The following is a 144179-nucleotide window of genomic DNA, read 5'->3' as shown; positions in this document are numbered from 1 at the left end:
AGGACCACAAGGAAGGACGGTGGCTCTGAGAGAATCCTGAGCTCCGGAGGACCTTCAACCTCCGAACAGCCCAGCAGAGACACGTCCTTCTCAGACAGAACCAGCAGAGGTAAGCTGACAGTGAGAAAGAAAATGACTGTGCTGCTTTTTGAATGGAAGCTAGAAGATCGGTAGCAGACCCTCCTACTAGAAATGACTGTATGGTTAGACTTTGAATTCAGGATGAAGGTTCAAATTAGGATTAGAGTCAATATTCCTGTTTATTGACTTTCAGTGGATTCTTAAACACTGGTTTGACCAAATTAAAGGGATAATTCAAGAGTTTGGGAAATTTGATTCTTCACTTTCTGACCCATAACGCCCAGCCTTAGTTTAAACATACAGGGCTTATGAGCAGAGGCAGTGATGGGATCAACAGACATTTTCCAAACTATAGTAAAACATGTATCTATATTTGTGTTTGTCTGTGCAGCCAGCTTCGAGGCCAAGTATCTGCAGCTTTTCAAGCTTGGAGAAGGAGGCTTCGGAGCAGTTTATGCTGGTCAAAGAATATCTGATCAGCTGCCAGTAAGTATATATGAATACCAGTAGTATTCATATATACCAGTATGTATGAATTCTCACATCACATCACACACAGTCACCATTCCCTGCTGCGAGCAGAGTACTGACAGTTCTGTCCTGCAGGTGGCGATCAAACACATCGAAAGAGCAGATGTGAAGCGTGAAGCAGTGGTGAGTGATTTGATCTGACGTCTCAGAACTGTTGAAATCATTGTTACAACTTTTGTGTTTTTCTTGTTGCTTTGCTGTTGATGAGACAAACACACATGCACACCCAGGTTAACTAAAACAGTCTGTCTGTAATGTGAATTTTATTTCCTGTAGGCATCAGACGGGAGGATAGAGATGATCCCCAAGGAGGTGTTCCTCATGCAGAAAGTGGCAGGTGGACCAGAGTCCGTGGGCAAATCGGCGACCGTGTCATTGTTGGACTGGTATGATCTGGAGAATGAGGTTCTCCTGGTCATGGAGAGACCAGTCCCGTCGGTGGACCTGTTCACCTACCTGGAGGACAACAATGGTCCCGTGCATGAGGACACAGCTAAGGTACTGAATCTAGTGGAGCAAGTTTCTGTGCAGTTTCTCAGAAGAGTCGTTTATTCAAGCTGCCCCAGAATGCTTTGCAAAATGTCATCACTCTGAATTCAGTGAGTTTCAGTGGAGAGTTTTAGGCTGCTGTCACACACACATTTCATTTGGTTCCAACCAAAGCTGAAAATGTGAATTTGTTGCTTATTTGGGTACCACTTTCTATTCATTCTCTCTTCATAAAGGCTTCTTCAGTTGTAACTAACTGCTTTATTATTAGTTGAGGACAAAAATCATGACCATGTCAGAGAGCTTTGTTCACCACTCTAACTCATCTGTGTCTCTCTGTTTCTGTTTCAGAACATCATGAAGCAGCTGGTGGAGGCAGCCATAGAAATGCACGTAGAAGGAGTCTTCCATCGAGACCTCAAGCCTGAAAACATTCTGATTCAAAGTACCTCCAGTGGCCCTCGCGTCCGGATCATTGACTTTGGCTGTGGCTGCACTGTGAGGAACGGACCTTACCACTCCTTTGCTGGTACGATGCCTGGCTTCTGCTCCTGCTTTTCATTGGTCTGCTGATCTCTGGAGTGACCATTTTCATTTAAATGTAAACCTGCAACTCATCCTTTCTCTCTCCATCCATCTATCTTGCTTATTGTAGGAACTATATCGTACGCTCCTCCAGAGTGCTTTGAAAATGGGACGTACGAGGCTTGCCCCACCACAGTCTGGCAGTTGGGTGCACTGCTCTTTGAACTGCTGGATGGATACACACAGTTCGACACCATCAAGTTCATGTGCAAGAAGATTAACATCAACAACGCGCTGTCCAAAGGTAAAACAATGCTGGTGTAAATACAGTACCTGTGCAGTAATAGTGTTCCCTGCATGTTACAATAGATTCATGCTTCTTTGTTCTCTGTGCTCTCTCTTCTCAGATTGCAAGAATTTGCTGGACATTTGTTTGGACGAAAACCCTGTTAAGCGCGTCAGTCTGGAGCAGATACCGTTGCACCCCTGGTTCCAATAAACAACTTTGACTGGACTTGAACTGAGCCCCTGTCATGATTATCTTTGAAAAAAGAAATAATTCCAACAATTTGTAGCAACAAATACATCATGGTGGCGCGAGCGATGCTTGCAGCGGCCTCTCTTAGCAACAGAATGGTGCAATCAAATGTTAGTGGTATCAATTGTATGAATGCATACTGTGAAAGGGAAGTGTGTTTATGAGCGACCGTTTCTTTTGGAAATTCCTAACAAATCCTCTGGCTACAAAATAACATCTGCTGAGTGTGCTGGGCGAGCTTTGACTCCCACGCCGAGTAACACGCCGAGTAACACCTGAGAGGAAACACCGAAAGCGGTGTGACAGGACACAAGGCAAGCATGGAGGAGCTAATGCGAGACTAACTACTAATCCACACAAGCCAGCAGTGCCCACACTCTTGCTGGTAAACGTCTGGTCCCTCGACAACAAGATGGACTACATGAGACTGTGGAGAGCTTCTCAACGCAGTGTGAGAAAGTGCTGATTCTCAATTTTCACCGAGCCTTGGCTGAATGAGACCATCGCGAACGCTACAATCCATCTCGAGGGGCTAAAGGGCGGCGGTCAGGTCGTGTACATCAACAACTCATGGTGCCAGGATGCCGTGGTGGTTTCTACCCACTGCTGAGTTCCTGACTGGAAAATGCCAGCCACTCTACATACAATCATTATAATGGCTGTTTATGTACCACTGGGCGCTAACGTGGCCATTGCCACCAGGGAAGAGAACACACTAGACCTAGTGTATATGTGGTGGGGAATACTCCCCTGGTCTAGGTAGAGCTGCTGAATGCAGCCTTGAGCCCGCCCCTCCTAACTCCTCTTAATCAGGGTCAGGCTATGTAAGACACCTGTGTGCTTTTGTCTGTCTCTCTGCCTCCTGCTCTGTCCCTGGTGTGGCTGTCCATGTGCTGTATCTCATGTGAAGGGTTTTGGTGCTAGTTTCTGACATCCTGTGGTGAGTTGGTCTACGACTGTTCTTTTGTTGAAATACATTTTAAATATGCAGTGTGAATATTGTAAATGGTGTTTCCTCTCTCCTCTTTAGCTTTACCTGCACTAATGCTTTGTCCCTCTTTTTAAGCACAGGTTACTTTTAGCTTGCACCTGTTTTAGCTTACTTTAACCTTTGTTCATTTGTTTAGCTTTATTATATACATTTAGTTTTGGTTCATAGATTTAGTTTGACCTTTTTGTTCTTGATTTTGCCTTTAGTTTAGATTTCTCTCTAGGTTTTGTTTTTTTTAGTCATCTCATTTCTTTAATCTTTTGTTTGAATTAGTCTCCAAGCAACTGGGATATGTTGTATTTTTGCTTTGTTGATAATTATTTTCTATTTGCTTATTGGGTTACATTATGTTCTTTTGTTTATTTTGTGTTGACTTAATTTAGTTCTGTTTGTTTGTTTGTTTCTTAGGCGGAGTGCTAACGTGGGGAGGCCAGGCACCTGTGGTGAGGGCCCTTCACTGAACTGCATACGAGTTAACACACAGGGACACTATAGACTGCACCGTTTGCTGTGAGTTTGATTTTGCTGCACTGAAGGTGAGTAGTGGGAGCACACCTGGCACTCCTTTGTGTAGTCTCTGCATGTGGCGTCTGCCTAGTGTTTGAACTTGAATTTGAAAGCTTAAATACATTGTCTCTTTAAATGAATGTTGAAGCCTTTCCTTTCTATTAGATAAATTGTAATAAAGTACATTTTAAATATTTCATGATGTTGCAGTATTTTTTTTCATCTGTTTGTAATTTTTTTCTTTTCCAGCAGTTCCAGTTCCTGCTTTTCTTGATTATTAAATAAACATTTTTCAACTCATGTCTGTGCCTCTGTAATGTACCTGTGTGCCTTTTATACAAACAAGGACTCTTACACCTTAAATGATTTAATTAACTTTATGAACAAAGAACTGCAACCTAAATAATGTTGAAACAAAACAAAATGAGTAACAATTTAAAATCGAGTGAGAGTCTCTGCAGAGTAGACAACCTTAGGACTCTCGAATAAAAAGAGCAGCAGCAGAACAGCACAGTACAAAAGAACAGCAGTGCATCCAGGGAGTGGTAGCCAGTGGAAGGTCAAGCAACCAGCCCAGGGCCTCTACAAAAAAGGGCATGTAAACAGATTTAATAACGAAATTATTCCTTTAAAGATTAAGTGAAACCTGTACGTTCCACTCTTGCCAAACCATACGGTGCAGCTACACTGAGGATTAAAGGGTGTGAGCCTCAAAGGCTGCTTCAGCAGACCTGTTAAAATGTGTGCTTTCCTTGTGTGAGTCTTTTGTACTTATCAGTTTTAATGACACTGGAAACACTAGTTCACCAGTTAATAGAATATGCACTCAGTGCCATTACGTTACAGGAAGTTTATTTGAAATTCAATATAACAGAAAACAGTGAGCACAAAGTACATTAAACACATTTTCAATTCCAACAACTGTAGTGTGGAATAAAACTAATGTACATGAGCTGTACTACACTGACAGTCTGAAGTCTCCATCAAATGAAAAACATACAAGGACATGCAAAATCAACTATTTAACTGCTGTGAACTCTGTCAGATCTTCAGTACACAGTCTGTCTTCCTAAAACATACTTCTACAGTGGTTACAGCAGCACATATCTATTACAGGAGTCACATTTGGTTCCTGTAATACACATCTGCTTGGCCAGATATTAAATTGGTAAATACTTTCACTTGTGAAGATGGTGACTGTGCTAGAGTTGATTCAACACTTAATTCCAGTTTAATACTATCCTGTTTACTACCATTGCCTCCAACAACAGCACAGATGAAATCCAAGGCGTAAGACTGAACGTGTGATTACAGGACAGAGAACAATAAACTTCTAAAAAGTTGTCCCGTCCTTTCATCAGAGGAAGCTGAACTGGATCTGGGTTTTCTGGCATCCATCCATGCAGTCTCCCTTCTCCACAGTTGGATGAATGGCAGCAAATACTCTGCTCCATACATGAGGTCTTCATTCTGTTAGCACAGGTTGTTTAGTTTTCAGTGTGGAAACCTTTTGAATTAAAGTAAAAGAAAAACATTTTGGCTAAGACATGGTGGATCACAATGAATCATATATACCAGCTGGTCAGGCTTACGGTATGAAATGAACAAACTCATACGTGACAGATGTTGTTCAATACATTGTGTATTGTACACACTTCTAACTCTTGTGATATGACCATTGTGTGAATGAACTCCAATGTCTGAGTAACTTAAAAAGGACATATTCAAAACCAGCTATAGCCTCCTGTGTACAAGTGTGTACAAGACTTGCGTACACCTTTCCTCACCTGTTTACCCTTTGAGATATAGCAGAGATTCATAGCTATGTAATGACAGAGTACGAAGTAAGCATTACAGTTTTAATCACATTTAATTTACATGTGATGTTAACCTGAACTATTATGACGTCCTGATGGACAATGTCATCGACGTGCATTAATGCAGCACATTCGACGGTAACACAACACACTGAAACTTGGTCACAGGTCAGAAACACAAAACTGTTACATTCACATGTGGTGGGGAATCCTCCCCTACTCTAGGTGGAGCTGCTGAGTGCAGCCTTGAGCCAGTCCCTCATAACTCCTCCTAATCAGGAACAAGTTACATAAGACACCTGTGATCTTTTGTCTCTCTCTTTGCCTCCTGCTCTGTTCCTGCTGTGGCTGTCCAGGTGCATTGCTTGTGAGTGGTTTGATACTAGTTTTTAACATCCTGTTAAAAACTAGTATCAACTGTGATCAGTTGGCCAGTGACTGTTTTTTTAATACTTTTTAAATAAGCAGTGTGAACTCAGTTAATGGTGTTTCTTCCCCTTCTTTTTTGGTTCACCTGTACTATTGCTGTTTTGCCCCTTAGTTGCCCCTTAGTTTTGTCTTGTTTTCCCCTTAGTTTGGTCTTGTTTTGTCCTTAGGTTTGCCCCTTAGTTTGCCCCTTAGTTTGCCCCTTAGTTTGCCCTCAGTTTGCCTTTGTTGGACCTTAGTTTAACCTTTGTCTACTTGTTTAGATTTATCTTTTACATTTAGCTGGTAGATTTAGTTTGACTTTTTGTTTTTGACTTTTGCCTTGAGTTTAGGTTTCTGTTCCTTTAGTTATTTTTTCATTGATTTGTGTGCAATTTCCCCATTGTGGGACTATTAAAGGTTTTATCTATCTATCTATCTATTTCTTTTGTTTGAATTTGCTCCTGGTCAACTGGGTTACTTTGTATTTTTGCTTTGTTGATTACTGTTAATTGAGTTACATTATATTTTTTGCTTTACCATCATTGTTCATTTGCTTGTGATTTAATTTTGTTTTGAGATCCTTTTCTTTCTAGGCGGAGTGCTACTGTGGAGAGGCTAGGCACCTGTGACGAGGGCCCTTCACTGAATTGCATGTGAGTTAATACACAGGGACACTGTAGACTGCACCATTTGCTGTGAGGTTGCCGTGAGTTTGATTTGCTGCACCCAGGGTGAGTAGTGGTAGCACTCCTGGCACTCATTTTGTGTAGTCTGCCTCTCTGCATGCGGCCTCTGCCTCGTGTTTTAACCTGAATTTTAAAATCTTAAATATGTTGTTCTTTTAACTTGAATGTCGAGGCCTTCCTCCTTTTTAGTATATAGATTATAATAAAGTACATTTTAACTATTTCCTTCAGTTGCCGGTATTCTTTTCACCTTTTTTCTTTCTTTTGCACAGAATGTGGACAGGGCAGGGCTTACCACGATGAACCAAGAAGGGGAAAGGGTCCATAAACTAACCACCTGTGACACTACACACCAAAAGAAAGAGGGACTGAAGAAACAAAAGTAAAATATAAGTCAACTGTCTTATTTTTCAGTTGACTTTTGTACGTGGAGACTCATTTTTCCTTTTCAGCCTTTGAACTTGTTTCTTGTATTTGTCCTTTCTTTGTGTTACATCTTTCAGATGGCTGTGTAACTCACCAATTTGTTTAAACGACTTATATTTTGTTCTCTTGTGTCTTCACTGTCCTTGATCACGTTGCCTAAAACACAAGTACATCACAATAAATACACATTGCATTGTATTACACTGTTAAGTAACACTGTTTGCGTGCCTATTTTTTTGCCTGTCTAGCCTATTTAGAAATGTATTTATTGATTATTTATTTACATCACACACATACACATCAGATGATTTGGTTCCACCATAATCTTTTTGGGAAAGTGACTGTATTCAGGATTCTTTAAGATTAATTGTGTTGTTTAATACCAATATTTATTGTGAAAACAAATAATTGTGACATCCCTTCAACACATACAAAAACTAAACCTAAATCTAGGCACTTAGCATCTGTGCTAGTAGCTTGAGCACATGGAGCACATTCATAAGATTTAACTGAATTTTTTACTTTTGATATCAACAAATATTGTCTTAGAGATAATTTAGGTAACAGGACTGAGTTTTTAGATTGACCGTCTCTGACACAGCTAATATATCATTCAATTTAAGGAAAATTAAATGAGTAAATGAATCCTTAAAACAATAATTCAAGTATCATTATTAAATCTGTTCATGTGCCCTTTCTAGAGGCCCTGGTTTATGGTTTGGCCTGCCACTGAACACCACTGCCTGGATGGGCTGCTGTTCTGGTCCTGGCTCTGGTAGACACTGTTCTGTTCTGCAGCAGAACAGAGAACCAGATGCAAGTTTGATCCCTGGTGGTGGTGGTGTTTCTTCAGTCCCTCTTTCTGTTGGTGTGTGGTGTCACAGGCGGTTAGTTTATGGACCCTTTCCCCTTCTTGGTTCATCGTGGTAAGCCCCGCCCTGTCCACATTCTGCAGCCTAAGTGCCAACTTTTATGTCACTATATTAGTTTAATTCAAACTCTTCACCATCTATATCAATGACATATGTAAAATATCACAAACTCTGAAATGTATCTTATTTGCTGACGCTGCAAACATTTTGGGTTCTGGTGAGAATTTACAGCAACTTTTGGACACTTTCACTGCAGAATTTGGTAAAATAAAAATATGGTTAGACATGAATAAGTTATCAGTAAATCTGAACAAAAGAAAATTTATGATGTTTGGCAGCAGTAGAATAGATATGTGGGCACAGGTGCAGATAGAGGGGGTAAATATAGAAAGAGTCCATGAGACTAAATTCCTTGGAGTGACACACTTTTCTAAATTATCTACAAGCATCTCAGTTCTGGCCAAAGCAAAGCATTTCCTTGATAACAAGTCACTGCATCTTAATTATTCACACTGTATGACATCATCCAGTTTCAAACAGTACTGTTCATGTACAAAGCCAGAAACAACTTATTACCAAGGAGTTTACAGATAATGTTTTATGATAGAGAAGGTCGGTATAATTTGAGAGATAAACTAAATTTCACAATTTGCAGTATTCGAACAACGATGAAAAGATTTAGCATATCAAGCAGTGGAGTAAAACTGTGGAACAAACTGGATGTGGAACTTAAACAATGTTCAAACCTCAGTTTAAAAACAAATATAAACAGATGATCTTTAATAGGTACAGGGATGAGGGGGTGCATCTTTCATAGGTGCATGTGTGGAGTTTTTATAGTACAAGACTACGTTTGTTGAAGTATAAGGTTTTGTTCTTGTTTTTTTTTTTGTTGTTTTTTTTTTGTTGTTTTTTTTTAGGGTTGTGTACAGGCGGGCATGTATGTATAGGTGTGTATATGCACTGTAGGTAGGTGTAGGTGTACGTAGGTAAGGGTGTGGATGTAGATGTGCTGTACATACATACACAAACTGACGAACTGCATATTGCATTCATGTAGCGGTATGTGTGGTATGTATGTGCATAGGGGCATATAACATGGGATATCTTACTGTATAATTGTTACTATTGAGTTCACAGTGTTGTAGACTAGCTCTGCTCTACAGAGGTAATGGTACAAAGGGGCAGTTTGAATAAGCATTGTGCTTCCCACTGCTCCTTCTCAATCACACTTTCCTTGTTTTTTTTCGTTTTTCTTTTTCTTCTGTTGTTTTTGTTTATGTCATTTTTCTTTCCTTTTGTTCTTCCTGTTGGTGAGGAAGGTTTATTACTTATTGGTCATGAATCACTTTATTTTGCATATTTATTTTGGAATATATTTTATTTTATTTTATTTTTTGTATTATTATTTTGGCTTATTACAACTGCTGATTGATAAAAATGAACTGAACTAACTAAACTAATTCATTTTGTTGCATTAACTGTTTTTCTTAAAAAGTACTTTGTTCTTTTTACAAACCTTAAACCATCTCTGGCCCCGTGGTTTTTACGAACCTGTGCCATCTTACTAAATTTACATTTAGCTTTAGCAACTTCATGGGGTGAAATTCTCCAGGTAGCCTTATCACAACACTTTTCTCGAGCCTCCACTCTACTACACTAGTGTAAATACAGTACCTGAGTTTTGGTACTAATCGTGTGCAGTATTGTGTTCCTTGTATGTTATGCTCTCTCTTCTCAGACTGCAAGGATTGTTTTAAGGATTGTTTGGCTGTAAACCCTGAGGAGCGTGTCACTCTGGAGGAGATGCTGCTGCAGCCCTGCTTCACATAATCCTGTAGCAAAATCTACGTTATACGAGGTGTGATAAAGTTTTTATAACGGGGCCTTTAACAAAATAAGAAATAAAATCTCTACCTGATTTAAATTTGTCATTGTTCCCCTTTGAATTAGTCACCTTGTGCAGCAATGCACTGCTCCCAGTGCTCCTGCCACACTTGGAACATGTGGCGTATAAGTAGCGCTGGGAGCAGGGTAAATACAAAAAAGTAATCTCACAGAGCTGAAATACTCTGTTAGAAATAAAAGGTCGCCATTCAAAACTTTATTTCAGTAAAAGATCAAAAGTATTTCAGAAAAATATTTTTTCTGTTATTTGATTATGATTACTGATGCATTCATGTGCACACCACTTTAAAGCTGCAGCTGCTGAAGTTGGGACCAGTTTTATGTCTTTACATTGTGCAGCAAAGTCTGTGAATTGTCCCACAGAACCAATAAGGAATTATCTTAATCTATAATAATACATCATTATTTATTTGTTGATTTGATCTGAGGCCAAAATTAAACTGTCTTAAATGAGTTTGAGTAAAGTTTTTTATTTGGCAAAACACAAACACTGTGTTTCAGCATAAGAAGCTCATCTCAGCTGTGAAACACGATGGTGGCAGCATCATGGTTTGAGGCTGCTTTGATGCCTCTGGACCAGGACAGCTCAGCATCATTGATGGAGCTATGAATTTGCCATTGTACCAGCAAATACTACAGGAAAATGTCAGTTTTGATGCTGTCTTTCTAGTACAATGATAATATTTCTGGATGATTCCACTTCTAGTAGTTCATAGTACTGCAAAGAATTCAACATGGTTGGGAAAGTGCTTTCAAAAGACCAGGATTAAGTTGTGAAAAGGCACAAAGTAGGAGAAAGCTACAGGAACCTTTTGAAGGCTTTAGCTGTCCCTCTGAGCACCGATCAGAGCATCATGAAGGAGTGGAAAGTGTACAGCACCAGCAACACCTCACCTAGGTCAGGCCGTCCGTCCAGACTGGACATCTGAACCAGGACCCTGATGAAAGAAGCTATCAAGAGGCCAGCAGCAACTCTGAAGCAGTGGGACTGATGGATCTGTGCATGTGACAACAATCTCACTCCTGTGTGGCAGGATGGCAAGAAAGAAGACTTTTCTGAAAAAGTGCCACACAGTCTCGTTTGTGCTGTGCAGAAACACACCTGAAAGATTGTGATGTTATGTGACAAATGCTGCGGTCAGATGAGACCAACACTGACTTTTGTGGACTGAAGTCCAAGAGCTTGGTTTGGACACAACCAAATACAGCTCAGCAGCCAAAACACACCTACATCAGTTCCTCTAAGGTCACTGTGTAACGAAGGATTTACACTGTTTGACTGAAAAGGAAATGTCATGTCTTTGGTGGAACTCAACACATTGTGTAATTCATCTTTTCACTTTGTGTCTTTGGCAAATTTGTGTTGTTATTTTCTTTATATTAAATTAGAGTTTTCCTCATTATGACTCCCTCTGGTCTTTAAAGCCTGTGTTCTATTTGTGAGGTCATAGAACGGAACCTGATCAAGAACCTTAGGACACACAGACATAAAGCCACTTACACTCAAGACATCGGTAGAGTTACACACGTGTTCTGGACATAGACAGCAACATAATTTCTCTGACATTTTGGTATTGAGAGCGAGTACAACCCAACATGGTTTCTAAGACGTCAAACGATCTTCGTCTTCTGGCCTCTGAGAACGATTCAGGTGAGTGTGAAGTCCTGGTAAACAGCTGCAGCTGCGTTTCATGCTCTGCAAAAAGCTTCTCATCAAGTCTTTTTGTCTGTAGTTCAGTGTATGTTTCTTTAAACTAGTTCAAAGTTTCAGCTAAATCAGGGTATTTCAAGCATTTTGGAAAGTGAATTTAGTTTTTCTTGCCTTTTTCTTTCTTGTGTCAAGATACAGACACTTGGAAAAATCTTGAAACACTGATTTTTATTGGAAACTGGTTAAAATATTCTCACCTCACTGTCAGAATTTTCACTTGTTTTAATCAAAATTTAAGATTAGGAAGTTTAAGAGTTTCAATTATAAACAAAATGACTTTATCAGCTGGAGTTTATTTGCAGTGTCAGGTCTGTGTAGCTCAGTAGCCGGTTGCTTGTGAATAAGTGTACTTTCCCTAACCTTCACCAAACTCAACATTATCTGTAAATGTGCAGAAAATGGAAGAAAAAAATCATTTCATGTAAAAATGTTGGTGCTGAACTTTACAAAACACTTTTGAATATAACAGAATTTAGCAGAAGTCTCCAATATAAACATCCTATCTGGCCACAGGATTGAAGATTGACTACATGCAGTCAGGTAACAAAGTGATGTTCACTGAGTTTGTGTGTTCTTTGTAGAAAATGGCAGCACCACCAAACCCAACAACAGCTTGGTGGAGAATCGTGGGGTGACGACCAAGGCCAGCGGAAAACAGGAGTCATCTAGTCACCCAGAGGCTGTGACATCCAAGGGGACCAAAAGAAAGAGCCACACAGGAAGAGAGAGTCCCCAGAAGAAGAGGAGGTGTCACAGTAACAACGCTAAACCCACTGAGGTGCCGGTGGAGGATGTTACAGCAAAGGGCACCAAGAGAAAGGCCACCCCTGAAACAGAGACACCCAGTAAGAAGCAGAGGGGTGGAAACAACCACACTGACACCAACACCACCAAGGTGTCAGTGGACAACGTCAGGGAGACTGGGAGTAAGAAGGAGGCCTGTACTGAGAACCTGCAAACATCACACACTCCCAGGACCACAAGGAAGGACGGTGGCTCTGAGAGAATCCTGAGCTCCGGAGGACCTTCAACCTCCGAACAGCCCAGCAGAGACACGTCCTTCTCAGACAGAACCAGCAGAGGTAAGCTGACAGTGAGAAAGAAAATGACTGTGCTGCTGTTTGAAAGGAAGCTAGAAGATCGGTAGCAGACCCTCCTACTAGAAATGACTGTATGGTTAGAATTTGAATTCAGGATGAAGGTTCAAATTAGGATTAGTGTCAATATTCCTGTTTATTGACTTTCAGTGGATTCTTAAACACTGGCTTGACCAAATTAAAGGGATAATTCAAGAGTTTGGGAAATTTGATTCTTCACTTTCTGACCCATAACGCCCAGCCTTAGTTTAAACATACAGGGCTTATGAGCAGAGGCAGTGATGGGATCAACAGACATTTTCCAAACTATAGTGAAACATGTATCTATGTTTGTGTTTGTCTGTGCAGCCAGCTTCGAGGCCAAGTATCTGCAGCTTTTCAAGCTTGGAGAAGGAGGCTTCGGAGCAGTTTATGCTGGTCAAAGAATATCTGATCAGCTGCCAGTAAGTATATATGAATACCAGTAGTATTCATATATACCAGTATGTATGAATTCTCACATCACATCACACACAGTCACCATTCCCTGCTCCGAGCAGAGCACTGACAGTTCTGTCCTGCAGGTGGCGATCAAACACATCGAAAGAGCAGATGTGAAGCGTGAAGCAGTGGTGAGTGATTTGATCTGACGTCTCAGAACTGTTGAAATCATTGTTACAACTTTTGTGTTTGTCTTGTTGCTTTGCTGTTGATGAGACAAACACACATGCACACCCAGGTTAACTAAAACAGTCTGTCTGTAATGTGAATTTTATTTCCTGTAGGCATCAGACGGGAGGATAGAGATGATCCCCAAGGAGGTGTTCCTCATGCAGAAAGTGGCAGGTGGACCAGAGTCCGTGGGCAAATCGGCGACCGTGTCATTGTTGGACTGGTATGATCTGGAGAATGAGGTTCTCCTGGTCATGGAGAGACCAGTCCCGTCGGTGGACCTGTTCACCTACCTGGAGGACAACAATGGTCCCGTGCATGAGGACACAGCTAAGGTACTGAATCTAGTGGAGCAAGTTTCTGTGCAGTTTCTCAGAAGAGTCGTTTATTCAAGCTGCCCCAGAATGCTTTGCAAAATGTCATCACTCTGAATTCAGTGAGTTTCAGTGGAGAGTTTTAGGCTGCTGTCACACACACATTTCCTTTGGTTCCAACCAAAGCTGAAAATCTGGATTTGTTGCTTATTTGGGTACCACTTTCTATTCATTCTCTCTTCATAAAGGCTTCTTCAGTTGTAACTAACTGCTTTATTATTAGTTGAGGACAAAAATCATGACCATGTCAGAGAGCTTTGTTCACCACTCTAACTCATCTGTGTCTCTCTGTTTCTGTTTCAGAACATCATGAAGCAGCTGGTGGAGGCAGCCATAGAAATGCACGTAGAAGGAGTCTTCCATCGAGACCTCAAGCCTGAAAACGTTCTGATTCAAAGTACCTCCAGTGGCCCTCGCGTCCGGATCATTGACTTTGGCTGTGGCTGCACTGTGAGGAACGGACCTTACCACTCCTTTGCTGGTACGATGCCTGGCTTCTGCTCCTGCTTTTCATTGGTCTGCTGATCTCTGGAGTGACCATTTTCATTTAAATGTAAACCTGCAACTCATCCTTTCTCTCTCCATCCATCTATCTTGCTTATTGTAGGAACTATATCGTACGCTCCTCCAGAGTGCTTTGAAAATGGGACGTACGAGGCTTGCCCCACCACAGTCTGGCAGTTGGGTGCACTGCTCTTTGAACTGCTGGATGGATACACACAGTTCGACACCATCAAGTTCATGTGCAAGAAGATTAACATCAACAACGCGCTGTCCAAAGGTAAAACAATGCTGGTGTAAATACAGTACCTGTGCAGTAATAGTGTTCCCTGCATGTTACAATAGATTCATGCTTCTTTGTTCTCTGTGCTCTCTCTTCTCAGATTGCAAGAATTTGTTGGACATTTGTTTGGACGAAAACCCTGTTAAGCGCGTCAGTCTGGAGCAGATACTGTTGCACCCCTGGTTCCAATAAACAACTTTGACTGGACTTGAACTGAGCCCCTGTCATGATTATGTTTGAAAAAAGAAATAATTCCAACAATTTGTAGCAACAAATACATCATGGTGGCGCGAGCGATGCTTGCGGCGGCCTCTCTTAGCAACAGAATGGTGCAATCAAATGTTAGTGGTATCAATTGTATGAATGCATACTGTGAAAGGGAAGTGTGTTTATGAGCGACCGTTTCCTTTGGAAATTCCTAACAAATCCTCTGGCTACAAAATAACATCTGCTGAGTGTGCTGGGCGAGCTTTGACTCCCACGCCGAGTAACACGCCGAGTAACACCTGAGAGGAAACACCGAAAGCGGTGTGACAGGACACAAGGCAAGCATGGAGGAGCTAATGCGAGACTAACTACTAATCCACACAAGCCAGCAGTGCCCACACTCTTGCTGGTAAACGTCTGCTCCCTCGACAACAAGATGGACTACATGAGACTGTGGAGAGCTTCTCAACGCAGTGTGAGAAAGTGCTGATTCTCAATTTTCACCGAGCCTTGGCTGAATGAGACCATCGCGAACGCTACAATCCATCTCGAGGGGCTAAAGGGCGGCGGTCAGGTCGTGTACATCAACAACTCATGGTGCCAGGATGCCGTGGTGGTTTCTACCCACTGCTGAGTTCCTGACTGGAAAATGCCAGCCACTCTACATACAATCATTATAATGGCTGTTTATGTACCACTGGGCGCTAACGTGGTCATTGCCACCAGGGAAGAGAACACACTAGACCTAGTGTATATGTGGTGGGGAATACTCCCCTGGTCTAGGTAGAGCTGCTGAATGCAGCCTTGAGCCCGCCCCTCCTAACTCCTCTTAATCAGGGTCAGGCTATGTAAGACACCTGTGTGCTTTTGTCTGTCTCTCTGCCTCCTGCTCTGTCCCTGCTGTGGCTGTCCATGTGCTGTATCTCATGTGAAGGGTTTTGGTGCTAGTTTCTGACATCCTGTGGTGAGTTGGTCTACGACTTTTCTTTTGTTGAAATACATTTTAAATATGCCGTGTGAATATTGTAAATGGTGTTTCCTCTCTCCTCTTTAGCTTTACCTGCACTAATGCTTTGTCCCTCTTTTTAAGCACAGTTTACATTTAGTTTGCACCTGTTTTAGCTTACTTTAACCTTTGTTCATTTGTTTAGTTTTATTCTTTACATTTAGTTTTGGTTCATAGATTTAGTTTGACCTTTTTGTTCTTGATTTTGCATTTAGTTTAGATTTCTCTCTAGGTTTTGTTTTTTTTAGTCATCTCATTTCTTTAATCTTTTGTTTGAATTAGTCTCCAAGCAACTGGGATATGTTGTATTTTTGCTTTGTTGATAATTATTTTCTATTTGCTTATTGGGTTACATTATATTCTTTTGCTTTGTTTATTTGGTTTTTATTATTTCTTGTTTCTCAGGCGGAGTGCTAATGTGGGGAGGCCAGGCACCTGTGGTGAGGGCCCTTCACTGAACTGCATACGAGTTAACACACAGGGACACTATAGACTGCACCGTTTGCTGTGAGTTTGATTTTGCTGCACTGAAGGTGAGTAGTGGGAGCACACCTGGCACTCCTTTGTGTAGTCTCTGCATGTGGCGTCTGCCTAGTGTTTGAACTTGAATTTGAAAGCTTAAATACATTGTCTCTTTAAATGAATGTTGAAGCCTTTCCTTTCTATTAGATAAATTGTAATAAAGTACATTTTAAATATTTCATGACGTTGCAGGAATTTTTTTCATCTGTTTGTAATTCTTTTTCTTTTCCAGCAGTTCCAGTTCCTGCTTTTCTTGATTATTAAATAAACATATTTTTCAACTCATGTCTGTGCCTCTGTAATGTACCTGTGTGCCTTTTATACAAACAAGGACTCTTACACCTTAAATGATTTAATTAACTTTATGAACAAAGAACTGCAACCTAAATAATGTTGAAACAAAACAAAATGAGTAACAATTTAAAATCGAGTGAGAGTCTCTGCAGAGTAGACAACCTTAGGACTCTCGAATAAAAAGAGCAGCATCCACCCAAACCAGAGCAGCAGCAGAACAGCACAGTACAAAAGAACAGCAGTGCATCCAGGGAGTGGTAGCCAGTGGAAGGTCAAGCAACCAGCCCAGGGTCTCTACAAAAAAGGGCATGTAAACAGATTTAATAACGAAATTATTCCTTTAAAGATTAAGTGAAACCTGTACGTTCCACTCTTGCCAAACCATACGGTGCAGCTACACTGAGGATTAAAGGGTGTGAGCCTCAAAGGCTGCTTCAGCAGACCTGTTAAAATGTGTGCTTTCCTTGTGTGAGTCTTTTGTACTTATCAGTTTTAATGACACTGGAAACACTAGTTCACCAGTTAATAGAATATGCACTCAGTGCCATTACGTTACAGGAAGTTTATTTGAAATTCAATATAACAGAAAACAGTGAGCACAAAGTACATTAAACACATTTTCAATTCCAACAACTGTAGTGTGGAATAAAACTAATGTACATGAGCTGTACTACACTGACAGTCTGAAGTCTCCATCAAATGAAAAACATACAAGGACATGCAAAATCAACTATTTAACTGCTGTGAACTCTGTCAGATCTTCAGTACACAGAGTCTGTCTTCCTAAAACATACTTCTACAGTGGTTACAGCAGCACATATCTATTACAGGAGTCACATTTGGTTCCTGTAATACACATCTGCTTGGCCAGATATTAAATTGGTAAATACTTTCACTTGTGAAGATGGTGACTGTGCTAGAGTTGATTCAACACTTAATTCCAGTTTAATACTATCCTGTTTACTACCATTGCCTCCAACAACAGCACAGATGAAATCCAAGGCGTAAGACTGAACGTGTGATTACAGGACAGAGAACAATAAACTTCTAAAAAGTTGTCCCGTCCTTTCATCAGAGGAAGCTGAACTGGATCTGGGTTTTCTGGCATCCATCCATGCAGTCTCCCTTCTCCACAGTTGGATGAATGGCAGCAAATACTCTGCTCCATACATGAGGTCTTCATTCTGTTAGCACAGGTTGTTTAGTTTTCAGTGTGGAAACCTTTTGAATTAAAGTAAAAGAAAAACATTTTGGCTAAGACATGGTGGATCACAATGAATCATATATACCAGCTGGTCAGGCTTACGGTATGAAATGAACAAACTCATACGTGACAGATGTTGTTCAATACATTGTGTATTGTACACACTTCTAACTCTTGTGATATGACCATTGTGTGAATGAACTCCAATGTCTGAGTAACTTAAAAAGGACATATTCAAAACCAGCTATAGCCTCCTGTGTACAAGTGTGTACAAGACTTGCGTACACCTTTCCTCACCTGTTTACCCTTTGAGATATAGCAGAGATTCATAGCTATGTAATGACAGAGTACGAAGTAAGCATTACAGTTTTAATCCCATTTAATTTACATGTGATGTTAACCTGAACTATTATGACGTCCTGATGGACAATGTCATCGACGTGCATTAATGCAGCACATTCGACGGTAACACAACACACTGAAACTTGGTCACAGGTCAGAAACACAAAACTGTTACATTCACATGTGGTGGGGAATCCTCCCCTACTCTAGGTGGAGCTGCTGAGTGCAGCCTTGAGCCAGTCCCTCATAACTCCTCCTAATCAGGAACAAGTTACATAAGACACCTGTGATCTTTTGTCTCTCTCTTTGCCTCCTGCTCTGTTCCTGCTGTGGCTGTCCAGGTGCATTGCTTGTGAGTGGTTTGATACTAGTTTTTAACATCCTGTTAAAAACTAGTATCAACTGTGATCAGTTGGCCAGTGACTGTTTTTTTAATACTTTTTAAATAAGCAGTGTGAACTCAGTTAATGGTGTTTCTTCCCCTTCTTTTTTGGTTCACCTGTACTATTGCTGTTTTGCCCCTTAGTTGCCCCTTAGTTTTGTCTTGTTTTCCCCTTAGTTTGGTCTTGTTTTGTCCTTAGGTTTGCCCCTTAGTTTGCCCCTTAGTTTGCCCTCAGTTTGCCTTTGTTGGACCTTAGTTTAACCTTTGTCTACTTGTTTAGATTTATCTTTTACATTTAGCTGGTAGATTTAGTTTGACTTTTTGTTTTTGACTTTTGCCTTGAGTTTAGGTTTCTGTTCCTTTAGTTATTTTTTCATTGATTTCTTTTGTTTGAATTTGCTCCTGGTCAACTGGGTTACTTTGTATTTTTGCTTTGTTGATTACTGTTAATTGAGTTACATTATATTTTTTGCTTTACCATCATTGTTCATTTGCTTGTGATTTAATTTTGTTTTGAGATCCTTTTCTTTCTAGGCGGAGTGCTACTGTGGAGAGGCTAGGCACCTGTGACGAGGGCCCTTCACTGAATTGCATGTGAGTTAATACACAGGGACACTGTAGACTGCACCATTTGCTGTGAGGTTGCCGTGAGTTTGATTTGCTGCACCCAGGGTGAGTAGTGGTAGCACTCCTGGCACTCATTTTGTGTAGTCTGCCTCTCTGCATGCGGCCTCTGCCTCGTGTTTTAACCTGAATTTTAAAATCTTAAATATGTTGTTCTTTTAACTTGAATGTCGAGGCCTTCCTCCTTTTTAGTATATAGATTATAATAAAGTACATTTTAACTATTTCCTTCAGTTGCCGGTATTCTTTTCACCTTTTTTCTTTCTTTTGCACAGAATGTGGACAGGGCAGGGCTTACCACGATGAACCAAGAAGGGGAAAGGGTCCATAAACTAACCACCTGTGACACTACACACCAAAAGAAAGAGGGACTGAAGAAACAAAAGTAAAATATAAGTCAACTGTCTTATTTTTCAGTTGACTTTTGTACGTGGAGACTCATTTTTCCTTTTCAGCCTTTGAACTTGTTTCTTGTATTTGTCCTTTCTTTGTGTTACATCTTTCAGATGGCTGTGTAACTCACCAATTTGTTTAAACGACTTATATTTTGTTCTCTTGTGTCTTCACTGTCCTTGATCACGTTGCCTAAAACACAAGTACATCACAATAAATACACATTGCATTGTATTACACTGTTAAGTAACACTGTTTGCGTGCCTATTTTTTTGCCTGTCTAGCCTATTTAGAAATGTATTTATTGATTATTTATTTACATCACACACATACACATCAGATGATTTGGTTCCACCATAATCTTTTTGGGAAAGTGACTGTATTCAGGATTCTTTAAGATTAATTGTGTTGTTTAATACCAATATTTATTGTGAAAACAAATAATTGTGACATCCCTTCAACACATACAAAAACTAAACCTAAATCTAGGCACTTAGCATCTGTGCTAGTAGCTTGAGCACATGGAGCACATTCATAAGATTTAACTGAATTTTTTACTTTTGATATCAACAAATATTGTCTTAGAGATAATTTAGGTAACAGGACTGAGTTTTTAGATTGACCGTCTCTGACACAGCTAATATATCATTCAATTTAAGGAAAATTAAATGAGTAAATGAATCCTTAAAACAATAATTCAAGTATCATTATTAAATCTGTTCATGTGCCCTTTCTAGAGGCCCTGGTTTATGGTTTGGCCTGCCACTGAACACCACTGCCTGGATGGGCTGCTGTTCTGGTCCTGGCTCTGGTAGACACTGTTCTGTTCTGCAGCAGAACAGAGAACCAGATGCAAGTTTGATCCCTGGTGGTGGTGGTGTTTCTTCAGTCCCTCTTTCTGTTGGTGTGTGGTGTCACAGGCGGTTAATTTATGGACCCTTTACCCTTCTTGGTTCATCGTGGTAAGCCCCGCCCTGTCCACATTCTGCAGCCTAAGTGCCAACTTTTATGTCACTATATTAGTTTAATTCAAACTCTTCACCATCTATATCAATGACATATGTAAAATATCACAAACTCTGAAATGTATCTTATTTGCTGACGCTACAAACATTTTGGGTTCTGGTGAGAATTTACAGCAACTTTTGGACACTTTCACTGCAGAATTTGGTAAAATAAAAATATGGTTAGACATGAATAAGTTATCAGTAAATCTGAACAAAAGAAAATTTATGATGTTTGGCAGCAGTAGAATAGATATGTGGGCACAGGTGCAGATAGAGGGGGTAAATATAGAAAGAGTCCATGAGACTAAATTCCTTGGAGTGACACACTTTTCTAAATTATCTACAAGCATCTCAGTTCTGGCCAAAGCAAAGCATTTCCTTGATAACAAGTCACTGCATCTTAATTATTCACACTGTATGACATCATCCAGTTTCAAACAGTACTGTTCATGTACAAAGCCAGAAACAACTTATTACCAAGGAATTTACAGTTAATGTTTTATGATAGAGAAGGTCGGTATAATTTGAGAGATAAACTAAATTTCAAAATTTGCAGTATTCGAACAACGATGAAAAGATTTAGCATATCAAGCAGTGGAGTAAAACTGTGGAACAAACTGGATGTGGAACTTAAACAATGTTCAAACCTCAGTTTAAAAACAAATATAAACAGATGATCTTTAATACAGGGATGAGGGGGTGCAGCTTTCATAGGTGCATGTGTGGAGTTTTTATAGTACAAGACTACGTTTGTTGAAGTATAAGGTTTTGTTCTTTTTTTTTTTTTTTGTTTTTTTTTTGTTGTTTTTTTTTAGGGTTGTGTACAGGCGGGCATGTATGTATAGGTGTGTATATGCACTGTAGGTAGGTGTAGGTGTACGTAGGTAAGGGTGTGGATGTAGATGTGCTGTACATACATACACAAACTGACGAACTGCATATTGCATTCATGTAGCGGTATGTGTGGTATGTATGTGCACAGGGGCATATAGCATGGGATATCTTACTGTATAATTGTTACTATTGAGTTCACAGTGTTGTAGACTAGCTCTGCTCTACAGAGGTAATGGTACAAAGGAGCAGTTTGAATAAGCATTGTGCTTCCCACTGCTCCTTCTCAATCACACTTTCCTTGTTTTTTTTTTTTTTTTTTTGTTTTTCTTCTGTTGTTTTTGTTTATGTCATTTTTCTTTCCTTTTGTTCTTCCTGTTGGTGAGGAAGGTTTATTACTTATTGTACACGAATCACTATATTTTGCATATTTATTTTGGAATATATTTTATTTTATTTCATTTTTTGTATTATTATTTTGGCTTATTACAACTGCTGATTGATAAAAATGAACTGAACTAACTAAACTAATTCATTTTGTTGCATCTTTTAAAAAGTACTTTGTTCTTTTTACAAACCTTAAACCATCTCTGGCCCCGTGGTTTTTACGAACCTGTGCCATCTTACTAAATTTACATTTAGCTTTAGTAACTTCATGGGGTGAAATTCTCCAGGTAGCCTTATCACAACACTTTTCTCGAGCCTCCACTCTACTACACTAGTGTAAATACACTACCTGAGTACCTGAGTTTTGGTACTAATCGTGTGCAGTATAGTGTTCCTTGTATGTTACCATAGATTCATTCCAATCTCTTCTTTGTTCTCTGTGCTCTCTCTTCTCAGACTGCAAGGATTGTTTTAAGGATTGTTTGGCTGTAAACCCTGGGGAGCGTGTCACTCTGGAGGAGATGCTGCTGCAGCCCTGCTTCACATAATCCTGTAGCAAAATCTATGTTATACGAGGTGTGATAAAGTTTTTATAACGGGGCCTTTAACAAAATAAGAAATAAAATCTCTACCTGATTTAAATTTGTCATTGTTCCCCTTTGAATTAGTCACCTTGTGCAGCAATGCACTGCTCCCAGTGCTCCTGCCACACTTGGAACATGTGACGTACAAGTAGCGCTGGGAGCAGGGTAAATACAAAAAAGTAATCTCACAGAGCTGAAATACTCTGTTAGAAATAAAAGGTCGCCATTCAAAACTTCAGTAAAAGATCAAAAGTATTTCAGAAAAATATCTTTTCTGTTATTTGATTATGATTACTGATGCATTCATGTGCACATCACTTTAAAGCTGCAGCTGCTTAAGTTGGGACCAGTTTTATGTCTTTACATTGTGCAGCAAAGTCTGTGAATTGTCCCACAGAACCAATAAGGAATTATCTTAATCTATAATAATACATCATTATTTATTTGTTGATTTGATCTGAGGCCAAAATTAAACTGTTTGTCTTAAATGAGTTTGAGTAAAGTTTTTTATTTGGCAAAACACAAACACTGTGTTTCAGCATAAGAAGCTCATCTCAGCTGTGAAACACGATGGTGGCAGCATCATGGTTTGAGGCTGCTTTGATGCCTCTGGACCAGGACAGCTCAGCATCATTGATGGAGCTATGAATTTGCCATTGTACCAGCAAATACTACAGGAAAATGTCAGTTTTGATGCCGTCTTTCTATTACAGTGATCATGTTTCTGGATGATTCCACTTCTAGTAGTTCATGGTACTGCAAAGAATTCAACATGGTTGGGAAAGTGCTTTCAAAAGACCAGGATTAAGTTGTGAAAAGGCACAAAGTAGGAGAAAGCTACAGGAACCTTTTGAAGGCTTTAGCTGTTCCTCTGAGCACCGATCAGAGCCTCATGAAGGAGTGGAAAGTGTACAGCACCAGCAACACCTCACCTAGGTCAGGCCGTCCGTCCAGACTGGACATCTGAACCAGGACCCTGATGAAAGAAGCTATCAAGAGGCCAGCAGCAACTCTGAAGCAGTGGGACTGGTGGATCTGTGCATGTGACAACAATCTCACTCCTGTGTGGCAGGATGGCAAGAAAGAAGACTTTTCTGATAAAGTGCCACACAGTCTCGTTTGTGCTGTGCAGAAACACACCTGAAAGATTCTGATGTTATGTGACAAATGCTGCGGTCAGATGAGACCAACACTGACTTTTGTGGACTGAAGTCCAAGAGCTTGGTTTGGACACAACCAAATACAGCTCAGCAGCCAAAACACACCTACATCAGTTCCTCTAAGGTCACTGTGTAACGAAGGATTTACACTGTTTGACTGAAAAGGAAATGTCATGTCTTTGGTGGAACCCAACACATTGTGTAATTCATCTTTTCACTTTGTGTCTTTGGCAAATTTGTGTTGTTATTTTCTTTATATTAAATTAGAGTTTTCCTCATTATGACTCCCTCTGGTCTTTAAAGCCTGTGTTCTATTTGTGAGGTCATAGAACGGAACCTGATCAAGAACCTTAGGACACACAGACATAAAGCCACTTACACTCAAGACATCGACAGAGTTACACACGTGTTCTGGACATAGACAGCAACATATTTTCTCTGACATTTTGGTATTGAGAGCGAGTACAACCCAACATGGTTTCTGAGACGTCAAACGATCTTCGTCTTCTGGCCTCTGAGAACGATTCAGGTGAGTGTGAAGTCCTGGTAAACAGCTGCAGCTGCGTTTCATGCTCTGCAAAAAGCTTCTCATCAAGTCTTTTTGTCTGTACTTCAGTGTATGTTTCTTTAAACTAGTTCAAAGTCTGATTTCAGCCAAATCAGTGTATTTCAAGCATTTTGGAAAGTGAATTTAGTTTTTCTTGCCTTTTTCTTTCTTGTGTCAAGATACAGACACTTGGAAAAATCTTGAAACACTGATTTTTATTGGAAACTTTAAAATATTCTCACCTCACTGTCAGAACTTTCACTTGTTTTAATCAAAATTTAAGATTAGGAAGTTTAAGAGTTTCAATCATAAACAAAATGACTTTATCAGCTGGAGTTTATTTGCAGTGTCAGGTCTGTGTAGCTCAGTAGCTGGTTTCTTGTGAATAAGTGTACTTTCCCTAACCTTCACCAAAGTCAACATTATCTGTAAATGTGCAGAAAATGGAAGAAAAAAATCATTTCATGTAAAAATGTTGGTGCTGAAGTTTACAAAACACTTTGGAATATAACAGAATTTAGCAGAAGTCTCCAATATAAACATCCTATCTGGCCACAGGATTGAAGATTGACTACATGCAGTCAGGTAACAAAGTGATGTTCACTGAGTTTGTGTGTTCTTTGTAGAAAATGGCAGCACCACCAAACCCAACAACAGCTTGGTGGAGAATCGTGGGGTGACGACCAAGGCCAGCGGAAAACAGGAGTCATCTAGTCACCCAGAGGCTGTGACATCCAAGGGGACCAAAAGAAAGAGCCACACAGGAAGAGAGAGTCCCCAGAAGAAGAGGAGGTGTCACAGCAACAACGCCAAACCCACTGAGGTGCCGGTGGAGGATGTTACAGCAAAGGGCACCAAGAGAAAGGCCACCCCTGAAACAGAGACACCCAGTAAGAAGCAGAGGGGTGGAAACAGCCACACTGACACCAACACCACCAAGGTGTCAGTGGACAACGTCAGGGAGACTGGGAGTAAGAAGGAGGCCTGTACTGAGCACCTGCAAACATCACACACTCCCAGGACCACAAGGAAGGACGGTGGCTCTGAGAGAATCCTGAGCTCCGGAGGACCTTCAACCTCCGAACAGCCCAGCAGAGACACGTCCTTCTCAGACAGAACCAGCAGAGGTAAGCTGACAGTGAGAAAGAAAATGACTGTGCTGCTGTTTGAAAGGAAGCTAGAAGATCGGTAGCAGACCCTCCTACTAGAAATGACTGTATGGTTAGAATTTGAATTCAGGATGAAGGTTCAAATTAGGATTAGTGTCAATATTCCTGTTTATTGACTTTCAGTGGATTCTTAAACACTGGCTTGACCAAATTAAAGGGATAATTCAAGAGTTTGGGAAATTTGATTCTTCACTTTCTGACCCATAACGCCCAGCCTTAGTTTAAACATACAGGGCTTATGAGCAGAGGCAGTGATGGGATCAACAGACATTTTCCAAACTATAGTGAAACATGTATCTATGTTTGTGTTTGTCTGTGCAGCCAGCTTCGAGGCCAAGTATCTGCAGCTTTTCAAGCTTGGAGAAGGAGGCTTCGGAGCAGTTTATGCTGGTCAAAGAATATCTGATCAGCTGCCAGTAAGTATATATGAATACCAGTAGTATTCATACATACCAGTATGTATGAATTCTCACATCACACATACACACACAGTCACCATTCCCTGCTCCGAGCAGAGTACTGACAGTTCTGTCCTGCAGGTGGCGATCAAACACATCAAAAGAGCAGATGTGAAGCGTGAAGCAGTGGTGAGTGATTTGATCTGACGTCTCAGAACTGTTGAAATCATTGTTACAACTTTTGTGTTTTTCTTGTTGCTTTGCTGTTGATGAGACAAACACACATGCACACCCAGGTTAACTAAAACAGTCTGTCTGTAATGTGAATTTTATTTCCTGTAGGCATCAGACGGGAGGATAGAGATGATCCCCAAGGAGGTGTTCCTCATGCAGAAAGTGGCAGGTGGACCAGAGTCCGTGGGCAAATCGGCGACTGTGTCATTGTTGGACTGGTATGATCTGGAGAATGAGGTTCTCCTGGTCATGGAGAGACCAGTCCCGTCTGTGGACCTGTTCACCTACCTCTATGACAACCATGGTCCCGTGCATGAGGACACAGCTAAGGTACTGAATCTAGTGGAGCATGTTTCTGTGCAGTTTCTCAGAAGAGTCGTTTATTCAAGCTGCCCCAGAATGCTTTGCAAAATGTCATCACTCTGAATTCAGTGAGTTTCAGTGGAGAGTTTTAGGCTGCTGTCACACACACATTTCCTTTGGTTCCAACCAAAGCTGAAAATGTGAATTTGTTGCTTATTTGGGTACCACTTTCTATTCATTCTCTCTTCATAAAGGCTTCTTCAGTTGTAACTAACTGCTTTATTATTAGTTGAGGATAAAAATCATGACCATGTCAGAGAGCTTTGTTCACCACTCTAACTCATCTGTGTCTCTCTGTTTCTGTTTCAGAACATCATGAAGCAGCTGGTGGAGGCAGCCATAGAAATGCACCAGGAAGGAGTCTTCCATCGAGACCTCAAGCCAGAAAACATTCTGATTCAAAGTACCTCCAGTGGCCCTCGCGTCCGGATCGTTGACTTTGGCTGTGGCTGCACTGTGAGGAACGGACCTTACCACTCCTTTGCTGGTACGATGCCTGGCTTCTGCTCCTGCTTTTCATTGGTCTGCTGATCTCTGGAGTGACCATTTTCATTTAAATCTAAACCTGCAACTCATCCTTTCTCTCTCCATCCATCTATCTTGCTTATTGTAGGAACTTTCGCGTACGCTCCTCCAGAGTACTTTGAATGTAGGACGTACGAGGCTTGCCCCACCACAGTCTGGCAGTTGGGTGCACTGCTCTTTGAACTGCTGCATGGATACAAACAGTTTGACACTGTCAAGTTCATTTGCAACAAAATCAACATCAACAGGGGACTGTCCAAAGGTAAAACAATGCTGGTGTAAATACAGTACCTGAGTTTTGGTCCTAATCATGTGCAGTAATAGTGTTCCCTGCATGTTACAATAGATTCATGCCTAATCTCTTCTTTGTTCTCTGTACTCTCTCTTCTCAGCTTCCAAAACTTTGTTACACATATGTTTGGATGAAGACCCTGATGAGCGCATCACTCTGCAGCAGATACCGTTGCACCCCTGGTTCAAATAATCTTGGACCAACCATTCCCAAGCACCCCCCACCACTTCTTATTCTGCTGTGTCAGGAACCAAATCCTTCAATAAACAACTTTGACCTGACTTGAACTGAGCCCCTGTCATGATTATGTTTGAAAAAAGAAATAACAACTATTCTTGACTTCAGCTCTGCATCTGAAATTATAAAGCTTAAGTAGTTCATTGATGATTTGATAAATGGTTGAACATCCATCTAAATACACCAAAGGTACCAAAGATAAAGCAGTGTTAGTTAGTGGTTAGTATCAGTATAATGCAGATGCTAACTTTTATGACTGTGATCATAGTTTTGGTTTTCTTCCCTCGGCTTTAAAGTCTGAAGGATGTGTGTCAGGTGAGAACATGCACTCATATGCAAATTGGAGTGCATCAGGACGAGGAGGTGATTGGCTGACTGCACCAGATGCAGCAGCTGATTGGCTCCTGCCAAATGACATGTGAACTATAAGAAGCAAAGCTGGCTCAGCTGTGTTGTTTATTTGTCGTCCTGACCTGCTGATGTCTTCTCTGGTCTTTGGAGTTGGTAGGAGTGGGATGCCAGTATCTTTTCACCCCCTTTTCTCCTGTTTTTGTTAGAGAGGCCTGTTATTGTCATTAAGTTTTGTTAATTTCTTGGTTAGGTTGTCTTCATTTGCTTCCTTAACTAGATCAGTGGTGGTTTTTGGCACGGGCAGCCACGTGAAAAAAAAAAAATCATCTGTGCTGCTAAGCGGTTTTCTATTATCTATCATTTTACTGTGTGGGGAGATCCACTGTATAGGGAAGCTTTTCAAAGCTAAAGTTGGTCAAAGCGTACCTGAGGTCAAACATGCCTCAGGAACGGCTCACTGGCCTTGCTGTCATCAGTATCAATCACCCAGCGGGGGAGCAGATTTCGTACGATGACATTATAGATGATTTTTCATCAAGGAGAGAAAGGTCAGGTTTTAGTTTTAGTTTTTGTTTGCTGCTCTTAGTGCAATAGTGTTATAATTAGATTTCCTTTTATGTGTTTTCATTTGTGTGATGAAGGATTTGTGCTATTCAGAATATTTATTCTATATTTTATTTGTAGATATTCTTTTTTTTCATTATTCTAAAATAATAAAACTATAGTTTTTATTTTATATTATTGTTATTCTCTGCTGTTGTTCTGTGTGATTTTGTATATTTTTGCACTTTTATGGATAGAGTAATTTTATTTAATTTCTGATAACTTTAATTTCTAAATTATTTTGGCAATGGTGGAGTTTGAGATTGTTATAATATAAATATTGTTATAATAAAACATGGCTGTTCGTGGGATAGGGGTTAGGGTTAGGGTTAGGGCGCTCAGATGGGGTCTCGCCCAGTGAGTAATTCAATGTAAAACCGCCACTGAACTGGATTTTTTGTTATTTTGGCCTTGGTCCATCCTGAAGCTGAATTCCTCTTTGCTGTTTTCTGGAAATCACATTATAAATAAAGACAATAGTTATTAATGACCAATAAGCAGTTCCTGAGGATACCTGGGACTGAGACGGCTTGCTCTCATGTTGTGTCTTGGCCACCCCCGGGCAGGACACAACACTAGCCACTTGAAAAATCCAATCATTGACCTCATGCATTTCAGCCGTGATGCAGAGGTCCAGCTCCAGGCTTTCACACTGGAGGTGAACAGTTTAAAGATTTTAACTGACAGATATCACCATGAACATTCCCCAGCTGTTTACTTACATTAAGATAATTACTCACAACTTTTCCAAAATCTTCTGTTTAAATATCATATGAGGCATTATTTAATTAAATATGATTTGCAAACATTTCCAGAGCAGAAATCTGAACAATGGATAAAGCCAGGTTCTAAATTCTTGCTGCATTTTGTTGAAGATATCGTATTTATCACTCCATAATTCAGAAAATACTGTGAACAGCCATAAAATATCCATTTTCACCTCTGTAAAACTTTCAGAATATAGGCAGGAGTAAAACTGGAAAGTCAAATGCTACTGAAGAGATTTCTGGCTTGTGTTTAGTTAAATAAACACCTAAACATGTATTTTTGACATTTTCTTTCCACTAGTCTGAAAGAAGAAATGTTATGGAAGAAGAAGCAAAATGGTTCAAAATGTCCTAACTGACCAGTGCATTGTGTGTATTTTATTGGTACTTGATTCATACTGTCAAGTGCCTCCAAAAGGAAAAAAAAGCCACCTCCAGACATCACATGTATCACACTGAAATCAAACTGACACTTGAAGTCTGTATTTGTTCCTGTATTATCATTAATTTATCTGTAGTATTATTAAAAATCACACATTTATCTGAGTAGTGAAGGAAACTTGTAAAAAAAAGTGCAAATGCAAAAGACTTATGTATGAAGTGAATACACAAGAATGATACAGGAGAGAGAATGAACACATTCCTGTCGGTGTGAACGTCCACAGCCAGTCCCTCATGTTGTCTGACTGTCCGTAACAAGGAACCTCCACAGAAACAGAATCAGCACAGGCCACAGGAAGGTTGGAGCTAGATGCACAAGTAAGCCTGTGGTGTTAGGACAAGCCTTGATATTTTCTGAGGACAGAGACAGAGACAGATCAGGCTCAGTATCATTCATTTTGCTGCATTCTTTTGCTTTCAACATGGAGCCAAACAGTTGTGCCTCTGATGCAGATCATTGTGCTCCCAGTCCCAGATGTCTGCACTGCAAAACACTTAACAGGGGTTTTACAGGGAATCAACTAATCTTTTGTCATTAACTTAACATGAATGTAAATATATAACCTATCTTTGATTAATTTCAAGTTAATTCAACATTTTAAAAAAATCTAGTTTTTATTTTCAGACCACTTCGCAACTTGTGAACAATTTATTTTGAAATGATGGATGGATGAGCTGATCAGAGGAAGAAACATGGTTCCAACAGCTATAGCTACAAGTTCCTCATGTCAAATGAGATTTTCCAACTCAAAAAAAAGGTTTTACTCTTTCACAGCTCATGGGCTTTCGGATTTTCGTTCAATTATTTCACATTTCTAAGGAAAGTTACTGAACATTGATATTAGATTAGATTAGATGGATTCTTAGGAGAGTGATCACACCATCACTTTTCTTATGGACAACACTGCACAGAGCTTTGAGTTTGTGCAGTAATTTAAATGGTAAGACTATTGCTTTTTTTAACAGCAGTTACAGAGGTGGCATTATTGTGAACATTACAAGATACAGTTAGTATCATTAAATACTATAACACTTACTGTGGTTATAGTCTAATTGCAAAGATATTGTCTCCTAAAATAACAACGTGTACGTCATAGGTTTAGGACAGGAACTGCAACGTATCCTGAATATTAAGGTTTCTTATTTTTTTAACTGTATATTTGTGCTTTGAGACTCTCCCTCTTTTAAAGTAGTTTCTGCTCTTTGCTGGGATCAGTCCTCTCATCAGGCCTTGGCCTAGTGCAGCTGTTTAATGTTCACCTCAGCTTGAGTCACATTACTCTCACCTGGTAGAAATATTTAAACCAAGAGAAGTTCTACTGACTCCGGCTGACATGTTTGGTTATTTCAGTTTCAATTTCATATTTACAAATAATACTAACTTTTTCTTTTACTAAGATCTATGGCGATGTTCTTCTCTTCAGTCCTCTTCTTACGCGTCAGGATGCAGGTGTAGTTTGCGGCTTCACTGCTGTTCACCTGAGTCTGGTCCGGGATAATATTCTTGCACATCTCGTCGGACACCTGAGCCAACACGATCTGTTTTGATGTCTTAATTGTGCATTGGAAGGATGGAGAGTGTGGGCAGTGTGCATAATAGCACTCAAACCTTAAATGGATAAAAAAAATTATGGTTAATGTTTTGAAGACACGCTTCATTTAATACCAGAACCTACAGCAAATGCATTCCAGATGAGTGCAATGAATGTGACAAGTGTGAGAAGTCTATGGTCCTGTCCAGACCTGGCATTAAGATGCGTCTCGGGTGATCCGATCACAAGTGGACAGCTCTGAGTACGTCAGTTCACACCTGGCATTACAAAGCGTCTTCACATGCGTCTCCAGTGACCACTTGCGATCGGATCTCACTTCCCCATTTGCTCAATTCCATTTGCAAAGACCAACTGCTTTGGTCTTTCTAACATTGCTGCGGGAGGTAGCAACACACTTCCTGTGTCTAGTCTGCTGGAAAGTAAAACAAAAAAGAAGAAGAAGAAGAATGTGAGGGTTGAGTTAGGCCTAGAGCCCTGGTTCAGGGTTGTAACTCCACCCAGGAATGGGCGGGGATAGATATGCCTACCTTTAAAAAGCCAGGTGAGGGTGCAGCACTTCCTTTGTCTGAGGCCTCCTGCTAGCTGTGCTTTGGTGTGTGTGCAGATCTTTGTAGTCCTGTGAGCTTGTAGGCTGTGGATGCTCAAGAGGTAGGCTGTGGCTAAATTACACTTAGCTCTTTCCCTGTGCTCCACAGTAATATGTGTTTGCATCTGACAGGAAGACTGAGGAGTGCACCTGGTTGAGCTTTGACCACAGAACCAGACAGAGCCAGGGGATTCCATAGTAGCCCCCCCCACATCCTTAAGTATGTAACTTATTTAAAGGTAGTGTAGTGGGGCAATGTTCTATATATGTATGAACACACATTTTTTTTTAATAGTGCTTGTCACTTTTACAGGCCCAGATCCAGACTGCTGCTTTGCCTGAGCGGTTCTTTTATTGATCGAATGTCTTTGCTTCACCTGTTGCCCTGTCTTATTCATTTTATTTGTTTGTTTGTTTTAGCAGAACCAACTGATTTTACATTGTTTTTATTTTTAGGTAGAGGGTCAGCCTGTGGGGGGTAGTTTCGCTGGGTACACATTTCTGCATGCTGTGTGGTGATATGAATGGTGGCGGTCACAGTCATGTTTGAACTTTCTTGTGTAGTGCAGTGCTTAAAACCTTGCAGTGATTGAATTATCTCCTAGTGGGAACCTGGTGAGCACATGGTGTATGTATTAGCTGAACGCGATAGGATCTCCCCACAGCGAGGACTCTACCTTTGTTTTAAGTTTTTATTATAGTGGTTGGTTGGTGCTATTTAGGCTAGTTTTTTTTTTTTATCTTGTAGAATAAAAGCTATCAATTGCACTACCTGAGTGCTTTTGTTCTTTTAGGCCTCTTAGCCCTCACTCCTCCTGTTTTAATCATCTTGATTTAAATAAACGAATTATTTGTTTTAATGCATGTCTGCCGCTCTTCCTTTGAACTGTTGTATTATTTGTGTCACCAGTCAGTAGTAGTCAGTTATGTTACCTTGAGGTTCATGATTTTAACTCCTCAGGCCTCTCTACATTCTGAGGTGGGTCACAAGAAGAAACTAAAACAGAACAGAAAACAATACATTGGATCTCAGTGCATCTCGGTGGCACTCACACCTGTACTTAGAGCTGTCCACTTGTGATGGGATCACCACAGAGGCGTGTTAATGCCAGGTCTGAGCACAGCCTTTGTGTCATGAATGAGTTGAACCTGAGGCTTGAATTCTTGGTGAGGCAAGCTGTAAAAATGCCGAAATCCCCCTGCTTTTTGGCAGCGGAACCTGCAATCAGAAGACATGTTTGTATAAACCATGTTTTGATTCTAAACTCACTGATGTTCAGTTCAATCTCTGGATTCTGATTCTTGTAGGATTAAAACAGTAGTTCAGAATTTTAGGATATGATTTGCTTTCTTTCCAAGAGTTAGATGAGATGGTTGATTCCACTCTCATACATGCACACTAAGTATGGAGCAAGAACCAAGAGGCAATTAGTCTCGCGTAGCATGAAGACTGAAAGCAGGGTGAGCAGTTTGCCTGGCTGTCTCTCAACTAAAAAAAACAAAACAAAACACCTACAGGAGCCTTTAAAGCTCAAAGCAGAAGGAGACAGTTTGTGGTTTTATCATATACGTAACCATTTCTCACAGAACAACACCCAGAGGCAGTGACTTCCTGTAGAGACTTGACATCACAGTGAGGCAGTCTGTGGAGAGGCTGCACAGACATATGGAACAGAGCCACGCCAGCTGTTTCCCCTGTATCCTGTGTTTATGATAGAAGAGCGCTACTATGATTTAGCATCATACTCCTGTAACACAGTGGGACTCCTCCAGTTACCACTAACCAAGCATGTTTGATCAAGCTCACCTATATTCTTCAGCAACTGAACTAGATCTGGATACAACCGCCCCTGTCATGGTGATTTATCTGTTGTCCACAAGTTTCCGTCTTTTTCCAGGTGTGTTTTGTGGTTCGAAAGTGTTTGTCAGTCGATGACTTTCGTTTGTGTTCCACCACGGTGTTGCATGCCGTACAAAACAACTGATGAACGTCAGGGAATTGCCTCCCACCGTCTTTTGTTCGTAAATTCACAATCAGAAACAAGGAGTTTGGTGACACAGACATATATCGCATAACGTTTTGCATAGAGGGCCTGTTCACACTGAGGGGAAAAGATGATGATTGGTCATCATCTGACTGGACAGAATTGCTAGCTCATGCAGAATTCAAATTTGGGTTAATAGTTGCAATCACAACACACTGGAGGGACTGAGATTTGTTTCTTTTTTAGTCTTGTAGTCTGAAAACTGTCTTCTGATGTGCAGCGGCACTTTACAAGACCTGTAAACATTACATGTGTAACATCTGTGGAATTCTTCTTTAAGCTGGGCTAACTGGCTCCTGGCTTTTCTCAGTTAATAATGTACAGACACAAGAGTAGGGTTATTTATCATTATTTATATGGTATCATTAACCATCTTATTTAACTCTTTAAACAAAGCAAATGAATGTAATTCCCCAAATGTTGACTACTGCCTCTGAACATAATCCACCAAGCTGTTACTTTTCCTACAAAACATTTTTTCTTTTGCAGGTTAGATGCATAGAAACATCATTTCTAGGAGACACAGTTGGAAAGTGATGGTTGCTGCCTGCAGGGCTCCTGTGTGGGATCGCTTCCAGTGCAAGAGTGCTCCGCTCTCAAGTCAGCTCCACGGTCAGGACACGAAAATGCACGAAATAAATTCACGTAGACACGTCCGGTTTAATATATTTAATTAATTAGTCAATGCTGTAGCGTGAAAACTGTTAATTCCGCAAATGTAGCTTATATGTTTTTATATTTGTTATTCCCTTTGAAGAATAATATACTACAGCATTTTACTGCAATCAGCTGGATTTCATAAGAAAAAGTGGCAGCTGTTAATTGATTTGAATTGAGTTGATACTGGCCAAAACATATTTTAACTGTGAAAGCCATGTCAGCACAAAGGGAGGGCAGGGATAGTTAGTTAAAACCATAATTACTTTCTTAAAATAATTAGTCTCATATTTCTGTTGTAATAAAACATATGTATTATGTACAAAGTTCAGCATAAATTAGTACACCCCAACAGATTTGTCTGAAAACCTTTGGTTTCCTTTCAGAATAATTTTCTATGGGAGACTATTCTACGAGACGCCACAAATATGGATCATTGATTGAACAAGATTTGTTCATTTCCACACACAAAAGTAATTTTCCTAACAAATTCATTCAAGACCATGTTGCAAAAATGAGTCTTAGGAGCAAAGCTAAATTTTAGACTACAAAAGTCTAATTAACATGAATTCAACCACAGGTGAGTCTAATTATTCATTAAACAGGCGTCCAGCAAAGAAAACCTCTTCCCATTTCATGCTGTCAGCAGTGGCACCACATGGAAGAGACATGTCACAAGACCTGAGAAAGAAAATTACTTCTTTACACAAGAAAGGTGAAGGCTGCAAGAAGATCAGCAAAGCCTTGCTTATCCGTCAGAACACTGTAGCAAAAGTGATACAAAAAAGATGGAACTGCCACCGTCTCACAGAGACGTTCAGGCCGTCCACGGAAGTTAAAGCTAAAGATGTAGAAAGCCAAACTGGGCTGACTATAAAGCCCATGTACGGAAAAGCCGGCCTTTGCCAGGGCCCATGCTGACAAAGATGAAGACTAATGGGACTCTATACTCTGGAGTGATGAGACCGAGATAAATGTTTTTGGAACTGATGGTTTCAAAACTGTTTGGCATCGCAAAGTTTGCAACATGTTTCCACTGGAAGGTCACGATGCATCTACAAAAGACAGAAAACCCTTCACGAATTTTTGGGTCAAACTACTGCTAAGCAGTCACCTACCGTCGTTGTGAGGGACAGTGTAGCAAAAACAGCTGAGTTGCGGGTTCAGTTCAATTGGGGGACATTAAATAAAATTCTGTTTGTTATTCTTGTCCTGACAGGGGAGCTGACATGAGAGCGGAGCCTGCACAGGAAGCGAGTCCACAGAGGAGCCTTGATCTCTTAGGAAAATCAAATTAGAATTTTGACAAACTTTTCTTCAATCAATCACAAAGCAACAAAAACATCTTCTAAAAAAACAAAAACAAAAACAAGAAAACAGCTCAATAGTGTAAAGACTGAGAGTGAAAGAAGGCCATGGGCTAGCAGAGATATAATCCAATCTCTCAAATCTGATTAAGGCAGGTTCTGCTGATTGATGAGCTTGTTACACAAGCAGCAGCAACCACTAAAACGTTGTTAGTGTCTTCCTGAATCTGAAAGCTAGAAACTCGACGCCCACCTCTGTTCATATCCACTGTTACCATCGTACACATATGATGACATGCACACTGATCATGATAATTCTTGTCCTATTGATTAAAAATAAAATCCCCTTTGGTTATTTGAAGTGAGCTTACCCATGAAGAAGAAGAGGAGAGACAGCCAGATGTACATTTTGCTGATCCGACTGAGACATTTGACAGAAAACAGAACACGGTACATTCACTTAGGGAGAAAAATTAAGATACACATCTGTTTGTAGACTGCACATTACAAATTACAGCTGATCCAAGTGTTTCAAGTCTGTTCTCATGACAAAAGTAAAACATTTATGTGCCGTCTTAATGAACTCTGCATGTTGAACTGTGCTTGTAGATAAAGAATAAAGTGCACGAGTTTAGGTGAATCTATATGTAAACACCATGTTTAACATAACTGATCCTGCTCTGTCTAGTAGCTGTGTTTAGGGTTGTAAAAACAATTAAACCTTTAAATGAGAACAAACACGAGACTCGTATTTCACTTTTATGGGAACTCATTTCTAACCCTAATGCCACGCTGCGTGTAACGTGCAGACTACTTTCAGCCAAACTTAATGATAGCACCACATTCCAACAGGTCTCCTGTACTGTTTCTAGTAAATTTACAGTATGTTACAATGAGTGAAATAGAAATGTATTTCAGTGTCTTACCTTTGATCTGCTTTTTGTTCTTTTCTCTTCTGTGACTTCCAACAGAGAGATTCAGTGGGCTGGGCAGGGCATTATGAGGGAGGCGGCTGGAGTGGAGTTGAGTGGGAGGGTTGGGTGGAAGAAGAAGAAGAAGCCTTAAAGGGCTGCTGTATTGTACACATTGTCCCAGTTCATTTGGATGATTGCTCATGTAAACAGTGCACAAGTTTCTTATTTTTGCACCGTTACTTTGCACACTTTAACACATAAACACACAAAGCACTGACAGGTTCATCATTCATCTTTATTCGGTACACCTTTCTTGTACTGGGTTGGACCCCCTTTTGCCTTAAGAACTGCCTGAATTCTTCGTGGCGTAGATTCAACAAGGTGCTGGAAACATTCCTCAGACATTTTGGTCCATATTCACATGATAACATCACACAGTTGCTGCAGATTCATCCGCTGCACATCCATGATGTGAATCTCCTGTTCCACCACATCCCAAAGGTGATCTACTGGATTGAGATCTGGTGACTGTGGAGGCCATTTGACTACAGTGTGCCAAGAAAATCTCCCACACCATTACACCACCAGAAGCAGCCTGAACCGTTGATACGAGGCAGGATTGATCCATGTTTTCACGTTGTTTATGGGTTAGAATTCATGTTGTTTTTACGCCAAATTCTGACATTCCCATCCCAGTGTCACAGCAGAAATAGAGACTCATCAGACCAGGCAGCGTTTCTCCGATCTTCAATGGTCAAATTTTGGTGACCCCTTGAGAATTGTAGCCTCCTGTTCTTAGCTGACAGGAGTGGCACCAGGTGTGGTCTTCTCCTACTGTAGCCCATCTGCTTCAAGGTTCCGACGTGTTGTGCGTTCAGAGATGCTCTTCTACATAGCTTGGCCGTAATGAGTTGTTATTTGAGTTACCGTTGCCTTCCCATCAGCTCGAGGCACTCTGGACATCTTTCTGACCTCTGGCATCAACAAGGCATTTTCACTCAGAGAACTGCTGCTCAATGGATGTTTTCTCTTTTTCTGACTATTCTCTGCAAACCCTAGAGATGGTCGTGTGGGAAAATTCCAATAGTTCAGCAGTTTCTGAAACACTCAGACCAGCACCAACAACCATGCCACGTTCAAAGTCATTAAATTACCTGTCTTCCCCATTCTGATGCTTGGTTTGAACTTCAGCAGGTCGTCTTGACTGTGTCTAGACAACCTCATGTCTCATACAGTCTGTCAATGGTTTAAGGCAGGGTTACTCCTGAAACAAACTTGGAAATGAACAACATGCCATGTAAAGTTGTCTTAAGGCAAAAGTGTGCTTATAGCTGTTTGGAACAGACACAGCCTGCTGTCATGGAAAGACAGCACAGGCACAAACCTCGAGGAAGAAATTTTTGGAATTTCCTTGCGGCGGCGACTCCCAAGTGCACAAACTTTCTTTCTACAGTCCTGCCTTTGGTGTTTTGTTTAAAATTAGAAGACACTTCTTTAGCTTCATATATTTAAATCCAAAAGTTATCACACAAAAGCAGGAAGCTTCTGCAGCTGTCAGTGTGCAGTGTAAGTGAGGCAGGCAGATTCTTTATGATTATTATGCTGATATGACTGTGACGTGCATTTCATAAACACCGACTCTTCAGAATGTTTGAAATTTGATTCCCTCTGCTGATTCTGTTTCACTCTGGTGCTTCCAACAATCGACTCATTCACATCAGAACTGAGCCTTTTAATAGTATGTCCGATTTCATAACAACTACATATCATCTTAATCACCCTCTCCTTTGCTAGTGCAACTGCATGTTTTTCCCAACCTTGGAAATGGAAATTAAGCTTGTTCTAGTCATTAGTGCATTAGGACTAATGGATGTTGGTTAGATTATGTTTTCATTTCCTGGATCTCCCCCAGAGAGAATTTAGAAAACAGCCACGCCCTGAAAAGTGGAAAGTGATGCTGGGCTGTGAGAAGAAGCTTCTCTCAAAATAACGACAAGAGATCATTTGATTAAGTGGTCAGATTCTGTATCTGCAAAACAGACAAACAAAAGCAGAAATATAAACCCCAGAGTGGTGTCCAAAAACACAGACATCTGGAGATATGTATGACACTCGTGGATCACACCTATGGAGAAGTGTTACTGTACAAACACTTTTGTTTTGTGTTTTTGTCAGTCAACTGGAGCAGCAGTCACACAGATAATGAAGTTATTCCTACAGTATTTTTTAACGTGGTTGTCTCAATATGCTGAAGCTTTGGCTGAGGAGTTTCTTTGTCAGACTGACTATACTACAAGCTTTAAATGGTCTTGAATCTTGCTCACAGTACACTGGTTCAAGATCAAGCCAACCTCCAAGCCAAAATCAGTTTAAACAACTGTTGCATGCTGAACTGGTTAAACTGGTTTTTGATTATATGTCTCAAAAGAAAAGGAAAATCTCATTGATGCCAAATCTGATCCTATTGGACAGACCATTGACTTCCAGTGATCTGTGAGTCGTCCAGTAGACTATTATTGGTGTCCTTTATGGCCGCAGTTCACCATCTTCTAATGGACACTTCCAGCAGGATAATGCTCCATGTCACAAAGCTAAAGTCGCCTCTAACTGGTTTCATGAACATGACAGTGAGTTCAGTGAACTTCAGTGACCTCCCCAGTCTCCAGACCTGGATCCAGTAGACCACCTTTGGGATGTGGTAGAACAGGAGACTGGCAGCTTGAATGTGCAGCTGATAAATCTGCAGAAATGATGTGATGAATCAGGTCAACATGGAGCAGAATTAAATCAATGCCATAAAGAATGCTAACATGAAACCGTCAGAACTTGCAGTACGGTATATGCAGTGTACAGATACAGCTGAAGAGGAAATTTACTGTGTGTTTCAGTTTTTGAGGCTGTGCAGGTGTTACATTAAAGCTTTGTGTTAAATACATGTATTCAGAGCCATGTATGTTCTCCAGGAGCTGAATGACCCTGTCACCACAACTTATCTGCAGATGAGAAAACAGGAATATAGAGGGATGAAGGAGAAGCAGAGATCAGATCATTAAAACACTCAGCAGCAGAAGTCCGAGGTTGGATTTGTGAAAGCGTCAGTAAAGACTGTTCAAGCCCTGGATAAAGGTTTAAAAAGCTCCAGTTGTCTGAAAAGTTAACGTAGCAGGTAGTGTTGGGGTGATGGCAATTATGAGGAAAGACATTACTATTCCAGTTTTAGAAACCATTCAACAGTTAGCAGTCCAGCAGCTGTTCATCAGTATTTTACCATGTTTATTGGCATAATATCAAAGAAAAGACTGCTCTCATCTTTTCCTACCTTCAGGTCATGACAGAAGCAGGAGAAGAAACAGAAGCACAGAAACAAGCCAAGTGAGCACAGAAACAAGCCAAGTGAGCACCAAAACTCATTATGTTCAATGAAAATCACACACAATTAAAATCCTCAAAATATATTGTCTCCACATTTATGGTACATTTAGTCATGTACAGCATGTATAACTGCTTCACTCCCATTTACACCTGGTGTTAACTTCTGATTTTATCTGGATGAGAGAAACATGTTAATGCAGGTGTAAATGCAAACAGAACACACTGCGACCAGAGACACATCAAACCATCAGTGACTCCTCGTGCACTAAGGATGGGAGCATTATCATCTTGTTTCTCCACTCATTTCTCAGGTTCGTCCTTTAATTTGTCTCTGGTCTGTACCTTTGACACTAAGACAGTACTATGCTACAAAACAACATTTCATCTTATGTTTTATCTTGCAGTTGTGTGAATTGTCACATTTGATGCATCAGAGAATTGTTTTGAAGCCTTTAAATTACTCTTCATCAGACCCACGTCTAGTGTACAGTCTTCTCCTGTATAGTTAAAAAGGTAAAAAGTTGAACTTATTTCTTATATTAATTTCGGCATCTCATAAGGTGCAGTACAATTTTAAAGCAATTTTACCCGACATGATTTTTTTTTCTTGGAATCTTTTTCCATCACAGCAAATCAAACAACGCTTCCTGTCTACAGGGTTGTGCGTCTGATGAAGTGACTCTCAGTGTTTATATCACTGCTGCCTTCTTGGAGGTGAATGTGTCTGTATGTGTGAGTAAACCCTTTTCTAACAACATTTACTGATTGTGTTTTCACCTCTAGCTGCTCGACTAAAAGGAAATTTCTTGTGTAGATATACACAAGCCTACATCTATAGTACTCTAATAAGAAGTGTTTTATATTATATGTACTTAAGTATTAAGTATAAAATACTTAATATATAAAGTCCTACCTACTCAGTAGGACTTTATTTCTACTTTTCCCCTGATTTTATCAGTGTAATAAGATAAAGTTGGTGTGTTTTGATCTACAGAATAATCTGTCCTGGAGTTTTTTTTGAGTTATGTGCTGATTAAAAAAACAAAGTGTTTTATTTTGCATGCTGTGGCAGAGCCTCTCTTGCCTTAAAGCGTCCATCAGTGACCTCAGCAATACCTACACTACAGCTCTGCTTGCGTCTTCACACTCTCAGGAGACTCAGAGACCCGTGCAGCACCTAGACACAGTTGCATTAAAACAAGGTTGTCATGTCTAGCCCCTAAGGGGGCTGTTTTCTGAGCCCTTGTTTTGTTTTTGAACCCTTTTGTGGACTCTTGGACTCTTGTTTAGGTTGTTAAGTTTTGTTAGTAGTTCCTGTTTTATTTTTGAAACCATAGCCCTTGTGTATCTTGTCTTGTTCTACTTCCTGTCTTTGTCTCGTTTCCCGCCGTTGTGATCATCTGCCCTGCACTAATTGGTGTCACCTTTTTCCCCATTACCTTGTGTCTATTTATTGTCTGCGTCTCCCTTTGTTCTTTGTCAGTTCATCTTGTCTCTTGCCTTGTCTCATGTCTTTCGCCTTGTCTCTCGTCATCGTATCTCAGGTCAGGTTATGTATTATTTGTTACAAAGTCTTAGTTTAACAAATACTTTAGACTTCTACAGGCCCCTTAGGTTTAGTTTCAGTTTTAGCCAGACTTTAATAAATCAGCTTAGTGGAGACAGCCGACTGTAACCTGGTTACTTTAAGAAGTGTATGCAAAATGCAGTCTATCACTTTGTCACAGAGTTACCTTGTGTCCTGAGTCTTTCTCTGCATCTGAGTCTCTGTTCTGTCCAGAAACGTGGTATGGATAAAAAGTTAAGGGAACAGGAGTGCCTTTACAAAATTTTATAGCAATATATCTAACGGCCTCACAGTGGTGCAAGAGGAAAAGTCAAGCGATAAGTGAAATCAATAGGATTCATCCTCTAGGGACCAGGAATGCCTATACAAAACCTCATGGCTGGTGACATTGCCATCAATAGAGCCATTTTGCAAGCTTAAATAAAGCCAAAAATTTAAAAAAAAGGAGATCTGATTGTCAGAGATGAAAGATATTAATAATATGTCATGTCAGCATACTGTGTGGTTACCTCAGCTTACCTGCAGTAGATACCTACAGGATATTTATGCAGACAACAGACAGAAAACACCCTGGCATGGTGCCATACCAGTGGCTTTTACGACTCTATGTGTGTGTGTGTGTGTGTGCGTGTGTGTGTGTGTGTCTCGTAGGACACAGTGGTGGCTCTTCAGGCTCTGGCTCTTTACTCCACTCTGGTGTTCAGTCCAGACGGTTCAAGCACAGTGATGGTCCAGTCCCCCAGTGGCCAGCTGACATTTGATGTGAACCAGGACAACAAACTGCTCTACCAGGAGAAGACGCTGCAGGACACGTCAGGAAAGTACAGCCTGGAGGTGAAGGGCACTGCATGTACGTCAGTGCAGGTCAGTAAGACCCTGCGGCTCTCCTGCAGGGAGTGTAAAAAATCATAAAGATCGTAAATCATACTTTCAGTTTTTCTTTACACCAGTAATAGGATATCTGGAAAAAAAACAACAACAACATATGGGATCTGTGACTAAACACTGACTGGGGACAGTGTCCTGTCTGGCTGAAAATGCACCTGTATGCTGTCACTAAATCAGTGGTTCTCAAACATTTTCTGTCGGCCCCCCCCTTTGGAGGAAATTTTCACCCCCCCCCCCCCCCCCAACCCCAACAATGGGTCAAATATAACTTTTATTGAAAGAATTAAACGTCAATATTATAACCATTCTTTTTGCTTTTCTTTGAATAATTTGTTGTGCAAATTTAAAAACAACTTCAATTTTTGCTTGAATAATACAAATAAACTCAAGATTGCTCCCTGAGGCAATACGTTTCCAAATAAAAATATAGAACATGTAATTATCTTATTTTAACTATAACAATAAATTAAATTCTTTTAGAACAACAAACAGTTTTTTGGTAACAACGATGAATAATTTAACAGTACCAGTGGCTGCAACAAGCCCGTTTTACATTTACTATTTGAGAAACGCTGCTCTAAATGAAATGAAGTAACATTTTTCAGCTTGGCATATGAGTAAACCTAGGATCTGATTATTTGCACAAACAAATTTATGCAAGCAGCAGACAAAAACAAAAAAAAAAAATCTTCAACTCTTAGTGACCCTTCCGCTCTCCCGCTCAGAAACAGGCATTACCCATGTGTTTTGTGTTGCTTTTTTCAATTTTTAATCATTAACAATGTGTTTAAACAGAAGAAGATGCGTAAGTGTAGGTGAGACAGAAGAGCACAGGTCAACAAACTATTCACTTGATCAAACCCGAGCCCATAATTGCAACACAGTATGCACAAAAAGTTACTGGAAGGTTTGCTGGGAACATCTGGCAGGACTCACTGCCAGCAGTACCTTCACTGTGGTGCACAAGAAGGCTTTTAATGTGGAAGTAGCTCTAGACACTTGCGATGAGAAGGCGTCTGGTTCTTGTTGCGGACCACAAAGTCTTGAAAAGCATGTGGAGTTTTAAGTTAAATCATTTGCATGAATGTAACATAAAAAGTGGTTGCGTATGTCTATTTTAGAAAGTCTTGTGCAAATACAACTAGTTGGGAAGTTGAGCCATTTCAAACAGTAAGCACATTTTTTACTGTGTTGTAACCCATCAGCAAAGTTTGAGGACTTTATCAGTCTGCAAAGGTTTACTTATTGGAAAAGTTGTCTACTTTGGCCCTGCTAATCAGGGTTAAGAGCTGTTTGCATGACAAAATTAAACATCCCACGCTGGGTAAAGTGCAATGTTGCAGAACTCAAGTTACTGTAACAATGAAAGGACTACAAGGCTTTCATCATGGCATTGTCACCGTGGAAGGACTGTGAAGAACAAACTGTGCTTAAAAGCTGTGAAATATCCAAGGAGACACAACAGCATCTCTGACAATGAGATGTGATTGTATAAAGTACAATATGAAAAGCTTTTTAATATAATTAGATAGCTTTAGAACACATACGCTCTTACTGTTCTATTATTTATTCATTAAGTTATAACACTATGGTTAAGACAGTGCCAGAGAGATGTTACAGCTCCTGTTATTGTGTGTCCAGAGCATTGCACTGCATGGTAAATGTATACTGTACAAACTGAATTAAGCAGTGGGAGGGAAAAATGCAGAGTTCCTATCACAAATGATTTGATGCAATTACTTGAAATGACCAACTTTTTGAACATTGAACCTCACCTCGTTAAAAAATGGACTTTTATTTGCAGTCAGCTTCATACTCTATATTAAACAACTTGAAGTCTATGAATGATTGACTTACGAGATACCGGGAAATCAAACAGAGGGGTTGCATGTGTTGTTGTGTGGGTGTGTGGGTGTGTGCACGGGGGGTTCTGTATCTGGGGCTATTTAATGGGTGCTGACACTGAGGATTATCCCAGTCAGTCATGGGTCGTCCTGGGATTCAGACGTGGACATGGACACTCTGTGTCTTTTTGAGCTGGATGTGTGTGGGTCAAGTGTTGACAAAACCGTAAGTTTACCTGTACTGTTTTTCTTTTTTTTTGTGTGTGTGTGTGTGTGTGTATGACTGGTTTGCAATAATATTAGATTCTGTTGTTATTTGGGGTTGGAGATTCTTCCATGTGAGATCCAGAGCTGTGTCCACGACATGTGTGTATGTTTGTGTGTCTACAGGCAGTATATGGTCGCCATTCCTGCGGTTCTCGAAGCTGGAGCTGAAACCAAATTCTGTGCGAGTCTAATGCAGCCCAACGAGAATCTGCTCATGACCGTCACTCTGATCTCCCAAGAGGGGAACACAACCCTCTTCCAGAAGGCATCCAGTGAAGCGTTTCATACCTGCACTCCTTTCAAGGTCAGCTTCTGAGAAAGGCTTTGATTTAATTTTCCTATTAACACTTTAACATTTTTTTTCCACATGTAATCATGAGTTTTTTGGGGTTTTTTTTTTTTTTCTTTAGTGGAGTTAGTTTTCCTGGTACCTATAAAATGTCTTTCTCTCACAGGTTCCTTTAGTGCAGAATGAAGAGGTGCAAAAGTTTCAGGTGGAGGTAAAAGGCGACAGATTTTACTCAAATGACATCAGGAAAGTCATGACCAAAGTCTATAAACCAATGACATTCATCCAAACAGATAAACCAATCTACCTCCCTGGACAAACAGGTAACTCTGAGCTGATGATTTGTGCTGTTGTATACAACATGGTATTTATAGAAGGGTTTCCCTGTTACAAACACAATGCCATAATCTTTTATATCTGGACATTTTCTTTATTTCAAATAAAGCAATGTGATGGAACCAGGAAAATTACAAACTGTTACAATGTAAACTGTAACCGACACAATTACTGAGCGACCGTCTTACCTTAAAACAGGTGTTTAGTCATCAACAGTTTCTGTGCACAACTCCTACTGCACATCAGCCACTTCACTGAAAATCAGGGCTGTGACCAGACTGCTAGATGCTAATAGCTAATTTTAATTCTGCGAGCGTGCGCTTTTCACAGTGGTGTCGCTCAGAAACATGTCTATATAGAGTCGAAGTGAAAGCAGAGTTTGTGGGTTGCGTTCCAGAAGTAAGAAATCCTCTTTCAAAATCCCTTTCACATTTCTAATGTCACTAATAGATAAAAAACCAGCCTCAAAACAGAGGCTTTGTGGTGTGATTCTTTTGGTGTGTTTAGATAAGTACAACAGGTTTTTGAAAAAGGATCTAATGTCGTTGTGTAGTCGATGTTGTAGCTGCCTTTAAAGAGACATTCTTGAGCTAAACATTGTGACTCAACAGCAGAGTCGAGTCCATGAGGGAGTTGAGGAGTTGCAGTAAGTTCAGACCATGGACGTAATCAGAATCAGGACAGAGAGGACTGAACTGAGCTGATTCATGCATGATTCGTGTTTTCACAAAGACTGATGAAAACACTGAGTTACTGAAACTAACCCTGATGTGACTCCAAGGTTTCAGCCCACTGTACATTGGAATGGTTGTATTGCTGGAGAAGTGGGTCACAATAGGCTCATTCGAGATGAGCCAGGCCTTGGCAGAATCCATCACCAGCGAATGATTAGTTTTCTGTCCAAACTGATCCTGACTGTGATGTCATGACAAATGTCATGCAAACCTCACACGACCAAGGCGGCGCCAAATGCAAAGCCTCTGGGAAACGCTTGGCTCTCACCTGATCTGAGAGCTGATTGGTTTAGATGTTGGATCAATAACACAACGTTTTATAGAATTTTTTTGTTGAATTGAAATTTGCGTGATGAAGGTTTATTCTGTTAACAGAGTAACTGTGTAGTTGAAGGTGACTTGACAGTCTAAATATCTGCCAGATCAATCAAATTTGGTCAGTTAATGTATGAACAGCAGCAAACTGATATGATGGCTGCTTCACAAGAGATTTCCAGAAAGCAAATGAAGACAGATAACAGAGTAAATCGTGTTAAATCCAATAGTAAATCACTGATTAGTCTGCCCTTATCTAACTTGTAAGTTTGATAGTAATGATGTCATCTCTGAGTAAACAGAAGATGTTTGGATGTTTAACTCGGCTGCAGATGAGCTGTAAAAGCTTCATGCTTCTCTCTGAATTTCTCTCAGTGCATTTCAGAGTCATTACGCTGGACTCCAGGCTGAGACCTGCCAGTGAACTGGTGAGTGTTTGAACTGTCTCTCCTTCCTTTTAGATGTCATTTATAAACCACAGTACAGTGGGACTGAACAGAAGTTGTGTAATGAAGAGACTGACATGAGTGATTGACATGGTTGTGCTCTTTAACCAGAACTTTGTCTCTAATCAATCAGTTCCTGATCAAGGGTCAATAGCACAGCCCAGGGCTCTTTTTGCTCAAGCTGTAATAATTCTACAGACTTGTAACAACAGTTTTCTCATTTTGCAACATTTTGTTGAAGGAAATAAAATTTGAAGCAATAATTATGAAAGTGTATAAAACATGAAGTAGAAATAGACAGAAACTCTTTTCATGTTGTCTTTTCAAGCCTGCAGTGGCCTGTGTTGGCAGTAGATAAACATACACTGCTCATAACTACAGTGTTTGTCTGACCCAGACCGACTAGGACACCTGTAATAAAGCTCTGTTTCTTTATCTTTCTTTCTTTCTTTCTTTTGCAGTACAATATAATCGAAATTGAGGTAAGACTAACAGTATCCACACTTTAACATGTTCACACTTTAACACAATAAGTCAAACATCTCTGAAAATACATCTGTTGTGTATAATGACAGTGGCTGCCAGAGAAACTACAGTAAACATAAGCATAAAAATCCATTAAAAAATCATGTATTGAAGGCTTTTTAAATAAAAAAAAGTTTCTTTCTTAAATCGAGTTACTGTTGTTTGATGAAACAAATCTTAACTCAACATTCACTTACTAGTTGTTTTTTTATTCTGGAGCTGTCAACAACCTCTAGAGTCTTCATCATCATTTCTTCTCCATAATTCTTTTGTTTTACACTGCACAAATTCCTCCCAAAGACAGTGACATGCTGTTGAAAGCATACATTAAACATCAAATGTAATCTGATGTAATGTTTATCATTGTATTTCTGTGTCACATGAGTTTCCTCCTTAATATAAATACCATAAATACATGTTTCAGGATCCTTCTGATAACCGGATTGGACAGTGGCTGAATGAAACGTCCAATGGTAAAATATTGCAGCACTCTTTCTCCTTGAACTCTGAGGCCCGTGAAGGAATGTACCAAGTTGTTGTGTCCATTGGTGAGAGGAAGATATATCACAACTTCAAGGTGGAGAAGTATGGTAAGTTATGGCTTTTTTAAATTTTATTTTCTTATGTTGTATTTCCGTCCACTTGTGAAGAAACAAGACTGATAACAACCGTATTTTCTCCACAGTTTTGCCTAAGTTTGATGTGGAAGTAAATGTACCTTCTGCTGTGAGTATTGAGCAGGAAGAAATCAAAGCTGAAGTATGTGCAACGTAAGTAAAAGCCTTTTCTTGACAAATAACAAATCGCACGTTCAAAATTACTTGAACTAGATCCAGTTTGGTGAGTGAATGGTTTTCAACAAGACGCTGATGTTTTGTTTTTGTTTTTGTTGTTTTCTTGTTTTTTTCTCCTCAGATATACATATGGCCAGTCTGTGCCAGGCAGTGTTCAAGCCAAGGTGTGCCGACCTTTGAATCGCTATCTTTATAGTGACTTTATAGCGAGCCCTGAAGATGAAGATAGAGACCCTGACATAAAGGCCCCATGCCACGAGCAGACAAAGCAGGTACAGTCGCTGTATTGACAGAATCAGACCATATGCCCACACAGAATGTATGTATACTCTGCTTATACTGTGCACATTTAACACCATGTTAAAAAGATACCAAACATTGTCATTTATCTTGTCAGTTACCATGGAGATAGCAGTTTGACAGACTAGGTTACTGGCTTTTCTCAAAGCTTTCAACCACATCCCAGTGTCTTCACCAGCGGAGGGAGTGTGTTCAGTTAAAGCACTTTACTTCAAGAGGGGAACTTTGTTTTGTGTAGTCACATAACATCGAGTCAGAGTGATCCCTCTCACTGTTCAAAGACAGTCTCTGGTGGTCGGCGGTGGACTGCTTCCTGTTTCATGACGTCTTGCATTTCACAAATAATAATGGAATAATGGAGCAAAGGCAACTTCTGACTTGTTATCTGTCTAATCGTACTGTTCAGGGAGAGGGGGGAGGTGATCAGGCCTTCAACATTTTTCAAGACCACGGTCTTGATTGTCGACCATCTTCACAAGGCACCTGTGTGATTCAGCTGGTCTTGCCTTGTTTTCAGCAATGATCAGAAAACCTGTGCATTTTGTCACACACAACATTATTTAAAGACTCATGAAAAACAGTGCAAAGAGTCATCCCAAACGGGGAACAGTGTTAATACTGAGAAAGAGAAAAAGGTGAGCCATGAGAAGCAGAAAAGTGAGAAGATCAGAAGCTGCTCTGGACTGCAGCGTGTTTCAAGCTTCAAGCTATTTATTGAAATTATAACAACACATACTAATAATAATAATAAATTTAACGTGCCCACAGTAGTGTTGTATGTGGACTAGACCAACATTTGGTTTAGTGGATGTGATGGTTGGTTTCGTGTTCCTGACAAGGCCAGTGTGTGACATGTTGCACGTCCTTCTAAGGAACACAGTTCACGTGAATATTAACATGTGAGATGGTGCTTGACACCTGAACTGTGAATACTGAAAAACTGTGGGATGTATGAGTATGTATTGCAAACAGTTAAGTGCATCTGTTACATATATTTTTTGTGTTATTTCATTTCTTTTTAGTGAATCATAATATATTGCGCTTTTTTAGACCGACAACAAAGGCTGCGCCACCTTTACCTTCAATATGTCAGACTTCACCAAACTTGACCAAAAGATACTGCAAGATCAGCTGGACCTCACTGTCATACTGGAAGAGGAAGGAACAGGTGAGTCTTATTTTATTTTAAAATGAGAGTTTTTGTATCATAAAAATACCTCATCATGTGTTTTAAAAATATTGCATGCGTGCTGTAACACGGAGGCTTCTTGTATAGGTGTTTTACATCAACAAGAGAGGAGAATGACAATTTCATATGCCATTGGAAAGCTGTCCTTTACTGACACACCTAAGGTTTACCACCAAGGATCAAATGTGGAGGGAAAAGTAAGTGCAAAATGTGGTCTTTGCTTCTTCGCTGTCATTCTGTCGATGGTGCATCCGAAGCCAACGGTCGCTGTCAGTGATACAACTTTGTGCTTCCAACAGGTGAAAGCAGTTCGCTATGATGATACACCCATTCCTAACATGCCGGTCTACCTGTTGAAGGGTGAAAGGTGGTCGCCCCATCTGCTCCTGAATCTCACCACTGACAGCGACGGCATTGCCACGTTCACACTTAGCACAGCTGACTTTGATGGGGACATCCAACTTCACGTGAGTAAGAAGTATCACTAAAACTACCTGTACGAAAGCAAAAGCTGAAACTTGAACCCTAAAATGGCTTCAGAGTGACTTCACCTGACCAAGGTTCCACCACAGTAGCTAGTGGCCATACTATGCCTCAGCATTTACCTTGCTTATAAAAACTGAACTCACTTTCCAAACTTTTCTTCTACCTTCTATGTTTCTTTTCTACAATCTAGGTTAGCGATAAAGCGTCACTGGAGTACAGTGGTTATAGAGCTCCGTTCTATGAGACTGCATTTCACATACTGTCTGCGGCCCAGCGTTTCACTCCTCTTAGTAAATCAGTCAGCTCTCTGGAGGTGAAGAGGAAAGATAAGCCACTTCACTGCCGCACAGAAGAGGACATCTCCATCGAATACACTATAGTTGGGGAGAAACAGGACTCTGTGGATGTGATATATCTGGTAAGCAAACTATTTCTCAGCTTGTCAGATATTTTGAAATGACATTCATCTCAGTTATTAGCATCTGTCTTAAAGGAACGCTCCACCTCTGATCAACTTACCTGTTAGAGACATGGTTACATATGAGACCATGATGACCAAGCACCTGTTTGTCCTGAAAATGTGAAGCACACTTCTCTCATTGTCATTGTTTATGAAGCTAACACAATATGAACAGCTGGTTAGAAGTACAAAGCTTTTGTTTCAAGCTGGGATTTGTTGGTTAACAGAAACAGATCTAATCTGGTCTCTGGACAGTTCAGCTGCCATTATAACTCACACTGTGAGGAGCCAGTTTCTGTTCGGGATTTGCTCAAAACATTTGAAAGGACCACGTCCTCATCAGTCGGCTGTGAGTCGGCCTTCCTACAAGATGCTGCATTTACATTAAAGCAACGACTACAGAGAGACATGCTAACACACCTGTACAAAAAAGCAGTGTGCTGCTCCTGCTACGAGGCTCAGCATCTATGGAAGTCGGGTCTAATATCAAAAATGTGCAACTGACTATTGTGATTAAAGTACACTGTGCCCTAATGACAGGCAGTGACCATACTTTGACTTTGCACTCTGCACTTTAAGTGTTATTTTTTAACACATTGTCTCAATCTGCACTTCTGTTCTCCTTCATAAACACACAACATCATGACTGTGTGAGTTTGGTGAACCCAGAGCTGATAGAGTATTTTGGTATTATGAGACCATTAATGTTAGGTTTAGTAAACCCATATATCTCAAAGGAACCAAGTTAAACGTGACCCACATCAGAACACTAGACATTGTTGTAATCTGGTGTTAGAAGGGATGAGGTTTTACTTTTACATTATTTAGTCTTTGTATCATTTTGTCTCACATTCTCCAGGTCTTATCCAGAGGAGCCATTGTCATGCAAGGACTTAAACAGGTTGAAGTGCAAGATACATCAGGTGAGCAAAGTCTGGCTTTAATCATGAGTCTGGAGAATGGTGTCCCAATTATCCCTTAAATTAGCATGATCAAATAATATTTGAACTGCTCTTTTATTGATAAATGGAGGCATGTGAACGATAACTGTTGTTTATAACATTTGGCTTGTTTCAGTGACTGAGGGCGAGTTGTCTTTTAAGCTGAACGTGGAACCGGAAATGTCACCGGAGATCCAGGTCTTAGCTTACGCCGTCCTCCCCAGTGAGACTGTGGTCGCACACAGTGCTGAGTTCTCCACAGAGGAATGCTTCAGCCACAAGGTCAGTGTAAGAAGAAGATATGAGACATCAGCTGTGCTTGTCAAGTGTAGGTGCAGAATCCAAGTGGTGATACAGAGCGTCGAGATGTTGTAGTCTATATAATATTGAATTATTTTTACCTGAGCTTAATGTTCCACAGGTATGGTGGTGTAACCTGTCAATCTAATTCTAATTCACATCATTTACAAAGCATGTCCCTTGTCTGAGGTTCAGTTGACCAAGTGAAGGGACCCTGTTTGTCCCCACAAGGAAACATCACTATCACCACAACAGGCAGCGAGGAGTGAAAATAATAACTTACCACCAAGACTGCACTGAGGCCAGTTTGTGGTTTTGCCGCTTGGGATTTTCAAATTTTGTCATCTGAAAACAGAGGGACACTTTGCATGTCTTTTCCATGAGACAGGTTCACAGGAAAGGGATAATCGATCCATAATAGCAAACAATATCCTGCACACCGTCTAAATTGTAGTGAGAAATTTACTTAATGTTTCGGTGGAAGACCTTCATCAGGCAAGTTTCTGGATGCACTGGATGCATGTTTCACGCACTGTGTGTATGTACTGAAGTCTCCATCCTTGGTCCATCTCTTTCTGGAGATGTTTTTGTGATTTATTAAAAATATAAAGAAGTTAGAGTAAAATACACATTACTGTCACACTGACATTGTCCACATGGTGCGATGTGTGTTTTCTGTGTGTGTCAGGTGTCGCTGGAGTTTTCTCCGTCCTCAGCTGTCCCAGGAGAAGAGACCACCATGCAGGTAACGGCCCATCCTGACTCTCTGTGTGGAGTGAGCGCTGTCGACCAGAGCGTCCTGATCAAAGAGCCAGGGAAGACTCTGGATGCAGAAAAGGTAACCACTGTTATCAGCTGTGGTTTTAGTGTCCTCTGGATAAGCTATTGCACTCTTAACATTATCAGACAGCTGATGCTGATTTCACCCAGTTGTAAAGTATGCTGCTGAACAACTGCTAAATGAAAAAGTCTGTACTCCTCCGTACAAGTTCACCATATGAATCAAGGCACTGTTTTGTACTTGATATACTCAAACATCAGATCTCCAAAGGATGAGAAATCATTGGCAGTTTAAATCTTTGAATGTTGTTTTTCTTCACAGATATTTCACTTGTTGCCTGTCAGGAAATCACTTTATATCCCTTATGAGGTTGAAGATTCTGTAGAATGCATGCATGTGAGACCAAGAAGATACGTTTTGCCATATCCTAGACCAGTCGAGGAGGAGGATGCTCAAACCGTTTTCCGGGTACTTCTTACACAATGACTAATGTACAATACAAAGAATATTATTTGTTGTACATGTAATATTGTTGTTGAACATGTAATGAACTTTACAATTTCTATGGTTTTACCTTGTTGGATTATCTAGAATGTAGGACTGAAGATGGCAACAAACTTGGTTATCCGAGTGCCTCCATGCCTCAAATACAAAGGAAGAGAATACCACTATGGCCACCACTATGGTATCTATGGAAACTCACCTTTTTGCTCTAAGTTTGCTTTATGCTAAATATTTACCAGCAATAAAACAGTTCAATGTGTCTTTGCTGTCCTCTGCTTCTGGTAGAATATTTTCTGGTTTCTTTTCAGGTGTTAGATATAGCGTTCCTGGGGCTGCTAGAGTAGTGGAAGGTGCACCTGGTCCTGTTCGGGCAGTCGCTTATGATGCAGCGCCACCTCCTCCAATAGAGACAGTCCGCACTTTCTTTCCTGAGACTTGGATATGGGACCTGGTGGAAGTTGGGTGAGCTTCTGTTGCTGAGGGTTTTGATGGCCATGAAATGAGATAAAATGACTGAGTGCATTTCTGGAGCACCAGAGTTCCTCCCTCTGACTTCCTGCTCACTCCCTGCCCACATGAATGGCATGAAAATGATTTACTACAACTTTTCTTTGAGACTTTTGTACTATCTTATGTTATATTTTTATTTAGCCTGATGGCTCAAATTGCGATAACAAAAATGAGTCATTTTAGGACATTTGTAACATGTTATTAATCATTTTACAGCTGTTTCCTAAATAATGACTGTGTATGTAAAAAAAAAAAAAAAATCTTTTCGGGCCAGTGCACATCAGGATCATGCTCTTTAATTAGAATGACAAACACTGTCTGAATTTCTTCAGCAACATGGAACTCTGTATTACTGCATTTTATCTCAATAACAGTGTATGAAACAGTTTCTGCTCACATTTGACTGAAGAGAAATAAGAGTAAAAGTAAGTTTTTCCAGCTCACACTATGTGTCTGTGTGTCTCTGTGTATCTGTTGATCCAGGGAGTCTGGAACAAAAGATGTGTCCCTCACTGTCCCAGACACCATCACCACCTGGGAGACGGAGGCTTTCTGTTTGTCCCCTCAGGGTTTCGGCTTGGCTCCTCGTCAAAATATCACTGTCTTCCAGCCCTTCTTCCTGGAGCTCACCCTGCCCTACTCCATCATCCGGGGCGAGCACTTTGAACTGAAGGCAACCGTCTTCAACTACCTGACCAAATGCATCATGGTAATGAATGCTTTTACATGACCTAACGTCAGCCCACAGTACTGGGCAGGGGATCATAAAGTTGCTACAATTCATCCTGTTGTAGAGATGAATTTATTTGGCTAATTTCATGGTGAAATTCAATATTAATGCCGTGTGTTTTCATAATAACTGTAATGATAATTTGTGAGTAAACAATACTTCACTGGCCTGTGGCAAACCCTTGTGTAGAATGTGACTGGAATCAGGTTTGTTTGTCTCACAACAGGCTGCAGTTTGAATGGTGGTTTGAGTTTGTCGTGCATGTCCAATTGTAAAATATATAGTTGTGTCCCTTGAACAGGTCAGTGTGACTCCAGCACCCTCCTTAGATTACACCCTCACCCCCCTGTCTGGTGACCAGTACACATCCTGTTTGTGTGGCAACGAGCGCAAGACCCTCAGCTGGACAATGGCCCCCTCAGTCTTAGGTGAGGATCAAGCTTTTATCCACACTGGTGTAAAACATTAAAGGGTTGTACCAAGGTGGAGAAACTGCTGTCCCTCTTCCCAAGCAAAAGTCTTTTTCTTCTCCTTGAAATCAGTGAGATCCATGTCAGTGACAAAATACTTTGGACACTTTGAAATGGACAAAATTTACAAATGGTATGATGTATTTCAGGGGCTGTGAATGTGTCTGTGACTGCTGAGGCGATATCATCCCAGATTTCATGTGAAAATGAAATTGTGAACGTGCCAGACAGAGGCCGTATCGACGTGGTCACAAAATCTGTCATTGTAAAGGTTGGTGCCCTTAAAACGAGATAACAAAGAAGTTTATACTTAAACCATTATTTTTTTTTTGTATTTAATGTGAGATGAAAACTCACATTGTTCCCTACCTCCTTCTCTGTCAGGCTGAGGGAACTGAGATGGCAAAGACCTATAACTGGCTGCTCTGCCCAAAAGGTAAGTATGGTTGATGCCATCGTATTTCTATAGTCTGACTAGTTCCCATCAACCATCCATTAAATCTATTTGACATCTCTGTCTTAGCACTGACTGCTACTCGACTTTCCCTCTAAAAGCTTCTGTTCTGTTCTCTGTCTGTACACAGGAGAGGCTCTGACTGAGGAAATAGACATACAGCTTCCTGAGAATGTGATTGATGGATCTGCCCGTGCTTCGCTATCAGTCCTGGGTAAACTGATAAATTTATTTTACGAGAGTGAAGCAAGTTAACAGTCCCTCTTAAAGCCTCATAAATCAGGGACTTTTGGACTGGATAGTCCTTTTTGAGATGCCACATTTTGCTTTCATATTAAAGTAAAAGAAAGACGGTGTGTGTGCAGGAATGCAGTACAGTTGAAGGAAAATACAAAAATGTCTTTCTTTTTCAAGCTTTTTAACATGTTTTTATACCAACTGAGCCATGACAGTTTAGTGCAGAATGAACAGAAATGTATGTTAGTGACTTTCTTTGGGCACATTTATCAAAATGAAAAGCCAGGTCAGTCACCTGTTTGCTCTTACTCAGTCTGTATTTTTGTGCAGGTGACATCCTGGGACGAGCCCTGAAAAACCTGAATGGGCTGCTACGGATGCCATATGGATGTGGGGAGCAGAACATGGCGCTCCTGGCCCCCAACATCTACATCCTCCAGTACCTGAAAAACACACAGCAGCTGACCCCAGCCATCTTGGAAAAGGCTACCAACTTCCTGACCAGTGGTGAGTCTCTCTTAGCTTTAGCTGAACAATCTGGTTGCACAGAATGTAAGCAGAAGGTCTGTCATGTGTGATCACTAGAAAATACTCATCATTCCAACTGCAGTGTTCCTGCAGACCTTCATTTCTGTTAGACTCTGTCCAAAACAAATTTACCTCATGTCCTATACTTTTCAAAGATTCTGTAAAATCTGACAGTGTATGTATCATCATGCCCAAATAACCATGTGTTTCTATTGTTCTTCAGGCTACCAGAGACAGCTGAACTACAAACACCGGGATGGTGCTTACAGCACATTTGGATCAGGGGAGGGGAACACTTGGTGAGAACATTACTGATCAATCTCCACACACAATAATAAGTAGATGATTCACAATAATTGTGCATGCAATAATAATACAGCAGTGAGTCGATGACCTAACAGCACTTTGGAGAACACTGCTGGAATTAGCCTAGCTAGTGACTTCAGCATAAATGTTTCATGTTGACTGTCCTGAGGCAGCGTTCAGATCAAGAGGCTCCTCTTCCTGGACTGGCACTAGGCTGCACTTTATTACTGTAGTTTGTGTTTATATTTTCATAAGTGTTCTATTTTTGTGTTATTTATTTATATGTAAAAGTGCCTTAAAGCCGTGAGTCTCTGCAAAATTGTTATGTTATGTTCACATAATGACAATAAAGACTCTTGATTGATTGATTGATTGATTTCATTTTTTCAGTGACTGTCTAACCTTGTCTCGATCTCCTCAGGCTGACGGCTTTTGTAGTGAGATCTTTTGCCAAAGCACAGTCGTTCATCTACATCGACCCGAAAAATATTGAAGAGTCCAAGACTTGGCTCCAGAGTAAACAACAAGAAAATGGCTGCTTCCAACAGTCAGGAAAACTTTTTAACAACAGAATGAAGGTAAGCTTACAGTACCTGTGGAGAGTGATGAAAGTGACCAGTAATGATGAGAGTAATAATAAAAGTGAGGAAGGTTAGACAGCTTAATTTTCATTCATTGACATCTTGCTGACAGTTATTTGTTAACAGATCGCTGCCACTATTTTAAGTCTACATGTAATCAGTGCACAAAATCACTTTTTGTTATCTGGGCCCCTGGCTGTTGGAGGTGTAGTGATGACAGTATCTGAATGATGCTTCCTGTCTACAGGGTGGTGTGTCTGATGAAGTGACTCTCACTGCTTATATCACTGCTGCCTTCTTGGAGATGAATAACTCTGTTGATGTGAGTAGACTCTTATATCTCGTGCTGTTTTATTTCATTTGAGTGAATCTGTTGACTATTTGATTTGGATCATTGCACCTAGTAAATCACACCTGTGCTTTAATACCTTAATGTGGTCCTGCTTACCATGTCCACATGAAGAGTCTGTTTGAAAAGTGCACTGATGTGGTATCTTTAACTTTTTCAGTGGAAAATAGGGGGATCAGGGTATCTGATAATAAATGAATCTCTCATTTATAATGAAATAATCATTTTAATGGTTATTTGATGATCAAAACATGTTTTTAATCTCTTACAGGATCCTGCAGTGAAGAAGAGCCTCTCTTGCCTTAAAGAGTCCATCAGTGACCTCAGCAACACCTACACTACAGCTCTGCTGGCGTACGTCTTCACCCTGGCAGGAGACTCAGAGACCCGTGCTCACCTTCTGCAGCACCTGGACACAGTCGCATTAAAACAAGGTGAGTCATCCTCCTAAAGGAAATCATTCTGGCTTCACTTAGTGTGAATGTAGCTCACCTCGTGCCTGTGTGTGTGTGTGGATGGCTGTTTTTAGGGGGTTTCCTCCAGTGGTCTCAGACAGCAACAGAAACTTCAGCCTCTCTGTCTGTGGAGATCAGCTCCTATGTGCTGCTGGCCAGACTCAGTGCGTCTCCCACGACCGAAGACCTGGGCTACACCACTCGCATCGTCAGATGGCTGACGAGCCAGCAGAACTATTATGGAGGCTTCTCCTCCACACAGGTACCATCAGCATGAAGCTGGACTTAAAGTTAAACACACCATGTTCTCTTCTGGGAGAAATACGATGAAAACCAAACTGTAAAGCTCCTTAACCATTTGGTCACTGTCCAGCTTTTTCATCTATTTTCATCTTCGTGGCATTTTCAGCATCTATCAGAATATTAAATCCTTCAGTGTATCTGAAAAATTCTAAATCACATCATTTAGACATACAGGTTTTCATAGGACAGCAACTGTCAACAATGTAATGTCAGTGATTACACCACACCAAGGACAGCAGCAGTGTTATAGCCCATTAACTACAAATGAAACATTCTGAGCAAACTATCCTGTTTTAAATTAATATTTTTTTACATTTCTGAATGAAAATCAACACTTTAGAGATACCTGATACATTTACCTGTGTGTGTGTGTGTGTGTGTGTGTGTGTGTGTGTGTCTGTCTGTCTTTCTGTCTGTCTGTCGGTGTGGGTGTGGGTGTGTGTGTTATAGGACACAGTGGTGGCTCTTCAGGCTCTGGCTCTTTACTCCACTCTGGTGTTCAGTCCAGACGGTTCAAGCACAGTGACGGTCCAGTCCCCCAGTGGCCAGCTGACATTTGATGTGAACCAGGACAACAAACTGCTCTACCAGGAGAAGACGCTGCAGGACACGTCAGGAAAGTACAGCCTGGAGGTGAAGGGCACTGCATGTGCTTCAATGCAGGTCAGTCAACACTAGAGCTCTAATTGTTTCTCTGTGATATATGTCCACAAACACTGTCAGTATAACAATGTCCTCAGGCTGGCAGCCAAGTAGCAATACAGAAAGTGTCATGTCTGTGTTCTGCTTTCTTTTAATCCAGCTTTATTAAGTTCAATTATTGGACTTACCTCCTGTCAAATCTCCATTTGGAATGAATCCACTTTTTTGAAGCTATTTCAGCAAACACTTTAAGCAAGTCCAGGAGTTTTTGTTAGGCTAAGTAACAACATGTAATCAGTGTGAAGTGAAAGCTTATACTTGTCCCCTCTCTTACTCTCCAAAGTCTAAAGTTCATAACTTTAACGTGAGCTAATAACTTCTGGTATTTATGTTTCGGATAATTGAAAATGCACTGTCTGAGAAAATGGACAACATCGGCCTTTGCGCAGTCGTCCACCACCTCGGTCTCAAGGCCTTATTAGCCAAGGAGGGACGAAGAAGTGGTGGCAGTGCCAGGTGAGGGTGCCCCCTCTTACAGCCTAGTGAAGAAGTGGGCTGCTGAGTTCAATGACTGGAACATGGCCCCCGTCCTGGATGGATGGTCACCTTCTGAAACATCCAATCAGATATAAAAGAACATTCGAAAAAGCCCCAGAGAGTCCCAAGAAGGCCAAATCGGTGAGGTCCGTAGGCAAAGTGATGGCCTCTGTTTTCTGGGGCAATGGCTGCCATCCATTTGAATTGGTCCAACACCTGCCAAAGAAGGAGCTCAGTGCTCGCCATTTTGACAGTGATGATGGCGTTGTAGGAAAGCCCTCTGTTATGTTATTGTATTGTGTTATTCTCCACTGCTTTGTTAGTTAAGGGGGACGCTGGCCCTTTAAGAAACACAGGCTCGGTAATTAGGAGCTGCGCGTCTCTTTGCAGTGGATTATCCAGATAGACGGTGAACTGTTCTGTTCTTCAGGGGAGGTTGTGTGCGTCACTGATGATGTAAGTGTGTAGTTTATTTCATTTATGCTTTCTTGCTGTATTCATTTTAACCATTGTATATTTGGGTTTGTTAATTGTTTCATAAGATCATTTTCTTCATATAAATACATGCTAGCTTATTTAGCCTGCAGATTTATTGCATGTATATATTTGGTTATGAGATTTGTAATAGTTATCCTTTATTTCTTTGGCAGAAACCACACACACACACACACACACACACGCATACCCCCCTGCGTACCTGTACCATTGAACCCTGTTCTTCTATCAACTACAAGTAAAGTTCCTGAAATGGAGACATTGCCTCTGTGATTCTTTAGCTGGAGTCACAACATCATAGTGTTTGGCCGGCTCTATTCCAGCACTTCAGAGGAGGCCCTTACCCTCCTCTACAAAATTGGTCCTTCGAGCCGGATAGAGCTACTACACAACACTATGAGTCAGGCAGACCGTCCAAGTAAAGGGGAATCCAGTCGGCCTCACAGAGAGCGAAAGCTGCCACCACACCTAAGCGGCTATGCAGTGGGCTATCAACCTCATCCACAAGATGCACCTCCAACAGCTGATGCCCAGGTACCAAAGCCAACGGCTAGCGAAACGGGGTCTACATCTATGAGGGGTGAGCACCAACAGTCGCTGAAATCTGGACGCAGTTCTGATAGAAGCATGACCATATCTGAGAGCAGCAGAACCTCACACCGGTCTAATTCCAAGTCTGCATCCAGGTCCAGTTTCAGCTCCATTCGTTCATCCGTAGGTATATTTCCCCAGAATGTTCTGTCACCTATCCAAGAGGCAATGCTCCAGGAGAGCATTCATCGCCTGGAGTTAGAGGAATTGCAACACCAAGTCTTAGAGGACAGCAACGCAGATTTGGAGTGTCAGCGCCTACAACGCTTGCAGCAAGAGGCTCAGAATGCTCGGGAAACCATTGTCAAACAACGTGACAGGCAGAGACGGCTTAAGAAGAAAGAGAAAGAACTACAGGTAGCTAAGATGGTTACTTACCTTCTGCAGAGGCCGGAGGGAGAGACCCCACACGGTGAGGTGGTGAGTAGTTCTCAGCCAGAAATGGGTGTTCAGCTCACTAGTTCCCCCACTGCCTTACCAGCTCACCCAAGCTTAAGTTCTCTTCCTGCCCCATCACATGATGTACCATCTGAGCAGGACTATGCACCAACCAGGTACCAGGCTCAAGCAGTAGCACCTGTTATATCTACACCTCTTACTGCTGGACCAAGCCGACCTGTTCTGTCAGATATCCCAGCTGTTGTCAGAACAATAGGGCAAACAACAGGGCCATTAGCATCTGCTCATGTTGCAAACCCTGCAGCTCCGCTCCCTGCATCAATCATGCCACCTCCTAGCGCCACACCTATGACGCTCCAGCAAGGCTTTGTACCTACATCAGGTGCCTTGACACAGCACCACCACATTATAGAACCTAATACTGTGTCACCTGAGATCAGCGGAGTAGTTGATCCTATTACAAGTCACCCTTTCCAGCAGCAGCATTTATCAGCACCACAGATAGCTTCTGTTTCCCCACCAACTCTGTCAGGGTATCCGCCACCTCTGGGCTCAGGGATGCCATTAGCTGCATCTTACAGTATTCCCCACCAAGCTCTACCATATTTTGAGCGTGATCGTGAAAGTGACTTTGCTCTGTTAAAAATGGCTTTGGACAATATGGTGGGCAGTCACAGTGACCTGACCGAGCAATACAAGTATCAGGTGCTTCTTAGTCACCTGAAGCTACCCAGTGCTCTTCATCTGGCCAAGGCATACATGTATGATTCCCGACCATACAGCACTGCACTGCAAGCTCTACAAGATAAGTATGGTCAACCCCGGCAACTGGTCCAGTCTGAGCTAGGTGCTATTCTCAACTCACCTGCTATCAAGTTCGGTGATTCTGAAGCCTTTGACTCATTTGCCTTGTCTGTCCAGTCTCTGGTGGGAATGTTAGCAACACTGGAGGGACCAAATGGATATGAGTTGAGATGTGGATCTCATGTTGACCGCCTTCTGAGCAAAATGCCTCCATCATACAGGGATGGATTTATTGAGTACTGTCTGAGCCACGGCATACTCAAGACAGGGTCAGACCTGACTTATACATTGTCTGATCTGTCAGCTTGGCTGCAGATGAAGTCTCAAGCCAAACGTCTCTCCAGTCGAGCAGCAGCGCTCTATCAGTGTGATACACTGAAGCAAGCCAGAAAGGAGCAACGGGTCATTCATACTAAGGACAAGACTACAACTATCCTCCTTAATGCTGGAGAAGTTGCTAATACTCTACCCACTCGCTCCAAGTCTTTCAAATCTAAACCATATTGTCCATACTGTGACAACAAAGAGCACTTCTTGAATGCCTGCAATGACTTCAAGACACTGTCCACTAGTCAAATGGTGAGCTGGATCCGAGATGGAAAACGGTGCTGGAAGTGTGGACGTAACCATGATGCTGAGGTATGTACACTGAAGCGTCCCTGTAAGACATGCAAAGAACAGCACCTCACAATCCTGCATGATTCGGCTCAGCAGATTAAAACTAATGTCCACATGGTGACTATGCCATCAAAGAAGGTCTATCTTGACCGACCTAATCGACCACAACAAGTAATGTTGAAGGTTGTCAAGGTCATTCTGAGTAATGGTGACCGAACCTTAGAGACTTATGCTGTTCTAGACGATGGCTCTGAACGTAGTATCATTCTCCCTCAAGCTGTCTGTCACCTGAATCTGAACAAAGAGCCAGAGACGCTCAACCTGCGAACAGTACAGCAGAGTGTAGAACAACTCCAGGGCAGCTCAGTCTCTTTCGATGTCTCCCCAGTGCATATGCCCTCACAGAAGTACCAGATATGCCAGGCTTTCACGGCTGAAGGTCTCAGCCTCGCTGAACACTCCTACCCAGTGGTCACCCTACAGAAACGTTATAAACATCTGCGTGGTCTGCCATTACCTCTTATCAACCATGCGCAACCACTGGTATTGATTGGCTCTGACATGCCTCACCTTTTGATCCCAGTCCAGCCAGTACGTGCCGGCCCACCAGGCGGTCCCATCGGTGTATGTACGCGTCTAGGTTGGGCACTTCAAGGACCTGCTGAAATGTCCCAAGCCACCTCTTCAAAGCAGTGTCTCCATCTTACTATGGTCTCCTCTGATACTGAACTTTTCAGTAATGTTGAGCGCCTTTGGCAGGTAGACACCCTTCCTTATGTGAGTAGGAAGACGGCTACTCGTTCCAAACATGATCAGCAGGCTATGGCCATGCTTCAGGTCTCTACCACCAGAGTTGAAGTTGATGGAGTCCTCCGGTATGCAACCCCCCTGCTTCGGAGAGCAAATGCTCCGCAACTTAATGCCCCTAAGGAAGCTGTGCTGTCATGCTTACGGAGCATAGAAAGGAGACTTGAGAAGGACCCTAGGCGTGCAAAGAGCTACTGTGATGAGATCCGGAAACTGGAGGAGGCTGGCTATGTGGCGGAATTACAACCCGATGAGGCCGACCAGTCAACAGAGTCCTGGTATATTCCACATCACATGGTGACCCATAACGGTAAAGACCGCGTCGTCTTTAACTGTTCTTTTAAATACCAGGGAGTATCACTGAATGACTTCTTGCTTCCTGGACCTACACTCGGACCTACCCTGCTTGGAGTTCTGATTAGGTTTCGCCAGCATCCTGTGGCAGTTAGTGGAGACATAAAGGCTATGTTTCACCAGATCCGTTTGCTGCCCAAGGATAAGCCGGTGCTCCGTTTTCTCTGGAGGAACATGGAGAGACAGCGGGAGCCAAGCATATATGAGTGGCAGGTACTTCCCTTTGGGACAACGTGCAGTCCCTGCTGCGCAATCTACGCTCTCCAAACCCATATCCAAGACAGTGCAGAAAGTGAGTCCGCTCTTCCAGAGTCAGTGGCCCAGTCATTTTATGTTGACAACATCCTCACCAGCACTCATTCACCTGAAGAAGCTAAGGAGCTAATTGACCACCTCTGCCAACACCTCCAAACTGGAGGTTTTGAAGTCCGCCAGTGGGCAAGTAACACGCCTACAGTTATTGAGCACCTCCCGCCTGAAGCCCGCTCAGCAAGCAGCGAGCTGTGGCTCTCCAAGAACAGTCATGATCTTCAGGAGCCAACTTTAGGCTTACGCTGGAACTGCCTCTGTGACTCCTTGGGGTATAAACATCGCCCAGTGGAGACCTTGGAGCCCACTATGAGGAATCTCTACCGAGTACTTGCTTCTCAGTACGACCCTCTTGGGTACATCATACCGTTCACAACAAGAGCAAAGATACTCATACAAGACCTGTGGAAGGAGGAGGTCGGCTGGGATGAACAAATCCAACCCCAAATGCTTCTGGAAAGATGGCATGCTTGGGAACAAGAGCTTCCGCATCTCAGTCATATAAACTTCTCCAGAGCTTATGCTCCCCCTCAGGTGACCACGACACCGGCAACAAGAGAGCTGCACATCTTTTGTGATGCTTCAGAGCGAGCTTATGGCTCAGTGGCATACATGCGGACTGTGGATGAACAACACCAGGTCTACATCTCCTTTGCGCTGGCCAGATCTCGGGTGGCTCCAAGAAAGCAGCTGTCGATACCACGCCTAGAGCTGAGCGCTGCCTTGACAGGTGCTCAACTTGCTAGTGTCCTACAAACTGAGCTCACAGTGCCCGTCCAGAGGGTCATTCTGTGGTCTGACTCCATCACCGTCCTTCAGTGGATCAAGTCAGAGTCTTGCAGATACAAGGTGTTTGTGGGCACAAGAGTGGCCGAGATTCAGGAGTTGACTGATTCAGCATGCTGGAGATATGTGAACTCTGCTATGAACCCAGCAGATGACATTACTCGAGGACTGACCCTGGAGGACTTGGCTCAACCTCATCGGTGGCACCAAGGTCCTGAGTTCTTGTACTTACCTGAGGATCAATGGCCTATTCCGCCTTCTGGAGATCCTGAACCCGATGACAGAGAGCTGAGGAAAAATGTCATCATCAGACACATGACGACTTCTGGTTCTATGCTTCCTGCTGTTGAAGACTATACTTCATGGAGAGACCTTGTTAATGCTACAGCGCGGAGTCTTCACGGGGCGGCTGACCCTCAAGGAAACAATCAGCCATGTGAAGCCGCTGACTATCTCAACGCAGAGAGAGCCCTTCTTGAACGAGCCCAGATGGACTCATTTCCAGACGAGATTAAAGCTCTCAAGTTGAACCGTCCTCTTCCCTCAGATAGTCGCCTGGGATCGTTAGCGCCAGAGTATGACAAATCTACCAGTTTACTCCGAGTTGGTGGTAGACTGCGTCGAGCTGGAAACATGGAGTTAGACTCCATTCACCCAGTTGTCCTGGACCCAAGTCATCCCCTGACGAAGCTGATTATCCAGGAGTATGACCAGACTCTACTCCACCCTGGGCCAGAGAGGGTCCTAGCCGAACTCCGGCGTAGATTCTGGGTGTTGCGTGGGAGAGAGGTCATCCGGAAACATCAGCGCTCTTGTCGGGAATGCCAGCTATGGCGAGCTAAGCCTGACGTACCAAAGATGGCCGACCTTCCGCCATCTCGCCTGCGGGTGTACAAGCCTCCATTTTATTCGACTGGGGTGGACTGTTTTGGGCCATTCCACGTGAAGATAGGACGCCGGACTGAGAAAAGATGGGGGATCTTGTATAAATGTATGACAACTCGATGTGTCCACCTTGACCTCCTCGAAAGTCTGGACTCTGATGCATTTCTGATGTCACTAAGACGTTTCATCGCTCGTCGTGGGACTCCCTTTGAGCTTCTCTGTGACAACGGCACCAACTTCGTTGGTGGAGACAAGGAGCTACAGGAATCACTGGCTAAGATGGAACCTAATGTGAGGGAGAAGTTGGCTGAACAGAAGATCATGTTCCGCTTCAACCCACCAGGTGCACCTCACTTCGGTGGTACTTGGGAAAGGGAGATACGATCAGTGAAGACAGCTCTCAAGGTCATCCTAAAGGATCATACAGTGTCAGAGACTGTCCTCCATACAGTTCTCATTGAAGTGGAAGGGATCATGAATGCAAAGCCACTTGGTTATCTCTCATCAGATGTGGCTGATCCAGACCCCATAACTCCGAACATCCTCATCATGGGACGCCTAGATGCATCCTTACCACAAGCAGTCTATGACTCCACTGAGCTACTAGGGAAACGCCGTTGGAGGCATAGTCAAGTCTTGGCTGATCATTTTTGGTCCATCTTCATCCGCCACTACTTACCTGGCCTACAAGGGAGACAGAAATGGAGGAAGGACGGCAAAGACTTGTTGATGGGGCAAGTCGTCCTCATTGTTGACCCACAGCTACCTCGAGCTCAATGGCCAGTGGGAAAGGTTACTCAGACATACCCTGGGGATGATGGTCGTGTCCGTACTGCGGCTGTGCAGGTGAAGGACAAAACCTATGTACGTCCTGTGTCCCGGCTGGTGCAGATTCCACATCTTGTAGATGAGGACTCTTAAGAGAGAGGACTTTCCTCTTGTTCAAAAGATCAATGTTGACTTTTGGGGGCGGCTGTGTAGGAAAGCCCTCTGTTATGTTATTGTATTGTGTTATTCTCCACTGCTTTGTTAGTTAAGGGGGACGCTGGCCCTTTAAGAAACACAGGCTCGGTAATTAGGAGCTGCGCGTCTCTTTGCAGTGGATTATCCAGATAGACGGTGAACTGTTCTGTTCTTCAGGGGAGGTTGTGTGCGTCACTGATGATGTAAGTGTGTAGTTTATTTCATTTATGCTTTCTTGCTGTATTCATTTTAACCATTGTATATTTGGGTTTGTTAATTGTTTCATAAGATCATTTTCTTCATATAAATACATGCTAGCTTATTTAGCCTGCAGATTTATTGCATGTATATATTTGGTTATGAGATTTGTAATAGTTATCCTTTATTTCTTTGGCAGAAACCACACACACACACACACACACACACGCATACCCCCCTGCGTACCTGTACCATTGAACCCTGTTCTTCTATCAACTACAAGTAAAGTTCCTGAAATGGAGACATTGCCTCTGTGATTCTTTAGCTGGAGTCACAACATCATAGTGTTTGGCCGGCTCTATTCCAGCACTTCAGAGGAGGCCCTTACCCTCCTCTACAGGCGTCATTGCTGCTGTCCACTCTCTGGAGGTCCTGTACTGGGGGATTATTCTGAAAAATAAATGTACTGGGTTTTCTACTTAGGCCACAAACCCATCAATCACCCCTCGTTAAAAACGACACGTGAAGATGTGACCACCTCTAAACATGGTTCTTCTCAAAGGACAAATCTTGTTGCATCATAAGTTTGAAGGAAATTCTCGAGATTTTTGATGGTCAAACCTTCTTGTGTACCTGTTTCCCAGATTTCCCTTCACTACAACATCCCAACTCCTACTGATGAAACTTCCTTCAGTGTCAACGTCACACCAGAGGCCGTCTGCACCAAGACACCTCACAGACCCAAACTCATTCTGAAGCTAGAGACTCTGTAAGTGATCAACACTGAGATTTTAGACAAACATTACTCAGCACATACCAGCAAGTGCTGTACTAAGAAACTATTGGTGGATAGGTATAAACATATCACTAACTAGCTCAAACATGTACTAACTGTAAACCAAACCCTGCCAAAGTCTCAGATTAAAAAACATCCATGTGTACAGTATGAGGGTGAAGGGGTGTACCATCACATTTTTATGCTTCTCCTGCAGATATCGTGGAAACGAGAACACTACAAACATGGTGATCCTGGAGATCAAAATGCTTTCTGGTTTTGTCCCAGACCAAGAGTCTTTGAAGCAGGTGAGTTATTGGAATAACTTTCAGCTCAGGAGAATGGATTAGTTTTCATCTGTTGATGAACTGACTGAGGTATCATCTCCTCACAGCTCAGAGGTGCTCTGCTGGTGGATCGTGTTGAACAAAAGGAGGATCAGGTTCTGGTGTACCTACAGGAGGTGAGAGGAACTCACAGCGGGGAACATTAAATGATGCTCTACAGATTTGGTACTGATCCATTTTTGTTCTTCCAACAGTTACAAAAGGACGTGGTTGTCAACCACAGCTTAGAGCTCGTACAGGAGCTGCCAGTGCAGAACCTGAAGCCAGCCGTGGTCAAGATCTACGACTACTACCAGCCAAGTAAAGCTCACACTCAGGCCTCCTACATAAAGCCTCAAATCCTTTACTCAAATCCTTCACAGCAAAACTGAATAGTTATCAGAACTGTAATGTTGAGTACTGCAAGTTTTAAATGTGTTGCATTGTTGGACACATGAAGAAAGTTTGTGGGGGTTTTTTTTATCTCTCTTCTCGTTCTTCTTTTTCCTCTCAGGTGACCAGGCTGAGACAGAATATGTCTTCCCTTGTGTTGCAGGTAACAATCCATAATCATACAAGAACACTATAATATTTCTTCCAAAACTGATTTATGGCTGAAAAATCAAAAACATTTTAGCCCAACCACAAAAAGCAAAAACGTCTTAAATTGCTCAGAATCTTTCTCTTAAGTATACAACACTGTGGAAAGCAACCAGTAATTGTATATAAGAAGTAATAATAAAAAAGAAATGATAAATTATTAAATTAAATGTGACTAAATCATAATAAAGCCAACAGCTACTTTAACATATTATATGACTGTATGTCCCCACAGTGAATTTGTTTTTTCTTTCTTTTGCAGCTTGAAGAGAGACGTGTGGTCTGTCCTCTGGTTTTCACGGTTTCCAGAATATTTAAAAAGATTTGCAATATATTAACAATACATTTTGTGTATGTTGTGAAACTCCATGTCTGTCTGTGTGAACAAACAAACAAACACTTGTTTAACACATTAACTGTGGAACTACTATACGTGTCTAAAGTGAAAACCAAGCATAATGGAGAATAAAATAATGTGATATGAATGTCCCACTAAAAACTGGCCTTGTGTTTTACTACGTTTTCCCTCTGTTTCATCTTAGTTCCAGTGCAGCTTTGCAGTTTCAGCAGTTGTTTGTTTATTCCAGGTGTTTTAATCATATAGCGGAAAACATGATGTGCAGGTCAGTTTAGAGTGGAGAGCTGAAATCTATTCAAAATGAAACAAGTGTTCTAATGGTTTTCATATGAGTGAGTTTTAAGTAAGGATTAAATATCATAACATAACTGAACATATAAAACAAATATGATGATTCAGCTGCTGCTGTCTACTTTTCTGTTTGATATAAACAAGCCATATTAAATAATGAAAAACACATTTACAGTTACTAGTTGTATTATTATTATTAGTAGTAGTAGTAGTAGTAGTTGTAGTATTTAGTGAAATGTCTCAACAACTATTGGATGTTTCTGACATTTATGTTCCCCTTGTAATAAATTTGGTGACTCTCTGGTTTTTCATCTGGTGCCATCATCAGGTCAAAATGTTAATTTGTCCAGTACTTTGACCAAATACATGCAAAACTAATGACATTCCCATCAGCCTCATCTGCACAATGTGTTTCGTGCTGATTAGCAAATGGTAGCATGGTAACATGCTAAGCCAAGACAGTTAACATGATAAACATCATACCTCAACATCATCATCAAATCCTGGTATATGTCCACAGAGACACCTGTTTTAGGGTCTCTAAAGCACCCTGAGGGTTGCTGAGGTCAGATGTGAGCCTTTAAGTCACATGAATCAGTGTGTGGTTTGGTCATAAACTACCTGCTGCGTCATGCCAGACATGTATCTCCTCAAAATTGTTTCTTCATCCGTGGTCCGAATCCAGCCCAGGATCTTTGGTGCATCCCTCTCTCTCTCCCTTGTTTCCTGCCAGTGGTCTATTGTTGCTATCTATTAATAAAGACAAAATGTTAACTCGGTTAAAATTGAGAATATAGTAAAGCATGATGCAGCCTGATCACGCAACATACAGTGGGTACGGAAAGCATTCAGACCCCCTTAAATTTTTCACTCTTTGTTATATTGCAGCCATTTGCCATTTCCCTCATTAATGTACACACAGCAGCCCATATTGACAGAGAAACACGAAATTGTTCTGATCATCCTTGAGATGGTTCTACACCTTCATTGGAGTCCAGCTGTGTTTGATTATACCGATTGGACTTGATTAGGAAGGCCACACACCTGTCTATATAAGACCTTACAGCTCACAGTGCATGTCAGAGCAAATGAGAATCATGAGCTCAAAGGAACTGCCTGAAGAGCTCAGAGACAGAATTGTGGCAAGGCACAGATCTGGCCAAGGTTACAAAAAATTTTCAGCTGCACTTAAGGTTCCTAAGAGCACAGTGGCCTCTGTGATCCTTAAATGGAAGATGTTTGGGATGACCAGAACCCTTCCTAGAACTGGCTGTCCAGCCAAACTGAGCAATCAGGGGAGAAGAGCCTTGGTGAGAGAGGTAAAGAAAAACCCAAAGATCACTGTGGCTGAGCTCCAGAGATGCAGTCGGGAGATTCTAGAAAGTTAACCATCACTGCAGCCCTCCACAAGTTGGGGCTTTATGGCAGAGTGGCCCGACGGAAGCTTCTCCTCAGTGCAAGACACATGAAAGTCTGCATGGAGTTTGCTAAAAAACACCTGAAGGACTTCAAGATGGTGAGAAATAAGATTCTCTGGTCTGATGTGACCAAGATAGAACTTTTTGGCCTTAATTCTAAGTAGTATGTGTGGAGAAAACCAGGCACTGCTCATTATCTGTCCAATACAGTCCCCACAGTGACGCACGGTGGTGGCAGCATCATGCTGTGGGGGTGTTTTTCAGCTGCAGGGACAGGACGACTGGTTGCAAACGAAGAAAAGATGAATGCGGCCAAGTACAGGGATATCCTGGACGAAAACCTTCTCCACAGTGCTCAGGACCTGAGACTGGGCCGAAGGTTCACCCTCCAACAAGACAATGATTCTAAGCACACAGTTAAAATAACAAAGGAGTGGGTTCAGGACAACTCTGTGACTGTTGTTGAATGGCCCAGCCAGAGCCCTGACTTAAACCCAATTGAGCATCTCTGGAGAGACCTGAAAATGGCTGTCCACCAACGTTCACCATCCAACCTGACAGAACTGGAGAGGATCTGCAAGGAGGCATGGCAGAAGATCCCCAAATCCAGGTGTGAAAAACTTGTTGCATCATTCCCAAAAAGACTCATGGCTGTATTAGCTCAAAAGGGAGCTTCTACTTAATACTGAGCAAAGGGTCTGAATACTTATGGCCGCGTGATATTTCAGTTTTTCTTTTTTAATAAATCTGCAAAAAATTCTACAATTCTGTGTTTCTCTGTCAATGTTGCTGATTTTATTAAATGGCTGCAATATAACAGAGTGAAAAATTTAAGGGGGTCTGAATATTTTCCGTACCCACTGTACATCCACCTGGTGTTTCAGGGGTGCTGTGAATCCAAACTAGTGTCATGGGTATTTATGGGGATTTCCTATTCACCCCCTTTGCATCGAGCATAAATCTGGGTTCAGTCACTGATAAGTGGTGTCATAGGCCTCCCCCTGTGCCTGGGTGTTATTCCAGTCTGACACAGATGAGCTTCTTCTCTCCTGTTTCAAACCATCTGTTTGCTCTGTCCAGTATGTGCACATTGCGGCCCTCACAGGAGTGGCTGCTGTCCCTGTCCATGAGGGCAGCAATGGACAAATAGTGGACACACGTGGGTGTTGCACTTGTGGGTGTTGTAACCCATCATTGTTTGAGGTTGACCACAAAGTCCACATCAGTTGTTTACTAGAAAGTAATGTACTTTTACCAGTCAGTCAGGAAAAGCACTGTTTAAATGGCAAAATCAAACATCCCACACAGTGTAAAGGGCACTGCTGCAGAACTGAAGTCACTGATACATCAGTTACACTGAGGAAACACTAACACTCGTACTCATTTTCTTTATTGCAACCAATCAGTCTTCATGATGGAGTGTGTTAGAGTGGAAAATAAATTGCTGTATAGTTGCAGTAGCTGTGCTCCATGTGATGTGGTGGGATGAAGAAGAATTCATCATCCTATTATGTGAGTTGGTTGTAGGGACTCATAGACATCACTGTCGGTCACATCACAACTAAAAGAACACAGCTCTTTCTTACATGAGATGTTACTGAAGAATCTAAAATTAAATGGAGACTAGCAAAACAGAGAAATCAGCAGACTGCGGCTGCAACTAATGATGAATTGTTGATTCTTCTGTAAATGAACAGCCTGGTTCAAAAGTTCTCCTCCATGCCCTGCATCTGGATGTGTGATATGTGATATGTGTGGCATCAGGATTTCAGTCCTGTCTGTAAATGATTGACTGAAAGGACACACAGAAATGATGAGTGTTAGTGTACAGAGGGTGAAAGGACACATTTGAGGCATTTGTCTCTTGTCTTTAACAGATGCTGGCTCTGAGGCTCATCTCAGTCAGTCATGGCTCTCTCTGTGGCACAGATAAGAACATGGAAACTGTTTGCCTGCCTGAGTTGGCTGTGTGTGGGTCAAGTGTTGGCAAATCCGTAAGTTTACCTGAGCTGTCAGAAAAACTGACAATAGCATGTTGTCTTTTGTGTAATTTAGTTACGACAGTTCAGTGCCAGCACGTTTCTTGGATGATTCTCTTTTGCTGCATAATAATTTCTGCTGGAGATTCTTATATGTCAGATCCAGAGCTGTGTCCATGACATGTGTGTATGTTTGTGTGTCTACAGGCAGTATATGGTCGCCATTCCTGCGGTTCTCGAAGCTGGAGCTGAAACCAAATTCTGTGCGAGTCTAATGCAGCCCAACGAGAATCTGCTCATGACCATCACTCTGATCTCCCAAGAGGGGAACACAACCCTCTTCCAGAAGGCATCCAGCACAGAGTTTCATACCTGCACTCCTTTCAAGGTCAGCTTCTGAGAAAGGCTTTGATTAATTTTCCTATTAACACTTCACACTCCATTTTTTTAAACATGTAATTTGTTAAATATAATTATGAGTTTTTTTGGGGGGGGTGGGGGGGGGGGGGTTGTTTTGGTTTTTTTTCTTTAGTGGAGTTAGTTTTCCTGGTACCTATAAAATGTCTTTCTCTCACAGGTTCCTTTAGTGCAGAATGGAGAGGTGCAAAAGTTTCAGGTGGAGGTAAAAGGCGACAGATTTTACTCAAACGACATCAGGAAAGTCATGACCAAAGTCTATAAACCAATGACATTCATCCAAACAGATAAACCAATCTACCTCCCTGGACAAACAGGTAACTCTGAGCTGATGATCTGTGCTGTTGTATACAACATGGTATTTATAGAAGGGTTTCCCTGTTTCCCTGTGTTTTGGTCAGTTAATGTATGAACAGCAGCAAACTGATATGATGGCTGCTTCACAAGAGATTTCCAGAAAGCAAATGAAGACAGATAACAGAGTAAATTGTGTTAAATCCAATAGTAAATCACTGATTAGTCTGCCCTTATCTAACTTGTAAGTTTGATAGTAATGATGTCATCTCTGAGTAAACAGAAGATGTTTGGATGTTTAACTCGGCTGCAGATGAGCTGTAAAAGCTTCATGCTTCTCTCTGAATTTCTCTCAGTGCATTTCAGAGTCATTACGCTGGACTCCAGGCTGAGACCTGCCAGTGAACTGGTGAGTGTTTGAACTGTCTCTCCTTCCTTTCAGATGTCATTTATAAACCACAGTACAGTGGGACTGAGCAGAAGTTGTGTAATGAAGAGACTGACATGAGTGATTGACATGGTTGTGCTCTTTAACCAGAACTTTGTCTCTAATCAATCAGTTCCTGATCAAGGGTCAATAGCACAGCCCAGGGCTCTTTTTGCTCAAGCTGTAATAATTCTACAGACTTGTAACAACAGTTTTCTCATTTTGCAACATTTTGTTGAAGGAAATAAAATTTGAAGCAATAATTATGAAAGTGTATAAAACATGAAGTAGAAATAGACAGAAACTCTTTTCATGTTGTCTTTTCAAGCCTGCAGTGGCCTGTGTTGGCAGTAGATAAACATACACTGCTCATAACTACAGTGTTTGTCTGACCCAGACCGACTAGGACACCTGTAATAAAGCTCTGTTTCTTTATCTTTCTTTCTTTCTTTCTTTTGCAGTACAATATAATCGAAATTGAGGTAAGACTAACAGTATCCACACTTTAACATGTTCACACTTTAACACAATAAGTCAAACATCTCTGAAAATACATCTGTTGTGTATAATGACAGTGGCTGCCAGAGAAACTACAGTAAACTTAAGCATGAAAATCCATTCAAAAATCATGTATTGAAAGCTTTAAAAAAAAAAAAAAAAAAAAAAAAAAAAATCGAGTTACTGTTGTTTGATGAAACAAATCTTAACTCAACATCCACTTACTAGTTGTTGTTTTTTTATTCTGGAGCTGTCAACAGCCTCTAGAGTCTTCATCATCATTTCTTCTCCATAATTCTTTAGTTTTGTTTTACACTGCACAGATTCCTCCCAAAGACAGTGACATGCTGTTGAAAGCATACATTAAACAAATGTAATTTTTTTAAGGGGCAAATATACATTCATTTTTTAACAGTAATTTCTGCTATCTGTATATCTGCATATTCAGGATCTGTAACTGGCCACTAATAACCAGTGTGTTGGTCAGGCTCTAGGTTAGTAAGTTAATGTGCAAAGTGCAGGTTTAAAATCAGCTCAACGTAAACAAACTTTAGGTGAATATGTACTTTTTCTCTCTGAATCAACCAGAAATGTTTGTCTTTATGTATGGTCCAGTTTTATCTGTGAGCTCAGTGAAGGAGACAAAGAAACAATGAGCAGCGTGTTTATCATTGTATTTCTGTGTCACATGAGTTTCCTACTTAATATAAATACCATAAATACATATTTCAGGATCCTTCTGATAACCGGATTGGACAGTGGCTGAATGAAACGTCCAATGGTAAAATATTGCAGCACTCTTTCTCCTTGAACTCTGAGGCCCATGAAGGAATGTACCAAGTTGTTGTGTCCATTGGTGAGAGGAAGATATATCACAACTTCAAGGTGGAGAAGTATGGTAAGTTATGGCTTTTTTTAATTTTATTTTCTTACGTTGTATTTCCGTCCACTTGTGAAGAAACAAGACTGATAACAACCGTATTTTCTCCACAGTTTTGCCTAAGTTTGGCGTGAAAGTAAATGTACCTTCTGCTGTGAGTATTGAGCAGGAAGAAATCAAAGCTGAAGTATGTGCAACGTAAGTAAAAGCCGTTTCTTGACAAATGACAAATCGCACGTTCAAAATTAGTTGAACTAGATCCAGTTTGGTGAGTGAATGGTGTAGGAACTATTTAACCAATGTGTTTATTTATTTAGTCATTATTGTTGATTAAAATGATTTGTTTATTTTTTGGGTTATATTTTGGGGATTATTAAGAATGTTTAAATTTGTTATTGATTAGTTTATTTTACTTAACTTAGATTTGGGATTTATTGTCGCTAGGGGCACCTATATTATATAGGTAAGTAGGTAGGTCAGTGGCCCAGAATGCACCTGGGTGGGCTTATGTTTTTTTTTTTTACCAGAGCAGGAGAGGCAGCAAGGACGGACTTGTTCATTGTTGTTTGCCTGTAACTGGATTAAATAAACCAGTTACAAAAATGATGCCAAGAATGGATTTTGAATTTTTACTGCCTGCGTAAACCACATACCCACAATGCACCAGTGACTATTTGATTAAGTTGATTTAATTTTTGTTTGATTTAAAGTTAAGGAATCCATTGACAAACAGTCACTACAAATGGTTTTCAACAACATGCTGATGTTTTGGTTTTTTTCTCCTCAGATATACATATGGCCAGTCTGTGCCAGGCAGTGTTCAAGTCAAGCTGTGCCGACCTTTTAATCGCTATCTTTATAGTGGCTTTATAGTGAACCCTGAAGATCAAGATGGAGGCCCTGACATAAAGGCCCCATGCCACGAGCAGACAAAGCAGGTACAGTCGCTGTATTGACAGAATCAGACCATATGCCCACACAGAATGTATGTATACTCTGCTTATACTGTGCACATTTAACACTATGTTAAAAAGATACCAAACATTGTCATTTATCTTGTCAGTTACCATGGAGATAGCGGTTTGACAGGCTAGGTTTAATTCAAGCTTACTGGCTTTTCTCAAAGCTTTCAACCACATCCCAGTGTCTTCACCAGCGGAGGGAGTGTGTTCAGTTAAAGCACTTTACTTCAAGAGGGGAACTTTTTGTGTAGTCATGTAACATTGAGTCAGAGTGATCCCTCTCACTGTTTAAAGACAGTCTCTGGTGGTCGGCGGTGGACTGCTTCCTGTTTCATGACGTCTTGCATTTCACAAATAATAATGGAATAATGGAGCAAAGGCAACTTCTGACTTATCTGTCTAATCGTACTGTTCAGGGAGAGGGGGGAGGTGATCAGGCCTTCATTTTGACAAACTTTTTTTTGATTGTCAACCATCTTCACAAGGCACCTGTGCGATTCAGCTGGTCTTGCCTTGTTTTCAGCAATGATCAGAAAACCTGTGCATTTTGTCACACACAACATTATTTAAAGATTCATGAAAAACAGTGCAAAGAGTCATCCCAAACGGGGAACAGTGTTAATACTAAGAAAGAGAAAAAGGTGAGCCATGAGAAGCAGAAAAGTGAGAAGATCAGAAGCTGCTCTGGACTGCAGTGTGTTTCAAGCTTCAAGCTATTTATTGAAATAATAACAACACATACTAATAATAATAATAAATGTAACGTGCTGACAGTAGTGTTGTATGTGGACTAGACCAACATTTGGTTTAGTGGATGTGATGGTTGGTTTCGTGTTCCCGACATTTGCTAAGGCCAGTGCGTGACATCTTGCATGTCGTTCTAAGGAACACAGTTCACGTGAATATTAACGTGAGATGGTGTGAAAAGTGCTTGACACCTGAACTGTGAATACTGAAAAACTGTGGGATGTATGAGTATGTATTGCAAACAGTTAAGTGCATCTGTTACATATATTTTTGGTGTTATTTCATTTCTTTTTAGTGAATCATAATATATTGCGCTTTTTTAGACCGACAACAAAGGCTGCGCCACCTTTACCTTCAATATGTCAGACTTCACCAAACTTGACCAAAAGATACTGCAAGATCAGCTGGACCTCACTGTCATACTGGAAGAGGAAGGAACAGGTGAGTCTTATTTTATTTTAAAATGAGAGTTTTTGTATCATAAAAATACCTCATCATGTATTTTAAAAATATTGCATGCGTGCTGTAACACGGAGGCTTCTTGTATAGGTGTTTTACGTCAACAAGAGGAGAGAATGAGAATTTCATATGCCATTGGAAAGCTGTCCTTTACTGACACACCTAAGGTTTACCACCAAGGATCAAATGTGGAGGGAAAAGTAAGTGCAAAATGTGGTCTTTGCTTCTTCGCTGTCATTCTGTCGATGGTGCATCCGAAGCCAACGGTCGCTGTCAGTGATACAACTTTGTGCTTCCAACAGGTGAAAGCAGTTCGCTACGATGATACACCCATTCCTAACATGCCGGTCTACCTGTTGAAGGGTGAAAGGTGGTCACCCCATCTGCTCCTGAATCTCACCACTGACAGCGACGGCATCGCCACGTTCACACTTAGCACAGCTGACTTTAATGGGGACATCAAACTTCACGTGAGTAAGAAGTATCACTAAAACTACCTGTACGAAAGCAAAAGCTGAAACTTGAACCCTAAAATGGCTTCAGAGTGACTTCACCTGACCAAGGTTCCACCACAGTAGCTAGTGGCCATACTATGCCTCAGCATTTACCTTGCTTATAAAAACTGAACTCACTTTCCAAAGTTTTCTTCTACCTTCTATGTTTCTTTTCTACAATCTAGGTTAGCGATAAAGCGTCACTGGAGTACAGTGGTTATAGAGCTCCGTTCTATGAGACTGCAGTTCACATACTGTCTGTGGCCCAGCGTTTCACTCCTCTTAGTAAATCAGTCAGCTCTCTGGAGGTGAAGAGGAAAGATAAGCCACTTCCCTGCCGCACAGAAGAGGATATCTCCATCGAATACACTATAGTTGGGGAGAAACAGGACTCTGTGGATGTGATATATCTGGTAAGCAAACTATTTCTCAGCTTGTCAGATATTTTGAAATGACATTCATCTCAGTTATTAGCATCTGTCTTAAAGGAACGCTCCACCACTGATCAACTTACCTGTTAGAGACATGGTTACATATGAGACCATGATGACCAAGCACCTGTTTGTCCTGAAAATGTGAAGCACACTTCTCTCATTGTCATTGTTTATGAAGCTAACACAATATGAACAGCTGGTTAGAAGTACAAAGCTTTTGTTTCAAGCTGGGATTTGTTGGTTAACAGAAACAGATCTAATCTGGTCTCTGGACAGTTCAGCTGCCATTATAACTCACACTGCGAGGAGCCAGTTTCTGTTCGGGATTTGCTCAAAACATTTGAAAGGACCACGTCCTCATCAGTCGGCTGTGAGTCGGCCTTCCTACAAGATGCTGCATTTACATTAAAGCAACGACTACAGAGAGACATGCTAACACACCTGTACAGAAAAGCAGTGTGCTGCTCCTGCTACGAGGCTCAGCATCTATGGAAGTCGGGTCTAATATCAAAATTATGCAACTGATTAAAGTACACTGTGTCCTAATGACAGGCAGGGACCACACTTTGACTTTGCACTCTGCACTTTAAGTGTTATTTTAACACATTGTCTCAATCTGCACTTCTGTTCTCCTTCATAAACACACAACATCATGACTGTGTGAGTTTGGTGAACCCAGAGCTGTTAGAGTATTTTGGTATTATGAGACCATTAATGTTAGGTTTAGTAAACCCATATATCTCAAAGGAACCAAGTTAAACATGACCCACATCAGAACACTAGACATTGTTGTAATCTGGTGTTAGAAGGGATGAGGTTTCACATTATTTAGTCTTTGTATCATTTTGTCTCACATTCTCCAGGTCTTATCCAGAGGAGCCATTGTCATGCAAGGACTTAAACAGGTTGAAGTGCAAGATACATCAGGTGAGCAAAGTCTGGCTTTAATCATGAGTCTGGAGAATGGTGTCCCAATTATCCCTTAAATTAGCATGATCAAATAATATTTGAACTGCTGTTTTATTGATAAATGGAGGCATGTGAACGATAACTGTTGTTTATAACATTTGGCTTGTTTCAGTGACTGAGGGCGAGTTGTCTTTTAAGCTGAACGTGCAACCGGAAATGTCACCGGAGATCCAGGTCTTAGCTTACGCCGTCCTCCCCAGTGAGACTGTGGTCGCACACAGCGCTGAGTTCTCCACAGAGGAATGCTTCAGCCACAAGGTCAGTGTTAGAAGAAGATATGAGACACCACCTGTGCTTGTCAAGTGTAGGTGCAGAATCAAAGTGGTGATACAGAGCGTCGAGATGTTGTAGTCTATATAATATTGAATTATTTTTATCTGAGCTTTATGTTCCACTGGTATGGTGGTGTAACCTGTCAATCTATCAATCCTGTCATTTACAAAGCATGTCCCTTGTCTGAGGTTCAGTTGACCAAGTGAAGGGACCTTGTTTGTCCCCACAAGGAAACATCACTATCACCACAACAGGCAGCGAGGAGTGAAAATAATAACTTACCTCCAAGACTGCACTGAGGCCAGTTTGTGGTTTTGCCGCTTGGGATTTTCAAATTTTGTCATCTGAAAACAGAGGGACACTTTGCATGTGTTTTCCATGAGACAGGTTCACAGGAAAGGGATAATCGATCCATAATAGCAAACAATATCCTGCACACTGTCTAAATTGTAGTGAGAAATTTACTTAATGTTTCGGTGGAAACCTTCATCAGGCAAGTTTCTGGATGCACTGGATGCATGTTTCACGCACTGTGTGTATGTACTGAAGTCTCCATCCTTGGTCCATCTCTTTCTGGAGATGTTTTTGTGATTTGTTAAAATGTAAAGAAGTTAGAGTAAAATACACATTACTGTCACACTGACAATGTCCACATGGTGCGATGTGTGTTTTCTGTGTGTGTCAGGTGTCGCTGGAGTTTTCTCCGTCCTCAGCTGTCCCAGGAGAAGAGACCACCATGCAGGTAACGGCCCATCCTGACTCTTTGTGTGGCGTGAGCGTTGTCGACCAGAGCGTCCTGATCAAAGAGCCAGGGAAGACTCTGGATGCAGAAAAGGTAACCACTGTTATCAGCTGTGGTTTTAGTGTCCTCTGGATAAGCTATTGCACTCTTAACATTATCAGACAGCTGATGCTGATTTCACCCAGTTGTAAAGTATGCTGCTGAACAACTGCTAAATGAAAAAGTCTGTACTCCTCCGTACAAGTTCACCATATGAATCAAGGCACTGTTTTGTACTTGATATACCCAAACATCAGATCTCCAAAGGATGAGAAATCATTGGCAGTTTAAATCTTTGAATGTTGTTTTTCTTCACAGATATTTCACTTGTTGCCTGTCAGGAAATCACTTTATATCCCATATGAGGTTGAAGATCCTGTAGAATGCATGCATGTGAGACCAAGAAGATACGTTTTGCCATATCCTAGACCAGTCGAGAAGGAGGATGCTCAAACCGTTTTCCGGGTACTTCTTACACAATGACTAATGTACAATACAAAGAACAACAAGATCAACATGTAATGAACTTTACAATTTCTATGGTTTTACCTTGTTGGATTATCTAGAATGTAGGACTGAAGATGGCAACAAACTTGGTTATGCGAGTGCCTCCATGCCTCAAATACAAAGGAAGAGAATACCACTATGGCCACCACTATGGTATCTATGGAAACTCGCCTTTTTGCTCTAAGTTTGCTTTATGCTAAATATTTACCAGCAATAAAACAGTTCAATGTGTCTTTGCTGTCCTCTGCTTCTGGTAGAATATTTTCTGGTTTCTTTTCAGATGCTGATGTCAGCTATAGCTTGGTTACTAGAGTAGTGGAAGGTGCACCTGGTGCTGTTGGGGGAATGGCTTATGATGCAGCGCCACCTCCTCCAATAGAGACAGTCCGCACTTTCTTTCCTGAGACTTGGATATGGGACCTGGTGGAAGTTGGGTGAGCTTCTGTTGCTGAGGCTAAATAAAAATACAACATAAGTCATTTTAGGACATTTGTAACATGTTATTAATCATTTTACAGCTGTTTCCTACATAATGACTGTGTATGTAAAAAAAAAAAATCTTTTCGGGCCAGTGCACATCAGGATCATGCTCTTTAATTAGAATGACAAACACTGTCTGAATTGCTTCAGCAACATGGAACTCTGTATTACTGCATTTTATCTCAATAACAGCGTATGAAACAATTTCTGCTCACATTTGACTGAAGAGAAATAAGAGTAAAAGTAAGTTTTTCCAGCTCACACTGTGTGTCTCTGTGTATCTGTTGATCCAGGGAGTCTGGAACAAAAGATGTGTCCCTCACTGTCCCAGACACCATCACCACCTGGGAGACGGAGGCTTTCTGTTTGTCCCCTCAGGGTTTCGGCTTGGCTCCTCGTAAAGAAATCACTGTCTTCCAGCCCTTCTTCCTGGAGCTCACCCTGCCCTACTCCATCATCCGGGGCGAGCACTTTGAACTGAAGGCAACCGTCTTCAACTACCTGACCAAATGCATCATGGTAATGAATGCTTTTACATGACCTAACGTCAGCCCACAGTACTGGGCAGGGGATCATAAAGTTGCTACAATTCATCCTGTTGTAGAGATGAATTTATTTGGCTAATTTCATGGTGAAATTCAATATTAATGCCGTGTGTTTTTATAATAACTGTAATGATTATTTGTGAGTAAACAATACTTCACTGGCCTGTGGCAAACCCTTGTGTAGAATGTGACTGGAATCAGGTTTGTTTGTCTCACAACAGGCTGCAGTTTGAATGGTGGTTTGAGTTTGTCGTGCATGTCCACTTGTAAAATATATAGTTGCGTCCCTTGAACAGGTCAGTGTGACTCCAGCACCCTCCTTAGATTACACCCTCACCCCCCTGTCTGGTGACCAGTACACATCCTGTTTGTGTGGCAACGAGCGCAAGACCCTCAGCTGGACAATGGCCCCCTCAGTCTTAGGTGAGGATCAAGCTTTTATCCACACTGGTGTAAAACATTAAAGGGTTGTACCAAGGTGGAGAAACTGCTGTCCCTCTTCCCAAGCAAAACTCTTTTTCTTCTCCTTGAAATCAGTGAGATCCATGTCAGTGACAAAATACTTTGGACACTTTGAAATGGACAAAATTTACAAATGGTATGATGTATTTCAGGGGCTGTGAATGTGTCTGTGACTGCTGAGGCGATATCATCCCAGATTTCATGTGAAAATGAAATTGTGAACGTGCCAGACAGAGGCCGTATCGACGTGGTCACAAAATCTGTCATTGTAAAGGTTGGTGCCCTTAAAACGAGATAACAAAGAAGTTTATACTTAAACCATTATTTTTTTTTTTGTATTTAATGTGAGATGAAAACTCACATTGTTCCCTACCTCCTTCTCTGTCAGGCTGAGGGAACTGAGATGGCAAAGACCTATAACTGGCTGCTCTGCCCAAAAGGTAAGTATGGTTGATGCCATCGTATTTCTATAGTCTGACTAGGTCCCATCAACCATCCATTAAATCTAAATGACATCTCTGTCTTAGCACTGACTGCTACTCGACTTTCCCTCTAAAAGCTTCTGTTCTGTTCTCTGTCTGTACACAGGAGAGGCTCTGACTGAGGAAATAGACATACAGCTTCCTGAGAATGTGATTGATGGATCTGCCCGTGCTTCGCTATCAGTCCTGGGTAAACTGATAAATTTATTTTTCGAGAGTGAAGCAAGTTAACAGTCCCTCTTAAAGCCTCATAAATCAGGGACTTTTGGACTGGATAGTCCTTTTTGAGATGTCACATTTTGCTTTCATATTAAAGTAAAAGAAAGACGGTGTGTGTGCAGGAATGCAGTACAGCTGAAGGAAAATACAAAAATGTCTTTCTTTTTCAAGCTTTTTAACATGTTTTTATACCAACTGAGCCATGACAGTTTAGTGCAGAATGAACAGAAATGTATGTTAGTGACTTTCTTTGGGCACATTTATCAAAATGAAAAGCCAGGTCAGTCACCTGTTTGCTCTTACTCAGTCTGTATTTTTGTGCAGGTGACATCCTGGGACGAGCCCTGAAAAACCTGAATGGGCTGCTACGGATGCCGTATGGATGTGGGGAGCAGAACATGGCGCTCCTGGCCCCCAACATCTACATCCTCCAGTACCTGAAAAACACACAGCAGCTGACCCCAGCCATCTTGGAAAAGGCTACCAACTTCCTGACCAGTGGTGAGTCTCTCTTAGCTTTAGCTGAACAATCTGGTTGCACAGAATGTAAGCAGAAGGTCTGTCATGTGTGATCACTAGAAAATACTCATCATTCCAACTGCAGTGTTCCTGCAGACCTTAGTTGCATGTCATTCTCCCCGTCTGTCCTTTCCTTTCCTGTCATATCTCCACTGTCTGCCTTCTAATAACTCATAAAATTCCACAAAATGTTCTTTTGCTATGCATCTGTACATCTGCACTCTGTCAAAAACAAATTTACCTCATGTCCTATACTTGACTCTGTAAAATCTGACAACATATGTATCATTATTCCCAAATAACCATGTGTTTCTATTGTTCTTCAGGCTACCAGAGACAGCTGAACTACAAACACCGGGATGGTGCTTACAGCACATTTGGATCAGGGGAGGGGAACACTTGGTGAGAACATTACTGATCAATCTCCACACACAATAATAAGTAGATGATTCACAATAATTGTGCATGCAATAATAATACAGCAGTGAGTCGATGACCTAACAGCACTTTGGAGAACACTGCTGGAATTAGCCTAGCTAGTGACTTCAGCATAAAGTCTTATGTTTCATGTTGACTGTCCTGAGGCAGCGTTCAGATCAAGAGGCTCCTCTTCCTGGACTGGCACTAGGCTGCACTTTATTACTGTAGTTTGTGTTTATATTTTCATAAGTGTTCTTTTTTTGTGTTATTTATTTATATGTAAAAGTGCCTTAAAGCTGGGAGTCTCTGCAAAATTTTGTTATGTTCACATAATGACAATAAAGACTCTTGATTGATTGATTGATTTCATTTTGTCAGTGACTGTCTAACCTTGTCTCGATCTCCTCAGGCTGACGGCTTTTGTAGTGAGATCTTTTGCCAAAGCACAGTCTTTCATCTACATCGACCCGAAAAATATTGAAGAGTCCAAGGCTTGGCTCCAGAGTAAACAACAAGAAAATGGCTGCTTCCAACAGTCAGGAAAACTTTTTAACAACAGAATGAAGGTAAGCTTACAGTACCTGTGGAGAGTGATGAAAGTGACCTGTAATGATGAGAGTAATAATAAAAGTGAGGAAGGTTAGACAGTTTAATTTTCGTTCATTGACATCTTGCTGACAGTTATTTGTTAAACCGATTGCTGCCACTATTTTAAGTCTACATGTAATCAGTGCACAAAATCACTTTTTGTTATCTGGGCCCCTGGCTGTTGGAGGTGCAGTGATGACAGTATCTGAATGATGCTTCCTGTCTACAGGGTGGTGTGTCTGATGAAGTGACTCTCACTGCTTATATCACTGCTGCCTTCTTGGAGATGAATAACTCTGTTGATGTGAGTAGACTCTTATATCTCGTGCTGTTTTATTTCATTTGAGTGAATCTGTTGACTATTTGATTTGGATCATTGCACCTAGTAAATCGCACCTGTGCTTTAATACTTTAATGTGGTCCTGCTTACCATGTCCACATGAAGAGTCTGTTTGAAAAGTCCACTGATGTGGTATCTTTAACTTTTTCAGTGGAAAATAGGGGGATCAGGGTATCTGATAAATGAATCTCTCATTTATAATGAAATAATCATTTTAATGGTTATTTGATGATCAAAACATGTTTTTAATCTCTTACAGGATCCTGCAGTGAAGAAGAGCCTCTCTTGCCTTAAAGAGTCCATCAGTGACCTCAGCAACACCTACACTACAGCTCTGCTGGCGTACGTCTTCACCCTGGCAGGAGACTCAGAGACCCGTGCTCACCTTCTGCAGCACCTGGACACAGTCGCATTAAAACAAGGTGAGTCATCCTCCTAAAGGAAATCATTCTGGCTTCACTTAGTGTGAATGTAGCTCACCTCGTGCCTGTGTGTGTGTGTGGATGGCTGTTTTTAGGGGGTTTCCTCCAGTGGTCTCAGACAGCAACAGAAACTTCAGCCTCTCTGTCTGTGGAGATCAGCTCCTATGTGCTGCTGGCCAGACTCAGTGCGTCCCCCACGACCGAAGACCTGGGCTACACCACTCGCATCGTCAGATGGCTGACGAGCCAGCAGAACTATTATGGAGGCTTCTCCTCCACACAGGTACCATCAGCATGAAGCTGGACTTAAAGTTAAACACACCGTGTTCTCTTCTGGGAGAAATACGATGAAAACCAAACTGTAAAGCTCCTTAACCATTTGGTCACTGTCCAGCTTTTTCATCTATTTTCATCTTCGTGGCATTTTCAGCATCTATCAGAATATTAAATCCTTCAGTGTATCTGAAAAATTCTAAATCACATCATTTAGACATACAGGTTTTCATAGGACAGCAACTGTCAACAATGTAATGTCAGTGATTACACCACACCAAGGACAGCAGCAGTGTTATAGCCCAACTACAAATGAAACATTATGAGCAAATTATCCTGTTTTAAATTAATATTTTTTTACATTTCTGAATGAAAATCAACACTTTAGAGATACCTGATACCTTTTTACCTGTGTGTGTGTGTGTGTGTGTGTGTGTGTGTGTGTGTGTGTGTGTGTGTGTGTGTGTGTGTGTGTGTGTGTGTGTCTGTCTGTCTGTGTGTCTGTCTGTCTGTGTGTCTGTCTGTCTGTCTGTCTGTCTGTCTGTCTGTCGGTGTCGGTGTCGGTGTCGGTGTCGGTGTGGGTGTGGGTGTGGGTGTGGGTGTGGGTGGGTGTGTGTGTGTGTGTGTGTCGGTCGTAGGACACAGTGGTGGCTCTTCAGGCTCTGGCTCTTTACTCCACTCTGGTGTTCAGTCCAGACGGTTCAAGCACAGTGACGGTCCAGTCCCCCAGTGGCCAGCTGACATTTGATGTGAACCAGGACAACAAACTGCTCTACCAGGAGAAGACGCTGCAGGACACGTCAGGAAAGTACAGCCTGGAGGTGAAGGGCACTGCATGTGCTTCAATGCAGGTCAGTCAACACTAGAGCTCTAATTGTTTCTCTGTGATATATGTCCACAAACACTGTCAGTATAACAATGTCCTCAGGCTTGCAGCCAAGTAGCAATACAGAAAGTGTCATCTCTGTGTTCTGCTTTTTTCTAATCCAGCTTTATTTCCTGTTCCAAATGAATGGTGAAATCTGACCATTTCAGTTATTGTAAACTTGTAAAATTCAATTACTGGACTTACCTCCTGTCAAATCTCCATTTGGAATTATATCCACTTTTTTGAAGCTATTTCAGCAAACACTTTAAGCAAGTCCAGGAGTTTTTGTTACATGTTGTGAGTAACAACATGTAATCAGTGTGAAGTGAAAGCTTATACTTGTCCCCTCTCTTACTCTCTGATTGATTATGAAGAAAGTCTGAAGTCAATAACTTTAACGTGAGCTAATAACTTCTGGTATTTATGTTTGGGATAATTGAAAATGTTAAGTCAGCACTGTCTAAGAAAATGGACATCGGCCTTCGCGCAGTCGTCCACAACCTCGGTCTAAAGGGCTTATTAGCCAAGGAGGGACGAGGACATGGTGGCAATGCGAGGTGAGGGTGCCCCCTCTTACAGCCTATTGAAGAAGTGGGCTGCTGAATTCAAACATGGCAATGACTGGAACATGGACCCCGTCCTGGGACGATGGTCGCCGTCTGAAACATCCAATCAGATATTAAAGAACATTCGAAAAAGCCAGAGTCCCAAGAAGGCCAAATCAGTGAGGTCCGTAGGCAAAGTGATCCAGCACCTGCCAAAGAAGGAGCTCAGTGCTCGCCATTTTGACAGTGATGATGGCGTCATTGCTGCTGTCCACTCTCTGGAGGTCCTATACTGGGAGATTATTCTGAAAAATAAATGTACTGGGTTTTCTCCTTAGGCCACAAACCCATCAATCACCCCTCGTAAAAGTGACGTTAAAATGTGACCACCTTTAAACATGGTTCTTCTCAAAGGACAAATCTTGTTGCATCATAAGTTTGAAGGAAATTCTCGAGATTTTTGATGGTCAAACCTTCTTGTGCACCTGTTTCCCAGATTTCCCTTCACTACAACATCCCAACTCCTACTGATGAAACTTCCTTCAGTGTCAACGTCACACCAGAGGCCGTCTGCACCAAGACATCTCACAGACCCAAATTCATTCTGAAGCTAGAGACTCTGTAAGTGATCAACACTGAGATTTTAGACAAACATTACTCAGCTATTGGTGGATAGGTATAAACATATCACTAACTAGCTCAAACATGTCCTAACTGTAAACCAAACCCTGCCAAAGTCTCAGATTAAAAAACATCCATGTGTACAGTATGAGGGTGAAGGGGTGTACCATCACATTTTTATGCTTCTCCTGCAGATATCGTGGAAACGAGAACACTACAAACATGGTGATCCTGGAGATCAAAATGCTTTCTGGTTTTGTCCCAGACCAAGAGTCTTTGAAGCAGGTGAGTTATTGGAATAACTTTCAGCTCAGGAGAATGGATTAGTTTTCATCTGTTGATGAACTGACTGAGGTATCGTCTCCTCACAGCTCAGAGGTGCTCTGCTGGTGGATCGTGTTGAACAAAAGGAGGATCAGGTTCTGGTGTACCTACAGGAGGTGAGAGGAACTCACAGCGGGGAACATTAAATGATGCTCTACAGATTTGGTACTGATCCATTTTTTTTCTTCCAACAGTTACAAAAGGACGTGGTTGTCAACCACAGCTTAGAGCTCGTACAGGAGCTGCCAGTGCAGAACCTGAAGCCAGCCGTGGTCAAGATCTACGACTACTACCAGCCAAGTAAAGCTCACACTCAGGCCTCCTACATAAAGCCTCAAATCCTTTACTCAAATCCTTCACAGCAAAACTGAATAGTTATCAGAACTGTAATGTTGAGTACTTTAAGTTTTAAATGTGTTGCATTGTTGGACACATGAAGAAAGTTTGTGTTTTTTTTCCATCTGTCTTCTTGTTCTTTTTCCTCTCAGGTGACCAGGCTGAGACAGAATATGTCTTCCCTTGTGTTGCAGGTAACAATCCGTAATCATACAAGAACACTACAATATTTCTTCCAAAACTGATTTATGGCTGAAAAATCAAAAACATTTTAGCCCAACCACAAAAAGCAAAAACGTCTTAAATTGCTCAGAATCTTTCTCTTAAGTATACAACACTGTGGAAATCAACCAATAATTGTATATAAGAAATAATAAAAAAAGAAATGATAAATTATTAAATTAAATGTGACTAAAACATAATAAAGCCAACAACTACTTTAACATATTATATGACTGTATGTCCCCACAGTGAATTTGTTTTTTCTTTCTTTTGCAGCTTGAAGAGAGAAGTGTGGTCAGTCCTCTGGTTTTCACTGTTTCCAGAATATTTAAAAATATTTGCAATATATTAACAATACATTTTGGGTATGTTGTGAAACTCCATGTCTGTCTGTGTGAACAAGCAAACACTTGTTTAACACATTAACTGTGGAACTACTATGTGTCTAAAGTGAAAACCAAGCATAATGGAGAATAAAAAAATGTGATATGAATGTCCCACTAAAAACTGGCCTTGTGTTTTACTACGTTTTCCCACTGTTTCATCTTAGTGGTGTTTTAATCATATCATAGCAGAAAACATGATGTGCAGGTCAGGTTAGAGTGGAGAGCTGAAATCTATTCAAAATGAAACAAGTGTTCTAATGGTTTTCATATGAGTGAGTTTTAAGTAAGGATTAAATATAACATAACTGAACATATAAAAATAATAATAATAATGCATCAAATTTGTATAGCGCTTTTCCAGGTGCTCAAAGACGCTGGACAATGGAAGCAACAAAATAAATAAATAAATGATTCATGCTGCTGTCTATTTTTCTGTTTGATATAAACAAGCCATATTAAATAATGATGAAAAACACATTTACAGTTACTAGTTGTATTATTATTATTAGTAGTAGTAGTAGTTGTAGTATTTAGTGAAATATCTCAACAACTATTGGATGTTTCTGACATTTATGTTCCCCTTGTAATAAATTTGGTGACTCTCTGGTTTTTCATCTGGTGCCATCATCAGGTCAAAATGTTAATTTGTCCAGTACTTTGACCAAATACATGCAAAACTAATGACATTCCCATCAGCCTCATCTGCACAATGTGTTTCATGCTGATTAGCAAATGGTAGCATGGTAACATGCTAAGCCAAGACAGTTAACATGATAAACATCATACCTCAACATCATCATCAAATCCTGGTATATGTCCACAGAGACACCTGTTTTAGGGTCTCTAAAGCACCCTGAGGGTTGTTGAGGTCAGGTGTGAGCCTTTAAGTCACATGAATCAGTGTGTGGTTTGGTCATAAACTACCTGCTGCGTCATGCCAGACATGTATCTCCTCAAAATTGTTACATCTGTGTCACATTCTGCTCTGCCCCTCTCCTGCCCTGCTGCTCAGCCACACCCCCTCATCAGCCCAACTACTTCCACCTGCTGCAGTCACCTGCTCACCAATCAACCCAGTATATATGCAGCCTTATCCCCTCAGTCTTTGCCAGATTGTCTTCGCTCTCATGCCTGACTCTCCAGCACTTATTCCCGGACTGCTTACCTGTTATCGACCTGTCTTGCTCCTGACCTTGCTTCACGTCTCTGCCCCGGTAACCCACCAGCCTTCCGTCTTTGACTACGAGTACTGCCTGCCTGTTCTCCTTTCTTCACCTGTCTGTGGCTGCTCGGCACTCAGCTTCACCTCCCCGGCTCACCCCCTCTGTCCTCAGCTCCTCCGACTCTGCCTAAGGTCCGGATCCACGCCAAGCCCTTATTCAACCACCTTCCAGCAAGACTTCACCAGCAGTGAGTTAGAGACATTTCGCTTCCCCGAACTCGTTGAGCCTGTTAAGAACTGTTGGACTGATTACCTGCTCACGAGTCTCCCATACTCCCTATCTGCCCCGTTGGTTCTGTGGTTAAGTGCTTGCCTAGCACACGGGAGACCCGACTTCGAATCCTGTTATACTCACCTGCACTGCATCCTCTGGTTAATAGTGTACTTGCTGAATAAAGACTGTTTATGCTGATTTGTGCTGCAATTGGGTTCATTCTATACCCGTTACAATCTGTGGTTCGAATCCAGCCCAGGATCTTTGGTGCATCTCTCTCTCTCTCTCTCTCTCTCTCTCTCTCTCTCTCTCTCTCTCTCTCTCTCTCTCATCTCTCTCTCTCTCTCTCTCTCTCTCTCTCTCTCTCTCTCTCTCTCTCTCTCTCTCTCTCTCTCTCTCTCTCTCTCTCTCTCTCTCTCTCTCTCTCTCTCTCTCTTCTCTCTCTCTCTCTCTCTCTCTCTCTCTCTCTCTCTCTCTCTCCCTTGTTTCCTGCCAGTGGTCTATTGTTGCTATCTATTGATAAAGACAAAACGACAAAATATTAAAATTGAGAATATAGTAAAGCATGATGCAGCCTGATCACGCAATATACAGTGGGTACGTAAAGTATTCAGACCCCCTTAAATTTTTCACTCTGTTATATTGCAGCCATTTTCCTCATTAATGTACACACAGCACCCCATATTGACAGAGAAACACAAAATTGTTGAAATTTTTGCAGATTAAAAAAAAACTGAAATATCACACAGCCATAAGTATTCAGACCCTTTGCTGTGACCCTCATATATTTAACTCGGGTGCTGTCCATTTCTTCTGATCATCCTTGAGGTGGTTCTACACCTTCATTGGAGTCCAGCTGTGTTTGATTATACTGATTGGACTTGATTAGGAAGGCCACACACCTGTCTGTATAAGACCTTACAGCTCACAGTGCATGTCAGAGCAAATGAGAATCATGAGCTCAAAGGAACTGCCTGAAGAGCTCAGAGACAGAATTGTGGCAAGGCACAGATCTGGCCAAGGTTACAAAAAAATTTCAGCTGCACTTAAGGTTCCTAAGAGCACAGTGACCTCCATAATCCTTAAATGGAAGACGTTTGGGATGACCAGAACCCTTCCTAGAACTGGCTGTCCGGCCAAACTGAGCAATCAGGGGAGAAGAGCCTTGGTGAGAGAGGTAAAGAAGAACCCAAAGATCACTGTGGCTGAGCTCCAGAGATGCAGTCGGGAGATTCTAGAAAGTCAACCATCACTGTGGCTTTCCACCAGTCGGGGCTTTATGGCAGAGTGGCCCCCCCCCCCCCCCCCCCGACGGAAGCATCTCCTCAGTGCAAGACACATGAAAGTCTGCATGGAGTTTTGCTAAAAAACACCTGAAGGACTTCAAGATGGTGAGAAATAAGATTCTCTGGTCTGATGAGACCAAGATAGAACTTTTTGGCTTTAATTCTATGCGGTATGTGTGGAGAAAACCAGGCACTGCTCATCATCTGTCCTATACAGTCCCCACAGTGACGCACGGTGGTGGCAGCATCATGCTGTGGGGGTGTTTTTTCAGCTTGCGGGGACAGGGGGACAGGGACAACGACCCTAAGCACACAGCTAAAATAACGGAGTGGCTTCAGGACAACTCTGACTGTTGTTGAATGGCCCAGCCAGAGCCCTGACTTAAACCCAATTGAGCATCTCTGGAGAGACCTGAAAATGGCTGTCCACCAAAGTTCACCATCCAACCTGACAGAACTGGAGAGGATCTGCAAGGAGGAATGGCAGAAGATCCCCAAATCCAGGTGTGAAAAAACTTGTTGCATTCCCAAAAGGACTCATGGCTGGTATTAGCTCAAACGGGTGCTTCTATTAAATACTGAGCAAAGGGTCTGAATACTTATGGCCGTGTGATATTTCAGTTTTTCTTTTTTAATAAATCTGCAAAAATTTCTACAATTTTGTGTTTCTCTGTCAATGTTGCTGCTGTGTGTACATTAAGGAAAAAAAATGAACTTAAATGATTTTAGCAAATGGCTGCAATATGACAAAGAGTGAAAAATTTAAGGGGGTCTGAATACTTTCCAGACCCACTGTATATCCGCCTGGTGTTTCAGGGGTGCTGTGAATCCAAACTAGTGTCATGGGTATTTATGGGGATTTCCTATTCACCCCCTTTGCACCGAGCCATAAATCTGGGTTCAGTCACTGATAAGTGGTGTCATAGGCCTCCCCCTGTGCCTGGGTGTTATTCCAGTCTGACACAGATGAGCTTCTTCTCTCCTGTTTCAAACCATCTGTTTTGCTCTGTCCAGTATGTGCACATTGCTGCCCTCAAAGGAGTGGCTGCTGTCCCCGTCCATGAGGGCAGCAATGGACAAATAGTGGACACACGTGGGTGTTGCACTTTGGTGTGTTGTAACCCATCATTGTTTGAGGTTGACCACAAAGTCCACATCGGTTGTTTACTAGAAAGTAATGTACTTTTACCAGTCCAGACAGGAAAAGCACTGTTTAAATGGCAAAATCAAAACATCCCACACAGTGTAAAGGGCACTGCTGCAGAACTGAAGTCACTGATACATCAGTTACACTGAGGAAACACTAACACTCGTACTCATTTTCTTTATTGCAACCAATCAGTCTTCATGATGGAGTGGGTGGTTAGAGTGGAAAATAAATTGCTGTATAGTTGCAGTAGCTGTGCTCCATGTGATGTGGTGGGATAAAGAAGAATTTCATCATCCTATTATGTGAGTTGGTTGCAGGGGCTCATAGACATCACTGTCAGTCACATCACAACTAAAAGAACACAGCTCTTTCTTACATGAGATGTTACTGAAGAATCTAAAGTTAAATGGAGACTAGAAAAAAATCAGCAGACTATGACTGCAACTAATGATGAATTGTAGATTCTTCTGTAAATGAACAGCCTGGTTCAAAAGTTCTCCTCCATGCCCTGCATCTGGATGTGTGATATGTGATATGTGATATGTGTGGCATCAGGATTTCAGTCCTGTCTGTAAATGATTGACTGAAAGGACACACAGAAATGATGAGTGTGTTAGTGTACAGAGGGTGAAAGGACACATTTGAGGCATTTGTCTCTTGTCTTTAACAGATGCTGGCTCTGAGGCTCATCTCAGTCAGTCATGGCTCTCTCTGTGGCACAGATAAGAACATGGAAACTGTTTGCCTGCCTGAGTTGTCTGTGTGTGGGTCAAGTGTTGGCAAATCCGTAAGTTTACCTGAGCTGCCAGAAAAACTGACAATAGCATGTTGTCTTTTGTGTAATTTAGTTACGACAGTTCAGTGCCAGCACGTTTCTTGGATGATTGTTTTGCTGCATAATAATTTCTATTCTGAGATTCTTCCATGTGAGATCCAGAGCTGTGTCCACGACATGTGTGTATGTTTGTGTGTCTACAGGCAGTATATGGTCGCCATTCCTGCGGTTCTCGAAGCTGGAGCTGAAACCAAATTCTGTGCGAGTCTAATGCAGCCCAACGAGAATCTGCTCATGACCATCACTCTGATCTCCCAAGAGGGGAACACAACCCTCTTCCAGAAGGCATCCAGTGAAGCGTTTCATACCTGCACTCCTTTCAAGGTCAGCTTCTGAGAAAGGCTTTGATTAATTTTCCTTAATTTTTCCCAAACCTTCAACATTTAACATGTAATTTGTTGAATATAATTGAGTTTTTTTTTTTGGGGGGGGGGGGGGGGGGGGTTGTTTTGTTTTTTGTTTTTTTTTCTTTAGTGGAGTTAGTTTTCCTGGTACCTATAAAATGTCTTTCTCTCACAGGTTCCTTTGCAGAATGAAGAGGTGCTAAAGTTTCAGGTGGAGGTAAAAGGCGACAGATTTTACTCAAACAACATCAGGAAAGTCATGACCAAAGTCTATAAACCAATGACATTCATCCAAACAGATAAACCAATCTACCTCCCTGGACAAACAGGTAACTCTGAGCTGATGATCTGTGCTGTTGTATACAACATGGTATTTATAGAAGGGTTTCCCTGTTTCCCTGTGTTTTGGTCAGTTAATGTATGAACAGCAGCAAACTGATATGATGGCTGCTTCACAAGAGATTTCCAGAAAGCAAATGAAGACAGATAACAGAGTAAATCGTGTTAAATCCCATAGTAAATCACTGATTAGTCTGCCCTTATCTAACTTGTAAGTTTGATAGTAATGATGTCATCTCTGAGTAAACAGAAGATGTTTGGATGTTTAACTCGGCTGCAGATGAGCTGTAAAAGCTTCATGCTTCTCTCTGAATTTCTCTCAGTGCATTTCAGAGTCATTACGCTGGACTCCAGGCTGAGACCTGCCAGTGAACTGGTGAGTGTTTGAACTGTCTCTCCTTCCTTTTAGATGTCATTTATAAACCACAGTACAGTGGGACTGAGCAGAAGTTGTGTAATGAAGAGACTGACATGAGTGATTGACATGGTTGTGCTCTTTAACCAGAACTTTGTCTCTAATCAATCAGTTCCTGATCAAGGGTCAATAGCACAGCCCAGGGCTCTTTTTGCTCAAGCTGTAATAATTCTACAGACTTGTAACAACAGTTTTCTCATTTTGCAACATTTTGTTGAAGGAAATAAAATTTGAAGCAATAATTATGAAAGTGTATAAAACATGAAGTAGAAATAGACAGAAACTCTTTTCATGTTGTCTTTTCAAGCCTGCAGTGGCCTGTGTTGGCAGTAGATAAACATACACTGCTCATAACTACAGTGTTTGTCTGACCCAGACCGACTAGGACACCTGGAATAAAGCTGTGTTCCTTTATCTTTCTTTCTTTCTTTCTTTTGCAGTACAATATAATCGAAATTGAGGTAAGACTAACAGTATCCACACTTTAACATGTTCACACTTTAACACAATAAGTCAAACATCTCTGAAAATACATCTGTTGTGTATAATGACAGTGGCTGCCAGAGAAACTACAGTAAACCTAAGCATGAAAATCCATTCAAAAATCATGTATTGAAAGCTTTAAAAAAAAAAAAAAAAAAAATCGAGTTACTGTTGTTTGATGAAACAAATCTTAACTCAACATCCACTTACTAGTTGTTGTTTTTTTATTCTGGAGCTGTCAACAGCCTCTAGAGTCTTCATCATCTTTTCTTCTCCATAATTCTTTAGTTTTGTTTTACACTGCACAGATTCCTCCCAAAGACAGTGACATGCTGTTGAAAGCATACATTAAACATCAAATGTAATTTTTTTTAAAGGGGCAAATATACATTCATTTTTTAACAGTAATTTCTGCTATCTGTATATCTGCATATTCAGGATCTGTAACTGGCCACTAATAACCAGTGTGTTGGTCAGGCTCTAGGTTAGTAAGTTAATGTGCAAAGTGCAGGTTTAAAATCAGCTCAACGTAAACAAACTTTAGGTGAATATGTACTTTTTCTCTCTGAATCAACCAGAAATGTTTGTCTTTATGTATGGTCCAGTTTTATCTGTGAGCTCGCTGAAGGAGACAAAGAAACAATGAGCATTTATCATTGTATTTCTGTGTCACATGAGTTTCCTCCTTAATATAAATACCATAAATACATGTTTCAGGATCCTTCTGATAACCGGATTGGACAGTGGCTGAATGAAACGTCCAATGGTAAAATATTGCAGCACTCTTTCTCCTTGAACTCTGAGGCCTGTGAAGGAATGTACCAAGTTGTTGTGTCCATTGGTGAGAGGAAGATATATCACAACTTCAAGGTGGAGAAGTATGGTAAGTTATGGCTTTTTAAAATTTTATTTTCTGATGTTGTATTTCCGTCCACTTGTAATGAAACAAGACTGTTAAGAACCGTATTTTCTCCACAGTTTTGCCTAAGTTTGACGTGAAAGTAAATGTACCTTCTGAAGTGAGTATGGAGCAGGAAGAAATCAAAGCTGAAGTATGTGCAACGTAAGTAAAAGCCTTTTCTTGACAAATGACAAATCGCACGTTCAAAATTAGTTGAACTAGATCCAGTTTGGTGAGTGAATGGTTTTCAACAACATGCTGATGTTTTGGTTTTTTTCTCCTCAGATATACATATGGCCAGTCTGTGCCAGGCAGTGTTCAAGTCAAGCTGTGCCGACCTTTTAATCGCTATCTTTATAGTGGCTTTATAGTGAACCCTGAAGATCAAGATGGAGGCCCTGACATAAAGGCCCCATGCCACGAGCAGACAAAGCAGGTACAGTCGCTGTATTGACAGAATCAGACCATATGCCCACACAGAATGTATGTATACTCTGCTTTTACTGTGCACATTTAACACTATGTTAAAAAGATACCAAACATTGTCATTTATCTTGTCAGTTACCATGGAGATAGCGGTTTGACAGGCTAGGTTTAATTCAAGCTTACTGGCTTTTCTCAAAGCTTTCAACCACATCCCAGTGTCTTCACCAGCGGAGGGAGTGTGTTCAGTTAAAGCACTTTGCTTCAAGAGGGGAACTTTGTTTTGTGTAGTCACATAACATCGAGTCAGAGTGATCCCTCTCGCTGTTCAAAGACAGTCTCTGGTGGTCGGCGGTGGACTGCTTCCTGTTTCATGACGTCTTGCATTTCACAAATAATAATGGAATAATGGAGCAAAGGCAACTTCTGACTTGTTATCTGTCTAATCGTACTGTTCAGGGAGAGGGGGGAGGTGATCAGGCCTTCAACATTTTTCAAGACCAGGGTCTTGATTGTCGACCATCTTCACAAGGCACCTGTGTGATTCAGCTGGTCTTGCCTTGTTTTCAGCAATGATCAGAAAACCTGTGCATTTTGTCACACACAACATTATTTAAAGACTCATGAAAAACAGTGCAAAGAGTCATCCCAAACGGGGAACAGTGTTAATACTAAGAAAGAGAAAAAGGTGAGCCATGAGAAGCAGAAAAGTGAGAAAATCAGAAGCTGCTCTGGACTGCAGCGTGTTTCAAGCTTCAAGCTGTTTATTGAAATTATAACAACAAATACTAATAATAATAATAAATTTAACGTGCCGACAGTAGTGTTGTATGTGGACTAGACCAACATTTGGTTTAGTGGATGTGATGGTTGCTTTGGTGTTCCCGACATTTGCTTAGGCCAGTGCGTGACATCTTGCATGTCGTTCTAAGGAACACAGTTCACGTGAATATTAACATGTGAGATGGTGCTTGACACCTGAACTGTGAATACTGAAAAACTGTGGGATGTATGAGTATGTATTGCAAACAGTTAAGTGCATCTGTTACATATATTTTTGGTGTTATTTCATTTCTTTTTAGTGAATCATAATATATTGTGCATTTTTAGACCGACAACAAAGGCTGCGCCACCTTTACCTTCAATATGTCAGACTTCACCAAACTTGACCAAAAGATACTGCAAGATCACCTGGACCTCACTGCCATACTGGAAGAGGAAGGAACAGGTGAGTCTTATTTTATTTTTCAATCAACCAATCAATCAACAAATCAACCAATCAACCAACCAACCAACCAACCAACCAATCAATCAATCAATCAATCAATCAATCAATCAATCAATCTCGAGCTTTATTTGTCCCCTGGGGGGCAATTCAATATTTTATTTATATTTTAAAATGAGAGTTTTTGTATCATAAAAATAGATCATCATGTATTTTAAAAATATTGCATGCGCGCTGTAACACGGAGGCTTCTTGTATAGGTGTTTTACGTCAACAAGAGGAGAGAATGAGAATTTCATATGCCATTGGAAAGCTGTCCTTTACTGACACACCTAAGGTTTACCACCAAGGATCAAATGTGGAGGGAAAAGTAAGTGCAAAATGTGGTCTTTGCTTCTTCGCTGTCATTCTGTCGATGGTGCATCCGAAGCCAACGGTCGCTGTCAGTGATACAACTTTGTGCTTCCAACAGGTGAAAGCAGTTCGCTACGATGATACACCCATTCCTAACATGCCGGTCTACCTGTTGAAGGGTGAAAGGTGGTCACCCCATCTGCTCCTGAATCTCACCACTGACAGCGACGGCATTGCCACGTTCACACTTAGCACAGCTGACTTTGATGGGGACATCCAACTTCACGTGAGTAAGAAGTATCACTAAAACTACCTGTACGAAAGCAAAAGCTGAAGCTTGAACTCTAAAATGGCTTCAGAGTGACTTCACCTGACCAAGGTTCCACCACAGTAGCTAGTGGCCATACTATGCCTCAGCATTTACCTTGCTTATAAAAACTGAACTCACTTTCCAAACTTTTCTTCCACCTTCTATGTTTCTTTTCTACAATCTAGGTTAGCGATAAAGCGTCACTGGAGTACAGTGGTTATAGAGCTCCGTTCTATGAGACTGCAGTTCACATACTGTCTGTGGCCCAGCGTTTCACTCCTCTTAGTAAATCAGTCAGCTCTCTGGAGGTGAAGAGGAAAGATAAGCCACTTCACTGCCGCACAGAAGAGGACATCTCCATCGAATACACTATAGTTGGGGAGAAACAGGACTCTGTGGATGTGATATATCTGGTAAGCAAACTATTTCTCAGCTTGTCAGATATTTTGAAATGACATTCATCTCAGTTATTAGCATCTGTCTTAAAGGAACGCTCCACCTCTGATCAACTTACCTGTTAGAGACATGGTTACATATGAGACCATGATGACCAAGCACCTGTTTGTCCTGAAAATGTGAAGCACACTTCTCTCATTGTCATTGTTTATGAAGCTAACACAATATGAACAGCTGGTTAGAAGTACAAAGCTTTTGTTTCAAGCTGGGATTTGTTGGTTAACAGAAACAGGTCTAATCTGGTCTCTGGACAGTTCAGCTGCCATTATAACTCACACTGTGAGGAGCCAGTTTCTGTTCGGGATTTGCTCAAAACATTTGAAAGGACCACGTCCTCATCAGTCGGCTGTGAGTCGGCCTTCCTACAAGATGCTGCATTTACATTAAAGCAACGACTACAGAGAGACATGCTAACACACCTGTACAAAAAAGCAGTGTGCTGCTCCTGCTACGAGGCTCAGCATCTATGGAAGTCGGGTCTAATATCAAAATTATGCAACTGATTAAAGTACGCTGTGTCCTAATGACAGGCAGGGACCACACTTTGACTTTGCACTCTGCACTTTAAGTGTTATTTTAACACATTGTCTCAATCTGCACTTCTGTTCTCCTTCATAAACACACATCGACATCATGACTGTGTGAGTTTGGTGAACCCAGAGCTGTTAGAGTATTTTGGTATTATGAGACCATTAATGTTAGGTTTAGTAAACCCATATATCTCAAAGGAACCAAGTTAAACGTGACCCACATCAGGGATGAGGTTTTACTTTTCCATTATTTAGTCTTTGTATCATTTTGTCTCACATTCTCCAGGTCTTATCCAGAGGAGCCATTGTCATGCAAGGACTTAAACAGGTTGAAGTGCAAGATGAGTCAGGTGAGCAAAGTCTGGCTTTAATCATGAGTCTGGAGAATGGTGTCCCAATTATCCCTTAAATTAGCATGATCAAATAATATTTGAACTGCTGTTTTATTGATAAATGGAGGCATGTGAACGATAACTGTTGTTTATAACATTTGGCTTGTTTCAGTGACTGAGGGCGAGTTGTCTTTTAAGCTAAACGTGCAACCGGAAATGTCACCGGAGATCCAGGTCTTAGCTTACGCCGTCCTCCCCAGTGAGACTGTGGTCGCACACAGCGCTGAGTTCTCCACGGAGAAATGCTTCAGCCACAAGGTCAGTGTAAGAAGAAGATATGAGACATCAGCTGTGCTTGTCAAGTGTAGGTGCAGAATCCAAGAGGTGATACAGAGCGTCGAGATGTTGTAGTCTATATAATATTGAATTATTTTTACCTGAGCTTGATGTTCCACAGGTATGGTGGTGTAACCTGTCAATCTATCAATCCTGTCATTTACAAAGCATGTCCCTTGTCTGAGGTTCAGTTGACCAAGTGAAGGGACTTTGTTTGTCCCCACAAGGGGGGACAAACAATCACTATCACCACAACAGGTAGCGAGGAGTGAAAATAATAACTTACCACCAAGACTGCACTGAGGCCAGTTTGTGGTTTTGCCGCTTGGGATTTTCAAATTTTGTCATCTGAAAACAGAGGGACACTTTGCATGTCTTTTCCATGAGACAGGTTCACAGGAAAGGGATAATCGATCCATAATAGCAAACAATATCCTGCACACCGTCTAAATTGTAGTGAGAAATTTACTTAATGTTTCGGTGGAAGACCTTCATCAGGCAAGTTTCTGGATGCACTGGATGCATGTTTCACGCACTGTGTGTATGTACTGAAGTCTCCATCCTTGGTCCATCTCTTTCTGGAGATGTTTTTGTGATTTATTAAAAATATAAAGAAGTTAGAGTAAAATACACATTACTGTCACACTGACATTGTCCACATGGTGTGATGTGTGTTTTCTGTGTGTGTCAGGTGTCGCTGGAGTTTTCTCCGCCCTCAGCTGTCCCAGGAGAAGAGACCACCATGCAGGTAACGGCCCATCCTGACTCTCTGTGTGGAGTGAGCGCTGTCGACCAGAGCGTCCTGATCAAAGAGCCAGGGAAGACTCTGGATGCAGAAAAGGTAACCACTGTTATCAGCGTTGGTTTGTGTCCTCTGGATAAGCTATTGCACTCTTAACATTATCAGACAGCTGATGCTGATTTCACCCAGTTGTAAAGTATGCTGCTGAACAACTGCTAAATGAAAAAGTCTGTACTCCTCTGTACAAGTTCACCATATGAATCAAGGCACTGTTTTGTACTTGATATACTCAAACATCAGATCTCCAAAGGATGAGAAATCATTGGCAGTTTAAATCTTTGAATGTTGTTTTTCTTCACAGATATTTCACTTGTTGCCTGTCAGGAAATCACTTTATATCCCTTATGAGGTTGAAGATCGTGTAGAATGCCTGCATGTGAGACCAAGAAGATACGTTTTGCCATATCCTAGACCAGTCGAGAAGGAGGATGCTCAAACCGTTTTCCAGGTACTTCTTACACAATTACTAATGTACAATACAAAGAATATTATTTTTTGTACATGTAATATTGTTGTTGAACATGTAATGAACTTTCTATGGTTTTACCTTGTTGGATTATCTAGAATGTAGGACTGAAGATGGCAACAAACTTGGTTATCCGAGTGCCTTCATGCCTCAAATTCAAAGGAAGAGAATACCACTATGGTATCTATGGAAACTCGCCTTTTTGCTCTAAGTTTGCTCTATGCTAAATATTTACCAGCAATAAAACAGTTCAATGTGTCTTTGCTGTCCTCTGCTTCTGGTAGAATATTTTCTGGTTTCTTTTCAGGTGTTGGTCTCAGATATAGCATTCCTGGGGATGCTAGAGTAGTGGAAGGTGCACCTGGTCCTGTTGGTCCTCCAATAGAGACAGTCCGCACTTTCTTTCCTGAGACTTGGATATGGGACCTGGTGGAAGTTGGGTGAGCTTCTGTTGCTGAGGGTTTTGATGGCCATGAAATGAGATAAAATGACTGAGTGCATTTCTGGAGCACCAGAGTTCCTCCCTCTGACTTCCTGCTCACTCCCTGCCCACATGAATGGCATGAAAATGATTTACTACAAGTTTTCTTTGAGACTTTTGTACTATCTTATATTATGTTATATTTTTATTTAGCCTGATGGCTCAAATTGCGATAACAAAAATGAGTCATTTTAGGACATTTGTAACATGTTATTAATCATTTTACAGCTGTTTCCTACATAATGACTGTGTATGTAAAAAAAAAAAAAAAAATCTTTTCGGGGCAGTGCACATCAGGATCATGCTCTTTAATTAGAATGACAAACACTGTCTGAATTTCTTCAGCAACATGGAACTCTGTATTACTGCATTTTATCTCAATAACACAGTGTATGAAACAATTTCTGCTCACATTTGACTGAAGAGAAATAAGAGTAAAAGTAAGTTTTTCCAGCTCACACTTTGTGTCTGTGTGTATCTGTTGATCCAGGGAGTCTGGAACAAAAGATGTGTCCCTCACTGTCCCAGACACCATCACCACCTGGGAGACGGAGGCTTTCTGTTTGTCCCCTCAGGGTTTCGGCTTGGCTCCTCGTCAAAATATCACTGTCTTCCAGCCCTTCTTCCTGGAGCTCACCCTGCCCTACTCCATCATCCGGGGCGAGCACTTTGAACTGAAGGCAACCGTCTTCAACTACCTGACCAAATGCATCATGGTAATGAATGCTTTTACATGACCTAACGTCAGCCCACAGTACTGGGCAGGGGATCATAAAGTTGCTACAATTCATCCTGTTGTAGAGATGAATTTATTTGGCTAATTTCATGGTGAAATTCAATATTAATGCCGTGTGTTTTTATAATAACTGTAATGATTATTTGTGAGTAAACAATACTTCACTGGCCTGTGGCAAACCCTTGTGTAGAATGTGACTGGAATCAGGTTTGTTTGTCTCACAACAGGCTGCAGTTTGAATGGTGGTTTGAGTTTGTCGTGCATGTCCAATTGTAAAATATATAGTTGTGTCCCTTGAACAGGTCAGTGTGACTCCAGCACCCTCCTTAGATTACACCCTCACCCCCCTGTCTGGTGACCAGTACACATCCTGTTTGTGTGGCAACGAGCGCAAGACCCTCAGCTGGACAATGGCCCCCTCAGTCTTAGGTGAGGATCAAGCTTTTATCCACACTGGTGTAAAACATTAAAGGGTTGTACCAAGGTGGAGAAACTGCTGTCCCTCTTCCCAAGCAAAAGTCTTTTTCTTCTCCTTGAAATCAGTGAGATCCATGTCAGTGACAAAATACTTTGGACACTTTGAAATGGACAAAATTTACAAATGGTATGATGTATTTCAGGGGCTGTGAATGTGTCTGTGACTGCTGAGGCGATATCATCCCAGATTTCATGTGAAAATGAAATTGTGAACGTGCCAGACAGAGGCCGTATCGACGTGGTCACAAAATCTGTCATTGTAAAGGTTGGTGCCCTTAAAACGAGATAACAAAGAAGTTTATCCTCAAACCATTTTTTTTTTTTTTTGTATTTAATGTGAGATGAAAACTCACATTGTTCCCTACCTCCTTCTCTGTCAGGCTGAGGGAACTGAGATGGCAAAGACCTACAACTGGCTGCTCTGCCCAAAAGGTAAGTATGGTTGATGCCATCGTATTTCTATAGTCTGACTAGTTCCCATCAACCATCCAATAAATCTAAATGACATCTCTGTCTTAGTACTGACTGCTACTGGACTTTCCCTCTAAAAGCTTCTGTTCTGTTCTCTGTCTGTACACAGGAGAGGCTCTGACTGAGGAAATAGACATACAGCTTCCTGAGAATGTGATTGATGGATCTGCCCGTGCTTCGCTATCAGTCCTGGGTAAACTGATAAATTTATTTTACTAGAGTGAAGCAAGTTAACAGTCCCTCTTAAAGCCTCATAAATCAGGGACTTTTGGACTGGATAGTCCTTTTTGAGATGTCACATTTTGCTTTTATATTAAAGTAAAAGAAAGACGGTGTGTGTGCAGGAATGCAGTACAGTTGAAGGAAAATACAAAAATTTTTCTTTTTCAAGCTTTTTAACATGTTTTTATACCAACTGAGCCATGACAGTTTAGTGCAGAATGAACAGAAATGTATGTTAGTGACTTTCTTTGGGCACATTTAGCAAAATGAAAAGCCAGGTCAGTCACCTGTTTGCTCTTACTCAGTCTGTATTTTTGTGCAGGTGACATCCTGGGACGAGCCCTGAAAAACCTGAATGGGCTGCTACGGATGCCGTATGGATGTGGGGAGCAGAACATGGCGCTCCTGGCCCCCAACATCTACATCCTCCAGTACCTGAAAAACACACAGCAGCTGACCCCAGCCATCTTGGAAAAGGCTACCAACTTCCTGACCAGTGGTGAGTCTCTCTTAGCTTTAGCTGAACAATCTGGTTGCACAGAATGTAAGCAGAAGGTCTGTCATGTGTGATCACTAGAAAATACTCATCATTCCAACTGCAGTGTTCCTGCAGACCTTAGTTGCATGTCATTCTCCCCGTCTGTCCTTTCCTTTCCTGTCATATCTCCACTGTCTGCCTTCTAATAACTCATAAAATTCCACAAAATGTTCTTTTGCTATGCATCTGTACATCTGCACTCTGTCAAAAACAAATTTACCTCATGTCCTATACTTGACTCTGTAAAATCTGAGAACATATGTATCATTATTCCCAAATAACCATGTGTTTCTATTGTTCTTCAGGCTACCAGAGACAGCTGAACTACAAACACCGGGATGGTGCTTACAGCACATTTGGATCAGGGGAGGGGAACACTTGGTGAGAACATTACTGATCAATCTCCACACACAATAATAAGTAGATGATTCACAATAATTGTGCATGCAATAATAATACAGCAGTGAGTCGATGACCTAACAGCACTTTGGAGAACACTGCTGGAATTAGCCTAGCTAGTGACTTCAGCATAAAGTCTTATGTTTCATGTTGACTGTCCTGAGGCAGCGTTCAGATCAAGAGGCTCCTCTTCCTGGACTGGCACTAGGCTGAACTTTATTACTGTAGTTTGTGTTTATATTTTCATAAGTGTTCTTTTTTTGTGTTATTTATTTATATGTAAAAGTGCCTTAAAGCTGGGAGTCTCTGCAAAAATTTGTTATGTTCACATAATGACAATAAAGACTCTTGATTGATTGATTGATTTCATTTTGTCAGTGACTGTCTAACCTTGTCTCGATCTCCTCAGGCTGACGGCTTTTGTAGTGAGATCTTTTGCCAAAGCACAGTCTTTCATCTACATCGACCCGAAAAATATTGAAGAGTCCAAGACTTGGCTCCAGAGTAAACAACAAGAAAATGGCTGCTTCCAACAGTCAGGAAAACTTTTTAACAACAGAATGAAGGTAAGCTTACAGTACCTGTGGAGAGTGATGAAAGTGACCAGTAATGATGAGAGTAATAATAAAAGTGAGGAAGGTTAGACAGTTTAATTTTCGTTCATTGACATCTTGCTGACAGTTATTTGTTAAACCGATCGCTGCCACTATTTTAAGTCTACATGTAATCAGTGCACAAAATCACTTTTTGTTATCTGGGCCCCTGGCTGTTGGAGGTGCAGTGATGACAGTATCTGAATGATGCTTCCTGTCTACAGGGTGGTGTGTCTGATGAAGTGACTCTCACTGCTTATATCACTGCTGCCTTCTTGGAGATGAATAACTCTGTTGATGTGAGTACACTCTTATATCTCGTGCTGTTTTATTTCATTTGAGTGAATCTGTTGACTATTTGATTTGGATCATTGCACCTAGTAAATCACACCTGTGCTTTAATACTTTAATGTGGTCCTGCTTACCATGTCCACATGAAGAGTCTGTTTGAAAAGTCCACTGATGTGGTATCTTTAACTTTTTCAGTGGAAAATAGGGGGATCAGGGTATCTGATAATAAATGAATCTCTCATTTATAATGAAAGAATCATTTTAATGGTTATTTGATGATCAAAACATGTTTTTAATCTCTTACAGGATCCTGCAGTGAAGAAGAGCCTCTCTTGCCTTAAAGAGTCCATCAGTGACCTCAGCAACACCTACACTACAGCTCTGCTGGCGTACGTCTTCACCCTGGCAGGAGACTCAGAGACCCGTGCTCACCTTCTGCAGCACCTGGACACAGTCGCATTAAAACAAGGTGAGTCATCCTCCTAAAGGAAATCATTCTGGCTTCACTTAGTGTGAATGTAGCTCACCTCGTGCCTGTGTGTGTGTGTGGATGGCTGTTTTTAGGGGGTTTCCTCCAGTGGTCTCAGACAGCAACAGAAACTTCAGCCTCTCTGTCTGTGGAGATCAGCTCCTATGTGCTGCTGGCCAGACTCAGTGCGTCTCCCACGACTGAAGACCTGGGCTACACCACTCGCATCGTCAGATGGCTGACGAGCCAGCAGAACTATTATGGAGGCTTCTCCTCCACACAGGTACCATCAGCATGAAGCTGGACTTAAAGTTAAACACACCGTGTTCTCTTCTGGGAGAAATACGATGAAAACCAAACTGTAAAGCTCCTTAACCATTTGGGCACTGTCCAGCTTTTTCATCTATTTTCATCTTCGTGGCATTTTCAGCATCTATCAGAATATTAAATCCTTCAGTGTATCTGAAAAATTCTAAATCACATCATTTAGACATACAGGTTTTCATAGGACAGCAACTGTCAACAATGTAATGTCAGTGATTACACCACACCAAGGACAGCAGCAGTGTTATAGCCCAACTACAAATGAAACATTATGAGCAAAGTATCCTGTTTTAAATTAATATTTTTTTTACATTTCTGAATGAAAATCAACACTTTAGAGATACCTGATACCTTTTTACCTGTGTGTGTGTGTGTGTGTGTGTGTGTCTGTCTGTCTTTCTGTCTGTCTGTCGGTGTGGGTGTGTGTGTGTGTGTTATAGGACACAGTGGTGGCTCTTCAGGCTCTGGCCCTTTACTCCACTCTGGTGTTCAGTCCAGACGGTTCAAGCACAGTGACGGTCCAGTCCCCCAGTGGCCAGCTGACATTTGATGTGAACCAGGACAACAAACTGCTCTACCAGGAGAAGACGCTGCAGGACACGTCAGGAAAGTACAGCCTGGAGGTGAAGGGCACTGCATGTGCTTCAATGCAGGTCAGTCAACACTAGAGCTCTAATTGTTTCTCTGTGATATATGTCCACCACCACAAACACTGTCAGTATAACAATGTCCTCAGGCTGGCAGCCAAGTAGCAATACAGAAAGTGTCATGTCTGTGTTCTGCTTTCTTTTAATCCAGCTTTATTAAGTTCAATTATTGGACTTACCTCCTGTCAAATCTCCATTTGGAATGAATCCACTTTTTTGAAGCTATTTCAGCAAACACTTTAAGCAAGTCCAGGAGTTTTTGTTAGGCTAAGTAACAACATGTAATCAGTGTGAAGTGAAAGCTTATACTTGTCCCCTCTCTTACTCTCCAAAGTCTGAAGTTCAGAACTTTAACGTGAGCTAATAACTTCTGGTATTTATGTTTCGGATAATTGAAAATGCACTGTCTGAGAAAATGGACAACATCGGCCTTTACGCAGTCGTCCACCACCTCGGTCTCAAGGGCTTATTAGCTAAGGAGGGACGAAGAAGTGGTGACAGTGCCAGGTGAGGGTGCCCCCTCTTACAGCCTAGTGAAGAAGTGGGCTGCTGAGTTCAATGACTGGAACCCCCGGCCCCCGTCCTGGGACGATGGTCGCTGTCTGAAACATCCAATCAGATATGAAAGGACATTCAAAAAAGCCAGAGTCCCAAGAAGGCCAAATCGGTGAGGTCCGTAGGCAAAGTGATGGCCTCTGTTTTCTGGGGCAATGGCTGCCATCCATTTGAATTGGTCCAACACCTGCCAAAGAAGGAGCTCAGTGCTCGCCATTTTGACAGTGATGATGGCGTCATTGCTGCTGTCCACTCTCTGGAGGTCCTGTACTGGGGGATTATTCTGAAAAATAAATGTACTGGGTTTTCTACTTAGGCCACAAACCCATCAATCACCCCTCGTTAAAAACGACACGTGAAGATGTGACCACCTCTAAACATGGTTCTTCTCAAAGGACAAATCTTGTTGCATCATAAGTTTGAAGGAAATTCTCGAGATTGTTGATGGTCAAACCTTCTTGTGTACCTGTTTCCCAGATTTCCCTTCACTACAACATCCCAACTCCTACTGAAGAAACTTCCTTCAGTGTCAACGTCACACCAGAGGCCGTCTGCACCAAGACATCTCACAGACCCAAACTCATTCTGAAGCTAGAGACTCTGTAAGTGATCAACACTGAGATTTTAGACAAACATTACTCTGCACATACCAGCAAGTGCTGTACTAAGAAACTATTGGTGGATAGGTATAAACATATCACTAACTAGCTCAAACATGTCCTAACTGTAAACCAAACCCTGCCAAAGTCTCAGATTAAAAAACATCCATGTGTACAGTATGAGGGTGAAGGGGTGTACCATCACATTTTTATGCTTCTCCTGCAGATATCGTGGAAACGAGAACACTACAAACATGGTGATCCTGGAGATCAAAATGCTTTCTGGTTTTGTCCCAGACCAAGAGTCTTTGAAGCAGGTGAGTTATTGGAATAACTTTCAGCTCAGTAGAATGGATTAGTTTTCATCTGTTGATGAACTGACTGAGGTATCGTCTCCTCACAGCTCAGAGGTGCTCTGCTGGTGGATCGTGTTGAACAAAAGGAGGATCAGGTTCTGGTGTACCTACAGGAGGTGAGAGGAACTCACAGCGGGGAACATTAAATGATGCTCTACAGATTTGGTACTGATCCATTTTTTTTCTTCCAACAGTTACAAAAGGACGTGGTTGTCAACCACAGCTTAGAGCTCGTACAGGAGCTGCCAGTGCAGAACCTGAAGCCAGCCGTGGTCAAGATCTACGACTACTACCAGCCAAGTAAAGCTCACACTCAGGCCTCCTACATAAAGCCTCAAATCCTTTACAGCAAAATTCACAGCAAAACTGAATAGTTATCAGAACTGTAATGTTGAGTACTGCAAGTTTTAAATGTGTTGCATTGTTGGACACATGAAGAAAGTTTGTGTGTTTTTTTTTTATCTCTCTTCTCGTTCTTCTTTTTCCTCTCAGGTGACCAGGCTGAGACAGAATATGTCTTCCCTTGTGTTGCAGGTAACAATCCATAATCATACAAGAACACTACAATATTTCTTCCAAAACTGATTTATGGCTGAAAAATCAAAAACATTTTAGCCCAACCACAAAAAGCAAAAACGTCTTAAATTGCTCAGAATCTTTCTCTTAAGTATACAACACTGTGGAAAGCAACCAATAATTGTATATAAGAAATAATAATAACAAAGAAATGATAAATTATTAAATTAAATGTGACTAAATCATAATAAAGCCAACAACTACTTTAACATATTATATGACTGTATGTCCCCACAGTGAATTTGTTTTTTCTTTCTTTTGCAGCTTGAAGAGAGAAGTGTGGTCAGTCCTCTGGTTTTCACTGTTTCCAGAATATTTAAAAAGATTTGCAATATATTAACAATACATTTTGTGTATGTTGTGAAACTCCATGTCTGTCTGTGTGAACAAACAAACAAACACTTGTTTAACACATTAACTGTGGAACTACTATACGTGTCTAAAGTGAAAACCAAGCATAATGGAGAATAAAAAAATGTGATATGAATGTCCCACTAAAAACTGGCCTTGTGTTTTACTACATTTTCCCACTGTTTCATCTTAGTTCCAGTGCAGCTTTGCAGTTTCAGCAGTTGTTTGTTTATTCCAGGAGTTTTAATCATATAGCGGAAAACATGATGTGCAGGTCAGTTTAGAGTGGAGAGCTGAAATCTATTCAAAATGAAACAAGTGTTCTAATGGTTTTCATATGAGTGAGTTTTAAGTAAGGATTAAATATCATAACATAACTGAACATATAAAACAAATATGATGATTCAGCTGCTGCTGTCTACTTTTCTGTTTGATATAAACAAGCCATATTAAATAATGAAAAACACATTTACAGTTACTAGTTGTATTATTATTATTATTAGTAGTAGTAGTAGTATTTAGTGAAATGTCTCAACAACTATTGGATGTTTCTGACATTTATGTTCCCCTTGTAATAAATTTGGTGACTCTCTGGTTTTTCATCTGGTGCCATCATCAGGTCAAAATGTTAATTTGTCCAGTACTTTGACCAAATACATGCAAAACTAATGACATTCCCATCAGCCTCATCTGCACAATGTGTTTCGTGCTGATTAGCAAATGGTAGCATGGTAACATGCTAAGCCAAGACAGTTAACATGATAAACATCATACCTCAACATCATCATCAAATCCTGGTATATGTCCACAGAGACACCTGTTTTAGGGTCTTTAAAGCACCCTGAGGGTTGTTGAGGTCAGATGTGAGCCTTTAAGTCACATGAATCAGTGTGTGGTTTGGTCATAAACTACCTGCTGCGTCATGCCAGACATGTATCTCCTCAAAATTGTTTCTTCATCCGTGGTCCGAATCCAGCCCAGGATCTTTGGTGCATCCCTCTCTCTCTCCCTTGTTTCCTGCCAGTGGTCTATTGTTGCTATCTATTAATAAAGACAAAATGTGAACCTGGTTAAAATTGAGAATATAGTAAAGCATGATGCAGCCTGATCACACAATATACATCCGCCTGGTGTTTCAGGGGTGCTGTGAATCCAAACTAGTGTCATGGGGATTTATGGGGATTTCCTATTCACCCCCTTTGCACCGAGCATAAATCTGGGTTCAGTCACTGATAAGTGTCAGGGTTCACTCTGGGGAGCCAGGGCGCCCTTATTTTGTTTTGTGGATTTTGGGTTTCCTGTTTTATTTTTGACTATATCTTTCCAGTTGTTCACTGTTCTTCCTCTCGTTTCAGGTGTCTCGACTTTCCCCTCTCCCCGTGTGCTCCTCCCACTTCCTGATTACCCTTCCTCTCCTAATGTGTTTCACCTGTTTGTAATTGACTCACCTCCCCCTGATGTATTTAGTCCTCGTCTTCCCTGCATTCGTCGCCAGATTGTCTTGTGTGTTGTTGACCAAGCTTTCCAGCGTTCTTTTCCCATTCGTGTTCTAGTGTGACTTAGTGTTTGTGTATGACCCCTGCCTGGATTTCTGGATTTTGAACTTGCCTTTTCCCTGTGATACCTTTGCTTCCTTGGACTGATTATCTGTGTATCGAACCTGGACTGATTAAAACCGTTCTTTGATTCCTCACACTCTGACTCTGCGCCTGTGTCCTCTTCCCTTCTCCCCCGAGTCTTACAATAAGTGGTGTCATAGGCCTCCCCCTGTGCCTGGGTGTTATTCCAGTCTGACACAGATGAGCTTCTTCTCTCCTGTTTCAAACCATCTGTTTGCTCTGTCCAGTATGTGCACATTGCTGCCCTCAAAGGAGTGGCTGCTGTCCCCGTCCATGAGGGCAGCAATGGACAAATAGTGGACACACGTGAGTGTTGCACTTGTGGGTGTTGTAACCCATCATTGTTTGAGGTTGACCACAAAGTCCACATCGGTTGTTTACTAGAAAGTAATCTACTTTTACCAGTCAGTCAGGAAAAGCACTGTTTAAATGGCAAAATCAAACATCCCACACAGTGTAAAGGGCACTGCTGCAGAACTGAAGTCACTGATACATCAGTTACACTGAGGAAACACTAACACTTGTATTCATTTTCTTTATTGCAACCAATCAGTCTTCATGATGGAGTGTGTTAGAGTGGAAAATAAATTGCTGTATAGTTGCAGTAGCTGTACTCCATGTGATGTGGTGGGATGAAGAAGAATTCATCATCCTATTATGTGAGTTGGTTGTAGGGGCTCATAGACATCACTGTCGGTCACATCACAACTAAAAGAACACAGCTCTTTCTTACATAAGATGTTATTGCCAGATGTTAATGAAGAATCTAAAATTAAATGGAGACTAGCAAAACAGAGAAATCAGCAGACTATGGCTGCAACTAATGATGAATTGTTGATTCTTCTGTAAATGAACAGCCTGGTTCAAAAGTTCTCCTCCATGCCCTGCATCTGGATGTGTGATATGTGATATGTGATATGTGTGGCATCAGGATTTCAGTCCTGTCTGTAAATGATTGACTGAAAGGACACACAGAAATGATGAGTGTGTTAGTGTACAGAGGGTGAAAGGACACATTTGAGGCATTTGTCTCTTGTCTTTAACAGATGCTGGCTCTGAGGCTCATCTCAGTCAGTCATGGCTCTCTCTGTGGCACAGATAAGAACATGGAAACTGTTTGCCTGCCTGAGTTGTCTGTGTGTGGGTCAAGTGTTGGCAAATCCGTAAGTTTACCTGAGCTTTCAGAAAAACTGACAATAGCATGTTGTCTTTTGTGTAATTTAGTTACGACAGTTCAGTGCCAGCACGTTTCTTGGATAATTCTGTTTTGCTGCATAATAATTTCTGCTGGAGATTCTTATATGTCAGATCCAGAGCTGTGTCCACGACATGTGTGTATGTTTGTGTGTCTACAGGCAGTATATGGTCGCCATTCCTGCGGTTCTCGAAGCTGGAGCTGAAACCAAATTCTGTGCGAGTCTAATGCAGCCCAACGAGAATCTGCTCATGACCGTCACTCTGATCTCCCAAGAGGGGAACACAACCCTCTTCCAGAAGGCATCCAGTGAAGCGTTTCATACCTGCGTTGCATTTCAGGTCAGCTCTCAGAATACACAATCCACAGCTGCTTATCTTGTCAACCCTCAGCAGGATTTTATAACTTATCCAGTATGACATTCGTAAGAAACGGCCCACCCTAAAAACACAAATAATTATACAATGCAATGCTGGTTTGTGACTTTGGGTTTTAAACTGATAAAGTGACACTGTTACAAGGCTCTTGAGTTTTTTCAGTAAGAGTTCATGGCTTCTTTGACTGGTGTATATCAAATATCTTCCTGTCACAGGTTCCTATTGTGCAGCATGAAGAGGTGCAGAGGTTTCAGGTGGAGGTACAAGGTGACACGTTTTACTCAAAAGACGTCAGGAAAGTCAAGATCCAATTCCATCCACTGATGACATTCATCCAAACAGATAAACCAATCTACCTTCCTGGACAAACAGGTAACTCTGAGCTTTTATCATGTACTGCTGAAGTGGAGCTTCACATTGATTTTGGTTGAGTATTTTTCTAAAGTTAAAAAAAAAAAAAGATGTTTAACTCCGCTGTAAAAGCTTCATGTAATGTCCTTGAATTTCTCTCAGTGCATTTCAGAGTCATTACACTGGACTCCAGGCTGAGACCTGCCAGTCGGCTGGTGAGTGTTTGAACAGTCTCTGCTTCCTTTTACATTTCATTCATAAACCACAGTGTGATAATGGTGCAGGCTTTCATTTGTGCCCCAGTGAAGCAGCATATTAGCTCCTGATGAATGTCTGGGTCAGTAGTACAACCAGGACTGTGTTAATGTTTGTTAAATATGTTTTAAGTATGAAAATAAGAAAACTGAGAAGCTTTAGTCTTCACTGAGCGTCACACTGAAAAGAAAACAGAGCACAGACGGCTCATCGCTAATGAGGCACTGATTTCTGAAATGAAGAAAATGACTGGGACTCATTAGGAGACTACTGTATGTGATGAGCAAGACACAAGCCAGCCTGCCCCCTAACATATCTCTCCTTTTGTTGCAGTACAATTTCATCGAAATCAAGGTAAGACTAAAATGAACACATCCACACTTAAACACATTATACACTGGGGATGTTAGATCAAGAGTTACTTTTTAAAGTTTGATAATTGTACAATACAGTTTAGCACAGTTGGACTCCAGTCAGGCTCTGGACACATCTCAAGGAAAATTAAAGCAAATTTCACCTGACCACAGTTTGGAGTGCCACAGCAAAGAGTCTGAAAGGGTCTTTTTGTAAATGAGAAATCTTAGTTTTTGATTTTGAATACATTTTGGGTACATTGTGGGTCATTGAGTGGTGATTGGTGTGCATACATTTTATCCATTTGAAATTAGATTTACAAGACAAAGTGCTTGAAAAGTGAAGAGGTCTGAATTCTAGTGAAGCCACTGTAAAGATTAAATACATGACGATGACTGAGGCAAGATATTTTACACACAAGAATAAACCTATTTATGTAACATGACAGTAATAACTGGAGTAAAATAATTGTAAATTGCAAACAGTAAACTCAAAGAAAGTTACTTTATTGTGCAATAGCAATAAATGAAAACAAATAGCAGAAAAAAATGTTGCACCTGATATAAAGATAGTGGTCTGAGACATGAGAAAGCCTGTGAAACCTTTCTACCTGCCATTGTACAGCATACACCAGTCTCTGTGAATCTGTAATGATTCAGCCTTTGCTGATAATGTTAGAAATATGTAAGCAAAGTGGGCTTTAAATGTTCATAAAGCTGCCATGGGTCATTTTGATATTGTTCACTCTGAGGGTGTGATCTGAAAGTTTTGTCTTCCATCTTGTTGAAGAAAAAAAGAAACAGTGAGCAGCATGGTCGTCACTACTGTCTCTCAGCAAGAGATGGATCTTTCTGAGTTTACATGATCTCCTTATGTTTCCAAAGAAGACACTAGATGCATGTTATGTCCACTATTCTTTGTCATGAATGTATTTATTTTATTTAACAGGATGCTTTCAACAACAGGATTGGACAGTGGCTGAACAAAAGCTCGGATGGTAAAATATTGCAGCTTTCTTACTCCTTGAACTCTGAGGTCCGTACAGGAATCTACCAAATTTCTGTGGCGACTGATAGACAGATAATGACTTACAACTTCAAGGTGGAGCGATATGGTAAGTCATTGTTCTGTTTTTATCACTCATGGATTGGAATTAAGCAAGAAAGCTGAGAACAGCATTTCCTCCCCCCCCCCCAGTTTTGCCCAAATTTGAGTTAAAAATAAGTGCACCTGATGAACTAAACGTTGGACAGGAAGAATTCAAAACTGAAGTGTGTCTAAAGTAAGCATCTTTCTTGACAAATGACAAATTACACTCAGTTTGGTGAGTGAATGACTCATTCTTAATTGAAAAGTTTTTTTTGTTGTTGTTGTTTTTTTTTGTTGTTTTTTTTTTTTCATTTACGTCTCATCAGATATACATATGGACAGGCTGTGCCAGGCAGTGTGGAAGTTAAGGTGTGCCAACCTCTTGAACACAATCACTATGGCTTCTACCACCATAGCAGGGTCCATCAGTTAAAGGCCCCATGCTCCAATGAGAGAAAGCAGGTACTATAGCAACAGTCTCACGATCTCCTAAACTGTATTTATATAGAAACAGGCCTTCTATATACCAATACAGTATATATGTACACTGCACGTATAACTTACTGCACACATTTAAAAGTGCATTAGGCAAGACATATTTTGCACTTACATCTTATCAGTTTAATCTACAGATCAGGACTTTGGATCTCACTGTATTTGATCTGAACAGCCACTGGTTTGTACTTTGTCTTAAAAAAGCTGAAGTACAGTTTGTATCATTAGTTGATGCCCTCCAATATAAAACTGTCATACACTAGCTGACCTGCTACCACACAGTGCATTCAGAAAGTATTCAGACCCCGGCACTTTATTCATATGTTGTTATGATGCTAAAATAATTTGAATTCATCAGTCTACGCTCAGGAGCCCATAATGACAAAGCAAAAAGGCAAAGCAAAGCAAATTCATTAAAAAGGAAAAACTGAAACATCACATTGTCACAAGTATTCAGACCCTTTACTGTGAGATTTAGCTCAGGTGCCTCCCATTTCTCTTGATTGTCTCTGAGATGTTGCTACGCTTTGATTGGAGTTCACCTGAGCTTCAACTGATTGGACATGATTTGGAAAGGCATCTGTCTAAATAGTGTCTCACAGCTGACAAGTCAAATCAGAGCAGAAACCAAGCCATGAGGTTTAAGGAATCGCCCGCAGATCTCAGAGACAGGATTGTCCCTTCCAACCTGACAGAGCATGAGAGGATCTGCAGAGACGACTGAAAATCCCCAAATCCAGGTGTTCAAAGTTTGTCACATCACACCCAAGAAGACTCACGGGTGTAATCACTGCCAGAGGTGTGTCAGTGAGGTACTGTGTAAAGAGTCTGAGGGATATTTATGTCAAAGGGATATTTCAGTTTTTCCTTTGCAAAAATTTGCAAAAACTTCTAAAATTCTTTTTCTGCTTTGTCATTATGAGGTATTGAGTGCAGACTTATGAGGGGAAAAAAGTATTTAAATTACTTTAGCATAAGGCTGCAACACAACAAGATGTGAAAAAAGTGCAGAAGTCTGAATATTTCCTGCATGCACTGTACACTACAGGTGTTGTGTGATGGGGGTTTTAAGGAAGGGTCCTCTGTTTTGCTCAGATGTACAGATTTTTTCAGATCAGAACGGGAATCATTTAAAGGAATGGTTCACCATTTTGGGAATCATACCTGTGGTGTACATACACACACGTTTCTGCACTTTGATTACATGTGTACTACACTTAAATTGGTGATAGCAGACGTATTGTCTTTTAGGCAGACAAGAAAGGCTGTGCCACTTTTACCTTCAAGATGTCCACTTTCACAAAATTGGACCAGTGGGTGTTGAAAGATGAACTGGATTTCTCTGCAAAAGGGGAAGAGGAGGGGACTGGCAAGTCTCTGGATAGTGTCTTTTACAAAAGATTTTTTTTTAATTAAACAATTTGGTAAGCAAACAGTTGTACTGTAACAGTGAACCTTTCTTACAGGTATTTCAGTTTCACATGCAAAGCGTTTACTTCTTTCTTATCAAGCTGGGACACTGTCCTTTATTGATACACCTACGATTTATGACCAAGGATCAAATGTGAAGGCTAAGGTAAGTGCAAAACGTGATCTTTTCTTCTTCAGTGTCATTCTGTACTCAGTGCAACTCAAGCCATGTGCATTCTCAGTAACACAACTTAACCTGTTGTACTTAACCTGTTTACCAGTAATACAACTAAACCCGCTTTAACCTGTCTTCCAACAGGTTAAAGCAGTTCACTACAATAATACTCCCATTCCTGACATGGTGGTCTACGTGTCTACGGGTGAATTATGGTTCACACATCCGCTACAGAACCTCACAACTGGCAGTGATGGTATCGCTGCTTTTTCGTTAAATACATCTAACTTCAATGGCCGCATCCATCTGCATGTAAGTAAGAGGTTGAAGTAAAACTGCATCCTGTTTCCCAACAAGATGATAATGCAAACCAAAAGCTCCTCCAAAGTTTCTCCTCTACAAATCCTTCAAGTTGACCAGAAGGTTGATAATTACATATTTTGCAAACACATGTTAAACCTATGACACCATAGTTAACATGTAACTTAGTATAGTATATAGTAAACATGTTAGCAAAAATGTGCATGTTTAGTAGACACAGAGCAACATTATTTTACATTTCCAAGCTGCTGCTCTGCTAAAATCCTGATTTTATAATTTGACAAAATCACCACACACATTTTAAGACTGTGACTTCAGCTGTATTCACTTGTAAAATGATCCCTCAGAGAGAAAGTTAGAAGCTCGTTCACGTCCATGTCTGCTGCCATGCAGTCACTCGAATGAGAGGCATAGATTGGTGAGAATGCAGAGGCAAAGCCTGACCTTGTGCTCACGGGGCAGCACTGCCCGTAAAGCTCCTCCTCGTGATGTTCGCACTAATTCATTTTGGAACAGCAGTTCCAAACTCCAACACTCAGCCGACCGACCAGTGGCGTAACTTCATCACTCAGTTAGTCAGCGACAGACATTTGTGTTTACAGGGCTTACTTCTCTATTGCTTTCTTCCCAAAAACTAAAGGAGAATGTGACTAATGTACTGCATGAGCATCCTCCATTTTTTGGGAACTTATGTGGGAGTATGGAGTTTCTGGGAGTTTGTCAGCTCAGCAGCCATGAGTTGATTTACAGTATTTCTGTTCTACAATCTAGGTAAGCAGCACACCGATACCACAGCGTCATGTGCATAAAACTCCATTCTATAAGGCTGGAGATCACACACTGTATATGGCCCAACTTTCTTCTCCTCACACTGTATCAGTCAGCTCCATGAATGTGAAGAGCAAGGATAAGCAACTTTCCTGTGATGGAGAAGAGGAGATCTCCATCCAATACACTGTAGTGGGAGAAACCCAGGGCTCTGTGAATGTGATATATCTGGTGAGTGATGGGTGAACTGTTATTCCATGTACCACCTAATGTCTTTATGACAAGCATGATAAACGCACACAAACGCAAAGACTGTTTGTAATCTGCTGCCAAATGGAATGAGATTTCAGAATGAGGGAACAATACTCATTCTCTGTGTTATTTGCTCTCAAATTCTCCAGGTTTTATCCAGAGGAGCCATTGTCATGCAAGGACTTAAAACAATTGAAGTGCAAGATAAATCAGGTGCAGAAAGACTGGCTTTGATCACGAATTTAAGAAATTACTTCTATCCACTTAGGCCCAGTCTGTTCGTGTTTCCAGTGTAGTATAGAACCAACCTTACTGCACCACAGTGCAGAAAACCACTGCTTCTTCACTTTGAAATGATTAACTGAGTCTGGACCATTTTGTCTGTGTTGAGAATCTAATTTGAACTCTTCATCTACATTTATGTACAACTTATAAAAGAAAAGGAGAACACAGACATGTTGAACGGTTTTGTTGATATATATGGAGGCGTGTGGGGGATGACTATTGTTAATAACAGCTGGTTTGTTATTTCAGTGAGTGCGGGTGAGGTGTCCATTATGTTGAAAATGTCTCCAGAGATGACACCAGACATCCAGGTTGTGGCTTATGCTGTCCTCCCCAGTGAAAACGTGATTTCCAGCTCTGCTGACTTCCATACTGAGAAATGCTTCAGTCATAAGGTCAGTACAGGAAAAAGATGAGTCACAGGTAATGTTTGGTGAAACCACCCGAGTAATGAATCAAATGACTTTAACCCCAGCTGACTGATTAGATTTCAGGGGTATGCTTGTCATTATTGTTGAGGCATGCCTTATGAAATTTTGACCAGCTTTCTTTAATACCAGGATCGTGCTACACAGTATTTTGTTTTTGCTACTGTTGTGTTATTAGTTATGAAGCTTATTATCTGGGCTGCAAAATTTTCCTTTGCTGCAATTTACTGGCATATTTAGTGACACATTAATTTAAATGAGGACAGCCACGGCTGAATTAATGAGAAAGTAGTGACTCTGGGCTCTTGACAGACAGGTGTTACAGACATCTGAAGCAATGAGGTGAGGACTGTGACCCACAGCACCCCTGGTTCCAAAGGGGGACTTTTGTTACATCTCCCTCATTTTTTGTTATCTCTCTACTGGTTCTATCTGAAAAAGTCATCAAATGCTCCCAGAATAATTTCAGAAAACGAGACTGAAGCATGATACCCATTTTTGTCACACTGGCATGATAAATTTTGTCTTTGTTAGGTGTCACTGGAGTTTTCCCCGTCCTCAGCTGTCCCGGGAGAACAGACCACCATGCAGGTAACAGCCCAGCCAGGCTCTCTTTGTGGAATAAGCGCTGTTGACCAGAGCGTCCTCATCATGGAGCCAGGGAAGAAAATGAATACAGACAAGGTAACTGCTGCAAACAGCCAGCTGTCCACGAAGCCATGTTAATAATCAGATAACATTAGTACAGGTAGCAACTCTTCCTGATGCTGAGCCCAGAGCTGTAATGTGATCTCCTTCCATACATCCATTTATTTTCCCATGCTTATCCAAATGTGGATCATGGGAGCAGTCTAAGCATGGCAGCCCATGCATCCTTCTCCCAAGATAGATCCTCCAGTTCTTCCTGGGAGATTCCAAGGCCACATGGGATATGTAGTCCCTTCAGCATATTTGGGGTCTTCCCCAATGTCTCCTCCCAGAGCTCAGAGCCCCTCCACAAGGAGGTGTCCAGGAGACATCCTAACCAGCTGAAGAGTGGAAGCACCTCAGCTTTCTAACATGGTGGAGCAGCAGCTCTGTTATGAGCTCATTCCAAATGTTTGAGCTCTTCACCCCGCCTCTAAGGGTGAGCTCAGCCACTCTTCAAACGAGAGTCATTTGGGTGCCTGTATCTGCAGTCTCATTCTTCTGGTCATTACCCAAAGCTCATGACCATGGGTGAGGGCTGGAACTGACTGATAAATCTTTTAATTTTTTCAAAAAACTCTGTGTAGGTTTACATGTTGATCAAACACCAATAGCATTTCTGGTCCTTGTATCAGAGTTACTAACTAGATAATACTAGATAATCATAATCTTTGGTGTGCTGTTCTTAAAAAGTATGTATGAGTCTGCTTTGGCCAGTATACTTGGTCATCATGTTTCATGTACTTGGTCATAAAAGCGGACAGCACAAGAGTACCCCATTTGTGGTCACTTTATAAAACAACAAACCTTTGGCTTTTGGTTTATACCTTGAATCATAGCTTTCTTTCAGATATTTGAGAAGTTGCCTGTCAGAAAAGCATCCCATATTCCATACGAGGCTCGAGATCCTGTAGAGTGTTTGCATGTGAGACCAAGAAGATTCATTTATCCAAGTCGTATTGTGGCAGGTGACGCTCATATAACTTTCCAGGTAATTTTTATCCAACATTTTCAGTATCAGTGTACATGGTAAAGAATATTAAGGAACATTGGCAGGTTTGCTGTTGACCATGTGATTAACTTTTCAGTGGTGTCTGTATGTTCTTGCACTTTCTAGCTTGTAGGACTGAAGATGGCAACTAATTTGATCATTTTAACACCTACATGCCTCAGGTTTGAAGGAAGAGAATACCGCATCACTGGTAACATATTTACTTTACTTTTTTTTATTCTTTTTGCTCATCCATCATGCATCCAGCTTTCATTCAGATCACTTTGTCATTTTTGGCTTTTGCCTCTGGTAGAAAATCATGTCGTACATCATTACGGCCAATCCGGTCGACAAGGCGAGACGGGGAGAGTGGAAACACGGCATGACATGGTGTTATATGGAGACTTGGTGGAAGTCTACCCTTTTGTACCACCAATAGAGACAGTCCGCTCTTTTTTCCCTGAAACTTGGATATGGAACCTGGTAGAAGTTGGGTGAGCCTCTATCACACACCTTCCCACATGGTAGTATTTGTAAATTTGCACACTTACCAGAATGTATTCTGTCCTTTTTTTTTTTCACCCACAGTTCCCAGCACAAATGCGACTGGGATTGTTACGTTTACTAAACTGTGCTAAATACTCAAACTTCAGGACAACTCTAAAATTTTTAAAGCTTCAACACTGAAAAAATGTTTTGTTGAATTTACTCAATTTTAATATTGAAAGTGGTTGCACGCAATACATTCATCTAAATCTAGACATGTTTTTTAAGTTGACTGTACTAAGACACCAAGTGTGGTAGAGTGGGAGGGGTGTTTTGTCTTTTGTGGTGAAATGACCTGTTTAAGTATATTATTTAAAAAGAAATATGTGTTTTTAAAGTAAGTTTAACTGAACTTCTATTTGATGATATGTTATTTAATATTGGGATTATTGTAAGTGTGCTGGAAGAGATAATTGATATAGATTTCTTGAGAAGGTGTAGTCCACCAGTATAAAAGTGAGGAGGCTGTGGTGGCAGGAGACTAGAGGAGAGAAGCACAGTTCCTGAACACAGCTCTAGATTGCAGCTCCTGCCATAGGCCCAAACTTTAAGGGTATAGCCTGAAAGGCAGTTTAGAGTGAATTCTTTTGTTGTGTATTATTTTGATTCTACTTGAGAAGTGCTCTTGAGAATTTTTTCCCCCTTTTTTGCTTACTTTTGTCTTTCTGATTGGCCCAATGTGCATTTTTTACTGTGAAGTTTTTGAACAAGACTCTAATTTTGTCAAATAAAATGGAATTGGGAATTGCTCCAGACTGCCACAACTCATTGTTGTATACCGGGTTTCTCGGCCACCCCCACATCTACATATGGATTTTGATTGTTTTAAATAAAATTGTGAATTCAATTAACATATTTTACATATGTAGAATAATATCAATTTAATTTAAAGCTCAATAACAAATTAGTTAACCACAATATATGAATTACATAAGAAATTTAAGTAAATTAAACATGGGTTTAGTTAGAATTACTAAGGAAATCAGAGTAACAAATAATTAGAATTTTCGTGCTGAAACTACTTACATAATTTATTTGAAATGACTCAAAAATATTAAGTACAGTCAACTTGCAAACGTCTAGATTTAGATGAGTGCATTGCGTGCAACCACTTTCAATATTAAAATTGAATAAATTCAACAAAACATTTTTTTCAGTGAAGTATTTCATATTAACGTCTGACCAAATGACAGTGTATGATGTGAAGGGGCTGACATGTAGGACGAACACAGAAAATTATCAGCAGATTCTGTAATTTCCCACAGCTCTACAGAACATCTCTTGGCTCATTGTTTTGGTTTTACAGCCCACAGCTTTACTGTTTTGGTTCACTCTCACCATCATCAGCCCCATTAAAGGGATGTGTTGTAGACCCAGAAGCAGAACTCATACTCAGAGACAGGTGGAATAAAGTCAAATGCAATTTATTGCCACAAAACATTAAAGTCCTTGACGTTGGAGCAGGGCAGGCCAGATGAGACTGAAGACAGACTTGAACAGGTAAGGGTGTATGTCCAGGTATGGCGGAGTGGAGAGACTGAAGAGCCAGTGGGAGTGGAATCCACAGGAGAAAATAACTCATGCAGAGTCAGCCTCACGTTACCACTAATGTGAAGAGACAATCTGGCAAAGAATGGAGTGAAGGACCCATGTTCTTGTACTGCTGGCTGTGGTTGTGGTTGATGAGGTGGCGAGACACAGGTGAGCAGGAGTTCTGGTGGGAAGCAGAAACTAGGTCGACTACACTCAGGCATAGACACACAGATATGAGATATGTTTATACTGTTTATACTGCTTATGTTTATTTATGTTTATACTGTTTTTAATTTTATTTTTTTACCGTAACACTGCGGGCCTAGGGAGCACTGCAATTTCAAAACCTGTGTATGACCTGTACATATGGTTTTGACAATAAAGTTGACTTTGACTTTGACACACACACGCACGCAGTACACACAGGCAGGAAAACAGACAAACAGGAGACCAGCACACATTCCATGTGTCCTAGAGAGGCACCACGAAATGACAGACATAGACAAGGTTGGCTTCTAGCAGCTGAACATGGGTGAAAATATGACTCCATGAAACCAATTCAAATCTGTTTCAGTGTCCACTAGATGACAACTAACAACCAGTTAGTGTTGTGTTTACAGTTTGTTCCACAGTGAATATATTTAACAGATATAACAGAATAGTTCTTTGTGGTAAGAAAAGCATGTTCATCTAAGATTGTTGATTTACCACTTCCAGTTTTTGATAACTAAATAAAATAGTTGTAAAAAAAAATGGAGTTTTACGTATTTGGATTATTGTAAACTGGTTTTCTCAGCTGTGTGAACTGGTTAGGTTGATTATTCAGCATGACAAATGATGCCTGGTGTTCCTTAAAAAGAAAGTCTAGCTTTTTGACAATAAATGTCTGTGTGTCTCTGTATATCTGTTGATTCAGGGAGTCTGGGACAAAGGATGTGTCCCTCACTGTCCCAGACACCATCACCACCTGGGAGACGGAGGCTTTCTGTTTGTCCCCTCAGGGTTTCGGCTTGGCTCCTCGTCAAAATATCACTGTCTTCCAGCCCTTCTTCCTGGAGCTCACCCTGCCCTACTCCATCATCCGGGGCGAGCACTTTGAACTGAAGGCAACCGTCTTCAACTACCTGACCAAATGCATCATGGTAATGTTTTTACACATACAATAGTGTGACATGACAGGTTTACCATAGCTTGCCTCCAACATATAACAACATAAGAACACTGTGACCAGACACTCTTCTTCTGTATGTGCTGGTTTTGAAGTCCAAAACACATTTTGGTCGTCAAGACTGAGCTGTCTCTCCCAGATTAAATCTGTATTAATGACATTGTAATTAACAGTTTTTAATGTTTAGATTATTTCCCATATACTGTATACAGCAAAACCGAGTGCACTTCAGTGCGATATGATTATCTGTGCCTCTTGAACTTGTTTGGATCAGATGGGGTCCAACATGTTTTTTCATGGAGCTTCATTCTTCGCTTACTTTGGCTGAAAACAAATAAAATTGTATGAAATGAACAGACTGTTATTTCTTCATAGTTAATGATACTTATCAATAAATGTACCAGCCATAGAATATATTGTTTTCTCGGTTAAACAGGTCAGTGTGACTCCAGCACCCTCCTTAGATTACACCCTCACCCCCCTGTCTGGTGACCAGTACACATCCTGTTTGTGTGGCAACGAGCACAAGACCCTCAGCTGGACAATGGCCCCCTCAGCCTTAGGTGAGGATCAAGCTTTTATCCACACTGGTGTTGTAAGATAAAAGCTTTACAGACTAACAGGGCGGCCAAATTGTTTTCCGTCTTCCCCAGCATGACTTGCCATAGTCCAGCTGATAAAAATTCAAGATCCTGGCATCCTCACCTATTTCCAGCCTTCTAATCAACTCCCCACCCATGTGTCCAATAATAACTTTCTCATACAAATAGAAATGTTTTAAGTGAACACTCTTATCATCTCACTTTTGCCCCTCGACAGTGATACTGAATCTGACTTATTTCATTCACTGCTTATCTTTTAAATCTATTCCTTTACTTGCAGCACCAGAGCAGGTTGCAGTGAGTCCAAAAGTCAGAATCTAAGTCAACAAATGCAAGGGATTAATGGTTATGAATGTCAAGAACCACTGGCTGGATCTGAAAAAATATCAAATCAAGTTTCACACACTATTTTGGGATCTTTTTCAGGGGTTGTGAATGTGTCCGTGACTGCTGAGGCTATGGCATCCAACATTTTATGTGACAACGAGATTGTGAGTGTGCCAGACAGAGGTCGTGTCGATGTAGTCACACGATCTCTCATAGTAAAGGTAGGTGCCTGAAAAAGAAGGTAACAGAAGAAAAGGTTTATCCCCAAAACATTATTTTTCGCATTTAATACAACATTGTTCCCTACCTCCTCCTCTTTCAGGCTGAGGGAACTGAGATGACAAAGACCTACAACTGGCTGCTCTGCCCAAAAGGTAAGTATGGTTGATGCCATCGTATTTCTATAGTCTGACTAGTTCCCATCAACCATCCATTAAATCTAAATGACATCTCTGTCTTAGCACTGACTGCTACTCGACTTTCCCTCTAAAAGCTTCTGTTCTGTTCTCTGTCTGTACACAGGAGAGGCTCTGACTGAGGAAATAGACATACAGCTTCCTGAGAATGTGATTGATGGATCTGCCCGTGCTTCACTGTCAGTCCTCGGTAAACTGATAAATTCATTTAGTTTGTTTCTTTAACCGAACACCTCATTGCAGGTGAACAGGCAAGTCCAACAAGTTCTTTCAACAAAACCAAAAAAAGGGTCATTTTCTGTAAACAAAACTATTTTAAGGGTTTTCTGATCTGATGTACCCGGCAACACAATACTGTTTGTCAGTGATCACCATAGTCAGAGTATGGTTAGGATAAGGCACCAGACCAGCTTCCCCAAAAGGGTACTCAACTGATTTAGCATTGCACTTCTATAACAGTGTTGGACTTGTGATGGAAAGTTTTTTTTCCACCAAAATATGTTATGTTATGTGATATGGTCACTGGTTGGTTATGGTTACATGGTAATTTTCCTTGCATCAAATTACTTGACTGCCAAGAGTTTGGTTGGAGATTTTGGTGTTATGCTTGTAGCGGCTAATGTAGCCGTCAGTCACATGTTCAGGCTTAGTGAGTCCGTGTTTTTGTGCAGGCGACATCCTGGGACGAGCCCTGAAAAACCTGCATAGGCTGCTACGGATACCATGTGGAAATGGGGAGCAAAACATGGCGCTCCTGGCCTCCAACATCTACATCCTTCAGTACCTGAAAAATACACAGCAGCTGACCCCAGCCATCTTGGAAAAAGCCACAAAATTAATGACCAGTGGTGAGTCTCTCTTAGCTTTAGACATTCAAGAAGCTTCTCAGATGAGAGGTAAAGCTTCAAAGCTTCAAACAAGAAGTCCAGCTGTCTTCGGATCAACCCGCAGGATAACTGTGACCTGGAAGTTCAGATTCATAAAAGTAAAAAAAAATAAAAATATTTCTGATTTGGGTATTTCCCCATTCAACTTTCAAATAAATTCAGTTAGAATATTTGTATGTATACAACAGTACAAGTTTTGAGGGCTTGTGAGGATGGGATCTGATGATGAGCTTCCCTTTTCCAAACGTTGTATGGTAGTGTATGTGCATGGTAGCAGTGCATAAAGAAACAACTATTTTCAGTAGTAGTGGACAAGGGGTTTGGAGATTTTGCCCAAACAAGATACGAGATTTAAGCAGAACTCAGCTCACTCAAAACTGTATAAAAGCAGAGCACTCTATCAGAAATCCAATCAAAGTACTACCTTAATAACAAAAACGGTATGCAAATCAAAACATGTGTGAACATTACAGACAGAATAAGCATGTTTTTCATTGTTTTACAGGCTACCAGAGGCAACTGAACTACAAGCACGAAAATGATGCTTACAGTACATTTGGGTCAGGAATCGGAAACTCTTGGTGAGAACATCATATGCAATCATATGCACATGCACCTCTTCATTTCATTTTGACAGTGACTATCTAACCTTGTCTCGATCTCCTCAGGCTGACGGCTTTTGTGGTGAGATCTTTTGCCAAAGCACAGTCTTTCATCTACATCAACCCGAAAAATATTGAAAAGTCCAAGACTTGGCTCCAGAGTAAACAACAAGAAAATGGCTGCTTCCAACAGTTTGGAAAACTCTTCAACAACAGAATGGTGTGTGACGTCTTGCTGTGACTTCAGTTTAATCTCAGTGCGCCATCAGCTCTCCTGTCATTTGGCCTGGGTGTTGGAGGTGCAGTGATGACAGTATCTGAATGATGCTTCCTGTCTACAGGGTGGTGTGTCTGATGAAGTGACTCTCACTGCTTATATCACTGCTGCCTTCTTGGAGATGAATAACTCTGTTGATGTGAGTACACTCTTATATCTCGTGCTGTTTTATTTCATTTGAGTGAATCTGTTGACTATTTGATTTGGATCATTGCACCTAGTAAATCACACCTGTGCTTTAATACTTTAATGTGGTCCTGCTTACCATGTCCACATGAAGAGTCTGTTTGAAAAGTCCACTGATGTGGTATCTTTAACTTTTTCAGTGGAAAATAGGGGGATCAGGGTATCTGATAATAAATGAATCTCTCATTTATAATGAAAGAGTCATTTTAATGGTTATTTGATGATCAGAACATGTTTTTAATCTCTTACAGGATCCTGCAGTGAAGAAGAGCCTCTCTTGCCTTAAAGAGTCCATCAGTGACCTCAGCAACACCTACACTACAGCTCTGCTGGCGTACGTCTTCACCCTGGCAGGAGACTCAGAGACCCGTGCTCACCTTCTGCAGCACCTGGACACAGTCGCATTAAAACAAGGTGAGTCATCCTCCTAAAGGAAATCATTCTGGCTTCACTTAGTGTGAATGTAGCTCACCTCGTGCCTGTGTGTGTGTGTGGATGGCTGTTTTTAGGGGGTTTCCTCCAGTGGTCTCAGACAGCAACAGAAACTTCAGCCTCTCTGTCTGTGGAGATCAGCTCCTATGTGCTGCTGGCCAGACTCAGTGCGTCCCCCACGACTGAAGACCTGGGCTACACCACTCGCATCGTCAGATGGCTGACGAGCCAGCAGAACTATTATGGAGGCTTCTGCTCCACACAGGTACCATCAGCATGAAGCTGGACTTAAAGTTAAACACACCGTGTTCTCTTCTGGGAGAAATACGATGAAAACAAAGTTATTTCTGTGGCTTAGTCGGTGTCTCATGTCCTTAGTGTGACACTATAAACTGATAACTAAACACAACCCCTGTGTATGTGTGTGTGTGTATGTGTGTGTCGGTCGTAGGACACAGTGGTGGCTCTTCAGGCTCTGGCTCTTTACTCCACTCTGGTGTTCAGTCCAGACGGTTCAAGCACAGTGACGGTCCAGTCCCCCAGTGGCCAGCTGACATTTGACGTGAACCAGGACAACAAACTGCTCTACCAGGAGAAGACGCTGCAGGACACGTCAGGAAAGTACAGCCTGGAGGTGAAGGGCACTGCATGTGCGTCAGTGCAGGTCAGTGGATGTACTATTAGGTCCAGGGCTGTTTCTGGCCATATTTATGCCTGAGGCCAGATATTCACTGGCACACGGTTCTATTCAGTGCCAAGTAAGTTAATAATATTTTAGTTTAATTCAACTTCAGTTAACTTCTGGTCTGCATCATGTCATGTCAACACAAAGCCAAGTCTGGCTGTGAGGACATTTACATGCACACTAGCGTCCCTGGTAAAAGTCTTATCCTGGTTAAAATCATATGTGATGTTGAACATAAGAAGGCTTCTTATTTATGTCCCTTATGTAGATCACTGACTATGCAGGGGTGTTTTTGACTCCTCAACAAATGACAGGCGTTTGCAAGTGTTGTTAGTATCTGACATTTGCAAATGTCTTGTGTTATGATCCAGCATTCATTTCAGTTCTATTGACATTGCACAGATAATAGCACACAGTACACCAGCATTAAAATTTAATAAAGCAGATTAGATGTTGTAAAGCTGAATAGATCTACATTAGGAAAATGTTACCTGCTTCACAGCTCTCCTCTAATGGTTTCCTCTGTTGTTGTTTGGTCACTATGGTGTGGTCTCCAAATTAGATACATCAACACAGATCTACTTGCATCTCTTATTGACATATTAAGAGTGCATCTTATTTCTTTGTAGCTCTGCCATTTACCCCCTCACACCACTGTGCGGCCAGTGTCTTAATGGGGTATAAGTGGGTGTCATTCCAGGAGCCGACATCTGGATTTATAGCCGACACCTAGAGTATATTCAAAACGTGCCTGGACTGGGAATGAGCTTGCTACTGTACGCTGATTTGGTTTTAGTTTCACTTTGATTCCAGGATATTGATCAGTTTAACCTTTATCTTTATATCTTCTGTTCAACTGATCCATTATTGTGTGACTGGAGTTGACGACACACCTGTGCACATTCTGATTGTATGAACTGGCTTAATCTGGTCATTGTCAGTGTCAGCAAAGAAACTGCATGGGACACAAAATAAGTCAGTCCTCAGTAGAGCGTCCCGTCTTCTCCTGTCTGCAGACTCCTCTTAAAATGAAGTGTGTAGTACAGTGGAATCATTGGGTCCATTTAACAGTCTAATGGGTACAATGGCATGTAGGACATGGAGTGGGAGGGACTTTAAAAGTACATGGGGTGTCCAGGGGAATACCCTAGGATTGTAGGCTTGGCGCTCACAAACAACAACACGAAACAGTCACCAGCATGTGAAAAGAAACTCTTGAGATTCTTGTTCTTGTTCACTTTTAATAGTAAAACTTGTTTCCCAGATTGCTCTTCACTACAACATCCCAACTCCTATAGATGACACCACTATCAGTGTCAAGGTCAGATCAGAGACCAACTGCACCACCAAATCTCAGAGACCCAAGCTCACTCTGAGCTTCACCTCCTTGTAAGTAACCAACAAACAGGTCCACCTTCACTCACAGAGGCACATGTTGGAAATGTTTACAACTAGTTGCTTGTTATTTCTAGTAACTACTTATGTAAAAAATATCATGAGTCATGAAACCCTGGGAAAGCCTCAGATTACAATGAGACTCTTGTGCAAGGTGTGAAGAGCTTAATGCGAGTAAGATCAAGTTGTTGTGGTTCTCCCGCAGATATCGTGGAAAGGGGATCATTACAAACTTGGTGATCCTGGAGATCAAAATGCTTTCTGGTTTTGTCCCAGACCAAGAGTCTTTGAAGCAGGTGAGTTATTGGAATAACTTTCAGCTCAGTAGAAATGGATTAGTTTTCATCTGTTGATGAACGACCCGACTGAGGCGTTGTCTCCTCACAGCTCAGAGGTTCCTTTCTGGTGAGTCAAGTTGAACAGAAGGAGGATCAGGTTCTGGTGTACATATGGCAGGTGAGAGGAACTCACAATGGGGATCAATAGATGATGATTTTCAGACATGTTACTGATTGTATTATCTGTCTTTTCCAGTTACCACAGGGTAGAGCCATCGACCACAGATTAGTGCTCAAACAGAAGCTGCCAGTGCAGAACCTGAAGCCAGCTGTGGTCCAGATCTATGACTACTACCAGCCAAGTAAAACTCACACTCAGAGCTCTCACACAACAAAAGAAAAATACAGTATTTTAGACAGGTTCCAATGTCAGAGGGAAATCAAAGTTTAGCAAATATTATATTTTTATATTCATTATTTTTATTTAAACCCTCTAATTCTCCCTTTTTTAAATGTTCTTTTCCTCTTAGGTGACCAGGCTAAGACAGAATACATCTACCCTTGTGCTGCAGGTAACAGTTATAATAGCAACATTATTTTTACAAAATTCATTTCAGAACATGCCACCAGACACCGGCTTGATTGTAGAATATTTTCACATTCATTTTTAAATCCTAATGTCTATGATTAAAAGCATCAAAACTGTATTTAGTTTAATGGTTTGAAGAGATGTAAACTAAAGTCTTGTGATGAGACGGTTTCTGATCATTTTCCTTTCCTTTGCAGCTTGAAGACTGATGCGTTCTCTATGATTCCAGTACAGTTTTTTAAATGAAGAATAAGTTACATGTCTGCTTCTGTATATGTACCTGCATTAATTAATCGGCCACCTTGGAGCAGTTTGAAAAGAGCAACATTAGCATTCATTTGGACTTGTGTTTGTGTTCGCTTGATGAATTTAAGTTCAATATTCACTCTCCTGATCTGGCTCTTTAGCTGCTAAATGCACCACCATGTTGTTGTAGTTGCTAAGGTTGTAGGTTCTTGTAGGTTCAGCAGATGGACTGTAGCAAAACAAAAGGCCATATCTGCTGAAAAGGAGGTTGATCATAGGAGTGAGACTGAACTGAAACGGTAAAGCTGCAGGTCTTAAACCCAAAACATTTAGCTGGAAAACAACACAACGCTCTGTGATTAACAGGGAACAGCAGCTGAGTTCTAATTGTCTCAGGTTTGCACATTGCACATAAACATTTGATCAAATGCTAATATCAAAACATTTATAAAGTGCAGCTTTAGGGAAGTTTGTATCAAATGTCACTTGTTTTAGCCTTCTTTCCATAGTGTTCCTCAGCTTCTCTGGCTGAGTCCCACAGCCAACAGTTTGCCATTTCCAGCAAACAAGCTCAGGGAAGCCACATGTACACCACCTGTCCAGCATCAAACAGCAGAAAGCAGTTATTATGGTTGGAGTAAAATAAAGCAGAGGTAAAGTGAGAGAAAATTGGATTTTGCATCAGGTAGACAGAAACACATCTCTGACATGATGATGATACTACTGTCTTGTGTCTGCTGGATGTGTAAGATGGCAAGTGTTTGCTAATAAGTTGATAAGGTAACAGTATATCAAGGGCTTGCTGCAAGAAGCAGGAGTTATCTGGATGACTTTGCTGAGTAAACCCTCTGAAGACTGGGACATGGACTGCTGTATTAAGTGTAAACACAGTACACCTGGCTTTTGGAGGAGGAGGACCATGGGCCACATGTTCTCAAAGTTTCCAAACACAAACTCTGCTTTGAACACTCCAGTTCAGTCACAGATACTTGCCTTATTGAAGCCCTGTTAAAGTCATAATTAAAAGTTGCAGTACCACTACAGTCGACACACCAGCTGACACAAGAAGGAGAAAACATAAATGCCAACCAGGACACACTCAACAGCTGGTGATAAATTAAGACCAATCCCAGCAGTGACAGTCGTTTATTGAACTTGAAGAAGGTAATCTCCTTTTCCACTCTTCCTTTTCCCACTGAGTATGTGCAACAGTGCTGCCTCCACTTGGATTCAGCTCTACACTGCAATACTTAAATAGTTTAGGAAAATTTTTACTTAACTCTCTTTCTCATCTTCAGCAAAGCAGAAATGTATGTAACATTGTTTTAATCTTGTCTGAGACATATACATCAAGTTGTATGGTGAAATTTAAAAAAAAATATTCTGCATTATACATACAATTACTACATATGCAGGCATTACACTAAATATTAAGGCCCATTTTCAGATAAAACTCAGCAGTTTTAAGACCACAGATCTTCATTTCTGCTACTATCAGTCATGTTGTTGAAAACAAAAAAAAAAACAGACATACAAGGTGTGTGTGTGTCTGTGTGTATGTGCTTCATCTGTCAGTGGACCCAAGTAAAAGCTATAGTTCAGTATTGATGTTATGTCTCTGTGTAATTGTGCAATGACAGAATTCTCCCGTAAAAATTAATCTACTACACAATTCTCAAATGTAACTGGAGAACAGTCAGTTAGATGTGAGATCATAAATAGGTCAGCTGGTTAATAAATCTGTCAGGCAGTTCTGCTTCGTTGTCCCATGTATTGGGGACACCGGCCCCAAAAAGTCCATTTTAATGATTACACTCTGTAACACCATAAAGAGGTCTGACACTGAGATTTCATGGACTAATGAGGAAATTCTATTAATTCAACTCAAGATGACACACGACCACTAGAGGGCTGTAGTGCACAGAGTAATGAGTGGTGGAGAGAAAAACGAAGTCCAAGCCGAGAGGATGAGAGTGGCTGAAGGGCCATGTTTGTTAGAGCAGGTTAACTGTGATAGAAACTCTGCCACAGTCCCTCAAGATGTCTGCTCATGTCCATGTTCAGTGGTGACGTGTGCATCTGTTTGTGGGATCGTTCTGTAAATTCTGTAAACGTGACAAAAGGTGGTTGTGGTTTTTGTATTGATCTGCACTGTCCCCATTTAGCTCCTCTGCTGAATTGTGTTATTGCTCATATTTTCCCCTGGATTTATTGCTGCTGAAGTGTTTGGGTCAGTGATAAACAAGCATGATTTTTTTTCATACACATTTGAAAAGAGAACAATACTTTTAACTCCCCGAGTTGAAAATTTTTACAAATCTAATATTTGTGGTTTACATAGTTTACATTCAGCATGTCAAAGTGTAAAGATGTTATGTGGGGAGTTCTACTGCATGTCCTCGTCCTCTCAAGATTCAAGATGCTCTATTTGTCCCTCGAGGGGCAATTCAAAGCAGCAGGCACACATAAAACATCCACATCCACAAATACAATCACTGTTTTAAAAAAAAGTGTATTCATCAGTCTATACACAAGGCAAACTGACCATTTCTTCAATTTGTTTTACCTGCAGTCAATCTAAAACTAATTTCTGATAGCAATATCAGAAATCATCTCAGTAATTTCAGAACTGCTCACATTAGCAGAATTTGATTAATCCTTATTAGGCTGTCCCATAGTCTGATAGACTGATCAATTGCACACACTAAAATATGATCTGTAATGTCTCCAGTTGCCTCACATCTATCAGCAACTGGGAGTGTAGAGTAGTTCTACTTTATTTTATTTTATTTTATTTTATTTTATTTGATGTGCAGTCTATGTTGTTGTTTCTTGGGTGTGTTGCATTGCCAAATACCATTCTGTCTGCAATGTATTTTATTACCACTTCTGTTTTATTACCTGCCTGTGGTGACATTTTTCTAAATATTGCAGTGTTACTAACAAACACAAACACAAGTTCAAGCTTCAACATAATGTATCCCAGGCCGTCATTGGTTTAACACCACATTAGGATATTCAGATTAGGCCTTTTTAACACAGAGGTGTTACTAGTGATATCAGTGCAGGCTGAATTTCATTAAGTGTTACAGTCAGACATTGCAAGGGGGTCCTGAACATCATCAGTGATATTAGATGCGCCCTGATTGCACCTGTGCTTTCTCTACCATAACATGTCAAAATGTCTGCCGTCTGCCATGGAGAACATCTAACTACATACTAAGGAGGACAGAGGACATCTGCGGCGTCTGGCAAGCCACACATGAAATAAGAGAAGACAAATCATGATCACCATCAGCAGCAGCAGCTGCTGCATCAAGACAGTGACATCATGGGCATTCTTCTCAGGGGGTACCTCAGTTTTTTTGTTTTTTTTTATTCTTTTATTTTTTTAGTACAGTTTGATAGTTTGAACGCCATAAAAAAACATTAGAAAAAAACAGTATGTGGTGTAACTTAAATTTTGTTTGCTACCTAAAAGGAAGTAATTCAATTAAAAAGGGAAAACTCGTTTTCAGTTATCAAGCGACGTCACTTCCGGGATGTAGGGGTGAGCAAAATGACAGCTGGTTGTTTTCATCAACAAGGGAATTTCAAAGTAGACATTAAAGGTATGTAGGAAGACGACCTGCTATTTTATCGGTTTCTGACACGATCTCGTAGCGTACTGTCATTAGCTAGTGATTGCTGAAAGTATGTTTATATCGTTGCCATCTTTAATCCATCTCGGGCTCCATCGAGCTGCTGCTGGGGGTCAGACTCACTGATACTGAGTCTGAACTGGACACTGCTCGGCTGTCAACAACAGACAGTTTGGACTTATAATTTCCAAGTTATAAGTCGTTCTCTTTAGCTGGAGCTATAATGGAAAAAGTGTTGTTTTTGTGTGTACGGGGTTAGCGATGCACGTTCTAATAAAAAAAAAAAAACATCATTCAAAAATCTGTCCATTCTGCGGATTCTGTGCCTTATTGGCCTATTTATAACGAAATAATAGGACTATACCATCACTTAGTGATCAACAAGAGTTATACGTTAGCTCGGCTTAAATCTCTTGGAAGAAGCAGCACCTATAACAGTAAAATATCAACTTTTATCATTGGTCTGCCTGTTGTTGCCAGGATCATTTTTCACCGAATCGATGTTTGTTGGTTAAGGGCTGTAACTGCTAAGGCACATATAAAAGTTAAGATTTTGTCGAAATAACTTTTGATTTGTCAAAGGAATGTATGCCGAATTAATAAGAACTTAACGTTGAATCGCACTTTGGCACGGTTTGCAAATTGTTAGTTTTGTACAGTTAGTGATAAGCAAAGGAGTATAAAATTACGTGATTTTTCAAGGGGATTTGGCATAGCTGGCTCCTCTTAAACCAGCCTAATTCCGTTCCAAAATTTGTCACGTTAGAGGTGCCATATCAGCAGATATATATATTGTAACAACATCTCTTAATGTCTTTTACGCATCACCAAGTGTTATACATGAGATCGGGTTAAAGCTAACAGAGAAAGTAGCATTTAATGCAGTCAAATACCAGTTTTTATAATCTGTTCCTCTGTTGTCACGATCGTTTTTCACCTTGGTAACTGAAGTTAAGATTCAATCAACTATAAAAGTTGAAATTTCGTTCATAGAAGTACTGTTTGGCCAATAAGATAATACCGAATTTACGAGAGCGTCGCGTTTAATCGCTTCATATCCTGTTTTACAAACTGTTAAATGTCTATTTTTACCCACAGGTCAAAAAATAGCAAACTGACAGAGTCATTCACGGCGTTCGACACAGAGAGTATAATTTTCAACAAAATACTCGTCAATCATTGATCACATGTATATTGTCACTGCCTGAGATTAATGTTTTATTTCATTAACCCTTGTGGTGAAATTCCTCTGTGTTGTTTGTGCCTGTGTTGTGAGGACACTTTGGCTGCTCACACCAGGACTCTGCTCAACTTTTCAGAAAAGTCCTTCAATGTTCTTCTATTGATATTTTCAATTGAATAACAAGGCATGGACAGAAACCAATCTTTGACCTTGTTTTGTTCTCCAGCGTCATGCTGTGAAGGCCTTCCAAGTCCTCACTTTTCTGACCTGTACTGACCAAATCCTGACAACTGACCAAAGGCACCAGCATTTCTTCTGGGGATGACTGTCAGCCCCATCAGCCACTCTGGAGTAAGACAATACTGACGTTCCTGTAGAGCCTGTGCTTCATCTCCCAAATAGACAGCTTTGTCCTGTGTAAACGTTATGACATCAGTTGCAGTTTCAGTTGCACTTAGAATGAATGAACAATGTTGTATGTGTCAGTGGAGAGAAACTGAATCAGGCTTCTCCTGATTCTTTGGACAGGCCATCAGTACAGAGACATAAGAACACGGTGAGCGGTGGTAGTGGTCAAATCAAGGAAAACGTCTCCTCAGGTAAGACACTTTCTGTCATTTATTTCTAAGTATAACCTCACACAGTCACAGAAAAAGTTTTTTTTTTAAAAATTAGGTGTGACCTCTCTCCAACAGGACAGTGGGTCAGACGCCTAACAAACATCATGTATTTGTTGTGTCTGTATTTTACTTGTCTTCTGTGGCTTTATAACAAATAACTTGACTCATTAGATGAAGAGTAACAAATAGCTTTCATGCATTACCACAATTTACTGAGGCCCATTTTTGTCAAATAAGATATTGTAACAAGAGCCTTTTATTTTTTATTTCAGCGAAACCATTACATAATTTATGTTTCCCTGCAGCAGATTCCACAGCGAGGCTCTCCCCACCAAGCGTTTTAAGACTCACACAGACATGCGTCTTTTTAATTATAGAAACCTAAGTGATAAGTTAGGTCAAAAAGGGCTCTCTTCACATTTTTTTTATAGGTTCAGCATAAAGGCGTTCCTGTTTCTCTCCTTCAGGCAAATTCAGGAATATTTATGTGGGACAGTGTCTCTGTGGTTTGCTGATAAAGAGCTGAGTCCTAGCGTCCCTACCTGCTTCCATTATCATTTTCGAACTCTCCTAAAAAAGAAATGCAGACATTTATCAGGCTGGACAGCTTTGGGTCATCAGGGAGAAGACAGCAGTTTTCTTTCCTTAATGTAGATGTGCTTGTATGAATGGCTGATTTGGGCATATGATGAAATTGTTTAGTAATCAAATATAGTCTTGTGTTCAGTGTTTTATTGATGGTTGTGTGATGGAATTAAGACCCGCAGTAAAAGACCCACTAATAGTTTAGTATTGTAATAACCCTCAGTGGCAGAACAATACGTTCTGCTGTATGAAACCAGGTGATAAACTACAACGTGAGGTCCAGACTAAACTCTGGGCTGCAGTGCTTGCTGGTCGAGGAATTTCTGGGATGTTATGGAACATTGATGGTGTATCCTAGACAGGAAAAGAGATGATTTTGAGTTGCACAAACAATGAATTAATCACACATTAATCAGTTCATCAGCAGTTCCTTTAAATTAAAATAGCTGGAATGAATTGGGGAATAATCATTGAAAATTAATTGACAGCAGTTTTTGACAGCAAAAAAAATGGATGCAACAGAACCAGAATACTTTCTTTATTATTACACACATTGTTCCTTGTCAAAACCTGGTGCCTACATTACCCGCAATTTATTTCCACTGCATACAACTTACACTATAAACTAGCTATTTGCACTATTTACTGATGTTTTATAGCCCAAACGATTTATTGATTATTCTAGAAAATAATCAGTAAAGTAAGTGTAAGTAAGTGCTGAAGAAAATTAGCGTTAGTTACAGCGCTACTCTGGACTCTTGCTTCCTTTATATGAACCATTTTTGTCATGCATTTTGTCATGATTGCCACAGCTATGTAAAAAGTCTGAGTTGAGTAGTTTATAATGTAAATAGCTGCAAACGTGCTTAGATGCAGTCCCATTCTACAGTGACATTGTCCGTCACAGTCTGACAGCTGATCACTGGGGACGTCTGTCTCTTTCCCACACTGCTGACCAGCTGAGGGGGGGGTCGTTCAGAGGGACGGAGCCATGGAGCCACCGGAGGACATGAAGGGTCGTACCTTTGTGGAGGTGATCAGTGAAAAGTACAGCCCAGAGAACTTCCCATACCGCAGAGGACCTGGTATGGGGGTGGTGGTTGTGCCCACTGTGTGTCTTCAAGGCTCCCCTATGAAAGGTGAGCAGGAGAAGGAAAGTTACAGACTTTGTTACATTTACAGATACCGTAGATATGGTTGGGTCATATCTTTCAAATAACCTGAATACAGCCCTCAGAGGATGGGCCACAATCGGAATTTCCACAGAAAGTCCGATTGTGGCCCTTTGTAGACTTGAGGAATTGTGGCCCTCAGTACTTCCTGGGAACGCTCCCATTAAGTCCGAGAGTGCCTGGACATTTGAATTCAGCCCATGTCTTGTGTCTGCACTGCATTATGGTCTTTTTAGGCTCTCTAATGGTGGAAAAATTGGACTCATAAATATAAGGATACTTCCTGTCTTCTCTCACTAGACTTCACAGTAGTAACAGTTGCAGTTTATTCTGGGAACTTGCTGTTATCATGTCCTGGAGGAATTTATCTCCTTCTTTCTGGTAACATCAGCATGTGACTATATGAACTTTTATGAATTTTTAACCTTAAAAACCTTCTTTTTCCGGTGTGAACCTTCCCCTCTGTCTTACTAATCCTTCTTAATTCCTCCTTCCATCCTGACCCGCCTCACCTCCAGACCGTCTGAACCTGCCCAGTGTGCTGGTGTTGAATAGCTGTGGGATCAGCAGGGCAGGAGACCAGGCTGAGATTGCTGCTTTCTGTTCCCATGTCATGGAGCTGGACTTGTCCCATAACAAGCTGCAGGACTGGCATGAGGTGCAGTTTCTGGGTTTATTACAGTAGTTAATTCCCATTAAATGATTAAAAGATCAAAACTACTATAACTGAAGGATTTGGGCCATAGAGCTCCACTGTTTGCCAAAAATAATTAAAAACACATCAGTGTGCCACGCTCTTGCACTGGGTAACATGTTCCTTCACCACCATGAACACACACCCTGTAGTTTATTGTGACTCAGTCTATCTCACATACACGATCCTGCTGCCAGAAATGCTCACCAGTGAACTAAATGTGTATAAATCTGCACCTCAGTCCCTTTGTTCCCACTCCTTTGAGTGACTGGTGTTAAACATTACTGTGCCCTGTCATTTTATGAAATTACTTGGCCTTTTTTATAGATTTAAACTATGTAAACTATGCCGTTTTTGAAGATTTATGTCTTCAGTTGGAGCTGGTGGACTTGGAGCAGAGAGCCACAGAGAGAGTATGGCTGTCAGAAAGTTGGGAGACAGACTATGGACTGTTGGTTTTGGTCTCTTCAAGGAATTTGTTGACAATAAGTAAAACATAGAACACTGTCAGCCTTATCCTGTAAAGGTTACCAGGTAAGGTAAGAAGTGTAGCACAGGTTGTGTATTTGTGTTTTTTGTGTATTCTGCAGTGTATTTGTGGTGATAAGACCAGTCAAGGTCTGTGACCACACTGTTGTCCACCAAGTCAAGTCCATCTCCTGGTTTTGTGTAAATTAATGTTTATTAAAGGTTCTTGACTGATCTAAGAGAGGACAAAATATAAAAACACACTTTATTATCTTCTTTTCAGATCAGTAAAATAGTGTCCAACATCCCGAACCTGGAGTTCCTCAACCTGAGCTCCAACCCCCTGGCAGGAATGACCCTGGAGCCGCGGTGTGCTGAGGCCTTTTCCCGGGTCAGACGCTTCGTCCTCAACAACACTCAAGTGTCCTGGGACACTGTGCTGCTGCTCACTCGAGAAATGCCTGAGTAAGAAGAGCAGCTATGCTGGATCAGTGCTGCTGAGACTCCAGAATGAGATGGCTTTAATTCCAGGCAGCAACTACACTGCTTTCATTGGATTGTTCGTTTTAAACTATTCTTGAGTGATACTGACACATAATTATTTACTTAAATGGCCCTATATCCCTGATCAATCAGTTTACCCAAACGACAAAAAAACACAGATTCTCTCTCTTGCCCCAGAAGCTGTGTTTTAAGATACCTGCCTCAGTCACCACCTCAGTTTAATGGAAGTGAGTGCAAGCTTGTTAGTGTTCAGAGCACTGAAAAACACCTGTGATTTGTTTATTTTTTTTCTGATTATTGGCATTAAAGGAGAGTTAAATGCATAAATAGCAAATCCTGAAACATAAAAAAAATTGTCTATTTTTCTCTCACGTTGCCTCCTGGAAAGTAATAATCACGCCTAGGACACTTTCAGATGAAACACAGATAACTAATATGTGTTTAAGATAAAATAAGATAAGCATGTATTGATCCCTGAGGGGGAGATTCTGCTGTTACAGCAGCATAAAGTAAGAGAGGTACAGATAAACAGAGAACCTTTTTAAAATGCCAGTCCACATCTGAACATCACACTCTCAAAAAAGCACACATAAAGTACCACCCTGAGATAATTCACTCAAGACTAGAGGACTAAAACAACCATTAAAGTGCTAACTATAACCACGCAAGCTAGTTTTATTGTGTAAAAAATTATAAGTAGTTGTTTACTGAAGAGGATAAACTGTATGTACATTTTAAATGGACAGGGTTAAAAAGTTGTCGGCACAATGTTCCTCTTCACCCTGTACCCTGCCTTCTCCTGTGTTTCTCCACAGGCTGGAGGAGCTGTTCCTGTGCCTTAACGAGTACAGTAATGTGAGTGCCTCTGGCGTGGCCTGCCCCACCCTGCGCCTGCTTCACATCACCGACAACAGCCTCCAGGACTGGGCCGAAGTCCGCAAGTTTGGCTCCATGTTCCCCTGCCTGGACACTCTGGTCATGTCCAACAACAACTTGGGATCCATTCAGGACAGCAAAGATATCCTGCAACGGCTCTTCCCCAACCTACGCAGCATTAACCTGCACAACTCAGGTCAGGGCTCCTGGTTGTTTGCTTGTTTTGTACATGGGTGTGTTGGTATTAGACACGTTAAACTGTTCACGTGGGGGTGTTTCAGTGTCCCACAAGGCTTTAATTTCAGGAGGAAACATTGAATTGCTTGTAATTTAGCAGCATAGAGGAGACCCAGGTTATAGTATCAGCATTAGTATGTGATGACTTAATAACAACTGATAAAATTAGCACAAGCAAACATGTCACTGTATCCTTAAAAGCTTTGTGTTATTTGTAGAGTATTACAACTGAATCCTTTCCAGGTCTGCTTTTAAATTGTTTCTATTTTGGGCCATACCATTTTAAAACCTATTTTTGAACCTTTGATGAGAGTAGATGGGACAAAAACAACATCAAAAGACTTACTTTGTCATATCTTATTCTGTCATATCTTTGCCTGGGGCACAGAAAAACATCCTTCGTGCAAGTCATTTGGTCTCCGATTATTTTTATTAAAGCAAAAGCATATTCAGTACCAGTATCTTAAGACAGGATATGATAAGGCAGCAAAGATTTCAAAGGTCAAAGGTCAGGGTCACTGTGACTTCACCAAATAAATTTTTTGACAGAATTCAAGTATTCGTACGCTAATTATGGCACAGTTTCACAAAATGTCTAATAGGTTAAAATCGATTTCTCTCATCCTGTGAGCCATGCTCACAGTGTGGCTCTAGGGATGGCAGTTTCAGTGACTTGGCCAGTTGTCCAGACTGAGCTGTCTCAGGAACTGAGATGCAGTGTCATGAAAGCAGACATTCATAGTCCCCAGACACTGTAGCCTAGCAGTTTTGGTGATCCCCTGACTTTTCACGTAGTTCCACTGATATGTTGAAGTTATTGACCACAAGAAAACCTGTACTTTGTTCAGTGTTAATTAACAAATGTTAACGTGCTATCATGCTAATCTCAAATGGTGAATATGGTAAACATTACAGCTGTTAAACATTAGCTTGTGACTTGGACAGAGCTTTTTACAAAAGACATCATACACCTTCTTCAAATACTTGTCTACTGTCCTTGTTTCTTTGTCTCAGCATTATCAGACTGGTTGAAAAAAAAAAGAATGAAATCACTGCAGCAGAACCGCAGCTATTGTCTTTACCCACAATTTAACTCATTCTCAACTTGTTGTCTTCGGTCCCAGCTGATGCCGACTCAAGTGAAATGACTTGAGGACATTTATCAGCCTTCATGCAGCTCACTCTGGAGACACAAAAGACTTATATATATATACACACACACACACATGCATGACATGTCCATGTGTGCTTTGTCAGGTCTAAACCGATGGGAAGACATTGAGAAGCTGAACTTCTTCCCTAAGTTGGAGGAGGTGCGACTGCAGGGCATTCCCTTATTACAGACCTACACCAATGCAGAGCGTCGCAGCCTCATGATAGCACAGTGAGTCCCGTCAGTGACCTCAGTGAGGAATGAACTCCTCCACAGCACGTGGAGAGGCTGTTTTCTTTCTGCCAACACTTTGTAGTACTTGACACTGAATGAGACGTGCATTTCAGTTTGGTCCTCTTAACTGTAGAAGTCAGTAATCTGCTGCGTTGAAGTCGTACAGTGTCACAATATCTGCTTTGTAACTATAAAATGTCTGTAATTGTCCTCAGGCTTCCTGGAATATCACTGCTAAATGGCAGCGTTATAACTGACAGTGAGAGAGAGGATGCAGAGAGGTTCTTCATCCGTTACTACTTAGACTATCCTGAGGAGGAGCTGCCTTACAGGTACACTGTGTGTACTCCAACTGCAGTGTTTGTGTCATGTAATGTGTGTGTGCCGTTGAGACTGACAGCACAACCTGCTCTTCGCCTCCTCAGATATCATTGCCTGGTAACCAAGTACGGGAAGCTGGAACCACTTGCCGAGATTGACCTCCGACCTCGCTGCCGTGCCCAGGTGGAGGTTCACTGTGAAGAAAAAGTCGAACAGGTGGATTAAATGTTTAATGAGCTATTGTTCTGAATGGTTCGCAAATGTAGAATAGTTTGAGAAGCATAGGATGTAATCTTTCTTCCTCGCTGGCCTGTTGAGCCTCTCTTTAGTAAATGTACCAGCTGTTTTTGCCTCTTTGACTCTGGCATTGACTCTGTGCTCTTCACTTTTGACTAACTGGTGCACCAAGGGAATCTTTTGTATTGTGTCAGCACCAGTCCAACTCTCAGTTACTCATGGCAGGGCTCCACACTGTGACCAAAATAGTTGCAAATGTGTTTTTTGAGAGTATTTGTATTCGTACGAGTTCATGATGATGATTAGGTTGTTTCAATGCCACTGTGGTTGAAAGTAGTACTTTTTCTTCTTCACTGGCTCAGTCGGTCTCTCCTGCCTGCAGTTACATGCGCACTGATGATGAAACAGTCAAAACAATCCATTTAGCTGTTACCATGTTCCCCAAGATGAAGCGGTCTGTAGCTGAAAAACAAAATGAGGAGAGAGACGAGGAGGCTGGTGGTGAGGGAGAGCCAAGGAGAGGTCCCGACTCAGACACAACTGATGATGAGAGTGCAGGCTGCAGGGAGAGACCGACGGAGCCAGTGAAGAAGGAAAAGTACTACTTTCAACCACAAGGTCATTGCTGTGAAGAACGCTGTCTGTTCTGAACCCTGTATCTTTGCTTCACTCTCATTGAATGACAGTCAGGATTTTGTCTAATAAACTTGTAGGTTTGTTTTCATCTTTGTCAAAAGTGATAACTATGACAGATTTAGATTAACAATATTAAGACTGGGAATAGATTTCAAATGAAATTGTGTGTAAATTTAATTCATGGCCATATTTGCATTTTACCATCCTGAAACTGTTTCTCTTTGTGTCAGCTGAGCATCCGTTTGGACCAGACCGTAGCCGAGCTGAAGAAGCAGCTGACAACAGTAGTCCAGCTGTCCACCAACAGCATGAGGCTCTACTACATCGACAAGTGTAGTGCGTTTGGTCCAGAGGAAATGAAGTACAACACCCGGGCTCTCCACTCCTACAGCATCCAAGATGGTGATGAAATACTGGTGGTACCCAAGACCAAATGAACAGCGGGTATTAAACTGGCTGATTAGAATGACTCCTTGATTGATTGATTGGTTCATTGGATTATTTGTTCATTGGTTAACTGACATTGCAGAATTATTGGAAAACGCATATGGAACAGTGTCAGCGGCCCACTTGTTGTGGGTGAATGGAGAGAAAGTAAAAGAAGAAAAGGCAAAAGGGATGCGAACCCCATCATGGAGACTGTACAGTGGACGACAGTGGGCTGCTGGGAGTCTCTGGCTGGAAAAGCAGAGAGTATTGTGTCTTTATTTATTTCAGCTTTATGTGAGGGCATCCACTGGAGTTAGTGCACAGATCTGTCACAGTGGAGAGCAGGCCGAGAGAGCAACTCGCAGTCAGCTAGCAGCTTAAGCGGAGGGGAGGGCGCTGCTGTACCAGCAAAGCTTCGCTGCGGCTCTATCTCTTAGTACACGGCATGTACCATAGCACCTGCATAGGCAAGTATCCAACACCACTGGCTTGCCCACTTGTCGCAAAAGCTATCCTGCTTAGTGTGAGGCAGTGCTGGTGAATGGAGAGGGACTGCTGTTCTCCTCTGCACTTTTACTGTAGGCACAATATGAGGAAGAACGTTGTGTGTTAAAGGAAAAATGCTGACGAATATACTGCTAAATGTAGAGGTTGAGGAAAACAAGCAATTTTGGGTCCATTGGTGTTTTCCTTTGTATTTCTGTGAATAATTGGCACACATTAGAATAAGTTATATCACATTCAGGATGTTTGGCAAAATACCAACAAAGAACAAGGGATTCTTTCTACACAAGACATTTAACAAGCAGTGGGAAATTTACCATAGAAGAAGCTGATTTTAAATCCTTATATGTTTTGAGACATATACAAAGGCTTTTCCTTAAGTAACAACATGTCTGAAAGGAATTGTCTTAAAATTACATCTATTGCTTCTCCCTCATTGAAAAAGATCCAGAACTTATGAATATGCAAATATTGCGTGTTCTAGACTGGATAAAAAAATATCTCCTGCTGACAAGGCCACTCTCATCCCACTTGTGTAATACTGGACCGTGACTGGCTTCCAAACCAGCTGTCATGTCACAGAAAATCAACTCGTATGTACGTGTGTTAAACTGAGATTTAAGGTGGGCACAGAGAAATTGGGCCCCTTCAGCAGATGAATATGATATATAATTTTATATAATTTTCTGCTGTCAAACTCCACACAGTGAAGGTCAAACATTTAAGTGAAGTAAAAAAAAAAAAAAAAAAAGGAAAACCCATTTGTGAGTGAAGGGAGACTTTTGAAGAAGGTGGTATAAAAAGGAAAATGACACCAGTTTATCCTAAAATGGCTTCAGGAGTGCAGTCATCATTAACTGATGAGATCTAACAGTGTGAAGACTATCTAAAGGTTGATGAGTTTTTTTTTTATTATCACTGACCAAGATCTAATGTTACTGGGTGTCTTATCACAGAACACATACTGTCTGCACACATGTATGCACTCACACATACCCACACAGTTGACCACAAAGCAGCTGTTGTGTCATGTTTTGC

General features: G+C 41.2%; 5 protein-coding genes and 1 long non-coding RNA gene across 7 annotated transcripts; all 6 read left to right on the top strand.

Moving 5' to 3' along the window:
• The first annotated feature begins 31419 nt into the window (after positions 1-31419).
• LOC121187663 lies at positions 31420-31792 on the top strand. Its single transcript, XR_005894612.1, has 3 exons — positions 31420-31467; positions 31538-31625; positions 31719-31792. It is a non-coding gene; the product is annotated as an uncharacterized LOC121187663 (long non-coding RNA).
• Positions 31793-44099: 12307 nt separating this feature from the next.
• On the top strand, positions 44100-68177 carry LOC121186887 (alpha-2-macroglobulin-like). Its single transcript, XM_041045766.1, has 36 exons — positions 44100-44225; positions 44390-44570; positions 44722-44878; positions 46316-46368; positions 46848-46868; positions 47336-47501; positions 47597-47681; positions 47827-47977; positions 49056-49173; positions 49282-49391; positions 49494-49661; positions 49871-50098; positions 51000-51063; positions 51218-51363; positions 52070-52219; positions 52484-52630; positions 52754-52847; positions 52975-53128; positions 53660-53885; positions 54208-54334; positions 54526-54647; positions 54761-54812; positions 54961-55044; positions 55398-55574; positions 55819-55894; positions 56323-56479; positions 56730-56804; positions 57103-57265; positions 57361-57548; positions 58040-58252; positions 66622-66746; positions 66970-67060; positions 67147-67215; positions 67294-67399; positions 67593-67634; positions 67941-68177. Exons 1-36 carry the CDS (start codon positions 44140-44142, stop codon positions 67943-67945), a joined length of 4377 nt encoding a protein of 1458 aa, XP_040901700.1. The 5' UTR covers positions 44100-44139; the 3' UTR covers positions 67946-68177.
• Positions 68178-71592: 3415 nt separating this feature from the next.
• LOC121186888 (alpha-2-macroglobulin-like) lies at positions 71593-87861 on the top strand. The gene is made up of 36 exons (XM_041045767.1): positions 71593-71739; positions 71932-72112; positions 72302-72458; positions 72792-72844; positions 73324-73344; positions 74093-74258; positions 74354-74438; positions 75028-75178; positions 76273-76390; positions 76499-76608; positions 76711-76878; positions 77088-77315; positions 78200-78263; positions 78418-78563; positions 79264-79413; positions 79678-79824; positions 79926-80019; positions 80147-80300; positions 80640-80865; positions 81188-81314; positions 81506-81627; positions 81742-81793; positions 81942-82025; positions 82379-82555; positions 82900-82975; positions 83403-83559; positions 83811-83885; positions 84181-84343; positions 84439-84626; positions 85255-85467; positions 86526-86650; positions 86845-86935; positions 87022-87090; positions 87169-87274; positions 87463-87504; positions 87809-87861. Exons 1-36 carry the CDS (start codon positions 71654-71656, stop codon positions 87811-87813), a joined length of 4377 nt encoding a protein of 1458 aa, XP_040901701.1. The 5' UTR covers positions 71593-71653; the 3' UTR covers positions 87814-87861.
• Positions 87862-91990: 4129 nt separating this feature from the next.
• LOC121186784 (alpha-2-macroglobulin-like) lies at positions 91991-108576 on the top strand. The gene is made up of 36 exons (XM_041045579.1): positions 91991-91995; positions 92769-92949; positions 93145-93298; positions 93632-93684; positions 94164-94184; positions 94924-95089; positions 95185-95269; positions 95393-95543; positions 96641-96758; positions 97016-97125; positions 97228-97395; positions 97605-97832; positions 98692-98755; positions 98910-99055; positions 99765-99914; positions 100177-100323; positions 100440-100537; positions 100626-100781; positions 101313-101538; positions 101861-101987; positions 102179-102300; positions 102416-102467; positions 102616-102699; positions 103051-103227; positions 103572-103647; positions 104075-104231; positions 104483-104557; positions 104856-105018; positions 105114-105301; positions 105783-105995; positions 107022-107146; positions 107370-107460; positions 107547-107615; positions 107694-107799; positions 107992-108033; positions 108340-108576. The coding sequence occupies exons 1-36, from the start codon at positions 91991-91993 to the stop codon at positions 108342-108344; spliced, it is 4299 nt and encodes a 1432-aa protein (XP_040901513.1). The 3' UTR covers positions 108345-108576.
• Positions 108577-111077: 2501 nt separating this feature from the next.
• LOC121186889 (alpha-2-macroglobulin-like) lies at positions 111078-131153 on the top strand. The gene is made up of 36 exons (XM_041045768.1): positions 111078-111208; positions 111401-111581; positions 111833-111989; positions 112131-112183; positions 112557-112577; positions 113526-113691; positions 113775-113859; positions 113993-114128; positions 115413-115530; positions 115628-115737; positions 115891-116058; positions 116839-117066; positions 117237-117300; positions 117622-117767; positions 118335-118484; positions 119338-119478; positions 119605-119689; positions 119792-119972; positions 122474-122699; positions 123162-123288; positions 123754-123875; positions 123977-124028; positions 124177-124260; positions 124742-124918; positions 125463-125538; positions 125626-125779; positions 125898-125975; positions 126274-126436; positions 126532-126719; positions 126906-127118; positions 128404-128528; positions 128740-128830; positions 128922-128990; positions 129069-129174; positions 129343-129384; positions 129599-131153. The coding sequence occupies exons 1-36, from the start codon at positions 111123-111125 to the stop codon at positions 129601-129603; spliced, it is 4374 nt and encodes a 1457-aa protein (XP_040901702.1). The 5' UTR covers positions 111078-111122; the 3' UTR covers positions 129604-131153.
• A 2030-nt stretch (positions 131154-133183) lies between these two features.
• Positions 133184-143918, top strand: LOC121187275 (tubulin-specific chaperone cofactor E-like protein). Of its 2 annotated transcripts, XM_041046454.1 has the most exons (11): positions 133184-133258; positions 134698-134822; positions 135000-135070; positions 136636-136815; positions 137367-137506; positions 138294-138475; positions 139330-139586; positions 140885-141011; positions 141230-141346; positions 141440-141551; positions 142439-143918. In XM_041046454.1, the coding sequence occupies exons 4-11, from the start codon at positions 136668-136670 to the stop codon at positions 142643-142645; spliced, it is 1290 nt and encodes a 429-aa protein (XP_040902388.1). In that variant the 5' UTR covers positions 133184-133258; positions 134698-134822; positions 135000-135070; positions 136636-136667; the 3' UTR covers positions 142646-143918. The 2 variants fall into 2 exon arrangements, with proteins under 2 accessions (XP_040902388.1, XP_040902389.1); XM_041046455.1 differs by lacking the exons at positions 133184-133258; positions 134698-134822 and having other exon boundaries at positions 134959-135070.
• The last annotated feature ends 261 nt before the right edge of the window (positions 143919-144179 follow it).

The sequence above is a fragment of the Toxotes jaculatrix genome, chromosome 9, assembly GCF_017976425.1.
Source record: "Toxotes jaculatrix isolate fToxJac2 chromosome 9, fToxJac2.pri, whole genome shotgun sequence".
NCBI classification, from domain to species: domain Eukaryota; kingdom Metazoa; phylum Chordata; class Actinopteri; family Toxotidae; genus Toxotes; species Toxotes jaculatrix.
The sequence above is the reverse complement of the archived record's forward strand: the minus strand, read 5'-3'. Positions and strand labels throughout refer to the sequence as shown.

Bases quoted from the DNA above. Each gene is read 5' to 3' on its own strand.
- LOC121186887 (XM_041045766.1), top strand. From the start codon at position 44,140: ATGGGTCGTCCTGGGATTCAGACGTGGACATGGACACTCTGTGTCTTT. The intron at 44,879-46,315 runs GTAACTCTGAGC...AATTTCTCTCAG, and splicing joins CTACCTCCCTGGACAAACAG to TGCATTTCAGAGTCATTACG. The intron at 55,045-55,397 runs GTAAACTGATAA...ATTTTTGTGCAG, and splicing joins TGCTTCGCTATCAGTCCTGG to GTGACATCCTGGGACGAGCC.
- LOC121186888 (XM_041045767.1), top strand. From the start codon at position 71,654: ATGGCTCTCTCTGTGGCACAGATAAGAACATGGAAACTGTTTGCCTGC. The intron at 76,879-77,087 runs GTGAGTAAGAAG...TCTACAATCTAG, and splicing joins ATGGGGACATCAAACTTCAC to GTTAGCGATAAAGCGTCACT. The intron at 83,886-84,180 runs GTGAGTAGACTC...AATCTCTTACAG, and splicing joins AGATGAATAACTCTGTTGAT to GATCCTGCAGTGAAGAAGAG.
- LOC121186784 (XM_041045579.1), top strand. The intron at 92,950-93,144 runs GTCAGCTTCTGA...TTTCTCTCACAG, and splicing joins ATACCTGCACTCCTTTCAAG to GTTCCTTTGCAGAATGAAGA. The intron at 98,756-98,909 runs GTGAGCAAAGTC...GGCTTGTTTCAG, and splicing joins TGAAGTGCAAGATGAGTCAG to TGACTGAGGGCGAGTTGTCT.
- LOC121186889 (XM_041045768.1), top strand. From the start codon at position 111,123: ATGGCTCTCTCTGTGGCACAGATAAGAACATGGAAACTGTTTGCCTGC. The intron at 117,067-117,236 runs GTGAGTGATGGG...CAAATTCTCCAG, and splicing joins CTGTGAATGTGATATATCTG to GTTTTATCCAGAGGAGCCAT. The intron at 129,175-129,342 runs GTAAAACTCACA...TTTTCCTCTTAG, and splicing joins CTATGACTACTACCAGCCAA to GTGACCAGGCTAAGACAGAA.
- LOC121187275 (XM_041046454.1), top strand. From the start codon at position 136,668: ATGGAGCCACCGGAGGACATGAAGGGTCGTACCTTTGTGGAGGTGATC. The intron at 139,587-140,884 runs GTCAGGGCTCCT...GTGCTTTGTCAG, and splicing joins CATTAACCTGCACAACTCAG to GTCTAAACCGATGGGAAGAC. The intron at 141,012-141,229 runs GTGAGTCCCGTC...AATTGTCCTCAG, and splicing joins CGCAGCCTCATGATAGCACA to GCTTCCTGGAATATCACTGC.